The 144179-nt window shown below is 37.9% G+C and overlaps 1 protein-coding gene across 5 annotated transcripts; it reads right to left on the bottom strand.

Annotated features, from left to right (window-relative positions):
* Positions 1-26453: 26453 nt before the first annotated feature.
* Positions 26454-100703, bottom strand: ADGRL4 (adhesion G protein-coupled receptor L4). 5 transcript variants are annotated; one of them, XM_071564666.1, is made up of 17 exons: positions 100580-100703; positions 100061-100143; positions 98252-98401; positions 62028-62180; positions 55660-55815; positions 55068-55138; positions 53139-53312; positions 52866-53049; positions 50495-50611; positions 49588-49781; positions 48143-48313; positions 46424-46627; positions 45177-45397; positions 45016-45082; positions 30267-30358; positions 28537-28705; positions 26454-28144 (listed from the first exon to the last, which is right to left on the bottom strand). In XM_071564666.1, the coding sequence occupies exons 2-17, from the start codon at positions 100080-100082 to the stop codon at positions 28082-28084; spliced, it is 2208 nt and encodes a 735-aa protein (XP_071420767.1). In that variant the 5' UTR covers positions 100083-100143; positions 100580-100703; the 3' UTR covers positions 26454-28081. The 5 variants fall into 5 exon arrangements, with proteins under 5 accessions (XP_071420767.1, XP_071420766.1, XP_071420768.1 ...); XM_071564665.1 differs by lacking the exon at positions 100580-100703 and having other exon boundaries at positions 100061-100560; XM_071564667.1 differs by lacking the exons at positions 55660-55815; positions 100580-100703 and having other exon boundaries at positions 100061-100560.
* Between the last annotated feature and the right edge of the window lie 43476 nt (positions 100704-144179).

Genomic DNA, 144179 nt, shown 5'->3' with positions numbered 1-144179 from the left:
ATTGGGTCAGTTTACTCCAGCTGCATATTTAGTATTTTGCAGTTTTTAACATAGGAAGATGTTGGTTGATGATAACTTCCTCTTTTCCTAGGGACTTTCTAACAACCAGCTAAGTTCCTTTGAACTGATTATTAGTGCATAAACCCTCTTTGAGAATTTATACTACAAAACACAAAGAACCATAAGTATAGTCTAGTACATAATTCAAGCATTCCTATTCATCTTCCCAGAATTTTGGGACACTGTGACACTTAAAATGAAGACTGGAAGTAAAAGTAAATGGAAATTTGTCTTCCTCTTGATTTAAAGATTAAGATATTTCCTACAGCAAATAAATCTATTTGGATTCATACATCTGTGAGTTTTCTAAGGTGAATGTCAACTTTATCACTCCATTCTGTACTTCTGCACTTCTAAATATATGCAACACTTCTAAATATATTACACTTTAGGGTGTAAAAAATAAGTGCATTTAAACATATATGTTTATTTTAACTCCTAACTAGTTATACAAACATTCTATACCACTTGCATTCTTAGTCCATCCACCATAGGCATCTGCTCCTCAGTGCAGAGGCCAGTGGCTGCCACCTCACACAGAGTCACAGCAGAACTGCCTATTAACACAGCTAAGGCACTAAACACAAGATTTTTGTAATTTTAAGGCTCAAATATCTTTCCCAGTGTAACTATTACTTATAATCTGTCCATATTTAGGCTCTCCAGACAGTTCCTGGGCTTTCTGTAGCAGCAGCATGCTTGAGCAGATGATGGCAGTGCCACTGTTGAACTTGGAGTCAAAAGATGCTATCATTTTAAGCAGAAGTGTTGATACTAAATAATTCAGTGTCTTTCTAGAAGGTAGCAGCCCTATAACCTTTCAGTTCTCCTCACCAACCAATCTACAAAGAATTGTTGCTAGGAGAAACTATGGAGGAGTGTGGGAACAGCTTGTCTTCCAGGCATAAAAGTAACTGCTGGAATAAAGAAAGGAAAATTAAAATATGAGCCATACAGCTGTAAAGGAAAATGTATGCTCTACAGGAAAGCACATCAGCAGCTCCATCTGTAAATTTCCACTCACTCAGCATGTTGGGAAATGTACAGAAAAAAGATAAAAGGGAGTGGCAACAGTGCATGTACCAAGACTTAGGCAATGTCTGAAAAGGGGGTAACAAATGCTCTGTCTTAATGAAGCATGAAAAAAACCAATCTCACAATACAGTTTGAAAAGCCAGGCCAGTCACCTGGTAAACAAGAAAAAAGCCAACCCAAGAAAATAGGCTATCAGCCTACGTCTCACAAAGCATTCATGAAATAAAACTACCATAAACTTGCAAGTTATGGTTAATAGGCTCTAAAATTATAGAACTGTCTACACTACATGTGGAACAACAGGTATGTGAGCCAACCTTAGCAGTGAAGATGATTACCGGAGTAGCAGGTTCAAAGTATATTGAAATGAAGACCATTATAGGCACTTCTACAGACATTTCTCCAAACCTAAGGAGCAGTTTGGCAATGGTTTTGAAAGTCTGCCTTTCCATCCTGAAATTAGAGCAAATAAGAGTTTATTGCCATTTAAAGGGCAAATTTTGTCTTTTTCTCAAGAACAATTAGACCTATGGATAAGTCTTTAAAACAGACCTGGACTGAGCCCACAGACCTCCAGCTGTGAGAAACAATGCAACAAGAACCATAACCAATGGCAAAATGAGGCAGTGTCCTTCTTCAGAAACAGTGGGAAGAATAAGCTCTGAAGTAGGCTTGAGCTGCCTGCCATGAAAGATGCCATAAGGGATGAGAAGAAGACTTTTGGCAACTGTATGAAAGTGCAGACTCAGAGAAGCAGCCAGGATTTTCATGGGGGTATTCCTTGACCATGTGAGATAAGGGGTGTGTACTTTGCTAAAAGCCACGAGACACACAAGATGCTGACAACAGCTTCAGATTGATTGGGAAAGTGGGAAGAGAGGATGGACTTCCCAGGGAAGGAGCTGTTCGATTTCTCGTCAGAGCACTTTGCCCTCACTGTCACTCATTTTGCACTGGAACCTTATAAGATCTTTAAACCAAAACAGGTGGTATTGTCCCACTAATGGTGCTTAATTGAAAACCTATTGTTTTTACAGAGAGACCCCATGGTCTCCTCAATAGGCAGATCGAAATAACATGAGGGAAAAAGGGATTTAAGCTGAAAGACAGGGGTGACATTTTGTCCCTGTTATTACCTCAGCATTAAGTAGTTTATTTTGTCTCTATCTTGGGGAAAAATTATTTGGATTTGCCCTTGTAAACAAAAGAAGATAGAGACATTTTAAACAGCTTAAATAAATACACAGTAAAAATTACTCTAAAAACAAATGAAAATAATTTGAAACTATCCCCCCCCCCCAAAAAAAAAAAGAAGATAGATATACAGAAAATGCTACTTGTCCATTTAAAAGGCTGGAAAAAGGCGTCTACTTCAGTCTCTTATCTGAAGCCAGAAGCAGGTGTACAATGCAGAAAAACAAGGGACCAAAAAACCCCCTTTTTTTTCTCTCTGATCCCTTCATCGATCCTTCAGGACGATATGAGAGCTTCAGATATTTTCTTTTTTTTTGGTCTTGCACTTCTGGAAGACCTCTGCATTTCATATATTCTGTTTATACCAGCTTTTCTTTTTTATCTAGAAAATTTTTTCTAACATCTCTCACCATTTTTAGTCTGTCTCTTGCTTTGTGGCCTTATAGACACAGTGACTGTCTCAACTCAAAGTTGAATGAGAGCAACAATATCCCTCAGGCAGCTTTTTGATCTCTTAAACAGCCCATCCTGCAGTTCTCTAAATCTCTCACTAATTTACATTGCTTCACATTCATGGAGGCTTCAAGGAAGAGTGAGTAAAACTGAAGAGAGATGAGACTCCTGTTAGCTTTCCAGAATGGAAAGGGACCTCCATTTAAATCATCTTTTAGGTGCTGCTGCCTTCTCCTGTGGTGCTCTGACTATGCCACTGTGACAGAGTTAGACACTGACTGCTCCACTTCCCCTCTCTCCTTTTGGAACTTACACAAGATGGGGGAGGCACTGTCTTCCCAGACCACTCACAAAACTCATCTTATGCACACCATAGCCATTGCTAATAAACAAATAAGCACAAGCCCCCACCAATAAATCCCCTCAAAAACAAAGCCCAAAACACCTTAACCAAAGAACCCCCAAAAGACCAAAGCAGAGTTGCCTTCCTTGTATGTATGCTATGTCGATTAGCATGGATGTTAATGACTGCCACAGGGATGCTAAAAGGCAAAAACCCAAACTTCACTTCAGGATTACAGCACAAGGAATAAAGGGAAAAGGAGAAACAACAAATATAAAAGAAGACAGTCCAATGACCTGATTAATTTGCAGCAACTGACTACACTGGGGGCAATTCATGTCTGCAGTGGGACGAAGGTGCTCTGAGCAGAGAGTAGACTGCTGACTTAGGAGCTCCACTCCTGCAAATACATGTTACTCCTTGTTTGTAAAGTACAAGTGACAACAACACTTAAAGTGTATCTGCGTGAAGGAGGTTAACAGGGGTGCCATCTCCCTTCACATTTCTGTTTCTCACTCTTTTTCACTAGGTAAGAATTCTGCAGCAACAATTTATCATAACCTCATTAGCAATCTCTGACAACTGCTTTCTCTCCAGCTTTGCTTTCCCTGAATTCTCACAGTCAAGAAAGAGACAGTTCACAGTTTTCTCTTCCCTGATTTCCTTCCGTCTGTTGGTGTATTTTTTTTTATAAAAGCCTGCATTATGTAATGAATGATTGCTGCCAGGAGCACACTGCAAAGTGTCTATGTGACGATTATGTGAGTGGTTCACAGTCTTTCACATTCCATAGTACAGAAGTGAGCCTTTAGGGCACCTCAAAAAGTTTTAAAACACTTGATTTCATTCAAGGAAGAATCAAAGAGCTTCACTAGAAGAAATTGTCTTTACGCACATAAAAAAAAAAGAAAGTTTCTAAGAGATCTTTTAGTTAGATGACAGAAAACCTGCATTTTGTAATACCACAGGGGTTCTTTTAATAAGTCACTGAAAAGTTCCATTTGACAAGTCAAACCTTGAAATTTTTTTTCATACTTATTATAGTCAAGGAGGTGCTAACCTAATACAATGGGCAAAGGAGTGTCATCACTATACAATAGACCAGACAGAGTTAGTACAATACTGGGCAATAAGGGATCTCAGTATAATGAGTGAGAGAAGCAGTGTCTGCAGCATAAGAAGCATGCTTCAGGAAAGAGAAAAGAAATGTGTTTGGTTTGTTACTGGTCATTTCATAGCTGCAATTGTAACCCAATGCAATGACCTGTAGATTCTTTAAAAAGCAGAATGATCATTTCAAAGGTTCACAGGCCAAAAGAAACTATTATAGTACCTAAACTGGAAGCCTCAGTAACACAGGCTATAGATTTTTGAACAATGTTGTCTCTATCTAACCTGATTATTCAGTTACATCAGTGGTGTTAGGCTGAGGCTCTGTATTGCTCAAATTGATGCACTGTGAGAGCTATGGAAGTATTTAGAGGATGAGACAAGAGAGTTTCTCTTGACTTCCATTTAATTATATTTCGCAAAAATTTGCATAAATATTTGCATATACATTTCCATAATTTTTGTTGTATTCTTGGTCCTCAACTCACTGTATTCCCTTTATTCTCACTTCCAAGCTCACACTCAAATTTCAAGGTGCACTAGCTCCAGCATCAGGATAATCCTGCAGAAAGTATGAAGGGTGTTTGGCTAGAAGAACATTCCCATCCACCACATTGTTCTAAAGCACAACATGGGTAAAGGATGCTCACAAGAAATCCATACAACATGCTATATGTAAATCTCCATAGGTTTTCAGCAAACTACACTCTGCAAATTTATGTGACCTACTTTTTCGGATTGCTTAACACATAATAGTATCCTTACTGTCAATCAAATGGCAACTGCAAATATAATATATGCCCTTGATATGGGAAGCAGAGAACTTAAATAAAACTTCGGCAAGATGTAGAAGAAAATGACATTAGATATGAGTTCAGATTTACAGCACAGCTATATGAATGCTTGGCTGGGCAAAAAGTGCTGCTCATTCATTTCAGACCAGAGTGAAATATGTGGGGTGGAATGGTGACATTAAGCATAATTGTAGTATACAGAGATAAAATTTGGATCACTTAGATATGCATATGACAGGCATCTGAAAGTCCAAGTAGCACCTTTCCTAATTACCAAGAAGCTCTAGTACAAAGCTTCATATGAAACAGTGACATGCTTGAAAATACCTGTCAGAAATCATAATGTATGATACACTAACTTTTCTGATGTAGAATTGAAGAGGAGGCAAGGCGAGAAAAGTATGTTGGAGTTACTTGGTGCAGTACAGTTTAAGGAGGAATGCACTTCTGTACCTGATTTTTTAAACATTTTTAATAGTGTACTACTGATGAAAAATGGCATTCTTATTAAGCACAGGAAACCTGTAGTGGTATACAAGCTTTAATTCAAACATGGCAAAACACAGCAAAGTAACAAACATCAGTAGAACGAAACAACCCTGGCTTCTGTAAGGCCCAATTTGCAGCTAATAAGAAAAAGAAACTGAACTGTTTATGAGTTCCAATCACTAAATGGCCTACAGGAGTCAGAAAACTTGGTTTCGTGGTTGAGGCAGTGGGTTAAGCCTGAGAAGAACTGGTTTCAGTTTATGGATCCATGTTGGTCTTGAAGCAAATCACACTTAATACAAATGCGGATAGTATGTCATGCGTATTGGACTATAAAAGTTTTAAGGCAAGGAAAATCTCTTGCTAAGTGAAGATTCAGAATCTTCCTTAAAGAAATTTCTATCTTGACTGAAAGGCTGAGGTATTTCTATATTAGAAATACTGATCAATAACTAAAACAAATATTGTTTTCTTTCCCAGCCTCCCCTGGTTGCTGAGGCTTATCTCAGATGTGAGATTTGGTACACAGATTTTCTTCTGCCCTTAGCTTTGTTGTGATGTTGGAGGCAGACAGCTTTTGATTTTTGATCAAGATCAAGAGGGCTGGCAAAAAAGAAAATGAACTAGAGATGTGAAGGAAAAGAGAAAGAAGGAGAAGCTGACAGAAGAAAATGAGCTGGTGAAGAGATATTCTGGTCTGCAGATGGTGAAGGGCTTATCCTCACTTTGCCATCTGGCACTAGCTAGAACAGAAAGTTCTTAGGAAATTAGAAAATGTTGTTTTCACCTCAAAAATAGCCCACATATAGGGCTAATGATTAAGGGGAATAACCTATGATTATGTAATTGAGTATCCAGAGCTCAGAAAGAAGGCAGAAAGCATAAGAAACAGCAAGAACGAGAGCTCTAGGTCTCTTTTTCCTAGTCAGCACTGTGTGAAAACTAACCCTTGCTCAGAATTCCCTTTACCTTGTTCCTGTGTTTGATGCCTTATGCAGTCCTCACCACCCTACTTCTCATGTATTTTCCTCTCAAAAAATTTCTGCTTCTGCAATATTGCTGAGCCTTGCTTCTGGCATGTAACCTGGCACATGGCATGAGTGATAATGTTTTCAGTAGACATATGTGCTTTTTTGTTCTGAAGGGAGATGGCATGGGTTAGAAAATGAACTGCCCCCTCTCTATCAGTGTTATACTCTGCCTTCTCTGAGGGACATGTGGGGTATAATGTGGTGAGAAGACATGTTACAGATGGATAAAACATGGTGAGAAGTTTTTATCTGCCTCAAATTAGACATAGAGACAGAAAGGACAGCAGTTTCTGGACATTAGGAGTAAGGTTTATTTGGCAGGGTTTTTGCAACTCGGTCACATTTTTTGTTTAACAGCTTACAAGATAGTGTATTATAAGATTGAATGAGTGTTTATGATCTGTTTTGGAAAAGGACTACAGGATGAAAGTTGCTGGTGAATGGTTTCAGCTTATGTCTGAAAGGCTGGCAAGGATGAAGGAGGCACTATTTAGTTTCGTCCTTACCCTGGAGAATTGGACACTGACCACCCTACATCTGCTTCATGACTCCTCCTGGGGCAGAAGAGTGGTCGCTACTGTTTCATAGAAGGAATCCAACACACAGTAATTACTTCACTCTGACGCTTTTGAAGGAGGACAGCAACTTCCTTCACTTTATACAGGCACATGCATTTATTGCTAAGGGAATGTAGCTTCCCATTAAGTGCCTCTCAACTCAAATAGGTCTGATTGTTCTGTCTTAAAGATGTGAGGTGTGCTTTTTTATTTTTTTTGTGAGAGCATGTAGGAAGAGACCTATACCACCGAAGACAACTTTTCTTGCTTCTTATCCTTTAAAGGCTTTGCAAGATGTTCTTATTTATTAACAGTTATCTTTATGTAGTAGCTGGATCTTTTCATAAGCTAATAGTTGTAAAGCACTGTCTACTTTGCTGAATGATACTACTTTCCCAAAATAAAACAGGGCTAATTGGTGTCCAATGTGAAAGTAATATTCCTGCAATTTATCACTTAAGCCTTCTTTCACTCTTTTGGGGTGAATTGTTGTATTTTTAAAGGGAACTTGATTGCCTTGAGTGAATTCTTTTATTCTTCTACATTAACAATTCATGAATGAAGCCAATAGCTGCAACACAATCTTCAGTTGCTTGTCCCACCAATAACCTCAGCTGTATCCTGGAGAACAAACTCACACTGCATCAATCAACTGTCTTTGTGGTCTGTAGCACAACCATGTGAACTGTGGATTACTCCATGTTCTTGTTTGCTCCTTTGACTTCTGGCAGCAGGGAACTCCACAAAAATGAATTAACTGTTGCTAAGTTTCATGGTGTACTGTACTTTACATGTTTGGAAAGTTACATTACTAGAAAGAATATAGACACTTACTCTGAAGTTCAGAAGCAAATGCCAATGGTCAAATGATCCTTGTGCACCTTTCCTCTCTTCTCTCCTCCTCTCTCAGTCATTGTTAAACAATGGGCCAGTGCAGTTAAAGAGGTTCTGGAAGGTGAAAGAGATCTCAGTTAACAGACATTTTGGACTACATATTTGTTTAAAATAACCCAATGCCAAAAAACTCAACCCCAAACCAGGCCCTATAAAACTGAACTGGGAAAGGCCCACAGGCCAGCAGCTTAAGAATACATTAAGATTGCACCTGCAAACGAGTTCATTCACTTCTTTCCATGAGGAAACCCAGTGCTTCTATTCCCAAATGGGAAATAGACACACAACATCGAGCAGGCAGACATCCAAAATGCCCAGACTTAGTGTAACTATGTGTCTACAAAACTCATACAGAGAAAATGGAAGCTGTGAATGTGGATTTCAGCCTAACTTGTGAAGCCAGAGCTGTTGTGGAGGACAGTTAATCCTGGCTGGCCTTTATCACTAGCAAAACTTCCCTTTGGCTCATCACTCTCCTCACTGCTGCTGACTCCTCTCTTGAAAGCCACCTGTACTTAAGCCCATTTTCCTTCTTTACCACATGACCATTAGTGTGGCTGGTTATAGAAATTTGTACAGAAAACAACAACCAACCAACAACAACAAAAAAAATCAACAACAACAACAAAACCAACCCAAAAACCCAAAGCAAAAAATCCTGCTGGTTTAGAGGGAAAAAAGAAAGAAAAAAAAGAAAACAAAACCAGTGAATAGTTATTTAATTTTTTAAGGAAAACAATATATGGATATGCAAATAAGTAGAACCCCCTTTGTCATTGAAACTGTATTTAAGAGAAGCTGCTGGGGCTTCAGTTCTTTAGCATTTGACCTCAATGGGATAGAGGAGATACAAAAGATTATTTGTTTGCAGGTTATAACAAGCAGCACATCTGAAAATAAAAATCTGAGATAACTTCTTACAAATGATCTTAGAAGAAGAGGATCAGGTATCAGAAAAAAAGTTGAAAGAGGTAGAGAAAGGAATGACAGACATGCAGGTTGTATGATTAAAGAGCTAAGAAAAGACCTGTGGAAATAATTGATTTTGTTGATTCACCACTGACATTTTTTTAAGTCTCTGAGGAATTTCATGTCCACTTGAACCTAATATTTTTCCTGGAATTATCCATAATTGAAACAAATATTGCCTGGGATGAAATAAAAATATTTAATTTTATCTGAATTATTTTTCAATTTTGATTTCAAGTATTTTCTGAGACATCAAAAAATAAAATAAGAAGTACTAAAAATAAAAGGATTGACTAATAGGGACTTAAACATCACTGAAGAAAGGGAAGAACAAGTAATGATGGCACCCTTCACAAAACAAAGCAAATCTGAGATGTGGAAAATCCAGGCTTAGATTTCACCTCTACCAAAACTGCAGTGCAGATATTAATCTATTTCTCATTTCCTATCCTCACATAATTTAATCAGACAAACATTCAGTAAGTTTATTTACATGTTCATTATTCAACATGTTACATGTAAACCCCAGCTGAGATCAGGTTCCCATGTATACCAGAGAGCATTAATGAGATGACCCTACTCCACATGGTGGAGAGATCTGCATCCTGTCCTTAAGCTGTGGCAATGCACAGAAAGACTAAGTATTTCTTGTTTGTCCAAAGAAATCCCTGGAAACTGGGGTCAGAAATCCCAAGTCCTGGTTCAGTGGCTTTTCTGAAAACTATTCTCTAAGACAGACTATAAAGATTCTCTCTGATGTCCCTCCACCCCTTCGCTCCTTCAACTGGTAGTGCTGAAAGCTCTGACCAGATAACCTTGATTGACAAAACATTTTTACATGGACAAGGGCAAGGTAAACTTCCCTGGACTAGTCTGCAGTGTCATAAATGTTTGCAGAATTGACTGTTCCCTCCAGAGGCAGCCCCATGCTTTGCCATCCTTGCTGCATACAAATGAAGTTGCTGCACAGCACAGCCGAGTGCATATGCTGTGGTATGACCTCCTGTTTGGTGACATCCATCAGTGAAATGCTCTGTGGTAGCGGCTGTCTGAAAATCATCTGGTACATGAATTTTTACTCTGATTTCACTAAAACCCAATCAATAAGGGCACATAGCTTTAGTGTTCTCATATACCTGCTCTGTGAATAAAGTAAATTAAATATTTGTGCAGACTTTTGTGATTCTTTTTTAAGGGCCTGACCAGAAATTGGAACGTGTCAGCAGCTCTAAGGAGGGGACTACTGACAAGCATCATTGCATGCACAGGAACTGCCAAGTCCTCCTTTCTGAGCAGAGGAAAAGGAAAATCAACAGAAATATGAATGAACACTTAAAAAAAATCTTGAAAGATTAATTTGGCATAAGTTAGTATGGCACTCTCTTATGCTGGACTGGAATGACCGTGTAATTCTAATTAAACTAAAGAAGCATTATAGATAGCTGTTCAAATATAAGCATATATCCCAGCTATATCTATATTTGCATAGGAATTTGTGAAATAAAGTTCTCTGGGCATGATAATTGTAAGTATGTTACAGGGGAATTTTGTTTTTCCTGTGAAAAACAACACCATAAACCAGTCTGATTATGTTTTAATTATGGAAAGACTAGGTACCAAGTGGAAACGATGGCTCACTTTGTAATCTAATAAGAAAACTGGGGCAAATCAAAGGAAAGAGCAAGCAGCAGCTTCAAAACAAAAGGAGATTCCTCTGTACTGAATATGTCGTTAAGCATAATGTGCCCTAGCTACTGAAAAATTTCCATGACTAATTGGAAATCTTCTGACACAAATTGCCACTAAGGCTAATACAGAGCTATCTCACTTGGACCAAAAAAAGACCCAATGCCTCTGATGGCAACACTGAGTAAATATCATAAATGCTTATTATTTTCTGAAGTTCATTCTTGGGTATTGTCTTTTAGTTACAGACAGGACGTGTGGCTTTGTGAGTAAGAATGGCAGTGCCATTGTGAGACAGAGGGGCTATTATTCCTAAATGTTACATTATTGTTCTTAAAACATTCTTCTGCCAAGAAACAATGCAGCAAGATAAAAACAATGGTAGTATACTCAGGAGAAAAAACAATGGCTTTAGAAAAAAACAACTCTCGAAATGGAGAGGAGGCTTTGCAAAGGAGCTCTTGTTTGCCTTTGCAAGGGATTACACGGGACTGAAGACACAAAATGTAGAAAAGCGGAGACCACAGCATTTAAATGAACTATTCAGTTGTTTACTAAATAGATACATGTCTTCCATCAGGGAGACATGATAGTAACTTTCCCTGCTCTGAGTCTGTGATTCTGTTAAAGATGTGGGTAAAAGATAAACATGTCTGCCAGTGTTTATTATTGTTTCAGTGAGAGAAAGACATTTGATTAAGACAGTCAGACTTTCCAGCTACAGAAGTTATATGCTAGTCTTTGGTGTTCAGTAAGAGTTTTAAGTAATCTCAAGCATTAAAATTGACTGGTTCCCTGTATTAAAATCCTTCATCTTCTCTCCAGTTCTCTTAATTTTTGCTCCTGTTTTATTCCCTAATTCCTTTTCCAGCTGTCCACAATTATAAAAGTAAATTATTTCAATATGATGCAAAAGAGTAAACAAACTCTTACCCTGCAATTGTTCTATGCACTGTGAAAGAACAAATAATCATTTTGACAGGTAGACAGGAGACAGGTCAAAGTGATCTGCTGAAAGTCTGCCTTCAAGAAAGGTTAGCAATGCAAAGCTTCTTTCGCCTTTCTTTTCTTCTACCTCTGTTTTCTTTACTTCCCCCCCAACCCCTCCCAAATTTCAGGGTGACCCAACAGCATTTATAAATATTGAGCTGAAAGAGTCAGTGACTTTGCTTACAGCAAAACATTTCTAAGGTAGATACTGCAGAAATACACAATCTTTTCTGTATTTTTTAAAGTAGAAATATGAGATCCCCTTGCTTTTGCATAATGATATAAAGACCCATTGCCATTTAATTAAAATATTACAATAAAGTATACTCTGAACAGTAACTACTTAGACATATGGCAGTTACAAAATTTCTTCCAAGTGGAAGTCTGGACACCAACTCACCAACTTTTTCTTTCTACTTCTCACTATTGCAAGAAGAGATTCCAACCTGTTAGAACAAGGTACGTTTGAAATCATAATTCAGAGCCCTAAAACACTGAGCTTAAAAAATCATGCAAATACTGCAAAATATTTATAGAGACATCTAAATATATTACATATATCTCTATGAATAATATATTTTCAAATTCTTTCTAAAGACCTTCTGTCTCTTTTCTGAAAATTCATTAATATTCTCAAGCTTTGGGCCTCCTCCATGCTACGAAGACTAGACTTTTTTCCCCTCTGATGGCAGCTGGCACCAATCATCACTTTCCAGCAGCTGCCCTCTTCTAGCTGGTATGTGCACAGCCTTATCCTCATCTGGGGCAAAGGGCAGTTGGGACACCTGTTCTGGCACTCACAGTCTCATGTGATTCCTGGGGGATTGCAGTGGGAGCTGGGACAGGGAAAAGGTAGGTCCTGGCCACAGTGTCCTGGAAGCACGATAGTGGCTGGACGTCCTGTTGCCCCTCTAACCAGGGCTGCCACATGGGGAATGGAGGTGTCAGGGTGCACTGATGGACCAGTGCTGGTCACAGACTTGGACTATTTCTGCATGTGTAGGGAAATGGATTCCAGGAGGCACTATCAACCCACATTAAAGACCTTTGTATTCTGGTAGCTCTCAACTACACATTTGCCTGTGTTATTATTTCTCATGTCGGCAGGCTTAAACTACCAAGGGTAATTCTGGGACAAGCTACAATTACAATTTCTTTATGTTGTGGAGACATGACCTTTGACTATTTGATTGCAACTGGCTTTGGATCAGGGCCTGTAGCCAAAGCTTTGTCGCTAGCATAACGTGCAACACTCTCTGCAGAGTCTCCAAGTATAAGCCGTCACTTCTCTGATCTAAAATACACATAATTGCAATGAGCTGTGAGATCCTCCAGCATTTCACAGTATATAGAAAAGATTTATTAACAAAGATTTTGCGTTTGTGAATAGAAAATTATACAGATAGCCAAATTTTTAGCTTCCATGAAGCAATGAAGTTTAGTGTGTGAAGAAGGGGTAAATTCTGGGATGTGTGTGTGCACATGGGGATATACCTTTTCCATGTAACGCTTGGTAGTAGAACTACTGAGGATAGATCTTTGAACAAGCTGTAAAAACCTGATGAAATGGTTGTAGCTTTACAGTCCAGTTTAGGTTAAAACACAACTGCTAAAAGAGGTGATATAGGCATTCCACATTCAGTTGCTAGATAAATTTGGGTCCTGCCTTTTACAAAGAAATTCTTATTAGTAATCCATACAAACAATAGAATTGCAGTTCTGAGTTTATGGAAGAATTGTGGCTAAGGCTAGTTCAGCAATCAGAGTGTTTCAAAGAGTGTTGCAGCATCTCAGCTCCAGGCACAATATAGGGCTGTCTGGATCAGAGACTCTGCCTTCAGCTTTTCTATGCTGTGCAAGTGGGGGAGCAGCCTGCTCCATGTCCAACAGCACAGCGGGCCTGTGAGAGAAGCACTGCAGCTACCAGTGCACTGAACATCATCGAAGCTATCAGCATCAAAAAACAAACCCAAAAGCTCACTCAAAAACAATTTGCCCTGTCAATCTCTACATATTCCAGTTTATCTGTCACACATGCTTTGTGAAAACATCGACCTATTAAGTGCACCAGATTCAACTTCGCATATACTAAAAAGGGAACAGAACACAATAAACATATTTGGGCTAGGCACAGTACAATATTTATGGCCTTTCTTCCCACTACGGTTATGCTACAAATGTACTTCATGTGAGTAGATCTCATTAGACAAGCAGGTGCTTCCAAAACATTACAAATGCAACAGAGTATAATGAGTACACTTCCAGAGAGGATATTCTAGTACCCTCCAGGTCTTGATTGGGCAGCTTGTTTAAACATCAGGTGTTAAATCCCTTTTAAGTGAAGTGCCTTATAGAAGTTTTGCAGCAGTCCTCTTGATGACAGCAAAAAACTGTCAGGAAAGAGAATGAAGTCAGTTCTCATTGTCTTCCCTTTTTTTTAGCTAACTACTCTAACAAACCTAATTCCCATTTTTTTCTGACACGTGGATTTTGCGTGAACTTACACAGAAATGTGTGTTTCCTTCCTCATCGCCCATGAAGCATTCCCTCCATGCTACCCCACTTCCATCTCCTTGTACAGCGTCTTGTGCCTCCGGCGGCATCGGACCCAAATCTTACGCTCCCTCCGCCTCGGGTTGGGCTTTCCGCCGGGCCCCTGAATGCCCGGCTGCGCCCAGCGGTTTCCCCTGCGCCCAGCGGTTTCCAGCTGCGCCGGCCGGTCGGCTGCGGCCCCCGGCAGGTGGCACTCGGGCTCCGCGCCTCGGGGCGCCGGGGACGGGGCGTCTGCGAGCGCGCCTTGCGGGTCCGGGCTGGGGCAGAGAGGCTTAAATCGTCTTCAGCAGCATGTGCCGTGAGCGCTCCGCGGGTGAGCGCGGCCATGGGGCGGGGCACGCTCCCCCGCGCTGCTGGGACAGCCCGAGGACCAAGAGCACTTTTCCTGCAGGGAGGGGAGATTCATAGCTGAGCATATGCGGTATCACTGCAAACTCTCATGCACAGTTATTACCCTCAGGAAGAAATCTCTACACTGAGAAGGGAATATATATATATGTATATGCATACTGTAACTCCTTCTAGTGTTAATGGGAATTATGTGTGTAAATCCCCAAATTCCAGCATACAAAGATGAGAGTGTCCTGGTAAGGGTCTTGAATTATGCATCTGAATTAAACCTGACTGTTGAGAAACTCATAATGCTGTGGCACTTATAAATTTATACTTACTAGGACTAAGTTTCACCTGAAACAACAGAGCCTGAAGTGTTATTTGTTCCGGCATATTATTTTGCTAGATGTGATAATCAGTTCACAGCCGGACCATGAGAAGCTACTCAGCTTGTTGACAATTCTGGGTTCCATCCAGCTTCTTCTGAAGTGGCTCTAAAGGCCACAGAGAGGAGTCCCAAACCCAGCTCTTCAGTAAGACGTGGCCAGGGCATGTCTGACTGTCACAATCAACAGGATGACCCTTTACCAGGGCAGAGCTACGTGTACTGTCAAGTGCACTCCATCCCAAAGCAAAGAATGCAAGTGAGGCTCAGCAGAGGCGCTGAGTTCCTAACTCCCTGTATTTTGCCAGGGGGATGAGATTTTTTTTCTTATGAGCTAAGTGCCTAAAAAACAGTCTGAGATGGAGGAGCTGCAAATCAGTTCTTGACTTACTGGGCTACTCTGTAGTTTTTTTCAGGAATTATGTGACCTAAGGCTATAACTTCCATTAGCATCACCTTTGAATTAGGAAAATGTCTTTCATAGGAACTTTTGTCCCACATTTATCATCTCAACCTTAGAGCAGATTTAATCCCAGGGTATCCCTTCTCTCAAAGCTGCACATTTCCCTTGTGTCTGGGAGGAAGGAAATCCTGTCCTGGCCCTCATATGTTAGCAGCTGGATTTGGTGAGTAGCCATGGTGCTGCAGGAGAGATGCCATGTAGTTGGGGGGTCCTAATGAGGAAACATGTCCAAAGAAGCCATGTTTATGGCTTCAGCCTGCCCTACCTTACATTCATCCTTTATGATACATCTCAGCACCTAAGGAGATGAAAGCATAGAGGACAGCTGTGAAGGACCTGAGTGAGCAGTACATTCATGACAGGGAGCGGTCCCCTTTCCAGGGCATGTCCATCTTACATGCCACGGGGATGCAATGGTGCTGGGTGCCAGCATAAGCTTCAGAGCCCCTGTGTAGAGGGACTGCCACAACCATACTGGGAAACAACTGCCAAACAGCCCTTTGCACCCTCCCATTCTGTCACATTTTCTCCTCCTCCCATCTCTTTTCATATCAGTGCTCAGGCTCTTCATTCATCTGAGCTACCCCATGTGAGAGCAGCCTTGTGTGCCCTTTAATCCTGTGCAGTCCCAAGGTCAGGCTGAAGCAGACCAGCACATAATGCCACCTTAGATTTAAATACCAATCATAGAGACAGGGAGTTGCTTTATTCTTAAGGAATCCTTAATCTATTGAGTTATTTGGAACAGCACAGTTAATTACCTTTAAACCCTGCTCTCCTACCTTAAGCCTGGGTGTGACTCCAACAAATTCACTTTCAAATCTTATAATGGAATAGAAGTATTGCCAGTCCTCATTAAAAACACCACAAAAGCCACAGCAGCAGTGCTGTGTTTCTTGTAGTGATTTGTTTTACTGATAGATCAAACGGTTTGTTGACAATGGTTGACTGCATCTGACAGCCTCTTCTAATAAGATAAAGAAGTTGTAAATTTTATTGATTATAAGGCAAATTGGGTTTTTGTCCCTTTAAATTTTTTATTGGCTAAAAAAAAGAAGGATGCACATCTTTGAAATTCCAGCTTGCCATGACATTACAATGAATTATAATCCTAACCTATTCATGCCTCCTCAAAGGCCTGACCCATTTGACTGCCTTGCAAGCATGTTGTAAAATGCCCTGCATGTACATACATATTTTCAGGAGCTTTTATTCAAGAACTACAGCAGACTGCAGAAAGAGAAAGAGGCTGAATGGGCAGGAATTCTTGAGATCCTGGAGTTTTAAGAGTCTTGCAATACCTTTTCTCAAGCTGCAAGCTCAAGGTAGACATTTTCAGATAAGGTTCTTAGTTTTTCATTATGCAGGAGGGGAAATTTTTAATCCTTTCTGACTCTGAAGATCTATGTTCCTGAACATCCTGGGGATGGAGTACATATTGCTGAAAAAAATCTAACACTTTCTAGATCAATATTTAGGGTCAGACCTTACAGAAAATCAAGACAAATCAAGGATATTTTCAAAGGCCAACCATGAAAACCAGGACCCCCCCAAATCTGCTCTCAGCATCTTTCTTGCAAACCCAGATGTCTCCCTGCCTGAACCCAAGCTGTGAAGGTATCTTCAGCTCTGCCTGTGCCTTTGCCCAGAATGGAGCCAGTACATGGGGATCAGCAGCAAGGCAGTGCCTGAGTAGCACTTAAGTCCTTTGCCTGGCACTGTTTGAAGGGGAGGCCAATGAACACCTATGACTATCAGAGCAGAGTGCCTCAAAAACATCATAATGTCAACTTTACTCTTCTAAAATAAAGACAAAGGGAAAGAGAAGAATTTCGTGTCCACTCCCTGACACATCTTTGTGGGTAAGAAAGCAGGAGCACTGACTCTGTCAGTAAAGCTGCACAGTTGAGACAGCAGCAAGAAGGAGTCTTGACTTCTGGTCTCTAGTCTCAGGACTATTTTTGGGCTGTCGCTCTTCCTGCTCTTTTCCTGATCACCTGGAGCAGTGATAAATGCACGGGTTGGGTGGCAGTTGGAAGTTGCTGTCAGAGTATAGGCTTCCACCTACTGTCTCAATGTTTTTCCAAAGGGAGAGGCATTCAGACTCCTCTTGGCTCCATGATTTTTTGCTTCAGCAGCTGAGATTCGTCAGAAAAATCTACCCTACCTAAGTACCACTTCATGGGCAGGTGTCTGGCAAATGCTCTCAAGTAAGAGATGTAGATTTGAACCCTTACAGGAGCTGGAGCACATGCTACCCGGACCCACTGCTCCTGGCTACTTCAGGATAAATAGATCAGCGTCACCGTTGCTGTTGGCTGTGAATTAGGAGGGTAGAAAACAACCCTTGCTCTGTTATTAAGTAACTGGGTTACCTCTCCCAGAGGTGCTGAATCCAGCACATATGAACTTCATAGTATTCACACCTGCATTGAGATGACAGAGTATACCTGTGCTACTCTTTTTGACAAAATAAAACAAAATATCAGATACCACACTACCCTGGAAACCATCACTCTGGACCAAGCATTTTATCCATATGACCCTTTGCATGTTCTCAGACTCTTTCAATAAGAAGGAAAGCATGTGCACACACACACAGTCTCCAAAACAGATGATAAGGGAAAGTCTGTATTGTAAATTCAGTTTCCAGTTGCTTTAGGGTGGGCAGTTCATGAGCTCCTGCCCAGAAAGTGATGAGGCACCACAAACCAATGCTTTTGGCTTGCAACAACCACGGGACTTTGACCTCTGACAGACTTCTGACCCCACATGAGGACAAGCTCCCAGATCTACATGTGTGGTTTATCAGTCCAGAAACTAGATGTGAAACGCAGCTCGTCAAAGTGACAGTATTTCCATGAGTGGTGACCCACTGATTACACCCACAATTGGCACTTATATACCTTCTTTTACTTTAAAATTAGTATGTAAAGTGATTTAGTAACTCCACCATAAATTTCAGTGGGAGTGATTGAGCTTAGGAAACTAGTTTGAAAATTTTGACTTTAGTACATGGTTATTACCAGGTAACATCAATTCAGCCACAAAGAGGATCAGTTAAAAGCAGATTGCAGTGCCAGTTCATGCTATCCCTGTCCTACAGGGATTGAAGTCCTTTGGTTTCCTGTTTGTTGATTGGGTGCTTTCTCCAGTGCTCAAGTCAGTCAAAGGAAGAAAAAAATTAAGAGCTTCATAGAAATATTGCATTCTTTCCTAGAGTGGAGGCAAAACAAACAGAAGTTTAAAGTAAACAATCTCTACCAGCAGATCTTTTCCCCTTTTATTGCATGAATTACAATGCCCTTCAGCCAGCAGAAGGCAGAGAAAGTTATGCCAGGAAAAAAGTTATTCGAAAAGTTTACTTTAAACTTTTGTGTGCTTTGCTGCATACACACATACAAAAAAAAAAGCTAAAAAGAAGAGATACCCTTTCTTCTTCCACTTTAGTGCTAGGTAGAAAGCAAATGGATTTCTGTTTATTGACTGGTATGTGGTTGGCAGAAGTAACAGCCTCCATGCTCAACCATGACCTGGAAGAACATTGTGAGAGATAAAGCAGGATTGCCCTGTTCACCAAGGGACATACAGAGCAGTTCAAAAATCCAAATATGAGTGTCTCTGATAATTGCACTGATACAAATAAGCACAAAGCTATCAAAGCCAAACAGCATAATTTTATTCTAATATAACTGCTCAGTGAATCTTTTCCTTCTAAATCTTTGTCCATTTTGTAATGATGACAAAAAATTACAGTCTCTCTTCATTCTCACTCTTGTAAATCTGGGGTAACTGGAAAAGAGCTCTTTGTTGGCTAGGATAAAATTGCAACTAAAAAGTAAAATGTTCTCAAAACAAAAACTGTCACCTTTTGTGGAAAATGGTCCCATTTCTGACCAGTTCTAATGTTTTCATTCGAAAGACTCCTTGATCAGAAGGTAATAAAAGTGTGTTGTGAAATATGCAGAGCATTTTATAAAATGTATAAGAAAAATAGGGTGGTTTCCTGAAGTCTTAATAATAGAATAAGAGACAAAGGAAGACATAAAGAGATTTGTAGCAATGTATAAGCAGGGGGGATAAAGCTGAATAGCAGTTGGATTAGTGCAGCATGAGTTTGTTTTTAAAGTACATCCCTTTTCTGCACTTCCACCCTCCTCTGTTTGCCCCACAACCCTGACCTCCTTCTTCCCCATTTCAAAAGAGCCGTCCCTTCTTATTTCCCTTCTGACCTGCATTCCTCACTGCTGGCTGTAATGTGATGATAAAGGCACCAGTAAACCCAGGCAGCTTGCCTAAGATCAGAAGATATGGAGGGTGATGTTAGCAAATTAACTGATTGGTATAAAACAAAAGGGGAAAAAAAAGTTGTCAGGAAGCTGAGAACTTTTGAACCCATTTAAACAAATAAGTGGCAGAGGAGCAGGCTTGTCTGTTACAGGAATAGTGCCTGCCAGAGCCAAGCCAGAGCAATCAGATGCAGCCTCCATACGCAGCCCCTGGTAGGGGAACAAAGCTGTTTAAGAAAGGGGAGTTCCTGCCCTGCAAGATGCAGGACACAACAGGATAATCCGTACTGCCATTTCTGGCCCTCACAGGCCTGTGCTCCATACCCTCCAGGCTGCAACACCTGGAAAGGGACACTGAAGCTTCTTTGTGCGCTCCCCTTGTGACTGTGTGTTGAATGGCCCTGAACTGCTAAAGAAAGCATGCTGTACTGCAAATAATTGCTGTTAGGCTTCAAGACACACAGAGTCATTCAGTGCTATTAACTGGCTTTCCTTCTTCTCCACCAGCACTAAGAGGGTTAATGCCTTCCTCCTGGGCTGGCCTCCAGAGCTACCACCCTCTGTGGATCCAAATGGCTTTAAGAAATCTCCAAAGTTTTGCTGTCCTCATCAGTGACAGATGTGGGAGTTACAGTTTGAAATTTTGTTCCCTAAAGTAAAGCATAAAGAAATCCCAGGAACCTGCAGAAACACTCTTAACTGTGCCAGTGGTACAGATCACAGAAAACATGTTCTGGCATAGTGCTGAACGTGAGGCTTTATTACCAACCACATCACTTTCCTTATCCCCCTTCCCTTCATGTCAGAATTCCACTGCAGCCTTCCCTGGGAGCCTCCTGCTTGGTTTTTGCTGCTCCCCTAGAGCAGCAACCCACCAAGCCCCACAGCGTGGCACCTTGCTGCAGCAGGCACACTGGTAACATCCACTGTCCTGTGAGCTGCCTCCCATGTGCTTCCCGCTATCCCACTGACACAGTCCTGGCTACTGGCCTCAGCCAGAGCCACACACCAATTCCATCCTGGAATCAGCCCTGCTATTCCAGTACATTTATTTCAACCAGCACTTAAAGTAACCTGAACCAGAACACATCTCAATCACTGCTTCTGTCACAACAGTGGACAGAATTTTTCATCACCTCCATGAAGCATGTCTGAGAACTACCTCCAGAGCATGTCTTTGTTACAAATTTCATTCCTCTTTTCCTGATATAGAAAGGGGAGATCTGAAAAGGTGGCTGCAGTCCCTGGAGGGACATTTGGTTTGTTAGCCAGTGTGTGACATTCACATGCAGAACCTGAGGTAAAGCCTCCGAGGTCAACTGGCACTGTGCATGTCTTAGAGAAGAGCTTATTGCTTCACTGTCATTACATACAGCCCTTGACCAGCAGCTCTTGTGCACAGAAGAGGCATAGTACTACTGCCCCTTATACCATCTTCCATTAGTATTGCTTCAGTTTTGATCTGGGGAGGAGGCCTAAAATAGCCACACAGCATGGAATCATTTCTAAATGGGGTAAAGGTACACATTACATAATAGGAGCATTCTAACTTTTTGGTCATTCAACACTGACCACTTGAAAGGATAGCTTACTTTAAAACATGCGTTTATGTAACTATTGTACACTACGTATGATTACAGAATACATTTCTGTTTATCCTTTGCACAGACATACAACACATACATTAAATATCTCTGAAATAGATGCAGCCTAAGGTTGTTGGATCCAGAAGGACGCTACTAATTTGTGGTTCACAGCCCCTGTATTCTATGCATACAATGTCTTTCAGAAGAAAACAATAGTTTGAAAGGAGAAAAAACAACCAAAAAAGAACAAAACCCAACTACACAGGACCATTCAAGCCATGCAACAGTATAAGCAGATTTCACAGTCTCACATGGTTTCACAAAAGCTGTGCAGAATCACAGGGGTTTTCCCTTTTTCTCTCTTATTGTAAACTTTTTCCCTTTCTTCCTGCAAGATTATTCTGTTTGATTCACTAGTCTGTAGTATTTTCAGTCTAGAAATTTTGCATACAATTAATTCATTAAAAAGATAACATACAGTATATAATTGGGATTTACTTTAAGACTCAGTAGGTGATTCTTCCCACTTTTATTTAGCTTCAGGGTAGACAGTCTTGCAAACTTACTATTTGATGCTTCTGTAATTTCCCAAATAATCTGAAATCTGTTTATGTTTTCCCTAGATCTTGACCCTTAAGTGCTACCACCTCCTCTTCCCCAGCACTGCTCTCCTTTTATTTTGACAAATTCGGTTATTTAGGTAGGGAACTGTGTAGTCCTCTAGATGATAGCTCTCAGCTATCCATTTTGTCCTAGAATTTATTCTTTTAACCTTTTTTTCCTATCTTTGATAAGCTTACATTAGGATTAAGACACATTCATATCTTTGTTTTGTTACCCACCAAGTATCGCTATTTTTACCTTTGCATCTCTATTGCAACACCAATATCCCTTACTTCAAATGCAAATATTGTACTTCAGCTTTCTCACCTGTGCTTGAGGCTTAGACTGGGGCCTGGAAGACAACTGCAGGTAGGCTGGGGGTGCCGAGTCTCTGGATAGGTATGTCCTCATCAGTACCTGCCAGAGGAGGGTGGACACATGTTCCTGTCCCATCCATTTAGAGACACAGTATATGCACTGCTGCTTCTGAGAAAAGGAATCAAACCTAAAGTCTGCAGGAGTTGTCTTATAGGCATTAAGTGCCAATTGTAACAAAGACAAAGCAGAGCTGAGTATCAGAAGGAAGATTATCCTTCACTAGGACATTCACTGTAATTTCAGTGAGGATACACTTGGCTCTTATCTGCTTCAATGTGACCCACCTGCCAAAGAGGTGTACAAGCTGCCCCTCCCTTAAGCTGACATCTGTGTTAAATGGGTTACAGCTGCTGTTAATTTCATTTAGGGCCTAATCCCTTAATGACAGAAGACATGACTTGTGCACAGGATTTTGATGAGTTCTAGCTGGATATTTGCAACTGATGTTTCTACAGCTCTCTTACACAGCAAGGAACATATTTTCAGCTTGAGAAGTGTGACCTAATCTTTCATTGCTAACATAAATGAGCTGATTAAGGTGGGCATTTGTAAGTGGGATGAAAACCCCACATGTTGAGTGACAGAGACAAAACCAGCAATGGCTGAGTGATAAGAATAGCAACTTAGAGTTCATTATTTTTTTAAAAAAGAAAAGGCTTATAAACAAAAAGAAAAGGCTCATAAACATCACTGAATGACAAACAGCTAAACAAATTCCACTATTGATAATAAGCAGGAAGCCCAGTGCTTGGGATCATGAGTTTATGCAAATCTGTTATTACTGCAAATTGGCATCCTAAGACCCTGATCATACAACACTTGCACATATGCTTAACTTTATGCACATGAGCAGCCTCATTAATGCCAAAGACTTAGTCGTGCATAAAACTGAGCAAATACATGAGTGTTTGTAAGACTGGGATTTAAGCACAAGGGAGAGAAAACAAATTTACTGTATCATCAACAATTATTTCTGAAGCCCATCATAAGCCAAGGTGGTGCCAGAAGTCTGCATAGTGCAGAAACATTCAAAGAGAGAGGAGTGGAACTTTGAAGGTTGCTGCCTTTAACTCAATCCATTAAATGGTGGGCCAAACACAGAAGGAAAACATCCCTGCTCAGACTAAAATATAACTAATTTTACAAACTCAACTGTGTCTTAAAAACAGTTTTCAAACTCAGTTATTGTAAAGAAGAACTGTTTATAATCATCTTGGATTTGACTAAGTTATTCAGCAGTGTCTTGCAAAAGTCTTACAAAATTAATTTAAATGTTGTTAGGTTTATGTGGATTCAGAGCTGACCGCAGCATTTGTGTAAAGAGTTATAATAAATACAAAGGCTTACATTGGAGGGAGGTGCCAATTGCACTACACTGAAGACTGATGGTCAGTCTTGGAGCTAGTTTTAATTAGACTATTCGAAAATACTTCACAAAGCAGAATAGCTCCCTAAGGTTATGAAATCTGATGAAAATATGGTTTTTCCTTGGGAATCCAAAAGAGTAAATACAATAAAATTTGAGTACTTACCAGCAAGACAAGAAAAAACAAAGAGCTGTAAAACAACATCTGTAGAAGTAAAGCTTCCCCCATATTTAAAGGGATAGTTCTGGAAAAAGTGCAACCCTGCATTGGGAAGATATAAAGTAAGGTCTATACAAAACATAATTGTTATCATAAATACCATCAGTCAAAATTCATGTTTATGTTTTGTGATAATTTCTATGTGCTTTTTAAGCAAATTTTTGTTCCACTTTGAAAAAATTGAGTTCATTCTAGTCAGTTTTACTGCTACTTTTTGGTGTGTATGGATTTTTTTCTCGTACTTTCTGCTCTTCTCACCCAACAGGATTGCTGCTGTCAATTTTGCTGTGCAACAGTAAAGATGATATAATTATCGCAGTTTGTGTTAGTCACATCTTGCAGCTTGTTTTGAAGCAGCAGTTCTAGGGCCTGTGGGTTCTGTGTGTGGCTGTGGATCTGGCAAAGTCTGGATATGTCAAGGGCTTTTAGTTCTCATAAGGTTTGGTCAGGAGGACTGTCAGGAAATTGCAGCCTGAAGACAGCAGTGCCTTCCTTTACGTTACTGCAGTCTGTGTGGACAGGCTGCCCACAGCAATGGCCACGAGGGCTGGGCTGGCAGGGAGCCAGGCAACTTGTGAAAATGCTTTAGCACATTTGCACTTGACATTTTGGTTGTGTTTAAATGGAGTATTGGTGCAGTGATGATCAGCTGTTATCAAGTTTGCATCTGTCTTAAAGGCTTCATTTATATAAAACGGGGGGTTGACTTTGGTGAGGTAGCACCTTCACTTCTGTAAACTCACAGCACAGCATTGAATGTAAGAGAACAAAGTGAAAAGAGTAACACAGGCTGGACCAGGCTGTGGTCCAGGAGTCCTCCTCCCACTACCTCTTTTCTCAAAGAAAAGAAAGTTCTGACTTTCTTCATGGGTTAAGTTTTGACTTTTACCTCATCTATATGGATTTCAAAGAACAAGGTAGGACTTAACTGGCACATGTCGAGAGTGTGCTTATGAACTGGGCTTTAAGGAACTATCATGATAAAAATATAAAAAGTGGTATTATTGGTGATAAAAGTTATGCTGGAGGTGTAGCAGCCAGATATATCAGCCCACAAAATATTTGTTCATTCTGCTTAATGTAGCCATGTGCAACATTGCTTCATAAAATGCACAAGTCTGCAAATTCCTGGCTTCAGATTACCATCATGTACTGAGTTGAAGATCTGTGACAACTGGAGAGTGGAGGAAAGTCTGAACTAAATTTGCACAGTGTTTATCTTGTTTTAAATGCCTACCTCCTTCAGTCCAATAAGTAAAGAGCACAGAAGGTCTATCAGCACAGCTCTAGCAGCCTAAACCTCCCAAAGGCTGTGATGATAATATTGCAGTTTCTTTGAAATACAATTCTAATTCTTTGAGGCAATATTGATTTCAGAATAAACCAGTCTTTACCTTATTTATTGTATACTGAAGCACACCTTGAAATACAACACTGAACAAAATTTCTGTTTGATTTCATGGAAACAATTTCTTCATCAGGCATTTACTTTCAGAGTGAAACCTTAACATTTTACTTTTTATCTGTCTGGTTGATGACTGTTTCTTTTTTTTTTTTTTAATTTTTCCTGTTGGCCCCACTGGACATGTCATATACCTCTAACAAGCTTGTAATCTTAATGTTGAACAAAATTTTTATTTTTCAAATGGGTCAACTAGTTACCAGGTGATCAGATAAATAGATTAGATGAATTTACTTTTGGAAAAACAGTTTGCTCAGCTGATGCTTAGCACTTGAGTGTGAATTTGGGTAACAAAATCATAAATCATGCCTGATTATTATTCTTCTGATTTGATATTTCATACCATTCACAGAACAATTCAGACTAGAAGGGATCTCAGAGGGTTTTCTCATCCACCCTCCTGCTCAAAGCAGGGTCAGGTGTGAGATCAGGTTGCTGAGGACTTTTTTCAGTCTTATAAACCTGCAAAGATCTTAACACAACTACAGAAGCTCTCTGGGCAGTCCTTTCCAACACTTGACTGTCCTCATCGTGAAAAGGTTTTTCCTCATACCTTGCTATAACCTCTTTTTTTTTTTTCAGTTTAGGCCCGTTGTTTTTTCTTTTCTCTGCTGGGTTTGGGCTTGTGTAACAACTAAGGGCTGTGACAAATAAAGTCTTTAATTTCTTGCCAGTATGTCTGCGTGCATTAGGAAGGACAATTGCAATATTCTCCAGGGTCTAAAGCAGTGAATCTAAACAAAATTTTTCTGCTCTTTATGTGCTGCATTAAAAGATGAAAACTCATCCTTGCATGTAAGGAAAACTGTTTCAATGAAGATCTGACCCAGAGACAGCAGAGCAGTTTTCCTATAAAAGATGTTCTTTCATTACAAAGACTATTGTAACCTAAACATTTTATGATGCCTTCTCTTTCCAAGGAACTTTTTTCAATCTCACTGAGCATGCTGAAGTCATTATATGGTTACTGGCGGTGCTTTGTCCAGACAGACTTACTATAGGTTACAGTTCTGCAGGAGATTAAAAATGATGTATTTGTAGATATCCTTCTAAAAATACACTTTTAAGTAATATGTATCTTCTTCTTCCAAAACCTAGAAGAACATATACAACAGCAAAGGAATTATAGTAAATAAGTGAGTGCAAATGATATATAACAATGAGAACTTTTACCACTGTATTTATTTAAATGAATGGAAATGCTAAAATGTGAAAGCAAAGCAGTTCAGTTTATTCACATATTTTACATTCAAAGGACCAGCAGATTTTTTTTCCCCCAGAAAAATATACTGGTCTTGTGGTTTCAAAAAATTTGACAGAGACATGGAATATACTTAATGAAGCCTGTCACAACCTTATGTATATGGAAGAAAAAAAGATGAAAACCAAACAAAATTGACCATTACTAAAAAAAGACTTCCTTTAATATAAATAAAATTCAGACTAGTGCTTTATTTTAACAGGCAACACAACAGTGGGATTTATTAACAATTACATATTTACAGTGCCTCACTGGTAAAAATACTGGGCTTCATCTGAGATCCAGACACTTCCTGAGAAGGCAAGGGGACAGGAGATTGCTCAGCACTTCACATAAACTAGGTGTTAAAAGGGTGAAATTGAAGCATACTTTTAAAATAAGTAAGATGCCATAGATGGAACTGTTGATGCATCATGTTTATGCTCTGATCTGCCAAAGCTTGCACTTCAAGTACTCCCTTTGATTTCAGTAGATCTATGTTTACTCCTAAGGTTGAGTGCAGGATTGTTTCAAACCCTGAAGCCTCAGAGGAAGACAACTGCTTGACTCAAAGATGCTGAGTATAGAAAACTGTTGTAATTACAATTTTACATGGTACAGAGGCACTATACCTTGAATTTAAATCTGTAGTCTTTTGCATGGTTGATTTCTACCACTTTATTTTTAATTTGATCATACAAAGTCTGGATTCCAAGTATCTCTGTGAAGTGACAAACCTGTGAAAATATCTTCTTCCCACAGCCTTCAAAATCATAGTGCCAGTTTAGCAGATCTCAGACTTTTTGGCAATTAAATAAAACAAGAACCGGATCTTTTTCAAAGTATTCACAAAATAATCTTTCATTTATAAAATGGCTGTCCTACCATTCTTGTATCCAATCTGACCTCAGCTCTTTAGATCTAAACAGTTCTTTAGAAGTTATAAAAATAAAGCATTGATTAATATACAAATATATATTTCAGAGTGATAAGAGAATAATATTAAACAAATTCCTTTTTTAATCTACTTTAAATTAAAAGAAATGTTTTCAAAAGTCTAGGCTAAAGCAGATCTTTATCTATTGACTCTTTAATGGAACCCATTCCCTGCAGATGGTCACATGTAACTTAATGTAAGAAGCTCATTACTACAAAAGGCCAGTGAACATGTTTCCACTAGCAAAGCATTTCATAAAATCTGCTGTGCCAGTTGGTTTTTGGTGTCTTGCTTTCAAGAACTGCAGACATTTTTAATATTAGGAAAAACCCTCAGTCATGAAGTCTTGAGCTTCTTTAGAAATTTGCTTCTTTCCCTGGTCTTTAATACTTGTTTTGCAATAATCCAATTTGGTTTTTTTTTGTTTGTGTTTTTTGTTAGTTTGTTTTTTTGGTATACAGTTTGTATACAAAATAATGTAAATGTTCTGCACGTTGCGCATGTATGTACAAAACCAGTCAGTAACTCAGTTAAGAGATATGCCTGCTCAGTGCGTCATTTCATACTTTCACATGACCATATTTTGCTGTAATATCCATAACAACAGCACGTAGGTTGCTTCCTTCTTTCATGGAGATGCTTATGGGTGTTTTCCTTCCATTTATCTCAAGCAGTCGAAACAGCAAGGAACATTTTTGAACAACCTATAGTACTCTTCCTGAATCTGAAATAAAAATATTGAATTCAAATATGAAATAGATTTTTTACTAGGTCTATGTGTCTTTAAACCCCTTTTGTACTGCTCCTGTCACTAGGTGTTTTAAGGTGCGGCTGATTTTGACCTTAGGACAGAACACTGAAGAAAGTATCATCCAGGGTAGTGTGGGGGGACGTTGCAGTATTTCATCAGGTTAATGGCGCTATTGCCAGTTTTAAAACTAACAAACCCCCCATTTTCTCATGTCTAATACATTGGTTTTAAAACCGGGAGAAAATGTATGAGAAGGTAAAAACTAGACAGAGGTTCTGTCACGACTGAAGACAAAAGTTCAACTGCAGGACTGTGTAGGTATGTGAGGCTGCCTGAGTAACTTCCATGAGGACTAGAACCCTTACCTTCCTAGACAATACACAGAGAAATATGAAGATGAACATCCCCTGGAATGCATTGAAGATTGTAAAAAGATATGCAGTGACCACGGATCCCTGGACGACGTGGAGGACCCCAAAGATCCAGGTAGCCCCAAGGAGGAACAGGAGAGCAAGGGCACCTCGGGCACAGGATCTGAATGGGAAAGAAACATTGTGAACAATGTGGAGGCACAAACTACTTCCCTTCTTTCTCACTTTGGGTCAGAATTTCTTCACAGCTGCAAAGGACTGAGACATGCAAGTGTGTAGGCTGCTCTTCAGGGTGTGCTGTAGCACTGTGACACAAATGAACTCACATGATCACTTCAGAAGAGCAAAGGAGTAAAACTGGAGGGCCTTGAAACACTGCCTTCTTTAATCTTCAGATATGTTTTCTCTGGTGTACTGCAGCACCATATGATTTGATTTAAATCTACTGTTAGTGTAATTCCCCAAGGAAAAACATATGTCTGTTATGAAGCATTCCCCCACTTTTCCTCCTCCCGCTTATCTTCCTCAAAACAATAACCCAGAAAAATGTACAGTATGCTCTTAGGTCATTGCATGTGCATGACATCTAAAGGATTCTCAGGCTGCCTCTCAGGTTCATTGAAGAGGTGCCTGTTGTAAAACCAGACTTTTTTCTTTCATTCTTTCTCTTAAAAAAAATAAATTTTAGAACACAAATACACTCAAGTAGTTCCTGGGTCAGCATATTGATGCTTTAGAATTGTAGAAACTGATTGGCTATGTTTTTTGGGGGGCTTTTTTTTTTTTTTTTTTGGTTCCAAGATGCTGTAGAGCACTGTTCACAGACTTGAGCAAATTACAGCATGTTGTCTTGGAAATGAAGCCACTGATTTCTTTCTTATTCATTCTCAGCTCAGTCATTGCAGGACCTCCTTTGAAAAGCAGACATTTTTAGCACTGTTCCCCTGAAAATGAATAATTTTCAACTTCATTAGAACCAGGTCACCACTTGAAGCTATGAAGGGTGAGGAATAAGAGAAAGTAATCAATCAAACAATTGCTAAATCCTAACTATAAATCTAGTGCAATGCATTGAAACTGCAGGAGTGTTCCTAAGCAACACAAACAGTAAGTTGTTTTCAATGTTCCCTGTAGTACACTTCAGCTTTTCCTGCACAAACGGTTTTCAAGGTCCCTATAAATCAGTTTTAAAGAGAGTGAGTTGATGGAAAAATCATAGCAGCATGCAAAGTAAAATCCTGGAGAGAATCCACACCATCCCCCCCCAGTGCCCCAGAAGCACAACGTCCTACTGCAGACTTTTCCAAGTAGCATGATGGCTCCAATCTCTTATCACTGAATTACTTGCTACTTCAAGGCAAATATTTCAGGCATAAGTTTTGAAATCTGTTTTGACTTGCATAGAGGGTGTGGAAAGTCCTTAAGGAAAAAGGGCATTTTCTTCCTTAGATTTTGCCATCAGCCTTTACCCTCTGGTTGATATGGATCACTTGCATTCCTCATACACCTCTCACACCCCCACCAGTGTTACTGGTATTGCTCAATGGGAATAATGATTGCAAAATTTACTTCCAAATATATATAAGGGAATAACAAGAAAAAAAATCCTATTTTTTTTGCAAATCTTTCAGGAGATTAAACTGTTATTTTTGAATACTCACTGTCATCTCTGTCTGTATTTAAACTTACAGAAGATAAAATTTGTATTAAATGGCAAAACTTACCTTATATTTTCATAACAACTAACTTCTGGCTTTAACATTGCAGTGTGTCGAAATACTTTATAAATAATCACTCCAAAAGCCAACAAATTAACCTGGGGGGAGTGAAGAAAGAAACTTTTAGCTCAAACTAGGATGTTTTTGAATGTCAATAACTGTTAAACATTTAAACAAAACAAGTGAGATAAAGTTTCTGTGTTTTTGAAACCTACAGAATCCAGTGGCAGGAGGGGAAAAACTGAACCCTGTTCTGATCCACTTCCATTAAAAAAATATGAGCCCTATAATAAGCATTGATGAAACAGGGTTGTATCTCTACCTTATCTCAACAGTATCACTACCAACAGTCTGCAACTGTTTATTGATTTTATTGGTAAATCTCTGATTTCCTGTTGAGATTATTCTCTCTAAGTAGAGATGTAGGAAAGAAAAGGAAAGGAGAAAGGCAAGGAAAGACAAGGCAGGGAAAGGCAAGGCAAGGCAAGGGGAAAAGAAGAAAAAAAAAAGAAAAGGGAGTGGAGAACCCCCCCAAACCCCTCAACCCCATAAGTTTTCTATTTTACTCTATCACATTGATCTTGAAAAATGTGTGTCTTTTGTTGCTGAATAACAGTAATAACATTACATGCTCTGAGATCTTCGAGGTGTGAAAACTTTCAAGTGGCACAAAAAGACTCTGAGGTTTACACAAAAATTTTCTAATGAGTTGAAAGCCTTCTTGCTGCATACTCTCCCTTATATTTCATGTTTGTTTCATAGATGAATAATTTGGGTATTTTTTCCCATGCCGTCTGTATAATGTCATCTCTCTATTTGAGTTTGAAACAGAGAAAAGCAACTAAAAGAAGCAGTTTTGCAAATGATGCTCAATTATAGTTCTGATCCTCTGTTTGCTTGGTTAGGCTTCACTGATCTTTCATTTAAATTTATACAACATTCCTGTAAAAATGTGGATGGTTGCTTTCTTGTTTTTTAAAAAAAAATGTATTTTGCTTTGTAGCATTTAAATCAGAATCTGTTTATGTTAGTAAATGAACCAAATTTTCACTGGGTGTCATTCAGATACCATTTGTAAATCCTTGGTTTCAATTCCTTTGTTGGTTCCTGTGGACTTCTAGCTGTGGGCTGAATAGAATTAATGCCCTCCACAGCTTGTTTCTCCAGAAAGACTGTATAGTTTCCCTCCCCCCACCGCCTTCTCTTTAAAAAAAAAAAGAAAAAAAGAAGAAAACCAAACCAACAGCCCCCCCCCCCCACTTTTGAAATGAAAACAAAAACCTGCCGTATGAACACAGCATCACTTTAAAAGGAATCACTTTCATTTGTTAACACTTGTTAGGTATGTCCTTAGAACATTTTTGTTGTGTCAAGGGGGGAGGATCTGATATTAGAGCAGGCTCTGCTTTAATTAGCTGCACACTCGTACTTTAATACAGCATAATGTATTTACAATTTGATAAGACAGGAGATAGAGCTGATTTGCAGTTTAGGGAATTAATCCTTCACTGAATACCTTGTACTAGTGCTGATCGTGAGAGCTATTCTGAAGTTCCTTATATTTAAAATTGTAATCTATGATATCTCCTAAACCAGCATTTTTTCAAAGTTAATTATAAGTCAGTCAGCAGTTGTGGATAATTATATGCAGACTTACTTTTTATATTTGTTGGTGAATAATATATCAAATAACTTAGTGCACACACTGTAAACTGCATAACCCACCTAATGTACTTATTTGAAAAGGGTAGCAAGAACTGTGATCAAAGTACCATAAGCATGGAGAATACACACTGCTACTTCTTCAGGAACTGAAACCGAAATTGCGGCAGAAATACCATGGCCAACATTCCTTTCTGCCAGCCTCTCACCATGAGCACCTTCCTGTTGCCAGTAGTAGGTTCTGTGAGCTCTGTGGACCAACCCCTGTTATTCTACAGGCACATAAACAGCTGGAGAACTGGAAAGGTTTTGCTGGGCAAGGATGGGACTGGAAGTTGGGCTCCATTTCTCTTTGTCCCAGTGGGGCTCCTTTACACAAATACTATTTGCACTGTCCATTGCACAGGATAATAGGATTTGGCCCTCTGCATTAAAGTAATACCCATTAACTATGATCTTTTAATTCATCAATCCATTCTAATGGGAATAATCTGTACATATCAGGGGAACAGCAGAGGTTACCACCGGCTTCTTGGAGTCAGCTGCCAGAATACAATTATTGTACAATATGTCTCAGGTAGTCATGCAGGAGGTAGTGTTACAGGGTAATGAGTGTGAGTTAACTTCTAAAACACTTGGTCATTTCCAAGATTTATTAAAGTCTTGAGTTGGTCTTTGCCCCATTTTGAAGCACTCCATCAATAAATAGCAAAGTGAGAGCGCACAGATGCCTTTACACGATGTTCGCAGCAAAACTTGAGGGAAAACAATAACATGAACTCATGAGTAAATCGTCCAAGAAAAAAACCTAACTAATGTAATGATGTGTCAAATGTGGCCTTTAGAGAAAGCTGTCAATCCAAAAGGTATTCTAAACTTAATGTATTATCCTTCAGCCTGATACTCTGCTTGTTCTTTGCTATGGACATACCAATAGCCTCAACTATTTCTAGGAAATGTAAAGTAAAAAGTTCATATTTCATGGCTGGACTGAGTAGCAATACTGAGAAGTTGGACTTAGAAGGACTAAAGAAGAAATATAACTGATATCCCCAAGGAGTCATATGTGTTCCAAGAAATGGAATGGGAAGTCAAGTCACCTTGGCTAAAGGTACAAGCACTTAAGACATTTGAATTTGTATCTAAAACTGAGTTTCAAATTAGCAGAAATTGAGGTGGTAGGCTGTAAAAGTCACCCAAAATATAGAAAACACAAGGAATCCTGGATCCCCAAATCTTCCATCTGGGACAAGTAGCAGCCAAATAATTTTTTATACTTACTTTGGTTGTAATCGTGTGTTTTCATTTTTATAATTAACGCACAATCTTCAGATCTTGCTGAATAAACCTTCACTGACATTATAATTAAGACTGCCTTAAGGTGACAGGCAAGGTGAATGAGAATGAAATGGCAAACATAAGGCATGCTGTCTCTGGAGAGGGAGCAAGTTGGAGCAGAGCAAGATGTGCAGGCAACTGTGAAACTGAGCTCAGGATGGGCACTGCACAGGGCTGGAAAGGGCCAGCCTGGGGACAGCTGCTGCTGCACACAGGCTTTGGGGACAAGTTACCTGTATAATGAGCAGAGTTATTCTGCAGCTTTGGGCAAACACAAACCATGAAATGTTATGGCACGGCCACAGTTTTATCAGGTGAATAATGATGTTACAGTGTGACTCGACAAGTTCTTGTGTCTTTGTTTTCAGTGTTATTACATGGCTGAGTAGTCAGAGAACCTGCTGCATGTCCTGAGAGGGGCTTCTTGGCAAGTCTAATAGAATGAAGGGGAGTTGCGTTTATTCCAAACTCAGAACGGAATTATTTTTTTAATTGTATTTATTTAACAAAGCACTCCAAATTCCTATTGGGCAAACAGTGCACTCAGTCCTTACTCTTTCACAAAGGAAACCTCTGACTTTCTCCCTGCCAGCCCGATTCTGTGAAGTCCTGAGCATCCTTAGCCCTGCCTCCTCTGCAATTCAGTGGGAATTATGTTTCACTCTTCATGCTCAGGTGCACTACAGAACTAATTTTAATAATTAATCTATTCTTTTTTAAGTAGTCAAGCAAAGACAAGGGCTCATGCAGTAATAGCCTCCACTCCCAGTATCTTCAGGGAATCAAGTCTCCTTAAAGATATTTGTAAAAGTATTTTTAGCTTTCCTAAATTCTAGAAATGTTGTGGTATATTTATGAAGAAATGGAAAACTTAAAATATATTTATGTGCAGCAGACATTGAATAAGGGCAATTATTAGGATCCCATGAAGTCAGGATTCTGTAGATATGGGAAACTGCATTTATGTATTTTTATAACCTTAGATAATCTCTAAGGAGACACAAATCTGTTTGACCTAAGTTTCACTGTACAACTGTGAGTTTAAAGGGTGGATGACAAGTGTTTGGTACATTTCTCTCAAGGAGGTCACCTGTGTGAAGTGTCAGAAGGATTTAGGACTTTGGATTGACTTCTGGCCCCTTTAAGCCAATGGCAGAACTTCAGTTAAATAGTAAAACTCCCACCGGCACCAGCATTGTCAAGGCTTTAGCACTACACACCATAGAGAATGTCAGTCTCAAGGGATTCAAGGAAACAATGGACACTGTTGCAGGTTTCACTGTGCAGATTAGCAATTTCATGTATCATGGATTCACACTGTAGTATAAAGCAGGATAGAGAAATTTTCCTGCGGCTGTTTTGGGGACCTCCGTGGTGTAGTTCCCATGTTCAGAACTGTGATGTTGATGAAGAAGATCCAGCAGGTACACAAGGAAGCGTTCAGAGCTATCTGGAGTGGTACAAGTCCTAGGATCAGATCTGACCCATAGCATCAGTCTGGATAATTTCCTCATGTAGGAGAGAAAAAGCAGTGGAAGATTCTAGAGAAATTTCCTAATTGTCTTGTCAACAATAAGTAGGCTTTGCCAAAGGAATTAGCCTGGGTAGCTCTGTTCATTCAATCAATCAATCAATCAATCAATCAATCAATCAATCAATCATATGTATTTTAGGATAGGATGGGAAAAGCTGTGTGTGGAGTTAACCTATGCACAGCTAGGATGACTCTCCAAATCTCTTTGCAGATTTGCATCCCTCCCTCCCTCTCCCTACCACCATGGCTACCTGAACAGAGGGCTTCTGCACAGGCTTCTGTAAAGAAGGAAAACTGCACAACGGTGGGCATGGGGGAGAGCAAGATACTGCTGCTCTGACTTCTAATCCTAGCAGGTCTGGGACTGCCACAGCAGAAAGCCCTGAGGAACAATCTCATCTATTGTCTAAGCAAATTACAAACTTCTCTCTTAATTGCTAACTGTATTTTGGAAACTAAGTAATAATATAAAAATGAGCTTGTAGGTCCTAAAATCCTAAATGTTTCAAGCCGTTGGAGTTCTTCTAATAGCACATTGCTTAGCAACTGCTATATTTAAAATAGGTCTTTAATTTCCCTGTTAAATGTACTTATTTTACATACTGGAAGAGTAACATAATGTTCTGTTCTTGAGTAAATATGATAGTGCTCCACACTGCATGAAATTCTCTCTGTGTAGGTTATTTTTAGTTGAGCATTGAATGGTATGAACTACACAAAATTTAATAAATCATGCAAAACATCTGCCTGCAAATAAAAATATTTGCACTCATGTTGAAGAGCTTTAGTTTCGTTTATAATTAATTACAATTAAATTGTGAGATACTGAGTGAAGTGATATATCATCATTTTGCCCCATCACAGTAGCTGATATCTGTCAAATATGACAATGAAGACACCTTTTTTCCTTCTTCCCCCCCCTTCCTTTTTTCAAGCAAGACAAAAGAGCACTTGAAATCTCAGGGGGGAATGGTCCATCTTTCATGCAGGTAGCTCAGTTAGCACCTGGACACCTGGTGAAATGAAACGGATCAGGACAGGTCATTAAAAAAATTGTCTAGTAATTTTTTTTAGTTGAAAAATGTCAGTTCATTAGCACTAAAAGACATTTACTGTTTTAGACTATACTTTCACCAAGGAAGGCTTCCTGATTAGGCTCGCTTTTCTGAATAAAACCAGAAAGGACACTCCGGAACAATGAAAATCCCTGTGGACAGGGCATTTATATGGGATGTTGGAGACAGGGCCATGATTTGCTGTTGTACTTAATATTCAGACAAGGCTATGACCTTTGGTTTCTCCAGGCTCTGTACCAGTTATTCACTGCTGCTGCTGGGTCTATTCTGTGCCATATAAATAATTATATATTCACTGGAGCAGGGAGACTTGGATTTCCCTCATTCCCCACTTCCTCATCCAGGATTATCTAAAGACCTTTTTTTAAAACAAAACAAAACAAAACAAAACCAACAAAAACCCAATGGTGTAATTGTTTAATATGAGAATAAGTTTTTGGGGCTATTTCCAATACACATTATTTATAGAATGAAAAAGGAATTGATAATTTCATATATGATATCCTTGTGTAAAAGATACACCCCAGCCTTTCAAAAGTTATTAAAACATTTCAAATACCAGCCTTTAAAGGCTCTCTAGGGTTACAAAGAAGAGAAGGTATAAGAAAAAGGCAGCTAATTCTAAAGACTCAGGCATACTAGTTCTGATTCAGTCTGAACACTTTACATTCAAACTTCAAAAACGAAACCCCCAAATCATTCCCTTTTCCTTTCTTAGTCTCTGTCTCAATAATTGATGAAACCATCTATATGCTGATGTCAGATCTCACAAAAAAGAATGAGAAAATTTCTCCTGCTGCTCTCTTAGGCATATACTTGAATTTTTTACATATATCATATTGAATTTGGCTCTTTCAAAAAATGTCTGAAGTTCAGAGCAGCTGTATCTGTATCAGTCTGTACAATGACCCTCATTACAAGTGTTTGAATTAATGAGCTTGTGATGGTCTAAATTCTGCCATGGAGAGCAATACATTTCTGTCTTTCTGGCTGTATGGCTAATGGCTGGGAGAAATGACAACATTCAGTGGGTCTCGTTATTTCAGTCAGGGGGGAATGGAATTAAGCTATTAACAATACAAGAGTTTAAGCTTCAAAATGAAAATGTATGCTATATTAATTGCATAAAATTGGACACAAGCTGGCAGTCAAACAGTCTGGGTTTGTCTCCTGACTGATTTATCTCATTACCATGTCCCCAGTGAATATATCTTCTCGAATGCTTGAAGTATACAACAGCAGTCTTATCTGGGAGTAGAAAATGTAACAAAAACATTGACAAACCCCCTTTAGGCTATACTTTGGGGAAATATTTTCAATTATGCAGGGTTAGAATTTTATGGTTCTAAGATTTTAATGATTTTGCTTGTTTTAAAAGTTAAAACATAACTAAATGAGTTTATTTCAAACCTTGTCTTGGGAAATATAAGATTTGAACATAGGATTACTCTTTATATATGAATACTTCAAAGTTTTCTTTTACATACCTCAAGCTATAGATTTAGACTCAATTACTTCCTTTATATTTAGAACACTTACAACAAGCTGTATATAAATAAATATACAAAATTTCTCTGCCTTTCAGCAGTGTAAACAGCTTCTCAGACTTGTGGATTCAATGTTATTTCTTATTGGATTGCAAAGCTAAGCACATACTGACCTAAATTTTTTTATTTCCCTCAGTTCTGCAGCCAAGGGAAGAGGGATGAACAAACAGAGCTGTACCTGACCTCAGCCATAACTGTGAGCTCAGTTAGGTCCAATGGTAGGACTGGGGTCTATCTTGCTCACAGTGTAATTAATTACTAGATTTACTCTTCCACTATTCCAAGAAGCTTTTGAGAAGCTATGTTTTCATGTGAGTTGGTAGTAAAATAATTCAGTCTGTTCATTGAAATGATTCAAGATACATCAAGGGCTTTAGACTACATATTACTCCTCTCCTATGGTTTCTTTGCATACATGGAAACCATTCTTAGGTTGCATTTGGAGCCTCATGCAGGAGCCTTGCAGAAGGATTTTTACCTGGCAAAGAGGAGTGAAATCGTTTTACACAATCTTTTTACACAACTAATTTCAGTGAATAGATGACATACTGGGAGGGAGGCAGCATCAGGAACATGTGAAGTCTGAAAACAAGCTGTATTTTCCATTTTGGAGGTGTGAATAGTTTGCAGAAAGCTATCCATGCCTTCCACAGTTTGCCAGATCCTCTAGAGGATTTTGTCTTTTGCTTTTTCAGACATATCCATGATTCTGCTGTGAGCATGGTCACAAAATCCTATGCCATGCCTTATTCTAAGGCAAAAAACCTTTTTTCAATGACCCAGTGAGATTTCCAACCAGAAAATTCATATGCAATCACTACTGCCAATTTAAATTTGCTTCTCTAAATACTTGTCAGTGATGAATCAAATGGTCAGTAGAACAGTGGAAGAAAATATGATTTCTCTTAGAAAATGTCATGTGGATACAGTCATTATTTAATTACTAAGGAAGTCCAAAAGACATCATCAGTCTGTATTTACTATCTAAAGCAAACTGATGGTGTCCTTTCAATGAAAAATTTAGGGTAAGCATATATGTTTATAGTAATTGTGTTTATAGCAAGGCAATGTAAAAATGACCAAGAGGTTATTAAGCAATTAAAAAGAAACAGAACCCAAAAGCAACAAAGCCAACTGATTTCAGACAATTGTGCAGCTTTCCTGAAAAAAATCCACTACAGCTTGATATATATGGATCCATTAAAAGAGCAGGCACAGTTTATCTTCCTAGAATTCAAGGAGGATGCATGAGACATTAACCTGCATTGAGCTGTGGAATGTCTCAGGAAATCTGCACAGCCAGCTGGCAACTGCAGGTGCTCTTCCCCTTCCCCTTGGCATCCACCTGTATTCTCTCACCTGCTGTGTCTGATTACTTCACTCCTGGCAACAGAGGACATGCTTGAATTTCAAGTCTAATGTCCTTTCAATGAATGTGAGGGAGAACTTCATGTACTTTTTCTTACAACACTACTAAGCTCATTTAAAAAAACCCAAACACTTTTAATTGGAACATCCTTCAAGAATCTTTCAGGCTTATGTGATATATATATTCCTATTTAATAACATAGGATCAATTTTCATGTTGTAGACTAATGGCCACAGCCTCTTTTTTCCAAGTATTTCCAGGAACCTTAGATCAGGAGCTTTAGTGGAAGAAGGAAGAAAAACTCTTAATTCAGGGAAAGGCTCTGGTCTTGCTGAGAAACCGCATCCATTGAGTATGGCAATATGGATGCTGCCACTTGGAGATTTAAGCTGATCTTGTCCACTGAACAGCACAAGCATTTTCTGACTCAGTTATTATTTAGCACAGCAGGTATTGTTATTGCTGAACAGCACTGTGGTTTGAACTAATCTGTTTCAAACAAAGTTGCAGACTCAATCTTTAATGCCACTATATAATTCATTATCTCCACTTTATCCACAATGGCATAAGAAATGCAATGGAGACACCTTTAACTGAAACCGCAGAGGGGCTTCATGAATGAATGAATGGGGAACTGTTATTCTTTAGTAAAGAATAATAAAGCCATTCCTAGTCCCTGTAGGAAATTTATTTCCACTAAAAAGGCAGACTGAGGAACAGCAGTAGATATAAAAAAATGTTTAAAACAGCTATTTTCTGAGAAACATAAAGTAAATGGTAGAGTATATTTTTCTCATCTATCTAAGAAACATAACTAGGCATTTATCACAAGTAATCCTTTGGAAAAAACCCCACAGAATTTTCAAAGCATAAATATTCACTAAAAATGTGAGATGGTGCTATATTTTGTTGTTATGGAAGTCAAAGGTCAAGCAACTTTTTAAATAGTAATTCTTAGAATATCATGAAATAACAAACATGAGATGCTTCACTAAAGAGGAGGGATAATAAAGTGATGAACCCCAAAAATGCAGCTGATTTGATTATGCCAGTGCACCAGTGTGATCTGACAGAGCTGCTTTTTTCTTTCTGTTTTTTTTATTTTGTTTTTTAAATGGTAACAGTGGACTGTCAGACCACGTTCAATATTGAAGCTTGTGAAAATGTAAAATCTTAAGTTTTTTTAATATTTACTTTTCAATAAGAAAGACATTCAGTTTTAATAGCCTAGATTAAGTACATGAAATTTGTGAGTATATGAGAAAACAGCTAAATAATGGATTTGCCAGAAATTTTTCTGCATTGATTGCAGCAGTATTACTAATCCTGAATCAACCTAAATGTACAGAACTGAATAAGAATCAAAGCTGTCCAATAAGATTTGATAAATGGACTATTCCATTAATTTTACCTTTTTTTGTTGAATAAATTATTTGACAAATAATGGTAAAATTCATCAAATAAATTATCTGATGAATATATTTTTTAAGTAATTGACTAGCTCTAATGAATATGCAGGCAGTTCCTTAATGAAAAGCATTACTCTACTGTTAGCCTGTTTTCATCACTCATATGTCACTTTTTTGTATTTTGCAACTACAATCTGTATATTTTATTCATTTACCCATTCGTTTATACAAGAAAGGTTCAAAACAGTATGGTAATCAATCATTGCAGTTCTTAGAACATTTTTGTGTTAGAGTTGATTGTTCATTACATTTATTAAAAAAGACTTGGATTTTCTGAGGACACCGCTCCCAAGAATTATTCGTGGCTTGTATGTTCCAAGTCAAGTGTACAAGAATGTTCTGAAAATTGCAGGGTTCATTTATAAGCCATTTTTATAGTTGTAAACGCTACAATTACCAATTGTTTCAAGAAACTGGAACTTGAAGCCAAGCCAGACACCTTCAAAGTCCCTGAAAACACTCATTAGAGGAGTAAAACAAGGAACAGTGTACAGGAGCTGTCTTCTCACTGCATAGCACTGGGATGTTTGGATAACAGCCACAGAGAGAATTATTTGGATGATGTTCAATTTTGGAAATGTTCCAACCTCAAAGAGCAAGTCTGTGTTTTGTCATTACAGAGGTGATCTCAACAAATGATACTGATAGATTTATACTGTCAAATGGCAAATTGCACCTATTAATGTTACAACATGTCACGCTTCTGAGTCCCGGTTCCTCACAGAGATATGTCAATTTATTGTGGCAGTGACAGTGGGTACAACAAGCTTACAGGATTCTTTTGATACTGTAAAGGTGCAAATCATGTTTTTGTGTGTGATTTTGAACTTGCTGCACAAATCTCAGCTGAACAGATTTGATGGGAGAAAGTTGTGGGAGATAGGAAAATTAAAAGGGTTGGCTATAACTGCACTTGGAGTAGCTGTGGTTCTTCTCCAAATTTTCCTTTTAATGGCTTGTAGACTTTCCTAACTGCAGCATTAATAGTCTTTGGCCAACCCTTTGAAACAACATTATTACTACTGCCAATTGGATAACTAATGTATAACTATCCCTCAAATAGATACAAGTGGAAGGACTTAAGCTGTGTCTACAGAGTTTGAAAGATGACGTTTCCAAAAACACCTATTGTGCAGAATAAAGCCCTTACACAGGTCTGCTCCCACTCAACAAGCTATGATGCCAGAGGTGGGGAAAGTCAAGTTGAAGTCCTACACAATGGGAAGGGGTTTATTATTGACTGACATTGCATGCTCAACAAAACTGCAGCTATGTTACCTTGGTGGCAAATAGTTATTTCCATTTGACACATTTCTTATTACAGATTATTATTATAAGAATGAATTACAATAGAAAATAAAGTGTTCTAGGGCTCCATTTTATTCTCTCATTCCCCACCCCCCAGCCCTGTACCTTTTATCACTGGAGTTTATATTTGTCTTTGTCTCAATCAGACATGAGTTGTGGTGTGTGAATGTTTGTCCCTTAAAACTTGAGATAAACTCACTTTTCTATTAAAAAGTTTAAATACTTGTGATAAATAATTTCTCCATACTTGCATGCTTTGATCTAATCTACTGCTTAGTTTTAGGTAAAATGGTCGTGGCTCTAAAGATTACAAATATTAGGTGGAAGAAATAAGTTGTAGAAATTATCTTCAGCTTGCAGCTTACTTTATAAAGGTTTAAAATGCTCTTTCTTTGCTAACACCACCTAAAGAGCTTCTGACCCACTCCTTTTTATGTACAGTCACCAATCTAATAACAATAATAATAATTTTCAGATGGGATCAATAAGGGCATTGCTTTGCACTTAAGACTTCTAATGGAGACTTAATATTAATAAGCAAGCACTTCAGAAGTAGTGTTTCTGCTTAGGCAATCAGAGGAGAATTTAATTTGTGCTCTGATAAACACTTGAGCTCCCTATGCTTCATTATTACCGCAGATTTACAGTCCAAGAGTGTGTTTGAAGCAATGTGCCTTGAGACAGATAACCCATTGGTACAGGGTTGGTTCTGTTCTATATCATTTACATGCTGTCTCAAAGGCATATTACAGTATAATCCAAACCACAAATCTCCTGGGTACCTACTCACAGAAATGGAGAATACCATTTAGGTACAAGGGCATTTGTCCTGACAAGGAGTTGAATGTTTTTGTGCAAGAATCAGATTTGTGGTGAGTAGCTCTCCAGAGATTTGGTATCCACACTATCCAGACTGTCTTGGAAAATCTGTGATTTCAATTCTATTAGTAAATGAAGCTCAGAATTAAAGGTAAGCTTGAAGCTGCCAGATTTCTCAGCTTTCAATATGAGGGTTGCAGTGCCCTATTTGGTTACTGTGGAACAAAAATGATATTTTCTTTGCAGAGTCCTTAATTAGTATTTTTTCACTTATTTTTCTTTAATTAGCTGTGGGCAGAATGGAAATATTGGCAAAAGATCAGCTCCTGTAATTAAAAGGACTTCCTGAGTGGCACTACTTTGGAAACAGTTTAATCTTTGTCACCGTGGTGCCCATGCAGTGTGCTCAACAGGACTGGACAATGGAAACAGAATTACCTCTAGCACCGTGTCTTCCACAGAGAAGACATCTGACACCAACTTTATCTTCTAGCATTGGTGCCTATTTTCATAGGGTTTTCCATATTTTTCTTGAATGGTTACTTGGATAGAGTGTGAGCAAATTACCTAGCTACCTGCCCTCTGAAAACATGTCTCTTGCAGTTCGGCCTTCAGTTTTCTATCACTCCATCAAAGCAAGCTGTCCAAATCCTCCAAAAAAACCCTGGAGCAGCTGAAACAGTTTGGTGAAAGCAGGTTACCTTTCCCCTGTGCCTAGTGGTGCATGATAATGAAGAAACAATTATAAAGGTATACAGATACTGCGAAAACAAGCTTGCAAAAAATACTTCTATAACACACAAAAAGTAGCTGAACAACCACAGGACTCTTTGCTGTCCAGCTCTTCTGTGTGGCTTTATTTAGGCAAAGGAGTGAGAGAAATAAAAGAAACTATCTGGCTACTCTCCTCATCCATAAGAGGGCTGCACTGGCACACAGGCCTGTATCATCTTCTATCACCTCCCCTTTCTCTTTCAATTTGCAGGGATTGCTGGAAGATCTGGAGTGCTCAAAGAGGGGCTAAGGGCCTCTGAGCCAGCTTGCAGGATTTGCTTCTGCAGCCAGCCAGACTTACAGCAAAGTCACTGAAGACCTGCTCTGCCTCTGTGCTGTGTACCTGAGATCCCCCTTAGGCACTGCTCAGCTAGAGCTGAAAACAAGGTTACAGATGCATACATTTTGGGGATTTTGTATGTTTTGATAATGCAGTTTTCTTGTGCTAACTGTACAGTGATACATCATTGCATAAATCTTCACTTGAAGGCAGATGAGGAACAGGAATAAGAGAAATAACAAAAAAATCCCAGCCCTCCTGCCTCCATGTAAGAAAGAGATAAGGGCCAAAGAGGAAATATGAAATTGTAAACTTAAACCTAAGAATTTCAAGAATTTCCTAGTAAAGGATGGTGTCTCCCCATGATTTTGTTATACCGTAGTAAACCTGCTGTCCGTCAGGGTTATCTGAACCCAGAAGTACTGTGGCAAGGAAGGTCACAGTGCTTTGCCTCTCTCCAAATCTGCTGCGCTCACCAGGAGGGTGAGATGGGGAGGCATTGTCTTACATTTGCATTTGGCAGGTTGTTCCCAGCTGTCCCCAATATGCAGTAGGAATCCAGGGGGGAATTTCACCAGAATTATACCTGGTACTTTATTAAGCTTTGAAATGGCGAATACCTTGAAATAAAACTGTTTTACTGCAAATCTGTACATGTTAGGCACTGCCACTTCTATTCTTTACAAATCCTCACATTCTCACCTAATGACAACAAAGCAACAAAGGGTCATAACTAACTTGACCATAGAATGTCATGAGGCCTCACCATTGTACCTTCTCCTTCTGCTAGCTCCAGCTATTGCCAGATCACTGTCAACACAGTCACACACAATAATGCCCCATTACAGCTGGAATGGTTCCTTAAGCTTTATAGCACTTAGAAATGCTCCTAAGGCCCCCAAAATGTCTCGATTCAGAATTGAACATATTATACCTGCCAAATTTGCAGGTTTGAAACCACTTCCAATAAGAATTATAAAGGCCCTCTTCACAGCTGAAATAGGGCTATCAATACTTGACTTGTCTGCCCGTGTGAAATAGTGGGTTCTTTTCTCTGACGTCGCAATTTAGTTTAAAATAGCTTTGATGATGACAGGGTACATGGGAATGATAAGACCACAAAGATGACAGTCTAATCTTACAAAGATGACCGATCACTGATAAGAGATTAAGTCACACAACATTTGAAAAACCAGATTATCTGTCTGCTGGGATAGTGTCTGTGTACACCTCCTGCTGAGCCACGCTGAGATGCCAACAACATACAAAGATGCTTCTCTGTAAAAGCCATTCTGCTTCACAGAATTTCTCACATCACTGGGATAAAATAAAGTGAGTAAGAAAAAAACCCCTCTGATATTATATTGAGCTTTTTTGGTCAAAAATTCATTTTTCAAACTGTAAAGTGTTTCAATGTACAGCATATAAATAATTTAGAGGCACTATAAAAAGGACTAAATTAGTCAATTCTGCCCTATAATTAGTACTCACAGCTATCCTGGCAATGGGTGGGTGATTATTAAACACCTTTTATTATTGGTTTTATGTTCTACAATAAAAAAATTAAAATTATACTTACAAGAATTATTAGACATGCTGGTCCTATAAAACTCCATATAAAGTTATTCTTAGTGCTAAGCCAACATCTGAAAATTAAACAGCAGAAAATGCCTTGAAAAGTGCTCTTGTGATTATTGTCTCCTTATGTACGATGATTTGGACACAGAAACAATGACTTACACTTCTGTGGTGCCATAGTACTTGTATCCCAGTGCAGCAGAAATTCCAACAACCACGGCTGGACTGACATAGCCAAAGACATAGAAATTCTTGTGCAAGAAACCCTTGTTGTAGATGACTCCCACAACTATAAGGTAGAGGTGAATGCCTTCAATGCACATCCATGCAAAAGCAGCTAGAAGAAAATAATGGAGTAATCCAGCAGTAATTGAACAGAAGAGCTAGAAATTCAATCAGAGAAACAAGAGTCATAATTCTATTAATATGCCTTTTCCAATATATCATAATAGTACATGCACAGCAACCAAGCGACTCTAAATTGGTGACTCAGCAGCCCATTTGTAGTGCTGGTTGACAAGAACTTGGCCTACACCCATGAGCACACTTGTTCATCAGTGTTTTCCATAGCAACTAATAAAATAAAGAGACTACATTCAACTTTTAAAATTGTTATATGTTTTCCCAGAAAAATGGTATAAATTACTTGACAAGGTTTATCCTATAGTTACATGTGAATAGTCTATATGCTTTCCTGATCTACACAAAACTAATTTTTAAGATTTTGATATCAATGTAATTAGGTATCACAATGAATTATTTCTGAAATAACTTTTGCTATACAAAGTGTTTGTAAAATGATATTTTTCTATCAATAAATACTGGAGTGTTACCTCAGGGATAACAGCCCATATTTTTTCAAGTAATTTTAAATCCTATTCAGCCATTTATAGTAGGGGTAATTTGATAACATGCATAATTTTATTGCCTCAAACTAATTGTAGGTGCAAAAATCAACAGTTTAGCTTTCTGCAAAGCAAGAGATGCAGGTCAAGACCTCACACATAGGAAGGAAAGCACTCCTCCATCCAACAGCTCAGTAGCTTAGATGTCAGCTTGGAATTGCAGCTCTGGCATGGCTTTTAGGGAAAACCGTGACCCTGAGAGCCATCAGTGTGGCTTTGTACAGCATCCTAAGGGGTTTGAACAGTGAAAATGCTGAACACATGAGATCACAGTCTCAGTGACGGTTAGAAGTTTAAACAAAACCCATGGAGCAAAGTCGATACACACCAGCTCATATGAAGGTCCTGCTTCTTTAAAGGACCATTTTGTATTTCCTGTTACTGTACTGGGAAGTCAGGGTCACTATTGCAGGTAGGACATGTGAGGAGCAAACAGAAGATCATATCTTATACTGTATATTTACTTTGTAATACAAAATCAAGACAAAAGTGAAAACTACCCACCTTATTATTGTTCATATTAATTCCGATCAGAAAAATAAGTTCCGCCAGGAAAAGGCTGCAGCAGAGGTTTTTGTGAATTGTCGTTCTAGTGCTTTGAATTTCACTGAAGAACCAGAATGTAAAAATGCACATGGAGAGGCAAATCAACGAAATAATTATTCCTAGCTGAGTGATTCTTGTAAGAATGTTATAATTTGTAACACCCTGGGGGAAAATTATAATATAGTATTTAAAAGAACAGCTTTGTACCTTCTCAAGAAAGACCTTGTTCTATAATACAGCTCTTTTATTCTTTTCAACAAAATATTAATCAAGACTGTTTTTAGAGTTTCACTGGAAATGTACACTTTGGATAATCTAAAAAGTATTGGGTTTTTGTGAGAGGGATATAATTCTAGGGGAAATTAGTAATAAACTGTATACATTCCTGCTTTTGGAGTTTATATTTCTTAACAAAACTTTTTATTAACATCAGTATCTCCTAATAAGATTTTCAAAATCAGATCATTTGAGTGAATGACAAATACACTGGCAGTAGGACATATATTAATATGACATGAACATTTTCTAATATGACATGAACATTTTCTAATATAAAAGGAACTTATCACAGCAGTGACTTAGATAAGCAAAACTGAATAACTGTATTACTGAATTTGCAACATGATCAAAACAAGACTCTGAAATAACAATCACTTCAAGCTATTTCGGACGCATAACATGAACATTCCCCAAAGAAACACAGGATAGTTTAATACCAGATGTGAATATTTTCTATATAAGAATACAGTTTCTTTTGCTGCTTGCTAGTTGCACAAAGAATCTCTGAAATGCATGGCTGTACATCAGCAAAAGGATAGTATTCAGCTGACCATAAAATGTATCTAAGTGTTTTTTCTCTAAATAAAGGATCAGAGATTATTCACCTCCCAGCCTTTCTTTTAAAAATAACTATATAAGTACCTGCAAAGGTTTTAAATTTGAACTGAAGACAGGATGCTATTTAGCAACCAGGAAACAGCCTCTATCAGCATGAAATTCACAGTGTGAGAGAACTGTCTCAATACAGTATATTCATGCTAATATTCTGCTTGCTGTCAGTTCTGATACCTTATTCCTGAGGCAGGACCTAAGCTTCTGTGGATCCCCACTGAGACCCTGGAAATCTATGGGGCTTCTTAGAAAAGAAGGACATAAATTGAGTGGTCATTCTCCCAATTTTTTCCTGTTGTGAGTGTCCATATTTAATAGTCATAAACTTCCAATTGATTATGCTGTTGCGAACTCTCAGGAGAGAATTTAAAGCAGATTTTTACATGCCAAGGTTAGACAAATGGATGGCAAAGTTTTGTGAAAGAGAAATTCAAGGCCATATGGTTACTGACCACCAATAAATGGCAGATAAATCCCACAGCAGTCTTAAAGTGGGATTTAAAATGAAAAGCAATGCTCCAAAAATAAGCACAACAGACTGTATATTTGGAACAAGATACTTTGCTGCATCGCTGCTCTGTAATACTACAGAAAGGACATAAGGAAATTCAAACACATATGGGAGGAATTTTGTTTGCTCTGTGCATAATAAATTGCGTGTTTGCCGAACAAAACTAAGAGACAACATGAAGGGGAGCAAGTATGTAGATTGCACTAAAATAAAAACATAAGGAATGAAAACAGGAGAAAGTATCAGGTAAAACACTAAATTAAAATAGCACTTACAACAGAGCCACCTGAGGACATCAAAACAGCAAAATGAGTCAGATGATTACATTTGCATGAGATATGAGTGGCGTTGGAATGTGTCAGCTCACAGCCTTCTGTAGCCCAGTTGCCATTCATTGTGTCTGCTGAGTAGTTCCAAAATGCACATTTAATGTCTTTATCCGCAGTCTGGAACAGAAACAAGATGTTTTACTGATGGCAAAAGGCAGGCTATTTCCCATCAAGAGACCTTTCTTAAGCTAGCCAGTGCAATTCATTAAAATTTGCTTTTTACCATTGGAAGGTTGGGAAACAAAAGTACATCCTGCAAGGCCTATTCCAAACAATTAAAACATGGCTGGGGATGAAAGTATTTTATCCACACGGATAATACGCCACCAAACATGTAGTCTAATCAGATTAGTGAACTCTTCTGGCACTTGCAAACATGTTGGAATTTTTACTTACTGAAAACATTGTTAAATATACACTTGCACCTGCTGAAGATGGACTGAACTCCAAGGTTACAGCCACATTGCTTGTGCTACTCATAACCTATTCCAAATGAGCCGTTCAAAATCTGAGACTCATTCTGTTCATTTTACAAAGTAAACTGGGATAAAACAAGGGTCATATCACACCTGTTATATCACCTGCTATACAACAATGATGAGTAAGACCATTAGTATTATTTAGTACAGATAGTGCTTACTACATCATTTCAAAGATAAGGTCCCCACTGTACTATAGGCTTTATAAATATATGCAAATTTATATACGGGTGATTTCTAACTCAGAAGGCAAGTAACAAATTTAAAAGCTATGTAATCAAGGTCAGAACTTTGTCCCACTGCTCACCTCCCTGCAGAGTTGATTTCTTGTTAAGTTTCTGATAATTTTTTGTGCCTTGTAAGATGATTCTTCACATATTAGTGAAGGCAGTAAAAATGTATATTTGCTGAATAAAACCTCTCAGTTTTAAATAAATATGTTCAGAGTTCAGAAATAAAGAGTTTCAAAACCATAGGTTTTGCTATTAACCTCTAACTGCAGGTTAACTTTTTGGGTTAACTTTGACGCATTTCTTCCTTTTTTTTTTTAATATACATGCTTAACTGTCCAATAAATTTACAGGATAAAACCACATCTAAATACAAAACAGTCAAGATCCTGTATTATTCTCTGGTTCAGGCATCTAGATTTTAGCCATTCTACAACCCAGAAAAGATGACATTGTTGCTGTTTAGTCCCATAGCAATTTGCTACTGTATCATATTTAGTATATTGCACTTAGAATGTCACATTTCATATTAATCTGAGTAGAGTAACAAATGACAACCACACAGCAGCAAACAACAGAATTATGTCTCAGTTTATCATATGCTGCAGGTATGGTTACATCACATAAAATGATTAGCTAATGCTTTGTTTTATTTGAAGCTGATAATAAAAAAACCCCTTACCTTGGCATACTTTAAGGTAAATATTATTTTCTCGAGCTCATAGAGTGTAGGTGGATTTGAGGTAATTGCAACAGCTATAACTGATGAGCTTACTGTATGTCTCTGTTCCGAAGAATCTTTTGAGGAGTGGTTTTTGGGCGATGAAAGCAAAGAACCAATATTGCTATACCGCAGAAAGACAACTGCAATGGTGCCTATCAATCAAACAGACCATATTTAGTAGTTTATGGGTTTTTATAGAAGAACAAAATTGAAGACATTAAGGAAAAAAATAAACAATAGATGTTATTGCTGCTATTGCATAAAATATGCAAAGCAGATGGAATCTTTGTAGAATACTGATAATAATGTTTTAGAGACAATGAAATATAATTTTATTTAAAATAATGTAACTGGCATTAGAAATAAAAATGTGTATTTGCACTGGAAATACTAATTAGTTATATGAATATATATTTTTCTTAGGGTAATATATGACTGCTGCTGTTTTGCAACATGTGGTGTCAAATCTTATAAACTAAAATGTCTCTGAAGATGCCATGTTCCTGCCCCAGTGAGATACCTTCTTAATGGAAATGATGTACCAATTTTTGGAGGAGAAGTAACATAGAGAGTTGAAGAGGCCAGTCCAAAGTCATACAGTGGATCTACGGCCGAGAGATGGATAAAGCTCAGGTACCAGTGTGAAAACTCACTGGATACTCACTTTGCCACTGGAAATGTTAGAAAGATCAGTCTTGAGACAACAAAGGGATATGAGAAATGGTGATAAAATATCTTGTCTCCTTTGTAGTTAACAGTGCTAAAGCTCAGTCTTGGTAAACTGCACCTTTCATTATTTGCTAGTGGGTACAAGTCTATCCAAGGTGTTTATTAACCCACCTACTCTCTAACTTTTGTTTCTTACCATTAGCATGAGATTCCTTTCTCTTCTTTGGAGAGATCTTTATATAGTCTCCCTCTGTGTATACATGAGGGTGAATGTGTTTCATGTGGTGTGAATCAAAAGCAAAAACCTTGAGTGCTGTAAAAGAAGAAAAAATGCAGTACAAATCACAGTTGCATTATGGTTGATCATAATTTACAGTTACTTGGGTTAATAAATGTGCTACTGGATTGCATAATTACTGTGAATTTTAAGAATATATCATTGGGCAAAATAATTCAAGAAAAATGTTATTAGTATAACATGTTTGTTTAAACGTCTATATTTTGTTGTTTTCATGCATACATTTTGCTCTCATACTTTTTACTCTTTCCATGAAAAATATAGTCTCTTATTTACTTTGCCTTAAATTAGGTACTGAAAAAAACAATGTAGGTTACTTTGGAAAGAGCTATTGCTTTATTAAAAATGCATTTCTGAAAGCAGCCACAAATCACAATTATAAAAAGCAAAGCATAAAATTCTCTACTGAATACTAACATTTGATAAAAGCCAATTTTTGAAAAGTGTATATTTTATAGTAATCTATCCATGCTACAAAATGCACATTGCACCATGAACTAATGATGTGTCTTGTCAAAAAGCAAACAAACAAGCATCACCCCTCAGGACAAAAACTACATTAGAGGCCATTGAGCTTTTTACTTGCTTCATTACAGTGCTGAGTTTTTATCACTTGGGATGGAAATGAAAAAAAAGTCATTCAGGCCTCTTCTTTTTTTACAAAAACAAAACAAAACAACAACAAACAAACTAAAACTTGACTGATGGAGGAATATCACTAAGCTAGACCATCTGCATTGCTTACAGCACAGCACACAAAAATAATATGAGCTATTCAATAGACCAGCTGTCAGAAAATGTTTGTCAGGGAATAAGAAATAGTTTTATTTGGCTGGAGTTTTGAAAAACTCATAGTTCGAGAGCTTGCACCATAAAAAGCAGTGGAGAGGGAGTGGTAATGTTGTAGGTCTTGCCCCAAAATAACTGTGTGTGGCGCGTAAGACCTGTGGAAAATTTTTTCATGCTGAAAAACAATAACAAAAAAAATTGTTGTTTGGGTCCAATTTGGAAATGACCTCATATAGTTTACCATTTTATAACAAAACCTAACCAAAAATCATTAACCTTTCAATATAGAAATTCCTCCCTGTTCCCTGTCTGCTTTTTCTGTCCCCTTGGTGACACATATCTACACTTCCACTGGAGCCTGTGCCTGAATCCTCTCCTCTTGACCTTCATGGCATCAGCTCTGTGGCCATGAAGCCTCTGCTTTCCAGCAAGAGAGGTGGGGAAGGTGGGGGTGTGTGTAGAGGCGGGGAGAACGGGCTTTACAATCAGCACCTGGCACTGCTCTGGATCTGCTGCAGACCCAGAGGTGCTCTGCACTAACATAAGAGTCTATATAGTGGAAAAAAATCCCGCCCTATTTTTTCATCACTCTGTCTAATTTACTTTCAGAGAGGTAAGGGAAAAACTGGTGGTTTGACCTGCCTTGGGACCACAGGAGGAATCTTTCTCATCAAGTCATCTTATAAAGCAGGAAGCCAGTGAGAGACACTGAAGCACCATACTAAATCTAAAATTAGAAATCAGATCATATATAGTTTGGGGACATTCAGAAAAATAAAGATGAAACAATGTCCATTGAGAAAGGAATCAGTACTGCATTATTAGGATTTTCAAAAGCAGCTGGTGTTAGCCTTACTCTGCTCCAGTGAAGGAATGGTAAAACTATTATTACCATGGGAAAGTCAGAAGCTATTGGTGGGAAGACACAAGCACATAAGGTGAAGGTAAGAGAACAAAGTGGTGCAGTTGAGACTGACCAATTCTTCTCCTGTGGAATTCCTCTTAAATGAGAAATTTGTGTTGAAATAACGCCAGTCAAGATCAAACTCACTAGGTAAAAACTTGATTCAAAGTTCATTTACAATACCTTCACTAAACCAAAAAGAGTAAAAAAGTCTATATAAATCAAGCCCAAATTTCGTTCCACCAGTGGTTTTTACTCAAATAAGATGCATAGGATAATTTTGTGCTTATAAAATGAATCCAGATTCACTGTGATTGTGGCCATAATAAGACTGTGAAAGAGAGTCTGAAAACAGCTTCCCACAGATTCTCAATTTTTTTCTGGGCTCTGGACTCAAATGTTCAGCCTTTGAAAATTATGATACCTACACTGAAAGTCAGGTGTTAGTTATGAGAATTGTGCAAATTAACACCTGTGTCATTCACATAACACCATCTCTAATCTTCATAATTATGCTGAAAAACTCACTGCAATCTACATCTAAAGTATACCTTAGATTAATTTTTTTCATCTTACCTATGTCACTTGCATTGGCATCTAGCTGTGTTGTCCTTTTGAAGTTCTGTGACATGAGAAGTGTTGCTTGTTCTGCAGTATGCAGCAGCTTAGTTAGGCTCCGCCTTTGGTTATCTACAGGAAGAGCTTCCCAGACTGTAATTTTGTCTTTTTGTAAAAAATTGTTCACAGTGTTGACTAAGACCTGTAAATAAAAGCATATGTTTGAGAAGAGTCAGACGCTATTTGTAGAGTAAGGATAAACCTCACAAATCCATGGCTTGATCCACTCACGTTAATGGTGGTGTTGCGAAGCGCTTCATTGTCAGAGACAGAGTCGCGTATGGTATTCCGTGATGAATAAGACAGTGCTTCAATATATGAAACCACATCTACAGGTAAAAGGGGTCCCAAAGTATTTTTATTAATTTCTTGCAGCATCTCCAGAGGTGTTTTTAAATGACTAATCTGAAAAATTCCACAACGCACAAATTAATGAAACAAGTAAAGTCATATCTCTGCAGCTGACAATTAACCCAATGCAAATGACTGATTTCTGTGTATTATCATACTGGTGTTTAAGACACTTGTGCATAAACCTCCCACTATTTAAATCAACAGATTGACCTATAATGTATTGGTGTTACACATGTCTAGTGTAATCCTAACAAGCAATCAGGATTAAAAAAAAAGTCATGTGCTATCATTACACTTTTTTCCCTACTGCAGCTCATTTTTATTTATCCTGATGATCCAAAGTGAACTACTAAATGTTCTCCAAAAATAATTAAGTACCAGTGATGTGATTATTCTGTTGACTTTTCTATTATATTTTAACTGAAGAGGTGGGATGCACAGTATTTGTATTTTTTTAAATGCAAATTTTAAAGATATAGTTGAGTGAACTGTACTGTCTATTGAAATTCACTGCTTCAGCTTAAGAACTACTAAAAGCACTTACATAAAACAACTAGTTTAAAAATATAGGCAAGAGAGGGTGAGATTAAGATTAAGCTTGCAAATTTCAGTCTCATGGCTGAATAAGAAAATATTTCTTACTTCACAATACTGAAATCTAATAAAAAAACCAGCAACATCTGATTTTGTATGATCTGTATTCTCTGCTGCTGAACAGCTTTTATGAGGCTTGCTATGTCTTTAACTGAAACAGTATACAACTAGAACACAGGCTAAAACCAGGCTGTAAACTGTCAGTTATTCACATGAAATTAAAGTATTTTGAATTATTAATATGTTTTGTTTGACTATGTATTAAAAAAATCTCACTCTAAGATTCTGCTGTGGTATTTACCATGTCTTTGTCCCTAAATGTGATAAGCATGTATTATATTTCATATAAAGTATTCCATTGCAGCTAAGCATAGAAAACATGGCAGCACAATGTGTATATATAACACTAGATTAATAAACACTATCTATATAGGACTACATATATATAAATATATAAAAGCTCTCTATATAACACTAATATAACACTAGATTAATAAAAGTCTTTAAATTTATATCTTTCTGAATCCAGTAACTTCAGGAAACTGTTTAATATCAAATTCAAACCAATTCAATTGGTTTTAATTTATTTATGCTTATGCTTAATTTATCCTTTAAAAATAGACAATAATGTAGCTGTAGACTAAAGCATAGTGCATTAATTAATATATTTTAAATTTTGTTTCAGAAATCTCTGTTTCTGGTGAAAAAAGAATTGAGTCCAGACTCTTCATTTCTGTAAATTCTGTATCACTTGCATATTACGCTTTGAGGAGTAAATAAACCAGCATACCAAGATGTTATGGCTCCCTTTTCTATTCTTTCTTGTTGACATTACTTTTGTAAGCTATCCTCCTGCCTTTCCTTCTGAAGAAGCAAATAATTGCGCATCAGTAAATGCAACAGTGTGCAACTTCAGAAATTACTGAAACAGCTGAGTGATTACCACACTTCTGAATTTTTCATGCGTCATGATTCACTTTGCTGGAAACAGAACACGCAGATTCCCAGCAAGTTATTATCATGACTTGAACATACAACCCAGTTCCAATAATTTGAAGTTATTAAAAAGACTTCTGTAAACATGCTTAAGTTCAACTGTATGCTTCAAGCCCTTGTTAAAAGCTGTTTAAGAACTATTATAATTGAAATAGCAATTTCAAACAGAAACAATTAAAAGATTTGGAAATTAATCTTTAAACCAGTGCTACTTACTCTTGCTAAAGTTCTATTAATGTGTTCAGTTATACAATCTTTGAACAACTCACACTTGGCCTTTGGATTTTCTGTAGAAATAAAAGGAAACTAATTATACATTGCAGTTCAAGCAATATTCAATATATACTAATTATAAAAGCTCTTGTCTAGGTCATTCCCGAAACCACCAGCATTCTGAATTTATGCACATTAGACACAGCATTCCATTCTCAAACTTCAATTACAAAGACTTTATGTTGGCCAAAGTTACAGCACTGGATTGGACTCTGAGCTGTTTTACTAAGATAGAGAGTTTGGTCCCCTTCCATAGGACTTACACAGATGAAGATAGGAGACAGCTCAAATTTACAGAAAGAAATATAGGTTTGACAACTATGAGGAGGTAACCATTATTTCAAATGGATTTCATTACGCTGTTTAGCAAAAATATATTTACAAAATTATTCTATTCTCAGGAATTGTAGCTGCAACTGCCTTGCCTCTTTTTCATGTCTTGCTGATTAATCTAACTGAAGATAAATAGGCACTGGTGGGTTTCTCAGGAGATATATCTCTATAATAACACATAAACCTTTATAATATCATGTACCTTGGCAGGAAGTGCCATCATTTGGCTTAAACTGCAATTTTCCTGTGGATGGTTGATAACCTTCCTTACAGGAGCAGTTAAACCCTCCATCCACGTTTTCACATTTTGCATGATCTCCACAGGCAACAGTTCCTTCATTGCTGCACTCATCTACATCTGCAAATATCATGAGAAATTGAATTTTTTATTAAGTATTTACAGACTAACACCTTGCTGCTTTGTTGATAATAGCCTTGCACATTACAAGCAGTTTCATAATAAAATTTCACTTAATAAAAAAAAGCAAAAGCTAAAAATGTGATATTAATGGCAAAACCCCCTGCCAATTATAATACTTATGGATTAGAAGGATAACTCATAATTGATCATATTTTTATATCATCGCTTTTATTACTATATAATACTACATTGCTTATGTTTTAAAACCATATTAATTCTATCATAGCAAAATAGTTGGCATGGTGAATATGATCTGAAATCCATTTTTCAGAGATTAGACTAAATAGATTTTCTCAGCTTTATAATTCAGATAGGAAAAAAAAGAAAACCTGCAGACATTACTTGCAGTTTTTAAAGATGCTGCAAAAGCACTCTGTCTACCTCCTTAATCTAAGAATTAAACTCAGTGCCCTTTAAAATGCTTGTGATATTATTTTTTTAATCCATGTTTAAATAACATTTTCCTAAACAGTATTTTACATTTCTAAGTAGTTTGCCATTAGGTAGACAGGTTTATTAAATGGGTGGGGCACAATCCAAGAGTAAAACCAATGAATTCCAGTAAGGGAATCCATGAATTGATCGATTTAAGAGAACTGGGTACTAACTCCCTGGCTAGAATACAGATTATTTTGCATTATTTGGTTGGCTGAGGATAAAGATCAAATAACTCAATGGAGAAAGTAAACTGGGAACAATACCAAATAATTCTGAAGAATGAAGTAATGGACTGTGAAGTGCTGTGCTAGAAAAGAAAAAAAAGGGAAACAGCTTTGGGAAAGGTACATCTGATGAAAAGAGTTGAAAAATGAAGAAGTGATACATAAGCAGGTTTAAAGTAACAGCCTGAGAACTGAAGTGAAGAAAAGTAAAGGTGGTGTGGGGAGTGGATAAACCAGAGAGGATGACACGCACATTAAGAACTGGTATGATAATTTTGGAAAGAAATTGGTGAAAAAAAGATTAATTGATCAGTGGAGGAGAAGAGCCACCTGAATTGATAGGAAGTCTCTGCTCAGCCAGATGGGTGTTGAGAACAGACAGATAGAAAACAGATATGGGGTAACTGGAAATGCACTAATGGGATATAGGAACTAGTTTCACACTCTGCTTTTGATACAAGAATCTTTGTGGTTTTCAAAAAGGAGTAGAACAAAAAGCAGCAATAATGCTTGTGAAAAAAGGATATTATTGAAAAATGGAAAAATGAACTGAATGTTTGTGGATATATGCAGAGAATGCAAAAAAAAATCTGAAGGAAAGATAGGGACCATCTGCCTATTTGAACAGTTTTTTGGTAGCTTTGTAGAACCTTCTTTACTAATGGTGAGAGCACCACCATAAAGAATCAAATGCGTGGGTTTTTTAATCGTGTGGTTTTTTTTTCATTTGATTGGGTTTTCCTATTTGTTTGTTTCCATTTTATTTTTGCTTGTTTGATTGTTTTGTATGCAGAGCAATAGCAAAATGCATTTAAACTTTTAAGAATATCCCAGCATTTCCTCTGCTCACAATCCTAGAGCTCTTCCTGGGAGTCAAGGTGATGGTTGAGGTCCCACCTAACTTTCATATATCTGTTTTTCTCCATGAGCCCTGCTGCAGGGTCGGCCACCAAAGAAGCTATGTGTTTGAATGGATAGGTGCCAGCATGGAATTTTAAAGTATGAGGTTAAAGTAGGATCATCTGCATTAGGGCAATGGTTTGTTTCCATATTTAATGCTCTAAACTGGAAATGTTTCTCTTTAAACAACTGAGTTTTCCATTATCTGCATTTGTATGGTTTCTGTGACCTCAGTATTCATAGTCATGGAGTTAACCACATTATACATGAACCAGTGTGGCAGAAGGGAAGGCAAAAAGCGTGATATAGTGCTACATACAGGATAGCTCATAATTAAATGCTGTCATTTAAAGGCATAAGACTAAAGTTCTTACTCTTGGCATTTAAATAACCTCTCACATCAATAAATTATAAAGCTCTGTTTGAAACAAGTGGGTGCCTGTCAGTGCCTTGTTGTGTGACTCTGTGCAAGATAGAGAAACTTTGAATGAATTGAAGTGGCAAGGGTGAAAACCATGACAATGGCAGTTTGTATAACAAGAACACACATCAGCCTTGTACCAAAGGTTTCTTTGGTCTTTTCAGCTACATGGAGGACACGTACATCTTAACAAGACATTCATCATGTAATGCAGTGGTAAAACACCAGCAACTGACTACAATCTTTGCTAAAACTTACAATAACATATAAATAAATATTTGAATGCTTTTCAGAATACTGTTGCTAAGTATCAGGTTTCCATGTGATTTACTGATGCAAATGTTTCAAAATTATGATGATATTTTGCTTTTCATAAACCTTTAGTTCAGTAAATCATTTATTTGTCATTATTGGGCAGTCACAGAAATTACTGGGTTTTTTGTGACTGTGTCAGATATTTACTGGAACGGAGTTTTAATAAGAAGCCAAGATTATCCAAAACAATAACAGAAACTCAAGCAACACAGCACATCTCTGGCAACAGGATGGCTATTTAAAGTCTGAAAGGGACACCCCATTGAGTATATGCAAATAGACTTTCCACAGTTGAGTTGTCCATATGGAATGAGTCTGTATTACGCCTATCTAATTTACTGTTTACGGAAGAAATAAACAACTCCTGGAAGACAAAATTAAAAGGCAATATGCCTGATCCTGCAAGGTACTAATCAGCTTCATATCCCTTTTAAATCAATGAAATTGTCAGGGGCAGACAACAATTTGTGACAATTACAAGAATGCAGCTTTTAAGTTCCTGCTTTGAAATGCTGTGTGCAGTAGCTGTAGGCTTTTGTTTCTTTATATTTTGTAGTTATGCCTTTTTAACAAAATACGCAGTTGTTGGACCACATGCAGAAAACAGCCTGTCAATGCTTTCAGCAATCCAGTTCTAGTGGAGCTTTGGGGTGAGGATCTCAAACGGTCCTCCTTGATCTGCTGTGGGAGCAGGAGTGGGCTGCCAAGGCTTCCGTGAGCAGTCTTCACAAACAGCATTCCTGAGCAAAGGTTGAGGAAAAGCAGCTTTTTAAGCAGAAGAGCATTTGCCATAGCTCTGTTTAAAAAGCCCTGGCCTTTCAGTAAATATTCAAAACAAATCCTGAAGCTGAACTTTGCAGCTTTTATGATAATTCCAATCAGGAAAACATTATCACCAACACCACTTAGGGTAGTGTGAAAAGAGATTTATAACCTTCTATTTTAATCCTGTGTTTTGCCACTCCTCATTTACTATAGCAGGCAAGGAAATTCCAATTAAATTAAAAGTACTGAGAACAGTTATGTTCAGTCTTGCCAATTACAGAATTGTACCTACATCGCTTTGATTTTTCACCAGTCAGTCAAGACAGCTTGATGTCTGCATTATACCTTCTGCTTATTAGCAGCTTGCAAGTGATGGAAAAGTCCAGTGGCAAAGGACTAGATGTTCCCTCTCCATGACTCCATACTGTGGAAGGCAGCACCACACACAAAGTAGAAATGAAAAAGGCTATGAATGCACAGGTAAAAGAAAAGTCAGCAATTTGGCACAATGCCAGATCCCATGCACTGCACAGCTCCCTTGTCACAGCAAAGGATGAGATGGAGAATGGGTGCCTTGCCAGTGCTCCCAGAAATACTTGAAGAAAACTAATAGCAAGTTCCTGAAAAAGGCAGAGTGGCATGGATGTCACTTTCATTTTACAGATGACCATTTTCACATTTTTACTCTGTTGGTTGGGATGAAAAAGGTAGGTTTATATTTCACTTTTTTAATCTGCAGTGAAACATTCAATAAAATGTGAAATCTAAGGAAAAGCATGGCTTTTACAGAAATCAAAAAGTAGATTTTAATAGCTCACTTTCATGGCAGCAGAAAAATATCATCTTCAAAAATATCATATCTCTGCATTCTTATTTTTTGATTCTCCATTTAGTTTTTTTCTATTTTCCTCCCTTTCCCCTCCAACCCTCCAGTTCCTCCTCTGTCTTCATGTTTGTTTGTCATCTCTTCACCAATTCTACCAGATAAAGTGAATGAAATACTGTTGACCCTCAGCTCAAAACTCAATATTCTGCTTGGATTATTTCTCAAAGCCGTTGTCCCAAGATGTCTACTACTATGAAAGTTATAATCATTTTGTACTTAGAAGCTTATTGTAGCCTCCAAAAGGGGAAGAACACATGTATGTGCAGATGAACTTTGAAACGGACTTGCATTGAGATGCAATGAGATACAATGGACTTGTAATGAGATGTACCACACTTGCACTGCTGGAAAGTCCAGATAGGTTTGATGGCATAAACAAATAGGCTGCATAACAACATACTCTCGAAAATTCAACCTCTCTATTTTTAAAGTTACTGCCATGAACATATATATATATACACATATATATATATATATATATACATACACACACACACATACATATATATATACACACACACATACACACACACATACACACACACACACACACACACACACACACACACACACACACACATATATAACAAGCTTTAAGACTTTGCAGAATATGAAAATATACTGGGGCCTATAAACTTGGGTAGAATGCATACCTGGTAGCTCTGTTCTATGATTTGTGCCAGATCACTTGCACTGTATTTACAATGACAACTTTGGTGTTTGCTTCAGCTGTGTGTGGTACACCCTGAATATACAACTGTCAGCTGTTTGTGTGCAAGTCATATCTACTATCTGTAGCAGGTCCATTGGGTACAAAATATCCTATTATGGCTTCCGTGATGGATAAAGTAGAAAATTAATTGTGGATCAAAAGGTTGTTTTTAGGACTCATGTCTTGGCAAAGTAATTGGTACACTTTTTTAATTGGAAAAGGTGCCCACAGGAAATATTTTATTTCAGTGTGAGTTTGGAAGCTCCTCCATATGGATTTTCAAAAAGAAGAAAAGTTCTAAACTAAACCCTAGCAGAGGATAAAAAAAGATCAGACTGCCCAGTAAAGGAAAAAGTGGGGAAAAAATTATCAAGCTAATGATATAAACTGATACAAAAATAACTTGAAGACAAACCTCTGAAGCTGAGAAAATGTTGTAATATAAAAATCAAAACCTAGACCAGAAATGGTGAGAATATTTACAGCTCAAGTGCTAAGAGTCTCCAGCCCAGCTAATTTAAGAAGGATTCATAGCAGCTGGATAAAGCAGAGCACTTTTAGATGGATGTGAGCAATGGGCAAGAAAGGTCGATTAGATCACTTTCCGGCTTAATATGCAACCATTCTGCTGATATTAAGAGCGGTACGAAGAGAGGTTGTCAGCATTCGCTAGCTCACAGGAGACACACCTAGAATGAGACACAGTCAGCATAAAGGTGTAAAGGGCAATAGATTTATTTCTCATTTTCTCATTCCCCGAGGACTCTTGCAACATACAGAGAAAATTACCAGGAGTTTGAAAAAAGAGAAATAGTTACAGTTCTTCCATTCAAAGGTAATCCTTAAGGGTTGCATAGTTGTTCAGAAATAACATTTTTCCAGAGAGCTTTTCCTCCTGTGTAGTCTTGAACTTGTTCCATCCAACCGCTACAGAAAGAGAGGCTGATGAATGGCACGGGATGTAGGATAACTACTGATCTTGCTCATTACTTTTGATCAGACTTGAAAAATTATCAAAAATATCCCAAAGTTTCCAAACAAAAGATATTTGATATATAGTGGGTCAAACGCATACCGAATTTTATTTGTCCAGAGTGACCTGAATGCAGAATATTTTGTCACTCTGCTTTAAAAATATGACCACCTTCCTCAGAGATCAGTGAAATAGTGGCATAAATGGGTGAATTTGTGATTTTTGTGTTACCTTAAGCATATGTTCATTGTCTAAAACTGTGACACATGGATTTAAATATATTGCAAGCAGAGTCAAGATGGAAGTGTTACTGAAAATGGCAGCTGCTGTCTTGTCAGTGAGAGTGCGGGCCTGAACTGGAATATTAAGTCTGTACTGGTGCAAATTATAGGAATTTTATACCCAAACTCCAAACTTCACAAATATGAAAGCATTTTCCTAGATTTCTATAATTAACAGAAGCAGTAAGAGAAGAGTGACAATGTAAAGGTAGCTGGCAGACAGTAATAACTTACCCACGCAGGAGGTTCCATCATTAGGTACAAAAGTTTGTTGACCATTGCTAGATTTGAAACCAGGCATACACATGCAGAAATAACTTCCCACGGTGTTTGTGCAATTGGCATGCTCTCCACAGGGCTGAGTAGAATTTTCACACTCATTATCATCTGTCAAGACATAAATTACGGAGAAATATATTTGCATTGGACGACTGAAGAAAGCAGTATAGTATAAGCTTAATTTGGCTCTGGAATTTTATTTGTATAAGTTTTGAATGCTGAGCTGGCACACTTGGTGTTTGTCTATATAGTTTTCCCATTGCCTAGGATGTAATCAGGTGTTCAGCAGCACTCTTACTGCATGAATCAACAAATGAGAAAATCAGTGGGATACGGAAGTGAATGGTTTAATTGGACATACACTCGGAATAAAGGATTGAGACAAGTACGTGTTCTGCCATGGTTGTATTTGATAACATTTTTCCTATCCAAAAGTCTACAGGTAGAATCACTTTGGGAATACACCTGGGAATTTTGGGAATTTAGAATGATAGAAAACAGAGCTCAGAAGGACATAAAGAAGTCCCTCCCTTTATTCCCTAAAAAGAAAGAAGAATCACTATAGCTAAATGCACAATTTTTGTAGCCTTTTTTAAAGACTTTCTGTGGTATTTCTAAGCAGTACCAGACAACAAACTTGCAAATACATCCTGTTGACTGACCTGAATCCTCAAGGATATTGTTTTTTCTTATTTATCTCAAAGATCTTAACAAAGAGCTGAGCAAGATTCGTGACTCGATCCTTACCTTTTAGCAAATGCTGTGCAAGTCATAATTTTTGTACCTGCAAATTTACATAATCTATTTTACAGGGCTAATCTCATACTTCCACTGATACATCGAAAAGGAGTGATAGACACAAGTTTGAAGACTGCGCCGTCTCTGCAGAGCCTCAGCATGACCTCTCATTGTGAGCACAGGGATCCAGCAAGCTTGATCAAAGGCCAAACAGAATCATAAACTCCTACTTTGAACTGCATAGTTGATCTTCAATGACTCAATAAAACCATTTCCTCTCCAGAATCTTCCAAGGTCCCTGTTGTCTATTAAGTCATATTCAGACCAAACAAGAGAAAAATTTCAAAAGCTTTCTTATCCAGGCACACTACTTATCAAACTGAGAGAAACACTCACAGTACTGATAATTCCATCTTTCCAATAGCCCATTTCTTTTAAGACACTCCAAAACTTTGAAACAAACAAATCAGTGAAACTCTCCCAGAGAAGCACTCTGGGTGGAATTCTCTATTTTCTATATTGTGAGAAAGGAAAGGAGTTAAAGACTTCCTGAAGTCTACTGGGATTTTTTTTCATGTTCTCAAGCAAAAGGTACTCATAACATGATGAATGACAGGAAAGAATTCTAACAGGGAGAGAAATAACAATTTATTGCAGAAAAGAAATGATTAAGGTCCATGACAGGGAGAAGAAATATGATTTCAGGAAAGACACCCAAGGATGTATTTTAGAAAGGTGCTCCTGCTTCCTGATGGTTGGTGTTCTCATAAGGTGTTTACAGAGCGATAGGGTGCAGATAAGTAAAGTGTCATGTAAGCCAGGGCAGTGACAAGATTAAAGTACAGCAAGAGGCATAAAGTGTTGCAGGATTACATTTCTGCAATATAACAGTCACAACCCCCAGCATAACTCTGGAACAGGACATTTTTTGGGATTTGAAATCTGACATGATTTTGAATGTGACTCAGTTGACTCAGACATGCAAATATCAATACAGAACTGCAGTTTCTCTCAGGGGAATTTGGGTCAACAGTATCAAATGGATTATGCTCATTAAAACTAAAATTGAATGTAATTTATTGAGGAATCCAAGTATAAAATCACTTTGCCAACACATGTCAACAATATTCGTTCTATAGCTTTGATATTCATGAGAATATAGCAGAGAATGTGTATGATTTGGGTCTTAAAGAATGACAAAGTGAAACCAAATTAGCTTAAATGGAATAATGATAGGGAGAAAAAAGTGTGGTGTTTATCCAAGTTTAAAAGCAAAGCATAAGAATATGTAAGAACCTGGTTTGGCATATAGCATTGCAGAGAGCAGGTCCCAGAATATTTTGCAAACCTTTATAACAAGATCCATTTCTAATGTAATTTGTGTGTGTCTGTTTGACTCCTTTGCAATCCAAGTTTGCTCCCAGACCCAAGCATTTAATGATAAAAAAGTGGACTATCATATTATAGCTGCCAAGTAAACTTCATCTTCAGAAATTATTACCAATTCTAGAAAATAGTATCTGCTGACTTTGGAAAGCTCATGGCATACTAGCAATGGAAGATGGGAAGTAGAAAGACATTGATGATGGCAGGACTTGATTCAAAGTAGAGGAAGAACAGAGCCAAGGAGACTACATGTGATGTGCAAGAACTTTTCTTTTGGATTTTTTTCTAGGATTTCAACTATAGTTTTCAATATTCAGCAATATTACCTTTTTCAGGTGGTCCAAAGGATTTATAAGCAGTATTAAAATTACTCACATGGTTATTATCAATAAATTTTCTACAACTGTGCCTAAATAACGTCATTGGAGTATTGATGTTTTTCCTCGATGTTTATGATGTCTATAAGGGGTTTAATGGTGATTATATTGCCTTAATAATTGAGAGAGCCTTTCAGATAATTTGAGAAACATTTTGAACATTGAAGAAGAGCAGTAACTTACCTTCCAAACACAAGAACAAATATTTTAAAGAGTTAAGTTCATATGGAGCTTTCTTTTCACTATTCCCATGGTCTAATGTAATACTGAGCAGACCCTGCTGGGGGATAATTTACTGGACCACATCCTGCTTCCACTGAAATTAATGACATAAAATCACTGACGTCAGTAGGCTGTGGAAAACTACTGGGTTAATAAGAAAGGCAAGTGAAGAAGTTTCCAATAAAAAAAGAGTTTCATATGCATTCTATCTAAATGTGGTTTTTCTCACAAAATATTACATGAGATCAAAAATGATGCAAAAAAAATTCATTGACTTCTCTTTGTAAACAACTTGAATTTTTTATTCAGACAACATGCCAGTGTGAAGCCCAGAGGCTTAAAGAACTTTTCCAAATTTTACAAGATTTATAATATTATTGGATTTGTGTTTTAAGGGATGTCAGGAAAAAAATAATGGGATTTATAGATGAAAAGGTGTTGTGATCTGTTTTTTTTTTTCAAACAAAATTTTCTGCCTATGCAGAAAGGACATGTTAAATGACAGCATTCATATAATCCACCTGCTTTGTTGCTACCTAATTTAATTACAGCATGTGCATTCGTTGCTGCACAGATACTTATTGAATACTGCGGGCGATAGCTCAGGAATACACATTCCTTTAAAGATTTTTTTTTTCTCCAGCAAATGATGACAAATTTGGAGACTTTAGAGACAAGACTGTCCAAATGACAAAGTTAATCATCATGGCTAAATTGTAATGCTGCATTCAAGTTTGATGTATGAGGCGTTTCCTGAATAGCTGCACGGTCTTAAGAAATGCCATTGTGGGTGTGGGGAGCAGGTTATTGGGATGGTGAGTTTGGTTAGGTTTTTTTTCCTTGGGTGGTATTGGGTTTTTTGTTTGGTGGAGGATACAGAAATGTGTACCCAAATATAGGTAGGATGTTTGACCTAATTTTGGATCAAAATCTGAGAGTTAGACCTGCATCTTACAAGGCTTTCTACTGGGGTCTTGCTACAGGCAGAGCATTTGAGGCTCTTGTTCCTCTGCTTCTGTAGCTATGCCCATGGTCCTGGTGCCCCACACAGGGTAATCTGTGCTGTGGCCAGGGCACTTTGTGGGTTCTGATCTGGAAAACCAGCCAGGCCAGCCAGAGAGGCAGCAGCCTTCCCAGGGCAGTAGCAATCTGGCTGTTGCACACTAACACTCTGAACATCTGGGATTGCAGAGGAGGATTTTAATGAATTAAAAACTCCTGACCAGACTTCAATTTGTTAACCTGAATTTTCCCAACATGCATAGGTTCAATGTTGTGATCTTCATAAGTTTAATGAAGTTGAATGTTACTAAGGACTACAAGCAGCATTTATATTGCAATATATGCACATTCTATTCAGTGCATTTCCCACACAACATAAGATGATGCAATTAAAACATTGACAATTAATTTTGCCCTAGTCCAGGCCTATGGAACCAGGGTTGTAGGTGTCTGGGGCATCCCTGCCTACCAGATCAGCCATGGCAGCACAGGGCTGTGGACCAGTACTGGACACAGGAGTCTGAAAAGTGGACAGCACTGGGTAGGAAGGAAATGCAGCTGGAGTGGCTGGGGAATACATTGATTCATTGCATCCGTCTGTTCTCTTTTGACAGTAGCCTCTGCTGCCAAAGCTGCTATGGAGCCCCTGGGGGAAATGAAAACTACCCTTCCCTAGTGTAACCCTCATGGGAGAACAGTGCTTGAAGTGCCTCACTTAACCCCTCAAAAGCAAGGAAATGAAAGGCTTCCTGTAAAACAAATTCCAGTGCTACTCACCCTGCTGTGCTTAGCTTGTCTGGAGGTCTCAGAACAGTGGGTGATCTTACATACATTACTGCTGTGCTGCAGGATTGTGCCATCAAAGCCCAAGTTAAGAAGAGCAATATCATTAACAATCTTGCCTTTCCTTTTTTGTGATTTCCGTTAATGCCAATTTAACACAATTTGTTTATGACTCTCCAAAGATTCAGCATTTGAGCTTGGTCTAAATCAGCATGAAAGAGCAGATGCTTAGAATAACCACTTGAGACTGTACAACTGGGCTAAAAGTCTCATTTAAATATGAATTTCTTTCATAATGGGCCTGATTCATCTTTGTCCTACACCAGGACAGGGAACCATGCAGTTGCTGCATAGGAAATCTTGCCACTGCAAACTGTGTTGCTAAGATTTCATAATTCCCTGCCCCCTTGCAAGAACTTTTCACAATGCCTTCTCAGGATGTTTTTATAGCTTGTCAGGAATTTTTAACTAGTTTGAACTTGGTGGCTCTGCAATTAGCTGGTCTCCTAAAAGTTCTTAGCACAGCAAACAAATATTTTCTCTCTCAGTCTTCACAGGCTCTGTGTATATGCAGAGATGATTTTGGTTCAGAAGTTCTTTCATGTCTGGATGAACTAAAGGGCCTCATAAAAGAAAATTCCCCTAGTGGCAGTTTAAGGAACAAGGCAGAACAGTGTAAAAGGAGTAAAGGAAATTAAAATCACATTAAAAAAATCATATTAAAATCACACTCAGGTTGAGTTTCAGAGACTGGACAAGGTTTGGACAGGTTAATATATTATCTAAACTATTTCCCTCATCTCTTGCTGGTATTTCCAGACATCATAAATTAAACATGAAAAGCATTTATTATTGGGTAAGTGCAAGTGATGAAATTGTCATTTGTTTAGCCACATAGAACAACCTGCCTTTTTAAGACTTGTGAAATATATATAAAAACCCCACCCTGTAATTTGTGATCACTCGTATATAAAGAATGGGGTTGTGGTGGGGGATATATCATTGAAAGTACTAGTTCTTGACTGGAAACAAATTATTTACCCAGAGAAGCATCTGCAAGGTGCTCAAATTAGTGAAACAGAAGGAAAGATGAGAGTAAGTAATTGAAGAGGGGAATATTGAGTGGCCCTGTCCCAGATTTTTCCCAGCATTGCCACCCCTGTACCTCTGCATAGCAGGGGACTACGTGCAGTGTAGAGAGCAACACTCACCACCATTCCCTCAGAGGAGACCTTATTGCTGCACTGATCAACAGAGACTCAACAAAAAAGCTTCAGAGCTGTGCAGCTGCAGGTAGAGGGCATCCGTGGGTGTCCAAACCACAAATTAGTTATTTATTTTCTGGTTGACGCCCCTTCCATGACCAGGTCATGAGAGGAAGACCTGCAACTGCTATGGAGGTTCACTCCTTTTACTTCAGGCAAAACTCAGAGCTGGTCAGGCTTCCCCTGCTGATATGGAAGCAGGGTCTCAGGGTACCTGTCAGGGGTGTGGGTGAAGAGCACAGCCCACATTGTGGGTTAGGCACAAGTGTCGAGGAGCTGCCGTTCACTCTTCAGGGTAGCAGACCTTGTACCTGGAGCACTTCAGCCTCCCCTTTTACCTTTCTCCCCAGAACATGGCATTAATTCAGCAGCCAAGCATCTGGCCTGATAAGCTGTTAAAATACAAGGCTAAAGAAGGAGCAAGGCTGTAGCAGATTAACAACAGAGACAGAAAAATGGAAAAAAAGCCACAACAGGTTGAAGATGGTCTGCTAGGCTTCGAAGACTGACTTTGGAGGTGAGAAGTCATGAATTCTTTGGAAAACTAGCTAATAGATACTGAATAGAAGGGGATAGAAAAATAATCCCAGTTTGAGTTCCAGTCAAATGCAGCTCCCAGGTGGCTATGCTGTGAACTCAAACAACACGACTCTCCCGTCTGACAGGATGTGATTGAGTGAGATGTCACCACTCAAATCTAAACCTTTTGGTCCCACGCAAGAGATTAGAAAGAAGGAAAACAGCCTAGTAAACAGTTTGATTAACAGGGAAGAAGAACTTCCCTCAACACTTCCCCAAATTTCAAAACAAAACCAGAAAGATATTTATTCAGAAAACACAGACAGGAAATGCATCGCCACTTTACAGCTTATATACGAAACTCACCATGGTGCCATCATGGTATGGGTAAACAAGATATGAAGAAGGGTGCAAGAGTGAGACAACATGGCTTAACTGAGACAACACGGAACATTATCTGATGGGCTTTATCAAACTCACTACATGTATACAGCAAAGACTGTGATAAGAAATAGTGCTGTTCTATGTCAGGATATGGACTTATCATCCTTCAGGTATACAGAACTATGTCCTGGGGTCTTGAATGTCACATGTTGAATGTGCAACAGCAACACCATGTTCACCCTGCTCCAGCCAGCCAGGGCTGGAAGCACCCAGACACACTTATGCTGCTCTGGGAGCCCCTGCAAAGCGCAAAGGGCAGTGCCAAATATTTAATATCAATGACACTGTGAGGCATGTGGGCCCATTGCTCTGGTAGCACAGAGTGATGGTCACAAATGGGTAAATACATAGAGCTTTGTAATGATTCATAAGATAACTGCTCAGGCACAGAACTAGTTGTTAAAGGTACATTTAATTGGAGTTGATAGGAATCACTGACTGTCATTTCTTAGGGATGGCTCATATTACACATTTGGGAGCCAGAAATTAAGATCCAGTTGCTGAATTCCTCCCTAGAGTGGGCAGACAGGTATGTTTGAACTAAAGGACAAGCTCAGACTCATACCTAATTCTGAAGCAGCCTATCCCCCAGCTGACCTTCTTTGTTGCTCCTTGTGGCAGGCTCTGAAATACCAGGAATGTTTCTGCATTTACATTCAAGTGAACAAGATCATATTTGGTTAAAATGTTTGAAAAATCTGTTTCCATAAAAGAGCCTGACCTCAAACTCACAAGTGTCCAAGGAGTGGCTCCCATGAACCTACACCTTTGCTATTGTAGAAGCAAAGAGGCAAAACCTGCCAAGAGCACAAGTCAATAATGAAGATCACAATGCTCTTCCTTTCATTACTCCACACTGATCTAATTACAAAGACCCAACCTCAATATTCTGACAGACACTGTGTGCCAAGTTTACTTTCCTTTAGGATTAGACAGAATGTAATTGAGACACATCATTAGTTTCTTGGTTTGCCTCCTTTAGAAACAGAATTAATACAAGGTGAAGTGCAGCTAAATGGGGGTATGCTGGATTCGAGCTGCTGGCAGTGTTTTTCTGAATGCTACCAGCAGATGGGTTTTAGAAAATTTACCACTATTAAATTACATAATTCCCATATTCAACCTTAATTTTTGTTGCTAACTTGCTTGTTTTCAATGAAAGTCATCCTTTAACTGAAAGTAAAACAGCACATGCACTATTAGAAGACTTTTGCTTAAAGGAAAGTGGGTAGCGCAGCAGTTTCCTACTGAGAGGGATTTTGCCAGTGGATAATTATGCCCTCTGCAGAACAGAATGGGCAACCCAAGCAGAAATTCTGTTTTGCCACTGCAAATAGAACTGCATTGAAAAACCCAAACCCAACCAACAAACAAAACTAGAAATCCAACCAAAACTGAAACAAACTATAGCCAGACAGTATCTGCATTGTAATTTCTTGCAGACTTCCCATTGACTTTTCCATCTACCATAACGCCAGCATAGAATCAGCACCATCCATAAAAGGAAGTGTATCAGAATGTGAGGGTGAAGTCTTGATTACATTAACTATTTCTTCAGTTGATATGAATAATTCATATTTATTTACTCTGTGAACAGATATCCCTCCAATACTCCGGTAGCCATTGTATAGTAAGATTCAGGAAAATAAGACTCAAAGTTTTTCAATTCCCAGTGCTTCTGGTTCTTGTTATTTCCAATATTAATTTCTCAAAACTCCATTTGCAGAACTTTATTAAACACAAAAACTCAGTATGATACATTTTTTGCATGTTAAACTAGAACCATAAACACTCCTCTTGTAGAGGATATATTTCTCCAGTAGCTGCAAAGAAATTGTACGTTACACCCACCAAATCTTGTGATCCATCTGATCTGCATCCAGCAGATGTTAAATGCATCTAAAGAAAGTCATTTAACTATGTCAGGATTACTCTGTCTATATCTAAATCCCAACAGCTACTAGATGGATGTCTCCTACAGACACGAGGATTATCACTTACAGGTAGTGATCTCTCTGGTTTCAACAATGGCCCACCGAACAGCAAGTGAAACACAAAGCTGGAAGTCAAGATGAACATGAATTCCTGCATCTCACATTTCCAGACTACCTTCCTGGTCCTGGGGACATAAACTGTGACAGTTTACTTGTACCATTTTAGAAGCATTTTTGGAAGGCAAAAGAACTGAACTCTACTGGAAAGGTTTTGCTAAATCCTAATTTGAGAGCCTTAGCATGAAGTCTTCATTTGGGCAAGAATGACAGATCCATATGTAGAAAGGACAAATGGACTAATTAGTGTTCAACTAGAAATCCTTCTTTATGCTTTTGAATGTGCTACTTAAAAATAGGTGTTACATTGTGAAGTGCAGGTTGTCATTCTTCTACATTACTTTTCAAAGGACAAAATTTATTGAAGACAATTTCCTGTAACATATCTGAAAGAGTATTAAAACCATTTCTTGCCTTTGAGATCTGTATACTATGTTCCATTTTGTGTTTAAAAAGCAGAATACAATAAAAAATGGGGTAAAATTGCTTTGAGAGAAGTAATAGCTCAAATAACATGGAAGGCTATAAAACAGTGACTACAGAAGCAATTTTTTTTTCCATTGTGGAACAGTATTCATTGATTTCTGGAACCACAGGCTAATTATGCTCTGAGTGGACAAAGTACCTTAAGGAGTCTAGTCTGGGCATCAGAGATACAGAGTTCACTATGTACTTTTGTCAAACCCAAGTTACAGTACTAAAGACAGGAGTAGCTTGATGATATTTGATTGCCAGTACTTTTCAGGTTACTTGAGGTGACCTAATGCTGCATTATGAGACACATGGACCTGTATTGCTCTAAGCTAATATTAAGGTTATGTCATTAGAAGAAGATAACAGAATAGTAAATAATGAATTTATTTATTTTATTTTAAAAGTCAGCACTGTTTCAGTCTTGTCAAAAATTACATGTGAGCTATCTGTCTTCTACAGTGGCCCACATAGCTTTCATATGACTTGATGACTGTGCTTTTTATGTTAGCTCTATTTGTAAGCTATCCCATTTAAATGTTCTGGAATTCAATAGCTTCACTGCTGGATGGTAGACTAAATCACAAAAGGAAATAATTTCAATCTATAACTGAGGAAAGCCATTAATTGCTGGAAAACATCCAGTCTCCAAACCTGAAGATATCAAATATGGTCTGGCAAGGAGGAGACAATTAGGCTGAGGAATTCTACCCAGAGGGAAAACATGCCAACATTACTTCAGCTAGACTAATGACTACAACAATAACCACTGACGTATTTCCAGCTACTGTCAATGCTGCAAGTATTTAACTCCATGGTGAAAACATCTTAACTACTGACAGTGATATTCGCAGAGACTGACCCCAGTGGATCATTTCTGGAAAAAAAAAGACTATAAAATCATACAGAGTTTGATGCCATGTACTCCCCTCATACCTCCTTTTTTCCCATCCTGATGTGAATTAAAGCTAAATTTAATGATGCAAGTGGCACTGGAACTCAGGAGAAGTTAGGTCTATACTACTGCTTGTCTCAGGTAAAAGATTGCAGAGTTTTGGATGATTATAGCAGTTTTCCCATATAATAGCCAAATATCATCTTAACAGAATTTATTAATTTGGAAGGTGTCTGGCTCTACTCCTTTCTGTAGCAATCTCTTCAAAAAAACAGGCTACTCTTAAGGCTAGATTTCCTCTTTCATCTCTCCCTCCTGAAACCTACAGTTTTGAAGTGATGGAAACCATGGGCTCCTCATGCCAAATAGTCTTCATAGCTCTTTCTGGACCTTTATGTCTAAGACATACAATCTGGAAAACTTTACCTTTATGTCAAAGGGCAGAATGAGTTAACCTACTCAGGTCTCTTGATGAATTTTGAGTGTGAGGTAAGTACATAGCATCCTAAATCAATCTAAAATGACTTTTCCCTTGATGACTACACTAACAACTCTACTCTTCCATAATCATTACATCCTAGGTTGAAATATTCTGTTTATTCATAATCACTGTTGTCTACATAAATTTGTCATTTTATAGTGAACATTTTTATTCTTAGGTACAGGTGCTAAGAACTTCATTATCCCAAAGATACAAAACACACTCAGTAGGCAAAAATATAAAAATTCCATTAAAAACATATTTGGAGTTTGGACAGAAGTAATACTTATAACAGGGAACGACGCTGAAATGTGGCACAAGTCAGGACTGAAAACACTTTCAAGTTCGTCTACCATAATACAGCCTGCCACATAAAGTGTTATTATGTGCATTTTATGACTGGAAGTACTGACAGGTGGGAGGGTGTAGATACGTTGTAAAAATGCTGTGTGCCTTTCGGCAACTGGAGCTATGCCTGTGTGTCACAGCAGAGGACTGCACGGAGCTCAGAGGCAGCTCATACCACAGGAGTGATGCTACAGTAGTGGAGCTCTACCCAGGCTAATGAGCACTTTAAATACAGTCCCTGTTAGCCTGGCCCTCTCAGCACACTGCACAGCTACACTGCTCACTAAATTTCTTGACCTGGTTTATCCAGTACTGCACTGTGTTAGCCCAGCAGACCCTTGGAGGCAAAGTCCCAGTTACAAAATACAAAGAAAACACTGCTGCCACTGATTAAAGTCAGGGGTATAATTTGCATGCTAAGATGAGAGAAGCCATAGAAAAGGAGAATTGTCATAAGGTACTGAATAAAGGCTTATAAACCAAGAGATTTCCACAGACTGCCATGCTAAGTATTTGTCAGAGAGGGAAGCACAGCAGAAACTTTCGTTAGTATTGTTTTCTGAGTATTAGTTGGCTGCAAAAGAGTGTCAACTGAAAGTACAAAAACTTGCTTCCTAAGAAAATCACTCAAAAATATGAAAAGTGGCTTCTCTTCATTGACTGAAACAAACTTCTCAAAGTCAGTGCCTAAAACTAAATTCAAGAAAACATAAGTTAAATGTTTTGATCATGAAAGAGACTGAGCATATTAAATATCCCTAAATGTTATGCTGTTTATTAGAAATGTGGAGAAGTGCTGCAAGCTGCAGTAAAAATGGTTACTTTGTTTTTAATTCAGGAAAAGTAATACATCATGTGTCAAATGTTTTGTCTATCAAAAGAAGTCATTGCCTTTTGTCCTTTGCACCTGACTCTGAATGTACCAGCACAGGCAGTTCTATAGGATATCCTCAATATTGCCCTGGAAGTCCTAGCTCAGAAAAAGTACTGAAAAATCCCAGTTTCAGTTTGTTGGGAAAGGTTCTCTGTGCTTGGATTTGCTGGAAACTTTATGTTATATCAAGCATTAACTATTTCATTTTGAGTAGGTTTACATCTCAAGTCTAAATTTAGACTATGGGCGCTGAAAAGTTAGTGTTTAAAGAGAGATTTATTTTCAAATGGTCAAGCTGTTAAATATGAAAATAATGAATTAGAGCTCAAATTCTTACTCCAGATGCCTTGGGTCCAGATCAGGCATTATAAAGGACCTCCTCCAGATACCAATGATCTAGGATAAGGAACAGGTGGAGCCAGGGGAAAAGGCATGTTGGGAATGAAACAGTCTGTCGTGTTTTGGAAAGGCTGATATTTTACAGAGGGCTGAGTGTTGTTCAGAGGACTCCTCAAATCTACCTAGGAATCTGAGTAAATAAAGAGCATACCTTTCCTCTTTACCAGTGACATCCATGTTACCTCTATTAGAGGCAAGCAGCAGAGTCACCCTGTGAGTTAAGGCTCAAGAAAGAAGGAAGATTGTTTTCTAAGCAGGCTCTACTTTTAGGCCATTAAACTGCAAGATAATGATGGGTTTCTTGAGGAGCAATGAATTTCTTTAGAACTTCATTTGGTGCCTGTTTTAGCCAAAGGCTGCTCTGTTGTGATATTTTATGTTTAAACATACCCTACTCTGACAAGCAAGAGAAGTCTTTAAAGTCTTCTCATCTTTATTGCAGACAGTACTTTGATCTCAAGGCCAGAAAAGGTCAACATAACAACTTCAGAATTAGACTTGTTTACATCTGATGTAAAATACAAATAAATGAACGTGGCAAGGACATCCCAGGAAAATTAAATAAGGCCATGTTTTCCTATTTCCACTCGAAATGTTTTTGTTTTTGCCAACATTTTGCAAGCAATGTCATCATCAAATCCAATGAAATTCACTCATTGAAGTGCTTTCCCCCTCAAAATGTTTCGTCAATCATAGCCCAGAAGGGCTTTGTCATAGGATAATTGCAACTTGGCATACCAACAAAGAGCATACAAACGTCCTCAGCTTCCTTATCTATACAATGGGAAGGGATGACAGCCATTTTATTAGCTGAGATATTGTTACCCCATCAGATAAAGTAGCATGTTTTTTGCTTTGATGTTTTCTGTCACCAGAGCAGAGCTCTCATTTTAAACTGCATGTTTAGAGAATGACTGTGGTAGTAGCTTAAATTCCCACACAACACCTCTGCCTACAAACATCTCACAAGGGCTGTACCAATTGCACTCTACCAGAAAGATATGGGAAGAGCAAACAAAGTTTCTGCTGCAGTTATTTCTAGTGAAGACAAAATTGTGTAGTCATCTCTTAACTTTTTTCCTTGAGGAAGAAAAGATCACCAGAGTGAATTCACTCTGAAATCAGCCAGCTGAGAAGCCACCCAAAAATGATTTCAGTCATTCCTGTTCTACTGTCTCCACATACAGTATTATTAATCCACAGAATAAGTATTAAACTAAGATAACATTTGGGGTAACTGCTTATATTTAACGATTCTCCACAATAACAAATATAACACTCAGAAATAACTATTATAGCACTCAGAAATATGTATCTCACTTCCACAAGCTTGGTTAGATCATGCAGACTTTGAAGGCTAACAAAAAATCTGTCATGCAGAGCAATATGCAAACCCATTTAATTTTCTATTTAAATTCTCCCTGACAGAGTGGACTTTTCCTGAATTTTGAAATAGCAAGCCTGCTAAGGTGGAAAAGTCTGCTTGTCAATACCAGGCTTATCTTGCTGTACTACCACTTGGGCAATAATTATATGAAGTGCTGTAGTCATAATTTAATAATTCAACATTTTCCAACTGCTACTGACGACTTCCCATCTATACTAGACATGGGAAAGTGCACTGGACTCTCCAATGGACTGTGTGACAAATACTGTCCACATCTTTTATGGCCCTAGCATACTGCTTTCTGCCAAGGGATGTTGTTGGGATGATAACGGGAACAGCATGATTAGAAGTCATCAGCCAACAGGAAATCTCATCTTTGGTGGCTGCTCAGCAAGGGGTTGCCCCTGATAACAAAGAGCAAAGTAAGCAAGTGTAAACTATTCTAGAAAATACTGGTATCTCTGTTGACCTTCATAGTTCTACACATGCAATATGCCTCTAGAGAGTCAAGGCATTTTCACTGATGCTGAATCCAACTGCTTTATCGCAATGACACTGCTCCCTGCTGTGCCTCCATGTCCCCAGTCCCCAGGTCCCAAGTAACTCCCAAAAGGATACAAAAGTTTGGTGCCTTCCTTTATGCAGCAGTTTCCTTTCCTTATTTTCCACCTTCCCCCATTCTCCTGAAGCCACCTCCACAACTGGAGGTTGTGAGTTGGATACACCCTTGAATATGTGACCTTGAGAGACTTATAGATTGCATTTCCATTTATTGACTTTCCTATAGGCTGTGGGTGAAAACCTGTGGAAGCCTGCAGAATCACCTCGCCTGCCTTCTTCTCAGTTCCCCAGCTACAAAATCCTTTAGTTTCCCTTGTCTATTTTGATTTAAACAAAACAGGCTTGAACCCCAAAAGGTCACATTTGCTTTGATAGCAATATGAACTCATTTGGCACCTTGATCTTGTTTGGGTAAGCTTAAACCACATAGTTATTTTTAAGAAATGAAGCAAACTGAAACTTCCTTTCAAACACTGCTCTCCAGAATGTTTTTACTTTGAGCAAAGGATGGGCAGGATTAAGTTGCATAGTTAGAAAGGTACCTTATTTCCCCATTAAAAAGCAGAGTTAAAAAGGAAATTCTGTCATGGATTCAAGTGGTTGGGAGATTTAACCTTGAATATCCTTTTGATATCCCAGAGAAGTTACATGTTGCTTGTACTTGTCTCTAAGCCCTGTACTGTTGTTTCCCTTGTTGAGCATTGGAGATGATCTGGAGACACAGAGGGGAGGTCTTCCAGCCCAGTCAGCAGATGCCCTTCTTGCAGTAACCTTCTCAAGCAGATTAAACCTTTCCTTCAAGCAAAATTTCTTCTACTAGGGACAATTTTTTTTAGTGTAGAATTTGAGGTAAAAATTGCACACGCAAAGATGGTTTTAATAGTATGTTGTGAGCAGAATTGGTGGCTATTTTTGAGCAGCTCAACACTACCGTGCTCAGTCTTTGGAAATGCCTCCACTATATGAAATGGACACTTTTACAACATCCAGTTATTTTTTTTTACTTAAGTCTTTAACTCCTGGAATCACATTAATGACTGTAATAATTAGGACTTATACAGAACAAAAGTGGCAGAGTCCTAGCAACAGAAAATCACATATTTTCATGTTTCCACTTTCCCAATTTGCAGGGCAGATGCGTACATGCAACCTGATTCATGGATACATAACTTGGCAAAAAAGCTTCTACTTATCTAGTGGTCCTTCCACTTCTCTCATGAAATTCTTTGTTTTTCCAATTTTGCAGACACATCTAGAGCATACCATCTATCAGATTTCTTGAAAATTAATACAATATTAAGAGTAAAATAATTTAGCCACCTCATTTTTTGGATGCATTTCTGAAAACCTCCTCACAACAATTTGACAGATGATAAACTAACAATAAAGAAAACAGAGACCAGCAAGGGAAAGTCAAGGGCAGAGAAATACTCATTTCATTATCTGTCCCTATTTCTTCAAACAACACCTGCTGCCTCACTTCAGACTTACAACTCTGACTAACACCTACTGACAGACTTAGCTCATGCCTGCCCATCTGCTTCATGGAGAAAATAACTGTGTAAGGGTCCCACCTTGCTGCCTGCATTTAAAAACACAGAAGCGCTTACTCTTCCTGCTTTTTCCCCTTCTGCTGCTGCTGCTCATTGCCACAATGTCTGCCTAAGCTCTGAAAAAGACTGCCAGTGGAAATCTCAGTGCTGTTTCCGCTTCCTTCCCTTTTAATAGCTAGTTCAAGAAAGGGATAGTAGATTGGCAGCTGGAACACCAGGACCCAGAAAACTACTCAGCTGCAATTGAAATCTTGTGTGTGTCAGGTGTGATGAGTTTAAATAAAAAACTCAGAAAGTTTCACAAATGAACTGGAACTGCTGGAATCACAGTACAGTGATGAAAGGGGTTCTTCAACGAACAGAGTGCTCCTTGGGCATTTATAAAGGATTATTCAATTATCCAATAATGAAACTGGTAGGTAATGAAATATTTTTTGAAAGGTGGAGGGGGAAAAAACAGCAACAAGAACTTTGCTTGAACAGGTGTAAAAGTGACACATCTGTCTCCCTCGACGCTACCAAACTGGCTCTTTCAATATGTTTCATTTGTTCTTCTGCCAGTTGATGATCTCTTGTCAATTTACTCTCAAACTTGGAAGAAAATTAAATGGTTTGATGACAAAGTGGTTTCTGTATTTTATCTTTGAAATGCAAAATATATATTTCAATGATCTTAGAAATGTTTCACACCTTTGAAATCTTTGCAATTGTGAGATGTTGGACTTGATCTCCATCTGGAACAAAAGAGCCTAACTCCATCTAACCAAATTAAGCTAGGCAGTTTATCACAGCTGGTGATCTTGTCCATAGCTTTTCCCAGATTAACACAGAACAAATCATATACTTTAGAAATGTGCAATGTGAAAGGTGGCGACTTCCTATATGCTTTAGGCATGCTTGAAAATACCTATAATAGATCATTGCCTAAAAATGCTTCCTAATAGCCTTAAATACTCAAAATGAAATGACAGAACTGTCATCACAGCAAACCACATAGGGAAAGAAAAATGATACCAGCATTAACTGCATCAGCCACCTGCTCTGTAAAGGTTATTAAAGTGATGGAAACAGTATGTTGACTATTCCATACATGCAGGATAGGCCTCCCAGCAGGTCCAATATTCCATACTACTAGTTGTCATTTACATGCCCATAATTTATAGTATGCTATAATTCATACAAACATTTCTCAAATTGCTGGCTGGAAAAGATTGGGGTGCTCTAATTCCTTGCTCTGTGACTACTTCTTTATTCACAATTTGACTAAAAGGTTTTGGCAACTAAAGCACTTTGGCAAATTTCTGTCCTGTGCTCCTTGATATGCTCTGGACTGCCTCGACCCTGCCAGCAATAAGTGGACCAGTCTCTATTTTTTCGTGATTCTCAGTGCCACTGGAATCTCTTTGCCAAGATCCTATAAATGCTTATGGGAATCTGTGCTATGAGCATGGGAGGGAGTTGCAGTCACTTTTATTCAAACACAGGAAAAAGAACAGAAGACAAGGAGGTAGTGGCAATGTTCTCCTCATTAGGAGTGTTTTCATACGTGGGAGTTTAGAGGCAGTCCTAAACAAACCTGCTTTCCCTTGGTCCCAGACAACATCCTAATCAGCCAGCTACAGGCAGTGTCTCAGCAGAACTGCACCCATCCTTCCTACTGATCCTACTTCAGTTGGCAAGAGCAATTCAATTGCCCTGAGCCCATGAGCGCATCTCTCCAGCCGGGCAGGTAATGTCTCATGCGGTAATATTGATTTCAGGTTCCTGCCCTAGGGATGCCTAATGTATTTTATTCAAGAATTGTTTAAAGTAAAATAATCTGTCATATAAATGAATGGAAAAAAGGCTCATTTTAGGAGCCATTGCCGCTATGGCTGACCAGTATAGATGAAAGTGCTTACATTTAGGCATTCTTGACTGAAAACAGTGGCTTCCCTCTCTTTATGCTAAGCTTACCCATCTGTAAAGCAGACACATCACAGTTTACCTAACTCAGAAAAATGAAATAATACAACTTTGACAAAAAACCCCAAACAAACAACCAAACTAAAAAGGCTCCATCACATTGCTTTACTAGACATAAAAAGGTAGTATGAATATATGATTTTAAATCAACATTAAGATAAAGTAGACTCCAGGACATTTCTGATATTTCTTTGGCTGGGTAATGTAATTCATTTTCTAACAGGTTAATTGAAGTGCTTGATAATCCAGAAAGCCAGCATTACAAGATGTACATAGTTAATCTGCTAAGAAAAGAAATCATAAACTACACTTTATCCTACATTATGTTATTCATGAGAGCATTATTCCAAGTTGTGCAATCTTGAAGTATGGATTGGATCAACACACCCTAGGTTAGACTTCATTAAACATTCTTTAATTCCAGAGGACGAAAGTGTTGCAAAATATTTAAGACTGTCATATGTGGTTTAAAACATCCTTATGTTTTTCTTTTCTTTCTTCTTTTGTTTTTGCATGAGGAAAGAAATCTCATTACACTATTACCCATATGTTCCTAAGCGAGTAGGATGAGCAGGGTATTAATTGCATTAACAGTTAAGTTTCCAGGGTGGAAGTAACAGTATCTGCCTCTGATTGTCACAGCACAGGTAGTATGACTTTTGTGGAGCTCTCAAAGCAGGCACCCAGCATGGCCAAAACCAGGAATCTAGGGAACAAGTTCCTGTTACTTCTTTTTTTCCAGAAGCTGGACTGAAATTTTTGTAACATGTACAAAGTCTCCCCACATTCCTTATAAACCAGTCATCCAGTGTTTTCAGTAGCATTGTTTTCACGGGTTAATCCTTGGATATGTACCAAATGAAACCTGTTATCTCTTTGATGAATATCTTTTAAATACAAGGTAAAGCTAAGAGTGGCAAGAGTTAACAGGAAAGAAAACTAGTTTCTTTAGAAGTGGCTTCTCAGAGGTCATCTCCCAATATAATTTAAAGGTATGAATCCACACTTGTGCAGTATGTATAAGTTAGTACCAAAACTTCATTAGATACCATCCCTAGAAATTATTTAAGAGAGAGAGATCCCAAGGTCACGCAGACATTGGCCAGAAGATCTTGCTGGATTGGATGCTGAGAGCTGTCTCCCATGACAGTCCTGGATACTAAGCCACTGCTAAATGTCCATCTTGACACAGATTTATTTTGTATGTGCTTGAAACTGAACCATGACATATATTTGGCAGGAAATGTAATCCCTTCACAAAGAGAATTTGATCCTTGGTGTGATCTTGCAGTTCTCAGGCAGGAATAGCTCTTGGTAAAGCTAGTGCAAGGTCTGTCCACGTATTTCCAATTGAGCAAGGGACAAGCCCCAAACATGGGGTTATGAGAGCAAAAGCTCCTGTCCCCACTAATCCACATGGCCCAAACAGCATGAGAAGAGATGGGCTACAGCTATAAACTGCACATCAATATATTGCCTCTTTTCTGAGGAGAAATCAGTGGTAAAAATATCACCATTTCCTTTGTATGCCTTGTATACATATACTATTAACACGAAGAGAACAAAACTAGCTAAAACTGACACAGAGATAATAAACTCTATCAGGAATTTCACTCTCTATGCGCAACCCAATCCATCCAAATGAGATGTAAAAGCAAAAATAAAGTCTGCAGCTGCCTAATAGATTCCAAGTTTCAGAATCATAGAATCATCAGGGAATGATTTGGATCTGAAGGGACCTTAAAGATCTAGTTCTAACCGCTCAGTTGTGGGTAAGGCCATCTTCCATTAGGTCAGGCTGCTCATGAAAAACATGCTCTATGTGCTATGAAAACTAAGAAAGTATGCCACTATCCTAATCTATTTTGGTGGTACCATGTGCGCAGTGCTTAACTACAACATACTTTTATTTCTTTCTTTTCCATTTATAGATTAAGAGTTGGATGTGGATCTAAATTTTATGAATTAAGGTTTTGGAACTTTTATATAGATTAAATAAATTCAGATAGTTTCAATGTACATAGACATTATGGTCTATATATATATGTGTGTATTTATAAAGAATATTTTCCTACTACTTTGTAGTCCAAGGAGTAGAAAAATCTAAATAGATTGTCAGTCTAATCAGACTCTTCAGTTCAAATAAAACTTTGACTCTTAATAGAACTCTACATTTCTAAAAATTAAGCCAAGCAAAATAGATAGGAACATCTCACATAAAAATGCTTCTGAATACTAGCAGCAAACAGAACTTTCCACAAGACCTGTAACCTTCGAGACCTGGCTTCCTACCATTCCATGTTTTCAGTTTGTTTGGTTTTGGTGGCTAGGAAAATGTAAGACTAAGGTCAAATTATTTTCATGGCTCAGTTCCAAGTTCCATATGGATTCTTCAGTATTTTTGAGTTTACAGTATAACTCTGCAAATCAAATTCTTTACGCAAAATTTTCAACTTTTAAAAAACTTTTTTTTTTAATAAATTAGTGAAAGACAACAGAGTTCAAAAGGTACTGAAGAAAATCACACTTCAATGTCCCACAGTGTGCTGGGTTTGGCTGGAATAGAGTTTATTTCTTCATGGTAGCTAATATGGGACTGTTATGTATTTGTTCTGAAAATCAAGTTGGTAACACAGGGATGTTTCCGTTATTGCTGAGTAGAGTTTGCACAGAGCCAAAGTCTTTTCTGCTCCTCACACCATTCTGATGTGCACACTGGGGGTGCACAAGAAGTGAGAGGACACAGCTGGGACAGCTGACCCTAACTGACCACAAGGATATTCCAGATTGTATGGTATCATGCTCAGCATATAAAGCTGGGGGAAGAAGAAGGAAACAGTGGGGGACATTCAGAATGATGGCTTTTGTCTTCCCAAATTAGACATGATGGAGTCTTGCTGTCCTGAGGATGGCTGTACATCTACCTGCCATGGGAATGCATGCTTTGTTTTCCTTTGCTTGTGTGCATGGCTTTTGCTTGACATATAAAACTATCTTTTTCCTAACCCACAAGTTTTCTCACTTTCACTTTTCTGATTCTCTTCCTTATCCCACTGAGGAAGGTAAACTAGCAGCTGTGTGGGGCTGTGTTGCTGGCTGGAGTTAAACCATGACACAGAGAAAACCACATCAACTAGAAGATTTCATTATTCCCTACTTCTTGACTGCTAAAGACTAATAGGGAAAACTGAAGAAAAACAGCCTAAGAGAGTGTATGTAACACACATGGAGGTATCTTCAGGTTGCTTCAAGTCCTGACAAAGGACAATTTCAGTGGAGGAGTTAAAATCATGTCTGGCTCCAAGTACAATTTCTGAATGTTTGAGGATCTGATCTCAAATACACAGTAGAGTCTGTCAATGATTGCCATAAGAGGTGAAATGAATCAGCCTTTTGAAATACCTATTGCTGCTAGTGGCTAACCTTTTTTTAATATAAGTATGCCCAAAGAAACTACTTAGGGAGCAAGGTTAAAAATTTCCAGGAGCAGTTTTGTTGTGGTAGTATCCAAGTAAATACAAATTTTGGTTTTGTACAATGCTATTACTTGTATAACATAAAACAATAATGTGGAAATGTTTTATTTTGTAAGAGAATGTTACTTCTCAAAATTCTTAGGACTGGCAAGAGAAAAATATCTGGGCCTGAATCTCATTTGATGAAAGCTCGTGTAGTTACTTTGAATTTAGAGAATGCCTTTCAAATATGACAAAAAGTGTTGTGAAAGGGTTCTATTATATTATAATTTTCTCTCTTGTCTCAAGAATTGAAGACATCTTTTCTGTGGAATATTTTCTTTCACGAAAATTACTACAGAAGTTAAACCTAAATTTGCCTAGTAAAGTTATGTTGAGCTAGTTTCTGGCAGCAAGCTGGCAGCATCTTTATATCTGCACAGCATTGCGATTATCTCACAAATTTACAATACTTTAATTTTGAACTACACTATTTTCCATAGAGGCAATATCTTCAGTGCTAGTCTGAATGCTCTGAATGTTAAGTGTCTGGCTCTGGCTGGATTCCCTACATTTTCTGTCCATGGACACGTAGCACATGGCTCTTGATTACTACTTTTAAATTGATCTGTGTCTGCTATGAAAATATATTGCTTCATAAAAGTCTTTCAGAATATCAGCTTCCAAATTAATGATTTTTCTCTCAAGCTCTGACTTTGAGAGCTTACAGTACAGAATCATGGAGTCCAGCTACTTGAATCAAATTGAAATCCATCCATCTGCAATTCAGATCCAAATTCTTTCAGCGCTCTTGGCTCATCCCTAGGTAAAGAGCAGCTGTTGTCCTGTTAAAGTGACTGTAAATAATTCCAACTTCAAGCTTCAACAGCGAAATTCACCCTGCTTCACTGGGGACCACTTAATCCCCAGAACGTTTCTGGGTTTGGTCTTTGGCTGGTGGAATCTGCATACTAGTGCTGCAATCAATAAAGCTGTGCTGCTTTACACCCGGTGGAACTCTGGCCCTGTCAGAGTCAGTACCCAGCAGTGCCCTGATGTGTGCCAACTGCAGGGCCGTACGGTATGCCCTCCTGGGTACAGAGGAATGTGGGGTCATGATGCTGAGCCAGAAACCCTGACTTGTCCTAAGTGCACAGGGTGTTTGCACCCTGTCTCAGGTTTGGCCTAGCTTCTTACCAACCCTGGACTGCCCTCTCCCTCCCCCCTGAGTCCTCATAGCAAAGTAAAAAAAACTGAAAAAACTGAAAAGAGAAGAACTCAAAAGAAACTGAACTGAATTAAAAAGAAATTATATTTTCCTGACATTTGCAAACACATATATACAATGTGTACACACCACGTAGGACCCCACCCCCAGGGGAAAGGGAAAAGGGAAAAAGGGAAAAAAAACTCCAAACAACTTGTTAACCAGAAAAGAGGAAGAAACAAAACCAAACCTAAATAAATGAAACAGACAAATGCAATTAAAGGAGAACAAGCATGAAATGATCTCACCCACGTCCCAGGCCAGGAACACCACAAGAACAGAACAGACCATCCAGGCTCCTCCCACACCCAGCTCCCTGGAAGAAGGAAAACTAAACTCCTCCTCTGTTACGTGGAAAACACATGTGGCATACTTGTGATGTCTGCTTCCTTGGTTACACCTAGTTACTGAGGAAGCCATGGATCAAAACCATTACATTCTCCACCCCCATGGACATTATTTCCCAGGTTATCCACTATTGTGAAACCCCTGAGAAGGGGATAGTGACCCCAGTGTGGGGATGGAAACCCCTGAGAAGGGGATAGAGACCCCTAAGAAGGGGATGGAGACCCCAGTGTGGGGATGGTAACCCCACTGTGGGGATGGTGACCCTAATGAGGGTATAGTGACCCCTGAAAAGGGGATGGGATAATCCCAATGTGTGCCTCAATGACATTTAACCTTGAGAAAAGGTAACTTGCAATTTGAGTTCTGTGTTGCAGGACATTAAACCATCAGATGAAGAAGACCTGAGCTGAACTGGTATTGGTGTCCAATGATGAACTGTTTTTTCCTGCCTGAAGTACCTACCCCATCCTAATGGACTATTGCCTACAATATGGAGGGGTGGAAGATGGCCCTGGAGAGAACAAAGACTATTTAAGCGCGGGAATAGATAGATCTAAGATATGAGTGATGTAATATGGTATGGAATAAGGGTTGGAATATGTTAGGGGTTTAGCCAAGTAGGCCAAGAAGTTAGGCTTTAAAGTTCAAACCAGGCCTGAAATTGTCAGATGACTTGAGCTGGGCTGAGCTAGCTAACAGCTGACTTCTTCCAGCCAATAATATGGTATTCCATACCATACTACATCATCTCAAAGGGTGTAAAATCCAGTGTGTGGGAGTGGCTTGGTTAGTTCCATCATGGCTGCACTAAGAGGAGGACATCTAGCAGCTCCTCTACCATGCTAGGCCCTGCTTCTGTTGCCTCTGCTTGCATTTTGTTTGCATTCAGGGAAGTAGAAATGTTATACTTGTTATACTTGTATACTTGTTATACTTTCTCTTTCTTGCTGTGTGTCTTTTGGAGTGCTTATGAATTTGGAGTAATGGGCTTTGTATTAATTGGGGAGTAGGAATTTATTCCTAGTTATATATATGTAACTTGTGTAAGTGTGTGTTATATTGTAGTTTCCTCTTAATATTCTCTTTTCTGTATAAATACATGTAGTTAGTTTCAGCATAAACCTGTTTTAGAAGTTTTTTTCTCTCTCTCCCTCTTCTTTTTGCCTTGGCTGGTTGGGGGGAGGAACACTTTTTCTCTGTCTTGGACAGTTGGCGTTTTGCCAGCTCAACCCAGGACACACCCATACAACAGAGGTGAGGAGGTGAAAAAGGCCAGGGTTTCTTTCTCTTGCTTTTTTCTCATTTTTCATGCCAAATAAGCCTGACACTGTGCTATTTTAGGAGTTACATGTGTTCTGTAACATGAACAATACCACATCAGAGAAAGACTTTTTTTACAGTAGAGATTCAGTAAAGTGCTCAAAGGAAGAATTTTCCAGTAAAAAGAGATAGGCCCTAACTGGGAAGGAAGGTACTTGTTAAAGCAACTATATCAGAATAGCAAATGAATCATGATGTGATATAGCACTGTTTGAAAAAATGTTTTGAATGGAACTGTCAGCAAGTATTTTAATAGCTAGTCTTCAATTTCAGCTTTATGGGGTTTTTAACCACCAAGAAGAAAACATAAGTAACAAGGAGGGATTTAGGAATTGTTTAGTGTTTTGCTGTTTAAAGAAAGAAAAGAGCCCCCCACATGCACTGGAACTAATGAAAATTGCCATTATGAGTTTTTTTTACTTCATTTGTGGATGTTAAACACTGTAGTAATGCAAAGTCCTTATGATTTTCTAAATCTTCTCAATAAGGAGGATATTATCTACGTATTTAATTATGGAATCTCTGATGGCAAGGAGCTGCTACCACTAGCAGCTTCAGCTCATTCACATAGTTCCTCTCCCTAATTAAAGGGTCTCTACAGTTAAAAATAAAGAAATAAATCAATCAAAAGTCCAAACTGCCAACAGATGATAGGAAAATAAAAAGCACTTCAGGGATAGATTTTCAATTGCTCTGCATCCACAACTGGGAGTATTCTTTTGAAACAACTTAGTCCTCCTTTAGGCACCTAGGATAGAGCTAGACAGTTCAACAGTGCTCAACATATTTTTCTTTGGAAAAATCCACTCCTAACTGTGGCTTTGTGTCCTACAGCCATTGTGACTTGCCAGACTCACTCATAAGTCACCTACCTCCCTGTTGGAGGAATGTCATGAGCATCACCCCTTCTGCAGGAAACTGTAATAAAATACCTCACTGTACTCATCCATGCTCTTGTCATTGCTTACTGCTGCAAGAACAGAGGCAGCAGGTCTATTTTTACGATACTGCCAGTAAAAGCAGCAATAGCCCTGCTCTTGAATTTCTGTTGCAGCACTCAAAGCCAGGTGTCCATATAGCAGCACAGACACCTTACTAGATTGAATATCAAGCTCAAAATGGAATGTTGCTAGCTGCATGGCATTCCTTGGGGGTATTGTGCCATTGTCAGGTTAAAAGTTTTCTGAATGTTCATCAGCCTATGGTCAAAATTTGAGTAATAATTCAAGAGCACTTTACAGCTCATAAAAGCTGCAATAGCTTTCTCTGAGAACAGAAAATAAAGCCCAGAAGTTTTTTAGCACATCTTTCTGCTCCTACAAGAAGCATTTGGTGTTATTAACCTAGTACCTGTTTATTCAAGAAGAAATACAAAAAGTTCAGTTAACAGTTCTTTTCTCTGCAGCTTACAGCTGTGTAAATATTATCCCAGCCTCTCCTTTGACATCCGCCTAAACCTCAGACCTCATGTGCAAAATGATACAAGTAGAGCTTGAGACCTCTGTGACCCACTGCTGTGTCCTGACACATTCAGGACTGAACATTTGACTTTTTGAGACCCGTGATGCTGTATGATGCATCCCTAAATTGACCTCATTTTCTAAAGACAGGTTTACTATGAGTTTCCTAGGTTTTAACCACAGAACTGAGTATGATGAAAGCTTTGGGGAATCACCGTGCTGAGATTTGCATGACAACCCTAAAAAAGAAGCCAAATCATAGCTCTGCATCATTTACAGCTTCCATCCTGCATAGTTTCTATTTTGATCTGCTCAGATGAAAAGCTGTATTAAGTTTTAGAAACTTCTTCTCATCTCTGCTTTCAAGTCACTTTTGAAGGCTATTTGCCTTTCCCATTTTCTCTGTGGTAGCGAAGGAGATGGAATTCTTTCTGTATGCACCAGATATCTCTTACACAATGGGAGAGAAATATTGATATTTTTATATTGCACAGTGGGTCAGATTTATGAATTGATGCATGCTTCATCATAGTTCTAAATAATGGAATATTTTGGCTAGGAACAAAGGGTCTAAAACTATTCTTCTGAGTACCTCCAGCTTCCTGTTTCTTCTGAACTTCTTACAGGCTGATTTTGGAAAGGGTGGAGCTTCCTCAGGATCAATGCTACCCACTAAGAGATTTATTAAAGAGAAAAAGTAAGGCAAAGCCTTCACTGCAATATAATTTTCCACCTACTCCTTTCTCAACACTGTAAAGAACAAGAGCAAGGCTCAGAGCTCCTATTTAGGCCTGCAGAGCTTAGCTGAACTTCTCTTTGAGTCCATGCCAACATTCTGAATTTTCTCTGGGGTTTTTTATGGTGTCTGATATTCCAGAGATCAGTGATGAAGACTGTCATGTGATGCATAGATCTCTGCTGCAGTAATTCCCTGTCCCCCACAACACTCCTGATGCAAGCTATGAGCCAAGGCTGTGTTGCCCTCAGCCCTTTTGCACTTTGGGGTTACCCAAAACCAATTATAATATTAGAAAAGCAATGAAGGTCACTGTGCTCTGTCCCAACTGGGGACTGAACATGAAAAGATAGGGCAATTTTTGTGAGTGGACTCATGGCTCCTCTGCACAGATGGGGCAAAAGAGAAACAGTGGTCTCCTGTTGTAGGTTGAAGTCACCTTTTTTCTTAGTCATCTCTTGGTAAATTTCTGGGAATGAAAACCTCAGCCTAATTTCTCATTTTTAAAAATTGAGATTCAGACACTTTGTCACAAATAAAAGGTAAATATTTAAACATGCAAGTCACCATCTATGCTTATGTTCTCCCTCACTGTAACTTATGTAGATTGCCACCTTTGTGCATAGCTTTCATTACAAATAAAACATAAAAGCCAGTGCATATCATGAAGAGCTATTTTTCTCTATTGCAACACCATTACATGAAGCCTAGTAACATAAACAAAGATTAGACTTGGCTGTTTTGAACAAATAACCATTTATTGTCAAGGCTTTTCAGGAGCTTTCATTTTCTTTTTTGAAAAACAAGATCCTGCGCCAACCTAACAAATGTGTTACATTAAGCAATAAGCAAAATAATGGGACACCCTGCCACACTAGTTTATAGACAACTTGCTGACTGTCAGAGTTGTACAAGTTCAAGCTAAGACAGAAAGCCAGTAAATAAAGCAGACATATTAAATCAAAATCCCACCAGTGGAGTCTCTTGGAGCATAGCTGCTGTTGCTAAATGATGCAACTGCCCTTTCAAGTGGGAAAATGCACAGGAGGAACAGTCCAGGTGCAGAGCAGTCCATCTGCTACTCTCTCCTCCTTGTCACTGGAACAGCACACAGCAGAGCATAACCAGAGAGCCTTTTCCCATTTTCATCCTCTAGCACTGCATCAAAAAGCACAGGACAGAACTGCCTCAGTCTTAAAGCAGCAGCCACACTTGTGGTGGGCAGATGAAAGAAGAACCCCCTGTGCCTTGGCTGCGCTGCCTGGAGTGTTGGCGCATTCAGTCCGGCTGCTACAGCACAGCATTTGAGCCTCTGGCCTCTGGTTCTCACTAAATGTTAATCCCACCAGAAGTCTCAATTTTAAAGTAATTGTGAATCTCTTCAACTCAGCCTGCAGTAATCACACAACAACCTATCCCTTAGACAATGAGCAGAGATTATTCAGCTTCCTTGTACCCCAGTGAAACGGCAGCTTCCTTCCTGACTGTGATTGTGGCTGTGATTAACTGCGTAGTTCAAGGTGAAAGAAGAATGCAGTTCCAGGCATATATGGCTTCCTTTAACCTCAGCAAAACGCAGTGCCAGATATTTCAATTAGTGTGTACCAAGGTCACAAAATCAATTTCTTATCACCGAAAAACACACATACTGTAAATTTCATTTTCAAGCCATAATCTCTAAATTAAATCTGTGTAGGTAAAAAGTGTACAGTGCAAAATTGCAGTCCTTCAGTCCCCTCCTTCTCCAGCAGCTCAGCAGCATTTTCACAAACATCACCTGGCTTTGTGCTCTATATTTAGAGCACAATGTTTGGTTAGATTCTAATCTTCTTGGAGAATGTCATTATCTCTTTCTTTGGCAAATAGGGGCCCAAAGTGTCAATTACCTTCTTAAACTCTTTTATACACACAGGGCTGATCTGGGTTTGATATTCTGTCTGCCAACAGCTCGGTTGACAATTTTTCAGTCATACATAGAAAAATTGTGCACCAGTGTATCTTCCTAGATAAATTACACATTTCAAATGTGGTTACATACAACTTCACCACTCCTGACTACTTTATTCTGGCAGAGGAAAACAAAAATCAGAAATTTAAAAAAAGGCAAAAAAAATGTCCCAAAGAGAACACTTTTCTGCTATTGAACTCTATGAATTCAGCATAGAATTACAGAGACAAAAGTAAAATGAGTATAGCAGATTGGTGGGCTACTGCATGTAAATCAGTGTAGCTGTGCAGAAATGACGTTATCTCTTATATGTGTAATTCCTGCTGATACTTCCCTTTTTACATGGGTAGCACTGACTTCATAGGTCCAAAGGCAGCTGCAAAGTCTGACGGCTGCAGTGGCCTCTACCACATGCAATTCTAGGTACAGAGTCTTAAGGAAGTGGAATGAGTGGAAGCAATTTCTTTCCAGTAAGTCCTGATCTTTCCTTAACAAAGCTAATTTTAACTGCACAACCACAGAATGAGTAAAATTAATAATTTTGAGATTACCTTACATTTTCTAATATAAAATTCTGCTTTTTGTTCACATGCCTACATAGGTTGCTGTGCACGCTATTGTGTGCATTTAATACACCTGTATGAGGATACATGTTCTGGAAATACCTTCCATCCTTTCACTTCAGACCAGCAAGTAAAAGAATTTTTTGTTACAGTTGGACCTTTTGGGACCACTTCAGATGTTAGAGAGACAGGAAAGGAATCATATCTCTGGTAAACACAAAGTAAGCAGACTCTGAAATTGTAAGTTTAAAGTTCCTTAAATTAATTTTCCCACATTATCTAAACATGTAACTTATTGATTCTTAGTACCTTAAAGCAGGATGAAAGGAGTACTTTCTCAAGAAAGGAAATTAGCTTTATTTGGCAAGGGTTAAAACACATTTTAAATTAAACAAATAAGAAACCATCGATGTGCAGCTGATCAGCCTGAAAGTTTTGGTATGTTTTTGAGAGAGACAAATAACTCTTTTCTACCACATCATCTACACACATTTTAAAAACTGTTTTTAGATGCAAGCAAGACTAAATTAAAAGAGAGACTGGATATGATTAAAGATATAACAAGAGGAGGTTTTGTTTCTTTCTGGTACTTTCAAACAATGTGTTACTGTATTTTAATCATAAAGTATCATTTCAAGAAATGTAAACAAAACCTTTAAAAAATATAGAGATGCCTTTTTTTCTCTTTCACTATTTTTTTCTTCTCAAATGTGTGATTGTAATGAATCTATCTAAAACATTCCTAAAATTGGCTTTGTCCAAGGCTCCTTAAAGTCAGGGTCAATCTTACAAACGGTCATTGTGGGCTGTATCTTTGGCTCAGGAGAACTGTGTTTTCTGGCAGTAGGAAGAAGAGCTAACCCTCTGAATATTCCTCATTATCTCATTCAAGTGACAAGAAACTGGGAGGGAATTTTTTTCATATGAGTGAGGAAACTGGATTTGGCACTTTGAATGCATAAAATGCTTTGAGTCACAATTTTATGGACTCAGTCCTTTACAGAGGTAAGACAATTGGAATGAGACAGCCTCCACCATGTCTTATTCAGCAGGACTGTGCTGTTACTGCAAACATCCTGCACTGTTTTGTGCCTGACTTATGTTCTCATGCATCACAGGCATTGTTATAACACACTCTCTCCTTTCAAATTTCTGATCTACTCTTAAAAGTTTCAACTAAAATATACTTTCAAAAGTGGAGAGTTACAATAAGCAATTTCAGTTTTAAAAAGTAAATTCAAGCGGTTTTGACTAATACTGCTAGCCAAGTGAATGGCTATTTTCAGGAACATAAACATAGCTCCATCCTTTGTGACTGGAAGGCAATCATAACAACAGCTGGTTAGTCCCCAGCAGTCTGCATGCATCACAGCCTTCAAGCTCTTCCCCAATTCACGAAAAATTGTGACATCTTGCACATGAAAAGGCAAAAGCCATACATAAAGACATAGATCCCCAATTGGCCAGGAACCTGCTATGTTAACTTTAACACCATGCTTTCCCAGGCAAGTGGATTGTCATCCACCAGAATATCAAATCCTCCCAGCTAATTTGTCCAGACTTTTCAATTCCATGATCTGCCTACAGGTTTAATCTGGAATGTAGAATCCAGATGTCTCAACTGGGTAACATCTCACAGCTCAGCAGTCAACCTCTGCACTTCAAGAAAAGTTGAAAAACATTCAGCTACATTATGAACAAAGAAGACATGTGAGGGAAGAAAACTTTCTGTTTCCTGGAGCGGAATCCTGAAGGCATGGATTTAATTAAATATAAGACCTATATATTCAACAAACAGGATGGTGCCTCCTAGCAATTCTTGGGATCACCAAAAAGCCAGACATGTAAACCTGCAATAGGAGTTTTGAATTTGAAATTACTGCCCTTTCACACAGCTCATGCTCTTTTTTAACCATGCTCCACCTTGAAATAAAGTAAAAGCTCCAGCAGAATTTAGATGCAAAGCGGCAGAGATTGGGAGGTACAGGAGGAGAAGGGAAAAGGAAAAAGTATAAGGAACAGTGAGATGAGCCCAGAGGCTAGGAGGAGCATGACAAAAGGCCTGGGAATTCGTGGTCTGCTTTGGCCTCCTGTAAAGCACAACCCAGGTTTTTGAGGCTGTCAAACACTGATTTAAGCCCTGTTATTAGTGTTTGGCTAACACATGTCTTTCTCCTGGTATGCTATGCTAGAGCAGCTGCAATTTGCCTTTTTATAGCTTGTGGTAACTGATAGCAGTGAAATGAATTTAGGAAGTGTGTGGATTGGATCTTCTGTATCAGTGATTTCAGACTATTTGGTAAACACAGAAGTGACATCCGGTGACGTATGCCTGCTGGAAAAAAAATTAAAAAAAAATTCACCTCTGGTGAATCAGCATTTGGATTAGATAATTTTCTATTGATGAACAGTTCTGGATAGAATAAAATTATTATATGCAGTTGCTTTACAGGGTCATATTAATTTGAAAGTAAAAATTCCCTCAAAATTATACACCAATGGGGTGCTGCAGAATGGCAACAGTGACACCTGTGAATCAAAAATTCAGTGACTGCAATAAAAGCCAATGGGGGGGCACAGTGACATCACGTTAGAGCAAGGAACTGAATTCTTACATGAAAGCTCCATTTGATAGTGGCAAAAGCCAGAGCATTGGTCATTTGACCCTCAGTAAAACAAGAAAATACTTTTGTGTTCAGATATTGAGTAGGCTTTCAATTTGTTTCATCTGAGTTTACACAAATTGCCCAGTGTTCTAAAAGGGATTCTGTATTTTGATATAAAATACCAGTTTGCATTGATGTATTTTTTGCCTGTGGAAAATGATAAATCTTTCTATACTTCACTTTAGGAACAGAGTTAGTGCTTTGCTTCAGTACAAAGTTTCCCTGACAGCCTAAATCCCTGCTCAATATTTCTGGAAGAGCTGTAACTATTTTACAAGTAAGACTGATTAATCTTTCAGTGTAATTTGCAAGTGACATTTACAAGGGAATATTGTGTAGGGATATCTGGGAGGGATATTGTGTTCAGGCTTTTCCTGCTTGCCTGCCTACCCTCCTGGAACAAACAGCATTGCTTCATTTTCCTTCCGTATTTTAGAAAGTTAAAGTAAACACTGTGATCATGCTGTTTACTTTAATTTCCTGCAGTGTGCCAGCAAAGCAACAAATTGGCAGTCAGCAATCAAGAAGCAGCCAGTATTGAAACAGCAGAGCTGCTTAGGAAAGCATCATTGATGCCAACTCATTTTCCCCTTTGTTTTAAAAATAAAATATTGGCTTCTATGAAGTTTTACTTTCACCCCAATCTTCTCTAAAGGATCTGAAATTTTGCTTGTTTCCTTTATTTTTCTTTTGAAAGAAAGCCGGGATTATGAGCAACACACAGTTTATATGTCTGACTCTTTTTATATCAATGCATTTACAAAAGAGGCAAATGTAATTCTATTTGTCTGTAAAATATCCATGGTATTTTTGCATAAAAGGAAGTTAACTTGTCTATAAATCAGTCTTATCTGGGTATATTTTGATTTTTATTTTCATGCCAAGAGCTTTAGCCCATGTTGCTTCAATTAAGTGTATGATAATGTGAAGCTAAAGCCTCATGAATTACATTCAGAATACACATCTGCCCAAGAACAGAGTCCTAAAAAGAAATCAGTTGTATTATCAGAGGTCGTTCTTTCTCATCTAATACTACATAAAACATGAAACATAAATAGAAAATAATAGGTAAGAAGACTGGGATAGATTTTGTACTTCGGAGGTGTAAAGCTTGACAAGGTGACTCATTTATGGCTTTCTGGAAGATATTGTATAGAAGGAATTTATTGCTATGTAAGTTATAATTCCAATATATAAAAGAGGCCAGATACCACAAGCAGTTATTCTCCTGACTATGTGCATTCCTGCACATATTCTTACTGAGGACAATGAGATTATAAAGAGGATTAGCTTTTTGTTAGACTGGCCAAAGCATGCCTTCAGAAAGTCCAAAACATGACCTAATTTAAAGTGGTTGAAATCTTGTGGGAAAGACTGTAAGAGGATAATTATTTAAAAAGCCATGACTTTGACACCAGGAAATTAAATTCATATCTATGTGTCTTTATCTATACACAGCAAATCCAATAATCCTGAGCTCTCTGCAGTCGCTTAGCCAGCTGGCAAATGGAGAAAAGTCAAAACTAACAAACCCCATTCCTAAGGTATGCTGACATCAGTGATTCATGATTCATCAATAATGAGGCTAGGAAATAAATGTAACTGGGCATTATTGCCTTTTGCAGCACAATAAACTCGAGGGAAAATGTCTAAGTGTGTCACATTGAAAAGACAGGACTAGAAAATAAATAACATTTATAAGTATTTAAGAGGTGTTAGAAACAAGCGAAAGTAGAGAAACAAATATAAACCTTTCAAAAACAACGAGAATGCACCTATAAATAAAAAGGAAGAGTTTCTCATCTATAAAAACTTAAGAGGACTAAACTGAAAACTATCATTTTTTGTTCAACATTTTTACAAGGAGAAAGAATTTGACTTGTTTGTTAAGCCTCAAAACAATGACTGTTCCGGTTTATTTTCTACCAGGATAAGTACAATGAAGAAGTTGGTTCTATGTTTTGCAAAATTACTAATATTATTGACACTAATTACAACTCTCACAACCTATCTAAATAACTAAAAGGGCAAATATGTAAATACAATGTACTGTACATACTCTTTAGAAAATGTCTGTATTAGCACATAATTGATGATCACATTTGATGGTGACTACACTATCATTGTAAAAGCCCAAGATTATTAACAGAATAAAAATGGGTAGCTATCTCTAGAATAGCAGATACACCTGCTGCTTTTGCCACACAGAACAGCAAGATCTCATACATCATTAAACAACTGAGGCTTTGCTTTACGTTTTCACAGCTTTAAACTATTTATGATAGGGTGTAGCCTATATTTCTAGTCCTTTATAGAGCCCATCCAATTAAAATTCAGGTTACTTTTTTATGCTATTAGAAAACTATTGCACAATATTAACAATGCACTGTGTTCCAGGCTGCTCTAGAGAAACATCGTCCTTGTTTCAGGGCCAACAGCCACACAGTTCTGATATAAGCTTTGCTTCTTAACTGGAGGGTAAGTGACTTTGGTGGTTGTTGCAGTATTTTACCAGAGAAAATGTTGGTCTCCTGACATGAGGCTTGCTTCAGATCATTGCCATTTAACTGCAAAGCACCACAAATACATTTAGTATATTGTTTGCCTCTACTGATATTGGAAATTTTATTTTAAAGACTGAGTTTCCAAACAGTGAGTATAATTCTTAATAAACAATTAATTGGTTCACCAGATTTGTGAATCCATATTTCACTGCACTGAATTTTCTTTAAGTGCTCAATAAATGCTTTTATGAATTTTGAATGTAAGTTTCCCTAAGAAAACACAGGTAAAAGAGAAAGTGAGAGAAAGATACTGTATGAGACAAAAGAACATGGAAGGTAAGATAAATCTGTCCTCACACAAGTGGTTTTAATAATATTATAATGGGTACATATAAAATGGATGGATTTAAGAACATCAGGCATGTCAGTGAGAACAACAGGTATCTTTACTGAAAATTTAATTGATGATTCATTATCACAATTCTAGAAAAGTACAGACAATGTAGTGGGTATCAGATGATAAGTAAGTACTAGTTTGATTTGTTCCAGACAGTGTTGCTGAAATTCACTTGGTTTTCTTCTTTCTCTGCATGATTCACAAGAGTAGGCCCTTGACTCTGCAAACTTATAATGTGCACTTATCTTTGAAATCAACTAACTTTTTTATGGTAGTAAAATTGAACTAATGCAAATGCAATACTAGTGTTGTGAAGGCCATTTCTTCTTATTCTCTTTTGACCAGCTCAATAGACAAAGATTAACCTATACTTAGAACAAGATTAGCATTAAATTCAAGAAATACATTTAGAAACTGCATGACACGATGCAAAGATGGGACTGAGAGAACAGTGTTTTTCAGACTTAAGAAGGGAAGGTAAAGGGGAAGCAATATTACTACCTACAGCAACCTAATAGTAGGTCACGAGGGTTTATAGAGAAGGTGATGCTAAACTATCATCAGAAATGTACAGCTGTAAGTGCACATGGGAGGCAGAAGTTACAAGCTGCAACAGGAGAACATCAAACAGATAGCACAAAAAAATGTTCAAAATTATGATGGTCAGACACTGGAACAAGGGCCCAGAGAGGCATAGATTTCACCCTTGGAGATACTTAAAACTTAGCTGGAAAAGACCCCAAAGCTACCTTCTCCAAGTTGAAACTGGTCCGAGTGGGGAGCTGGACCAGATGCCCACCAGAAATCTCTTCCAAACAAAATTGTTCTATGATTTTGTGATTCCTTATTGTTTGCTATTTTAGCCAGCTATATTTCTCTCTAAGCATTCCCAGCTTATAAAAGGGTAGACAGTTTTCTTAGGCAAAAGGCCTTTGCATTCTGTGTTTTCCTAAACAAGCACACTTCCAAGTACACCACGGCAAATGAGCTATAAAAATCCAAACTTCATGTGGGCTGTTTACATGTGCTCATACCAAACCTGCTGAGCAGCAACTGCTAAATTTCCTAAGATGCTTGAAAAACAGAAACTGCCTAAAGAGATGGTTGCTATTCATACCATTCATACTATTCTCAAGATACTGAAAACTGACAAGATTCATATGAATTTCAGCCTGTCTGCATCTGGACATAGCTATACCTGACAGTGGAAATAAGTATTAGAGCTATTCACAGTGGAGGACAACTCAAAAATGAAGGCAGGAATTTTCTTTGGCTGGAAGACAGAGGCATCCAAAAGCAGACCCTTCACAGGATGTCTGGCATATTTCTCTTGAAAGCCACTGTAGTGGAAAACTCATCACTGGCATGTCTCTGTGGCACACACAGCTCAGTCTCCTAGAGGAGCCCAGGAGCTCTGTTATTTGATCATGATCAGCTACTGGGAAGAGTGGTGGAGCACTATGTGTGTGGAAAAGATAGGTGAAGGCTGTAAAGAAGCCAACATACCATTTCCAAGCTTCAGAAGTCTTGAGTCACAAGGGAAATAGCAAAGATGCACTAGTGACTCTCATGGAAAAAGAAAGCAGGTGAACAGGTCATACTCAACTGAGATGCATGGTATGCTGCATTCAAATACCAGGCTGAGAGTAATTTGCAGAATTTCTCATAAAATATTAAAATTTTTGGCTTTGTATGCTGTTGTGACATAAAGTTTAATCCTTGAGCCAATGGGCTCTTGAGCAAGTTTTTCAAGTGAGCACATAATAAAAATACACATAGGTAAAATCTGTTTACCGTAACAGAATGTTATGCCATTTCCTGTGTATCCCTGGGAGCAGTAGCAGCCTGTTGTTCCACCCTGAACTTCACATCTGGCGTCTTTGTGGCATGTCATGTTACAGCTTGCAGAAGTGCAGCCATAGTCCAGCAGACTGGAAATCAAAACTGGAACAAAGGAAAATCAGACTTGTTTCATTATCTAAAAACTTAATTCTGATCTCTAAAACAAGATCTGAGCCAAAGGTTATGGTTGTATTTCAGTAAACTTATCACAGACTCAGCTCTGTTGAAGGATGGGACAAGGGTCACCAACAGGAGGGGCTTCTTCGGTGAGACAGCAGACACCATATATTATAAATATATATGGGTTCTCAATCAGTATAAAATGTAAACCCCAATAGAAGTTACCCAGTGATCTGGGGAAAACATTTGGATGGCTTTCCAAGCTCTCTAGTACTTTCTGGTAAAGCACAGCATTTACTTGCACTCTGAATAATGTATTCAGTATAATCCACACTGCCCTACATGTCCAAGGGAAAAATACCAAAGCGAGTTCTGATCAGACTTTTTATTTTTTTATTTTTTATAAGTTACCCAGTGATCTGGGGAAAACATTTGGATGGCTTTCCAAGCTCTCTAGTACTTTCTGGTAAAGCACAGCATTTACTTGCACTCTGAATAATGTATTCAGTATAATCCACACTGCCCTACATGTCCAAGAGAAAAAATACCAAAGCGAGTTCTGATCAGACTTTTTATTTTTTATAAGCACTTCTATACTTCTGTAACTAACATATAGGCATGGTCTGAGAGATTAAGATGACATGTCACATATTTACAGCATTATGACAGCATGGTTTAAAAACATATCGAACTTATTTAAACTTAATCTCTTAAAATGCCATTTCTTTGTTATGAAACTGTTGTCTTCTTTTTTTTTTTTCCATCCCCTGGATGATTCCTAAACGGCATAATTTCCCATTGTATGAATGCATATGATTTTCAAAACAAATTGAAAAGGAATCTCTTTTTGAGAAAACTAACAGCTCACTGTATTGTTATACACACCCTGTAATAGGTTAGAAATGAGGCATTTAGTTCAGAAGTGAAAGTAAGTTTTTTACTTTGTACTTTATAAATTGTTAGCAGGACATAATGAAAGTGCAGAACACAAAGACCATTTTAGATGTTGTCTTCCTCTGCAGTTCTTCTTTTTTATACCTAAATATTATTCTGGACATTTGTTAGCCTAGTGTTAAAATGATATAATTAATTGCTTCATGAAATCTCACTTAGGTGTATTTTCCTTGGAGAAATTAAAGTTTCATGAAAAAGTCAAATACTAAAAAATACACATACAAATTTTAACAATTATAAATAATCCAAATCAATTTAGGTATCATCCAATTTCCTCTTTTCCCTGTGTTTTTGAAAGAACATCTTCCAAAGATTAAAATGGAAACCTACAGGAGTCTGTTGTCGTTTTACTGTTTAGAGCATTCGAAATCTAAAAGTCTCCCAAAGAGATGGAGAGAAGGAAAAAATCCAAACCCAAACCAACCCCACAGAAACCCACAACATTTCTGTTTTTTACAGTACAAAAACCACAGTGAAGTAAAGACAGGCATTTGTGGGATTTGGTTTTGGAATGATACTGACCATGCAATTACTGAATCCAGTAACAACACTGAACAAAGCTATGGGGACTTTCAGTCCCTTGTACCCAGCAGCTTTGTACCATCCCTGATACAGTAATTTCTCCTTGCCAGATCCCACTCCCTTCTCACCTGCCATGTGCTGCCCAGGGACAGAGATTTCACCTACCTAGGAATGGAAGCAGTTTCATTGGTGATGCTGTTGCTGTGCAGTGCCTGGTGCAGTGCCTTTGTGTCACAGAAGAAAACTCCCTGCGTTAAAATATATGATCATGTGCAAAATACACACATATGCCGATCAGGAAAATGATGTCCTGGTGCAGGCTCAGCTGTGACACTGCCCTTTGTCCCAAGCTTCACTCTTTCAAAAGCTTCTGAGTCTCAACAGGCAGGACAGGAAGGGTCAGGAGGGGCTAAGGACCTGGTCTTCTGGCAAGTAAGAAAGAATGAGAAAGTAAAAGGGAAATGTGAGCCTGTGTCTTGCAGAAGATATCAGAAAAGATTCTGGCGTGAGAAAGTTAGAGAAGCATGTTTGGGAGAATGGGTCTGGGGCAGAGGGAGGATGAAGGTGGAAGGGTTGATTGCAGCCTTCTGACAGGAGTGCAGGAGCAGCAGCAGAATGGAGCAGCAGATGAGGGAGGGTAAGGAAGAGGTGGAGGCGATTAGTAACTTGCTCAGTGTTTACAACCTCAGAGGTAATGATCTACATTCTTCCTTCCACCTTTTCCTGGTGACATATGTGAACTCCAAGACTCCTTTTTTGAATCAATCTTGGGTGATTGAAGATTGCTCTTCCTACAGCATTCTTCAGTTTTGAGATGGATCCTTACTGCAGCTAAGCAATGTTGCTTTAAGGGTAATGGACTGTAAGGGAGGTACAGGAAATCCCTGAACTCCACTTTGTGAGGAAAACAAAGACATATAGGCAGGGAGAAAAGAGACAGGAAGAGAATTGTAAGGCCAGGAATCTCAGGAGCCAAAGGAGACCAAGTTTCTATGAGTTCGTGGGACTGAAATAGGGTGTTGTGTAACAGCAAATGTTCAATACAGCCAGTTTGGTAAAGCCTTTGATGTGCCTTTATATTAAATGTGATAGCAGTTCTATCCTTATTATAGTATCCTAATTGATGAGAATTCCGCATGTACCTATATTATGCATTGATATGGCAATATTTTCTCTAATCTTGCTGTGGATGATGTGTACACTGTCATTTCCCAGCTTCCTGGAGATGATGACTCTTGTATTGAAGCACAGTAAAACTGAAGCACTGGCATTTGTCTGCCTATATAGATGAAAGCTGAGGCACATGCACAGACAGACATGCCTCTGGAACAGTGGAGAACCTCTCTAAACTGAATAAAACAGACACAAGACTGTGGAATGTCATTGTGGCAAAATATGTCTCACTAGAAAGTTTTGAGGCTGTGACTTTGGTAGGTACCTGGTGGGAAAGCCTTATTTGTCTGATCTGAGGAATTGTCTCTGGATGGGGATGTATCATCATTTTTTCTAAACTTTTTAGGAACTATCTGTTTACCATCATTTTGCAGCTTCATGATCATTGCTGGCTGGAGTTCAGTGGGTTAAACTCTACTCAGGTCAGGGATGTCTGAAGCATGTAGAAACAGCACGTAGGTGTCTAGTTGGCAAAAAGTACTTCTGGGGCACCTTGGCAAAGAGAGAGGAAGCTTCAGGAACCGGATGTTAATTTTTGGTGAACTGCAGAAAAATGTACAAAGGGTCCAGGTGTAGGAAGATTGTTTTCCTTCTGTTTGATTTTGTGAGGGGGAGAGGACTTAAAGGGTAAGAAAGGAAGGGACTAGGAATTAGTTTGTTTTGTTAACTTTTCCCCTAATCTAATGTACAGAGACAGAGGAACAGAAAATCAGATGACCTGAGGAGAGCTTTGATCTGTACATCCTGTCCCTTGTGGTGGCATGAACTGTATTGCAAATTTGGTTGGTCTAAACTCGCCTACAGATCCTGCTGCTAGACTTCAGTGTACTAATAAGGGCTACAAGACTCATAATGCAGAAATTATATCTCATTGTCTTGTGTCTTTTTACTCCCCAAGCCAAAAGATTTTAATAGTAAGCAAGAGGAGAGAAAAAAGTTACAACCTAAATTTCAAGCCTTAAGAGCTGAAAATGTATTTTAAAAAGTAAGAGATGGACTTTTCAATATGGTCTAGACATCAGCTTTCTGCAAGGGATATTTGGATAGAGTGTTTGGAGAGTAATTTTATAATCACAGTGACAGTAAATTTATAGTAAGACTTTTAATTTCTCTTCTGATTCAGAGCCTAAGAACACAGGAGAAATTGTGGATTACTCAAAAAATATTCTTACTATTAGAAGACAAATGTGGCCTTTCTTTTTCACTAGCTTGCCTTTTTAGTAGCCAATGATTCAAAATTATAGAGGGGACTATGCCAATCACATTGGAATACTTTCCATCTGGAGTAGTGACTCCACTCACAGGTATAGTTGGATGACATCAGAGGCAGTGCATGGGTCTAATTGGCAAATGGTTTACACAGTAACTGGCAATGGAGCAAGAAGCACATAAAGAAGACAGATGTGGAAGAACAGAGCAAGGACAGAAGAAGGTAGGTTAGGTCAAGCAGAACTCTGGGTGATAAAAGGAGCTTCGATCAGATTTAGAAGGCAATAGGGAGACAGAAAAGAAGAGGGATTTGAGAATATCTTAATGAGATCTCAATACTAGGAGCAGTGGATTACTTTTGCATTACACTACTTTAAAAACTGGCTAATGTGAGTGTCATTTAGAGGCTGAGGACAGCAAGGTCGCAACAGACATGGATGTGAAGAAGGATGGACTTGACAAAGATTTTATGGGGAGAATGAAGAGGAAAGGAGAGATTTCTGAGACATTTTGGAGATTAGACCAGGAGGATTTACTGATAACATCTATTGGCATACAGGGATAGGATTTAAACAAGTGGAGATGAGCAGGTGAACACATGAGAAAGCAGCCATTTTCAAATTTGTGCTGTCAAAATTTTCAAAATATGCTGAGAAAAAAATATTGAGGTGTCAGAAATAAGTATTGATGAGTGGCTGTCTTTATACACAGAGAGGAGGGACACAAACAAAGATGCATATTCCTGGAAGACTGGAGAATCTGTCTAAACTAAATAAAATGGGTACAAGAATGTGGAAAGTCAATACTGCAGAATTCATCTCTACTTGCCTCAAAGTACAGAAACATTAAAAGTAAATCATTTGTGGAAACACTTGAAAAGACAGTCTTTCCATTCTTATACATGGGATGCAAAACCCCAGTTCTATACTTAAATGTGTTATTCATTTTATAAATGGGTTCATTTATCTTTGCAAGACTAGTTTAGGAGGACATAAGTAAATAAATATACACAGACTAACATGCTTGACTTCAAACCACACATTTTTGATTACGGATCATTGTGATTACAATATCTTACATATGACTGCAGACTTTTTTGCTGGTGAACTGATAGAAAGACATCAACCTGCCTTTATAAATTATTGGATGTTTTCCAAGCTTTGCATCATGAAAAAATTGTATTTATTCATAGTGGTTTTAAAGGTAATCGGAATGCTAATTGTGCAGACAATGGTATGAAACTAACACCCGCAGCTGATCACTTCCTAGAGTTCAGTCTTAGATAGCTTTCAAAAGATAAATATGAATAAGTAAAGAGCAACAGATTTCATTCCAGAAACTGCCCATAACATCAACAAAAGAGCAAAAGCTGAGTAGAGCTAGTATTAGGTGTGTTTCTTTTGAATGAGCATAAGCATATTCTACTGTATTAAAGATTTTCATTCCTTTGGTGTGGTCAAATTTGAACTGCTAGCAGAATATATAACAAAGAATCTTACAAAATTTGCCGTTTATGGTGGGGAAAAACAATTGTGATATTTAAGGATTTATTTTTCATTATGAAACTGCAAGTCAAGTATGCCTGTAGATACTTAAGAGGAAAAAAAAAAAGGCATTTCATGGGTGTCTTACAAATATTTCTGCCATAGGTTGCAGACTCCACTTTCAGACCACTAGGGATTATCCTGAAAGGGGATGGTGAGAGTGTATATCAGATTGAGAGATTCTGAATACTCCAGACAGGGTTTGTACACCTTCAGCCTCCTTTGTGTTGAGCCATGTATATTCAGCAGCCTCCAAATTCAGTATCTAAGCCTTCACAGTGTGGTCCAATATAATTCACTCTGTATGTAGCCACATGCATGTGCATGCACACTCTCACACATTTATCTCTATCATGTATGCACAGACATGTATCATTTCCTGAATTGGGATGATGAATATTTAATGCCAGTAATAAAAACATGATAATGATATTTCCTTTCAACCTTTGCTATTTTTTGGACAAATGGCTGTTCTTTTGAATGACCCAAGTTTGCTGCCAAAAGGAGCATGTGATGTAAACCAGAGAGAGGATGCACAAATGCATTTGATACAGGTTTTTTTATGATGATTTCTGGTCTTTTTATATATCAAATTTATTTATTGGTTCCAAAACAAATCCTATCACTTCAAGAATTTAAGTGGTCTATATAATACTTCAGAAGTATTTCATTTATGCTTGTTATTAGGGCAAGAATAGCAGTTTTTTTCATAGTCTTTATAATATGGATGCAATTGAAAATGTAGATAAGTGTCAACTAAAAATAATGAATTTCCATGTTTGATTAAAACTATTTTCAAATAAAAAAAATCCAGGGAAAGTATTTTTCAAATGCAATTAGTCTATCATAGGGCAGCCTGCCTCAGAGGACTCTAGCCCAAAAATAGTGTCAGTATCTGTTTTAGAACTGTCACCTCACTTTTCTGTCTGAGTGCTTCACAAATCCTTATCATTTTATGTGCGAACATCATATTCCATCTGAGTATACAGGGCTGAATATATCTCTTGGGATGATGTAACTGTAGGCAATTCGGAAGCAATAAACACACAAACTCACACAAACATATGCAGGCACACATCCTCCTAAATCTGCGTAGCTATATGTCCATCTGAAGGAAATGGCACATTTCAGTGCTCAGAGCCAGTTTCTTTCTGCTCTTTGTTTTACCCTGGATGAAATCATGAAATGAGGGAATTTAAAGCAAATGCAATGTTTCTGAAAGCCAGATTAACTATCCTGAAATTGAGCTCTGTTTCTGTGTCTGCTATAATACAGAAGGGATATACAGACTGAGTATAAAGATTCTCACAGCTAAAAGGGATAAAGTAATTCAGTTTCCATGTCTATTTGTGTTCTTCTGGGACTGGTCATGCTGTGGTGGAATTGCAACAATAGTCACATCTCTGCAGTAGGAATAGAGTGAACTCCTTGAATAATTACACCAGTGAAATGCCAGACTACTAGTTATGTTTAGTACACTCATTTTATACCAGAGCATCAGAAGCAAAGTGCTTTTACAGTGTAGTGCTAATATGTGAACCACCAGATGACCAGACTGGCTCCTACAAGACCACAATTACATCTTCTTTGTTTTGTTTATTTTCACATGGGAGAAGAGTTATGACACTTTTTGTTTGCCTACCACACAGTGCTGGATTGTGGCAGGCAACCTCCTTACCTGTCAAGGTGTCTAACCTTACAACATTATAATCAATCTTTCAACAGGGCAATATTCCACAAAAACCATCCTGAATTTTTTTCCCTCAGGTAACGTTCTGAAAAATAGTTAAATTATGACGTGGATTTGGGTCCTTATTGAATTAACTTCCATATCTATTGAAGAATGACTAGATCCTAAGCGAGGATCTCAGGATTTGGTTCTACACTTCTCAAGAACCTTGATCTGCCATGTGGTTGTATCTTGATGTGGCTGGAGGGATGGAGAGGACTATGGCCAGATGAGGTATGCACAGTGCTGGAAAAGATTATGCTCTTTTGCATCCTCTCAGTACCTCACAGTTAACAATGTCTTGAATAACACTGGTCATAAAAGTGCCGCTGCTCTGCCCCACTGCTCACTGTCCTTCCATGGCCAGAGCCCTCTTCCCCCATCCCTCCTTCCTCTCTTACCACTTTCCCCCAACTGCATCCCTTCATCCTTTCTCCCACTGACTCCCCAGGAATTTGTGCATTTCCTATCTGGGAACTCTTGCAGAAGGAAAAATGCTTGAGGACCATGATGGGGAACAAAATCATACTTACAACAGGAAAATAATGAATGATCATTTAGGATTTAGAGTGGAAAGTTCATTGTATGTACTGCCAAGAGTGCTGTAAGTCAAATCCAAACACTTGCATTACAAACAATAACCATATAATGACTTTTTACATTATCTCTTCCTAGGCAGAAGGTTCTCTGTAAAACATGGGCCAAGAAATAAATTATTCTGTAATATTCTTTCTCTGTGATATCATTTCCTCCATTCAAGGTTTCATTTCAGGAACATGGTGGTTCACTGCAAAGTCATAAAGTTTGAAGAAAAGTTGGCAGTAGCCCACAGAGGACAAGTGAAGTTTCTCCATTCAACGACAGCATGGATAATGATTTGGCAGAAAGGAGGAACAAGAGGGACAGGTCCTCAGGCAAGCCTGTTACTATCTAGTTGCTTTTCTATCCTCCTAGTCACTTGGTAAACTGTGTTGTTCATGTGGACTGACTCCAGAAAGAATTTCCTCTGGACCTTAGTGCTACATAGCAGAGTTTGTAACAGTTACAAAATACTTCAGACTGCGTTGCTGCATGGAAGAATGCTTTAGAACTCTGTTCTCACCTGCTTCAAGCTAGGGACTCATTTTTCTGTGGTGTTGGAGCACTGATGGCTAAGCAAATTCCACTGAAGTGGCTTAAAATTAAAGCCTCTAGTATGCTGGTTTGACCTTCTGCTAGATACCACCAACAATTTATCTCAATTGCTTCAATGAAATGGTTAGCATCTTAATATAAGCCTAATAACTAATTGCTAAAACTTTCAGTGTGTTCTTTAATGCTATTTTAGCCTGTCTTGAAGAAGCTCAAAATATACCCATCACAGAGTTGCATATTTTATATGATGCTGATGCTGTCCTAATTTAGAAAGTAAAATCACAAGTTTAACTTCAGTTATTCAGACCATTTTCTCACAGATGCCTGCCCGTTCCTCTGGAGTTGTTTAACTGTGTCCTTTCAGAGTTGCCTTTTAGCTTACATTGTTGTCATTCCTCCCGCAACAAGAGAAATTAATTATAAAGAAATAAATCTAGTGATTTCTTCCCCCAGTTGCACTCCTGCACACAGGTCTAGAGATCACTATTTCTTACATTAGCCCTGCCTATGGCTGCAGTAGGACTGAAGATGTCTCTCTGATCTGGACTTATCCTTCCCCTGGCTTGGAGCACTTTTCCTTCCTCACTGGTGCTGGACAGTATGCCTGTCCTAACCCAGAGGTTAGAGCTATTTCACACCCCTCCAATATATGGTCAAGTAGTTTAAATTATTTCTTATAGTGTTCATTATCTTGTACTTGTCTACATTGAGCTTCATCTGGTATCTTGTTAGTCAGTCACACAGGTTTTATTAGCTTTTTCGGAAATTCCTTACTTTGCTTCTTCGTTTATATTAACTTAAATAATTTTGTATTGTCAGCAAATTTCAGCACCTTGTTATTCATTCCATTTCCCATATCATTAAATATGAGTGGTAGGCAAATAGCAGAGGAAATTATTCATGAATATTCATTTGAAGTTAAAAGCAAATTCCATTTTCACAGCATTCCTGGCTAGCCGTTGTTCAGTTTCTGCAAACAACTGAACGCTAAAGATTTACTAGTGTAAATGCATGCAGGATATTCACATTTTATTCCCATATACAAATAATCCCTTCAAAAATTTCAACCTGCGTGTTTCTAGACAAAATTCACATTTCAGAGCTAAAGGTGATATCTTTTGAGAGGGGACAGAATCCCAGAAGCTTGGAATATATTTTGAAAGACCTCTTCCTTTCTCATGAAGATGCAATTTGACACAAGATGAGTAAGGAGGGAATTGCATTTTTGACACATCCCCTTCGACATCTGCACTAGCACTCAACCAACACCAGCCAAAGACCTGTGGACCTGACCAGCCCTCCGTTGCCATCTGTATGGGCTTCTGACCAATCCCATATTTCCATAGTTTGGCTTATGGATTGGCTGTTCCATGCATCCTGGCATTCTGATCCAGTCCTGTCTGATAGGACATCGTGGGCTCCCTCCCAGCATTGGTACTACCTGATACTGGTCAGCTGAGCCATTCACAGCCCCTGCTGTCAGGCTGCTGGCCATGATGTCCCTGCTCTGTGCTGCAGCTGCACATCCAGATGAAGCTTCAGACAGATTCACTGCACTGTGCCAGTCCCTGATGACCTCAGCCATTTCAAGAAGCGGTGGTCTCCCTCACCCCTGCAGCAGAGATTGCCCTGCTCACACAAAGCACAGCTTCTTTCTAAACATTACCCTGTGTGTTTCTGAAACAACATAATGACATATGTCATAAATCACAATCATAAAAGAAAGTTATTTTTATAATAACAGTTAAGAACCCATGCAGTCTGTTAGGAATTCTGTTATGCATTGCACAGCAGTGCTAACCTAGATCAAGGTTATCTTTGGAATCCATGTAGATGCTAGGAAGAGAAAATAGAAGCAAAGCCTGTGAATGAGGTGGGACAAAGCATGAGAAACATTTTTGTAGCAGAGTGATTAAATTAATTTTTCTTCCAAATGCCAAGAAGAGGTTGAATGGAGGTAGCTGGTGAGCAGTTTGATTTGATTGCCCTCACCCTTTATTCCTTATTATTTTTAAATAGCATCAGTAACATGTTAAGTGTGCATATAAGAAAAAGAGTCTCTTCAGTTGCTTCAGTAAATTTCAATCTGTGCTCCACGTAAAGTTCCATATGAACACAATGTCAAAATTCTCACACACACACTTTTAGGGAACCATTTGGCCTTCTGGGTGGTTAGCCTAAATTGTTTTAAAGTCTGCAACTCTCATTAGTATATTGACAAAACCAGAACAGAATATAGTTTGCTATGCTCAAAAAGCATCAAGAAATACATGTTTGCCTCAGTCATATATAGTTCTGTATGTGAACACCCAGGTGTGGGAGGTGGGTCCTGAATACACTCCTACTTGCAAGCTAAAGTTATTAGAAACTTTGCTTATGCATGGCTATAGCACTTGTTCTTTAAAAGAACTAAAATTTATTGAGTCTATTCATGTACTGGTTGAACCGGTATATTGAAGTCTTCACGTACTAATTCAGATGTTTTCAGATTAAATATTGAAAGTATCTTCAAAACACACCCCTCATATATGTGTGTGCACAGTCAGTCCTGATTATACCATATGATACAACATTTTTCATAAAATTGCAGGAAAGGAGACGTGCAGATACTCATATGCAACTTCCTTCACAGAAATGCCTGTATTTTAAGTGGAAAAAGAAAGGAAATTAAAATGAGATTCCATTGTTTAGATGAGAAAGTGCAAAGGTTCATGACTAAATTAATGTAATTCTGACTTTGACCCTTAGACAAAGCATTTAAGAGCTTTCCAATGACATCATATTTACTTGGTGCCTATGTTTTAGTTTGCATTGCTTAATTACTTAAAGAATAATCTAACATCTGCTTTATTGAATTCAAATGATGATATGCTGGACTTCAGCTCACAAGTCCCTTCCCTCCAGTCTCACAGTCGCAATCCTAGAAACATCTGGTACATGCATGGATGCATGAGAAGTTCCAGTGTGTTTCAGGGAACTGGGGGCGTATGGGAGATGCACATATGCATTTGCTATTCTATATTTCACACTGTTAGCCAATTTTCATTCTTTAAAATTCTTCGCTGGGTATCTGGAACCATCTTTTATTTCAGGATTTTCAAAACCTCCCTATCAAGAAGAAGGTTTCCTTGGAGATTTTGAGATTTTAAGTTCACTGAAGTCAAGGGAGCTATGCTGTTTCATGCAAGCTGAGGATCTAGTTTGATAGTCTCATCTTTGTGAACACAGAGCAGAATGAATTTATCCAAACTTATGAAAGCTACATGAATACCTTTGTTTGAACAATTTTGTTGTATTTCCTTTGTATTTACAGTGTAATTTAGCAGACTGAAATTAATTTTTCTTCCCTGATTATGTTTTTTACAGACACTGGAAAGGTTGATGAGCACAATATAATTTTAAATTATGTGCCTTGTTCATGCTTTTTTCATTATGTTCCATTACTGTAGGATTTGAGTGGAACCATATGATTATAGTCTTAGGCTGTCATGCAAATGGACTAATTTTGTTCCCTTTCCCATTCCACTCACCGTCCTTGTCAACACGATGGATAAATTTTGCTCTGTGTTCGGTTCCTCATAGACTTGCAAGGCTGTCATCAGAGTGGATTAATCTACTGCTTGAGTTATCACAAAATTCTCTGTCCTAACAATGACTTATCCCTGAATTTAAGCTTGATATACTTTATACTCAATCTGTAGAAATACCTTGCAACAAAAATTGTAATGAGAGCTAAAAATGGTACAAAAATAATCCATTCTTATCACAGTCTTTGAATTGCAATTTCATGGATTTACTTGAATACAGTATTTTACTGAACAATACTAAGAGAGAACATGATATAATAATGTACTTGAAATTTCAATTTTAAATGTCACCTAAAGTAAACTTCCAAATTGTTTAATTAAGTGACCATAACTGTGTTAGAGGTTATTGCCAGCACAATTGCTGTGCAAGCAGTTCCTTCAAAAAAAGCCAGGATGTGGACAAACTATTACTCACCAGCATATAAAAGCACTATTAAAAATAATGATAATGGTGGGACTTAAACAAAGAATAATACAAATTTTAGAGTTACTTCTTCCACACATAATCCTTTAACTCCTCCCTTCATGTTTAGCTATTGAATGGTTTTTAAAGTGACACGTAATTGTTATGCATGCTTGTATTTTGTTATTTTCTGAGGGTTCTCACACTGGTCTACGATACAAGAAAAGGATGATTTAAGCATTTCTTTGAAACATATATTTATGTTTGTGTTCAAGATGCTAGATGAAATAATCAATGTTTAATACTTCTTGCCTTCTGATATAAGGTATAAAAGGACAAAAGAAACTGATTTAAGCTGCTCTGGATAAAAAAAAAAAAGAATCTTCTAAACTTTTAATTATCTTAGTATTTTATTAGCATATTAGGCTTGCCTACATGGGAATGTAGGCAAAGAAGTCTAGACTATGTTAAATGGAAGCAGGGGCTTCCACTCCACTTCCTAAAACTAATTTAAGAAATTCCCATGTTAACCATTTCATTTACAGGTTCTATTTGTTTGACTTCCTAGCTGGCAATTTTGGCAAGGAACCCAGTGCAAACTTTTGTATATCAGCTCTGTGATTTTTCTCATCCTGCTTTACGAGTTGCCTCCTGCAACTGGCAGGAGGCCTAAGACTGGCTATGTTAAACTGCCATGATGCTTCTCCCATAACTCAACTGTGTTTTGCCAGCTCCATTTCTAAACTGCCATGAGAGCAGCCTGGAAGACACACTGTTCACTTAATGCAGTTTTTAATATAAACAGGATAATGTCATGAATTGGCACTTACACAGTCAGATAGATTTGGCTATGTAGCTTTGGAGAAGCAATGTTATGGTTTCAGGAGAAGAAAATCTGGAGGATGAAGTAAAAAGCACCATGTGGTTTGTTGTGGGTTTTTGTTTCTGTTTTTGTGTTGGGGTTTTTTTTTGGGGGGGAGGGGAAGGGGGTGATGGTTTATTTTTTTCCTTTCCTGGAGGCATCTCTGCAAATGTGTTCAGAAAGTGAAGCATTGCTGCTTTCCTTGGCAAGCATAGTAGGATGAAATCCTGGGAGGAAAAGCACTGCTGAAGAATTTTATGCTGGAGAAGATGATAGTCCTACTAAGCTGTTTGGTGCTCATTTGAAGGTATTGAATATTCACATGAAAACCTTTCCCTCCCTATAATTTAAAGCAATGCTTTAAATTATTAAATTTTTATTAAATTAATTATTAAATTATTAGGTAGCAATGCTTGCTACCTAAAAGACTGAAGAGACAAAAACTTGAAAGGCAGCAGCAACAAGCAGGGAATGTGCTGGGTAGCATGGACATTCTGTACAGGCATTTAGGAAATTCAGCTAGGTCTGTAATGAACTGTCTGCCACTGAGTGAGAAATTGAAGACCTAAACAACTCACAAGCCAAATCTGTCTTGAAATAACCATGCCAAAAAAATCCTGTGTGCTCTGCCATGAGCTATCCATTATGACACCCACTTCCACACATCTCAATTTGCACCCACAGTATAAAGAATGCTATAAAAATTACTAAAATGACTTAAGAAGTGTCCCTAGTTCAAACATTAACCCATCAACGTTCACATGCATATGTTCTTATCTGATGATGCCATACAGTGTTTCAGCGCCAGCGCTCTCTCTCTGCACTATAGCACTGACATACAGCTCAGTCTTGGAAGCCAGATTCCAAGTCCTGACTTTTACAAGCTTTGAAACACAGACATAGAAGTGATTGCATGGAGAGCTCTTGCTTGTCTGCCAGGTCATATAATTTATGATCACTGTTAAAAGTCTCCTCCTGATCAGATCTCAGCATTTATGGAGAGAGGGTGTTTTACTTCTATTTTGTTATCTTGGCAATCTGCCAACTTTTCGTGTGTTCCTGTTTGGTTCCAAGAATTTTTGAGCAACTTACCCATGTGTTGGCAAGCATGCTGTAGGTGTGTACTGGTAGAACACCTTGCCAAAGTGCTCTCTGTTTTCCAAGAAAACATGCAGGCATTGGGAGCACTGACTGAGGCTTGGTCCTGTCTTGTCTTCATTCACTATCACAGAACATTTTTCCTTTGACTTGGCACGGGGAGTAGGAGCAGGAATTACCATCTCAGATTTATTTACTCCAACAACATCTTGTAGACATTTGCTTTTGTGACACCCTTCCAGATGGGACTGAGCATGCAGCTCTTTGAGTCCCAGAGCTCTACAGATGTCCAGATGGAAGACTAGAGAGCGCAGCAATCAGTGTGTAATTGGGTAAGTGATAGACCTGCTGCAAAGCTGCATTACCTCAGCCTTAAGGAGGATTAATTACCAAAGACCTATGATGCCAATTAATTCTCTTTAAAAAGTTGTGTGTGGATTCAAGGCACTTTAAGTTAAAGACACTGTAGTTAATTCAACATTATATGTCTACATCAATAAGCAAGTGCACTTTATATAGCACACAAATGAAAGTATCTGAGAGGTTTTTGGTAAATGTGTTTCTGGAAACAGTAAGAAACTGATCCTGCTGCCACCAGAGGTGGTCTTCCTAAAGCATACTGTAACCTCTAATTTTGTCTCACATGCAGCACCCACTCCTGAATACTGAACATGAAGTTTGATCCCAAAGTGCTGATAAAATACAGCTGATTTCTCAGCTTAGGCTGACAAGATTTGTTCATGCTTAAAAAAATAATGCCTCAAGTGACAAGCCCTCAAGATTTCAAAAGAAGTCTAAGAGAGTTTTGTTCAATCAGAAGGTAACAGAGATGCTCTTCCTGACACATTGCTGCAGTCTCAATGGAATAAGATAGACACCAAGGTGGGGGAAATACCACTGATCAGGTTAACATGAGAACTTTTTTGCAAGCACTAATTGGAATGCAAATCTTTGTACCATAAAAAACATGACCTATGAATAGAGCATTGGAGTTTAATTGACTAAATCTGTCAGTTTCTAAAAAAGCCAGAGATACATGTTCTGATATACTTGACTCCCAACAGTTTTATTAATAGCTCTATGGTGCTTCAGCTTCCTTAGAGATGTAGATGTGTTACCCTGTATATTTTTACACTTAGGTGGATTTCCTATGAAAAGAACACAACAGGGTCTGATTCATAAGGTGAGAGATGGAACGTGCCTGTCAATGGGGTGCTGGCACCACTGCTACCACCTGAACTGCTGAGGTTACAGAGGTGCACAACAGCACTGGGTGGGGCTGACAGTGACTGAATATCACTGACATGTAGAGGTTTGCTCATGAAAGAAATGACGATGAATTGTCTTACACACAGGCCTGTAAAACATCAGAAAATGGAAGAGAAAGAATAAAAAAATACCACCCAAACTCATACTCATTCAGGCTAATTGCTGTTTTAATTTCATTGCTATTTTTCAAAATTTCTGCTCTAAAAAGCTAACAAATTTCTGAATCATGCACTGAGTGATGAACTCACTTTTGGATGGGCATGACAGAGTGTATTGGGGTGTGTGTGTGAGGAGAATGTTGGCCCCTCTGCTCAATGCTTATTGGTAAGTTTAAGCTTCATCCCTAACATGGCAACTTCCCCGATAGCCGCTTTCTCATTATAACTCGGGTAGGTTAGTTTCAAAATCATAAAACCAGTAAGTCACTCTACAGATGTTCACTGTCACCCTATGAATCCTATCCCTTATTTCCTCAAAGTGAATTATTTTTTTCTCAAATCCTGGACCAACATTTATCAGACCACAAATTGGAAGTTTTCAAAATTACTGTAATTAATTGAAAGCCTGTAGATTCCTTATATATCCAAGGGCAAGTATAAAATCTCACAATGAAGATTCATTAAAAATTATGGAATAAATTAAAGCTGAACTAGAATTCATTTGTTAATCTTCCATCCCATGCCCAACTGAAAAAAGAAAAAAATCTTCAAGTAGAAAAATCCTTTCAATTTGAAATGCTGAAGTATCAAGATATTGAATCAGAGCAAAGCACTTTAACTTCTATTTCAGTTTTTATTTAAATTTCCATCAATCTCTTCTTGACAAAAACAATTCAGAGAAATTGAAATGGAGCCAAGGAAAAATTCACTGCCACCCAATCAGTGTTTTCTAACAAAATTTGACCTAGCTTTCTCCTGAGACTTGGCAAGGAGATTAATTTATTTATGAATTTTTCAAGTTTATTTTTTTATGTTTTCCTATTAAAAAAGCCCAACCACAACTGGGGAAGAGGTTCCAGCATAAATATATTTGACAGCTCATGGAGAGATAACTTGCTGCTATTAATCCTGCTGGCTAATAACAGCATAAATTTACCCTGCAGAGAGTCCTTCTTTTAAGATATGAACAGTCAGGTTTGGACATATTAAATAAAAAATGAGTGATTTCTTACTATGCAGGTTCATTGAGGCTTTGTGGGTGTGGGGTAAGTGTGGGCAACATCTTAGGGTCCAAAGCCCAAAGCTGTGGTAGGGCTGGGGCACCTGAGGGTGGGTTATGTGGGGTAGGCTCCAGCCAATGTTTCATGACCAAAAGCAATGAGAAATTTGGAATGGCCACACACTCAACAGCCCGTCACTGACCTCACCCAAACAAACTCTTCGGGATCAGGGAAAACGTGTCCCATGGGCAGATGGTGGGGAGCAAACCTGGCTGTCCTTGTGGGGCAATGCATGCTTGGTAGAGACAGAAACACCAGAAACAAGACATGCAGGGGAATCTGGACCCAAAACCTGTAGAGTGTGACTTTGTTCAAAATGTCATAGCATCCGGGTTCAGGGTTCAGGGCATTGCAGTAGAGGAGCAGAGTTTATAAATATTGCCATTTAATTAACATTGTACAATATGTTTCCTACACAAGCTGACATAACTGTCTATATTTCAAGTGGTAGGTTTATACAGCAATGGTTGGAAATGAGCAGATTTACTGCAAATACTACCATAAACAAACCTTCCCAAACCAACATCGGTAACACAAACAAATGATTATGTCTGTTGTCTGAAACGCAGTAAAAAAGCAAAATTGTGGCAGGTGTGACACCTGATAGCTAAATTGAAATTTATAGAATGCATATGGCAGAACTTCATTTTTCTTTTTCATTTAGTGATCAAAAACTAGATGACAGACAGTGTAAAATGAAAACAGATGAAATGAATTTCCTCATGGATCCTGCCAGGTTTCATTTTCTCCACAAGTTCTTGGAAAGCCCAGAACCTATTCCCACATGCATGGCCAGAATTTGCAGATTCTGTGCTTTACCTCTTCATCCTGCCATCTGACAGTTTGCCAAGTCCTGTGTGCTAAAGAATGATTGCAAAGAGAAGTAAGTTTATTATGGTACCAAGATCCTTCTGTCAGACCTGATAGCCTAATTTTTCTATGGGATATAAATAAAATATAATAATATATAAGTATATACATACACATGCACACATTAATTATAAAACTTTTCAGAGTCACAGTCATAATGCTTTCTCTGATGAAAGTGGAAAGACTGGATAATAAATGAAGTGTAATGGAAATTTGATATGAGTTTTTGCATGTGGGCTGAGGTAAGAGGTGAACATAAGCAACAGATCCTTTTACTCGTCTGATATGAAACAAGATTCTCTGTGGAATAAGTTTCAGACAGGCATGGAAAATTTACTTTTAATCAGCTTTAAAATTCAGTCTATAATAAGCATGCCCTTAGGCAGTTATACTGTGCATGCCAACATAACAAGAAAAAAAAAAGAAAATCTTACAATGAGGTTTAAGAAAAATGGTCAACTGGATGCAAGGTTTTTTAATCCATGGTTTTCTTTGCCCCTGCTGAGGATTCCTATATCATCTTTTCATCAGGAGAGTTCGGCAAAGCCACTCAGTGGGGGCTGTATGTTGGGAGCCACAAAAATCAATATAGGGAATATGAAGGCAATTTTTAAAAGCTAATGTGTGAAACATTAAAAATCCATGCAGCATAAACCATGTATAATCTTACTAACTCCCCAGCTCAAATGGATCAAACAGCAGAGATTGTGGTATATTGTGCAGTAAAGTGAAATAACCTTTAAGGCTGGAGATTGATTCTTTTGGGAAAGTTTTTACAATATGGGATATTAAGCACTTCAAACAGAAGTAACATGTCTTCTTATAACGGGGAAATACACTTTTGAAAGAAAACAACTAGATAGTGATCTTCTGGGCTAAATGAAGGGAATTAAGCTTATAAGGGGAAAAGAAAATTATTAGATAGTTTTCTTTTAAGAGCATAACATCATTTCAGCTTTTTATTAGGGCATCCTAGTTAGAAAATTGCCTAGTGTTTTCTTGAACACAAATATGGCAGATAGCATTAAAATTATTTTAGCTAAAGCTTTATAAACCTCTTTGACATCTGATGAGGTCCAGTGCTAGAAAAATTTGCCTTTGGCAGAGTTTTCATGCACTGAATTTACCCCACTAAAATCAGGGTAATTGTTCTGGGGAAACATCAAGCAAAACACCAAGTCATACTACAATCTACCCCAAATAGATGAGAGATGGGGAGTATTTCTGTGTTGGCTGGGTAGCTGGGAACATGAAGAACAGAAAGAGGAGGGGACATGCCAAGGTTATGTACAAAGACTTTGTCAAGGCAGGATCTAAATGTACATCTTGAGAGTCCTAGAGGGCACAATATCACCTCATTTTGAATTGAAGTACTCTCTGTAATTCAGTGCAATCTTCCAAAACAATTATAGCCTACAGCAAGCACACAATTTCCTTGAAAAAATTAACATGTGTGTTGTATAAAATTCCTAGTACAATTATCCTCCTAGTACACTGGTAGGAAATCAAGAATAAATAAAGAGGTAGGTAAAAGGAATCAGCAATAAAAAGAAAACATTGAAAATTGTGAATCTTTACCAAACCCCAAATAGAAAAATAAACTAACCATTCCTGCACTCAACCTTACCAACTTGCCCCTCAGCTGGCAGACTGGATTAACAGGGCAAAAGAATCAAAACATAAGCCTAATTGGAAATTGTCTCGGTTTCTGTACAAATACATACGCAATGTCTCTAAAGAGATGTACTTTGTAACTTTGCCATAGGAATAATATATTTCACTGTTCCTTTCTTAATTATTTCATTGAGATCTATGGAAGTCCCTTGTTAAAACTTTTACTGTGTTGTAAACTCACCCTTTTTATTATTTAACATTTTAGTATTGTGGATTTTGTGTTTGAAGAATTTCAACTAAAACATTAAAACCCTTCTCCTTCAGAACAGAAGTGTATTAAGTACTGAACAGATTTGCATATCACTTCTTAAGAGAGAGAGAGAGAGATAGCGCGATTAAAAATGCCCCTAACACTTGAAATGCATTCTAGCAGTCAAGAACTGAGGAAAATGAAATGCTTCAAAATATAATGAACTCCTGTATGCTGTAATATTAAAGAAAAGGAACAGAATTTTCAAAAATGTCCAGGGGAAAGAAAATAAAAGACTAAGTAAGATTTCTGGTAACAGAGAAGGGGAAACATCTACAAAGGATTAAAGCATGGCAAAATTACTGTGTAAACACTTCTCTTCATACTTCTAATAGGAATGAAACAGAAACAGAAATGGATTGGATGCAAAATCCAAGAAAACAAAGGAAAGTTGTAAAACTGATCTTCAGGAGAAGGGAATGTAAACATATACTGAAGTCAACCAAAGAACACTTCAGGATCTGAAGGTCTCTGCTTCTCGGGGATAAAGAACTAGCAGAGATGACAGCAGGTGGCATCTGACAGATTTTGCAGACCAGACTCAACTACCCAAATGTTAAACAAAATGTAGTGCTCGAGTTTAAACAGAGAGGAAAGGATGAGTGACCAGGACATGTAAACTTTTAACCTGGCTTTTGTTCCAGGTGAAGAACTCGAGAGGATCACAGAGGAATTAATTTATGAGAACTGATGGAGTGGAAAGCATCTCAGCAGAGTCAGCTTGTGTTTGTTGAACTCAGGCTAACATTACCAATCGACTTTTTCCACATACTGAGTTGGGGAAAAAAAGATGAGGTAAAATTAATCTGGACTTCAGCAAGATGTTTTGATCTAGCCGCAATCAGAAGAGCCACTGAGATAATAGAGATGAATTGCTGGCTCAAGATGATGATATGGTGGATGGTGATTAGTTTTCAGATAGAATATTATCAGACTGAGTCATGGTTCGGCTCAGCCAGCACAGTACTACATAATCTCTAATGATTTTAAGGCAGTGATTAATTTGGTCTTGATCAAATCTCTTGCTGGAATTGGTACCAGCAATATATAATTATTTCCTTAGAAATATAATATCAAATGTTACATAAATGAAATGCTTCTGAGGAGGACTCTGGGTATTGATGGAGCAGCAGTTATGAGCTCTTACGTCAAGAAATGGAAGAGATGGTGAGTCACAATTTATAAAACAATTTTTTAAGTGTTATTTAGAAAATGATTACAAATACAGTGACGGGGATAAAGTAGGGGAAGAGTACACATAAAATGGCCATTGAAAAGCTAGTTTTCTCCTGGGATAAAGACAGGGTATGCTTAAGGTATGCTTAAGGTATGCTTAAGGTATGCTTAATGCATAGTAATGTGTACTTTGTGTTGAGCTGAGTACAAAACCCTACGAAGCAGAAGCTCTTGCAGTTTCTCACTACTTCCAGGAGCATGACAGGCTGCTTGCTATACTGAGTGGGAGAATCCGGGTCAGCAACACTCCCAATTCAGAGAGAAGCTTCAAAGCAATTCTAAGTTGCCTCAATTAACATTTAGAATATCACAAACTATGCATTTTATGTCCCGTGGATTTTTTTTTGTAAATGATATCACAAAGGGAGAAGCGGTTCTGGAAGTGGAAATTCAACATAAAATGCAAATTTTTCAAGACATGCCAGTGAGTCTACTAGTCCTACTGTCCTTCAACTGGATTGGCTTGATGGGGGGGAAAAAATGTCTCAAAACCAGAAATGTTGATAGTAGCAAAGTTATGCTGATTTGCCTCAGTATCCTCATTCAGTAATCAGTCATCCCAGTTCCAGTCGAGATCTGATGGAACTGGAATACTAGTTTTTATTGTCCAATGTTGTCTAGTTTTTTTTGCTTTGTATATACAAAATTTTGTATTCTCATCCCTCTAACAGGATGTGTTTTTACTTTTTCCTGTCTCCTCTTCCTGGCAGGAAACTGTATCAGCCTCTCTGTATTTAATGTAAAAACAGATTAAAGAGTCAAGACTGTGACTTTGGACAATATTTTGCCATGACTTATATTCACAGTTTGCTTCTCAACAGTAGGTGCCATTTCTACAGTATTTCTCCATGCCTTTTTAGCATCATTTCTCCAGGAATCTGAAGAAGAATAATAACATTTTTTTTTAATATCAGCCATCCCAACAACAAAAGAGAAATAAACCAAGGTGGCTTTATTTTAGCAAATTAACCATATGCCTGACATCAGTGGGAGATGTGCCCCACTGAGAGAAAATAGCCCCTGATTTTATGGAGATCTATGCAAGGCAATGGGCTTGGCTTGTGATCTGCAAACAGAACTTTTATCCATGAGTACATGTTTGTTGGAACTATTCCTCTGTGCTTGTGCTGATAAATACCAAAGCAGATGAGAAAAAGAATACTGGTTTAGCCTTACCTCTATAAAAGTGACCTATAACATAGCATAGCATAATATAAAGGGAACAGCATAATATAAACATAACATGACAAGATTACAGTCCAAACATAGCAGTATTCTACATTTCTTGAGAGAGTTGAAAGACAGAAGCCTCTCCTTTTTCTACACATTGCAACAGACAATCCAAAGATTCTGACCCCAGAAACATTTGTACACGTTTAACTTCTAATAGTAATCAAACTTTTCCACTAGCCTCATCACATATTTAAAGTTGAGTATGAGGCCAAAGCACTCAGAAGGCCAGAAATATGGGTCAGGGTATACATGGAGAGAATGGAGGTCCAGAGGGATTGAGTTGCCAGGAAGTGACTATATATCAGAAGCAAAATTGAGTTCAGACCTCTGAGATCCAGTCATCCAACTAAATCACAAGAGAAAAATTCATCTATTTAATCATTAGATAAAAAGTGTGATTGAGGAATCATTTTTCCCTCCATTTTTGGGCCAGATTTCAAAAGCAGCATCTTTATTCTATAACTAGACCTATCAAATTCAGAAGTGCCAATGGAAGATTGGTATTTTCCTTGTACTTGTTGCTGTTTTTTTCCTCCCCTAACAATAATTCCTAAAATAATCTAAAAAGTCTGTTTATATCTAAACTAGACAACAGTTTAAAATATGCATACCTGTTGGAAGCATAGTATAACTAAGATTTTATTACTGGATCTTTTGTTCTCCAGGTTTCTGTTTCAAGGGTTTGATCAAAATTAATGTGGTCTCTCTACCCAATGGCATTTATTTTGGTTATAAGATTAGAAATGTAAATTTGCAATAAAACAAGAAAATAGGAAGCTGTTTTTAATGAATATTTTACACATGACTAATTAACAGAATCCCCTACAGGAATTTGGAAGTAATAAGGATTTGACTGAAATAAATTAAAAATTAATAAAGGGGTCTCCGAACAACTTTGTTTATGAGCATTACCAGTTGCATTCTTAGTTATGAATATTTCAAGCTGCTTTGCTATTCAGGATGTTTTATTCTTGGAGTGTTCATAATTTTAGAGGTGATTAGACAGAAAAAAGAAGAACAACACAAAACAAAACGTCTTGAAATGATGAAACCTACCTGGGGAAAAGTTGCTAATGCACAAATAATGGCTTAATATCCATTGTTTTTGTATAATAATACCTGCAATATGATGCTCCTCTTAATCCTCACCTTCTAAATGGAGGGAACAAGAAATGCGCACTAATTCATTGAGAAAAATGAAAACCTTTTCCAAGATATTGTCCTAAGCCCAGGACTGCAGTCACACAGCTGTGCACAGTCATTAGTGATTGCAAGCTGAGCCTGGAGAGGGGCTTTGACGTATGGGAGGACTGTTGCAGCAATAGGAGCTGGTCCAGCAGCAGATTGTGGGTGGGGGTGCAGCACCAAAGCTGGGATACCAGAAATGTATGAATGTATGGATGTATGAAAGCTGCACAAAGATACTTTGCTAGTGGTAGAAGACATGACTACCAGTCAGCTAGCTCTACTAAATCTATACCTCAAACTGCATTTCATGACAATGATACTAAAAGATATCTGTCTTTCCATGTTTACAGTATATCTTCATTTATATCAGTATAAATGTACTGGGGGGAGAGGCAGAAATATATGAATGCTAAGTATTCTTGTGTGCCTAATGTAATATTTTAGCTAACTTAAAAGTCTTTGAAATACAAGTTATTTGAATTCTCTGATATTGCTTTTGGTACAAAAACTTCCTCAGAGAACTTAAACTAAATCCTCTAGCACTTTCAGCTGAGGAAGGTTGAATACAAACCTGAAGAATGGAAAAGGAAATAAATGGTCAATTCAAAATAAATAAATAGATCCACTTCGCTGTTAGATGATCTCAGATGATTGGACCAATCTAGATATCCTAATATCAAAGACAAATTACCTCAAAATTAGAATAAAATAAAAACTACTGAGTGAGGATCTCTGTTTAGTTTCAATTGTTTGTTTGTTTGTTTTCAAAATTCAAACTAAAATGAAACCATAGCAGATTTTTCTCAGCTCATAATTTGTTTCTCTCTGAATTTTAAGGACTGAATCCTCTTCTTGGGTCCTATGCTAACACAGGGAATGGAGTTCCAAAAATGTGATACAGTGGATTTCCCCCCCCCACCTTTCAATTCAGTAGTTGATTTTACACTGTCACTGCCACCTGAGTAGTTTAAGGTAACTTAAAGCATGAATTAACATTTAGGGTGAGAATTCCTCCCTTGGAGAAAATATCCAGATAGCTTGAAAATAAAGAAAATGATGACTCCATCATTGCAAAATGCAAAATCCCTTAAAGTCAGTACAGTAAGAACTCATTATACTTCAGGAATGGCAGTTTTCATAAAATTTCTGTTCCATGCATGGAGGGACTAGAATTTCTCCACATAGAGAAAGACCATGTATTTCTCTGATCAAAACAGCACAGATTAATAAATTTTGTCTAAGCTTTCTAAGCTAGAAGTACTTCCCTCTGTCTTGCAGGATGAGCATAGGAAAGTCATGGTCATTTTGCAATAAGATTTGACCTTGGGCAGACTCAGATGAAACCTGGGAAAGGTCCTAAGTCTCAGAATGCTTATTCTGAGCATGACAATCTTCAGATATCCTGTGCTGGCAATTTAAAATAACAGTATGTACTCCTGAAAAGCCAAGGAATTCTCTCCAAGTGTAAAGTCACTGATTAGTCTCTGATCTCTTTTTCCATTGCCCTCATCTAACAAGGAACCAACTAAATAAAGCTTCAAACAGTTTTCACCAATCTATAATTGTGATGTATTTCTTAAAAGTAAGTAACTGATTATGAAGATTTAATGATCAGTAAAAGCTTTTAAATAAAACCCAAAATATATCCACATTGTAAAAAGAAATTATAATTTCTGAGGTTTATTGATAAGGCCATTTATTAAGGACTTCTGAGCTGATTTGCTCATTTGAAGATAAGCTTCGAACAACATTTGTTGGATATACATTCAATTCTCCACAGTTCATTTCCCCCCTTCCTAATGGAAATAATTTTTTCCTTTTTCTTAGTTTTTTTTAAAGGTAGATATCACCTCGTGTGTTTCTGAGTGGTTTGCAAAGACTAGACTAAAAAAAATGGTTGAAATTTAAATATCAATAGCTGTCAGTTAACACTGGTAAGCTCTCCAGCCATGTACAAGAACTTTTTATTGCAAGAAACAGCCCTTGTCATCTTCTTGGGAATTAAGGCCTGTGTGTGCAGTGGGAGCAGGGCCGTGTTGTAGGAGCGCCCCAGAGCGCGGTGTAACCAGCAGCACTAACCGGGCTGCGGTGCCGGGGGAGCCGCAGGGAGGGAGCGAACAGCTGGGGAACAGTTTGATTCACAGATGCTTCAATACTACTAGGAAGGCTTGTGGTGAAATTCAAGGATGTTTTACAAATAACAAACCCATAGCTATTCCAGCTGAGAATAGTTAAGTAACAAATAATGGTTTGAGGTTCCAGGCCAATTCTCCCCAGAACTACAACATATTACAGGGGACTGCTATGTGACTGCAATACACTTTCCCCACAGGACGGGTGGAAGGAAGGAGGTGCAGCCTCTCCTCCCCTCCCGGTAGCACCCTAGACCATGCACAGGTCCCATCACAGGGAAGGCAAGCACCAAATTCAGCTGCGTCTTTACACAACCAGCAACCAGATTGTACAAATTTTGAACATCAAACCTTCCAAACCATTCTACCAAAGAAGTAACCCATTCTTTAAGGACAATGAAAAGATCAAATACAGAAACTGACGGACATTTTGCAAGAGTCGTTTTTTAAAGAGGAATCCAACAAAAATGAAACAAAAGAGAAATTTTTATATATTTTATAAGGTTTTGACATATTAATTCCTGAGAAAACTCTGTCAAATCTTTCTCGCAGGACACATGTAACAGGAAAGGAACCAAAAACCTAAACTTCTCAGGTCATATTGTTTAGTTCAAGAAAACTGGAAACAAACAGCATAAGCAGTGAAAAGTAAATAAATGAAATTTTTGAAATCTCCCAGGAATAACTACTTCAGGTTCTCATCTTACAATGAGTCTTCATAGAGGCTATGACAGGGTCCAACTCTATAATTCATATTTATAGTACAGCAGCAAGTAGGTGATCAGTAGAGATGGTGGTAATTTGCATTAGCCATTGTAGAAATACTTTCAAATGATATCTCTAATGTACTCTTATGACTAAATAAAAGGAATAGTTGAATGCTGGAAAATAACATGCACAGCAGTCTTTTAAGAACATACTAATCATATATAAAATGTCATGCTACATGGGAAAAACTTAATCCCTTTACTTAAAAAATAAAAATTAGGACTACAAATGATTTGAAAACACAAACTTGTCCTGTATGAATATCTATAAACTATAAAAAACAGATTGAAAAATTGTGCTTAATTGACATTTCTATCATCTGATTTATTTTCTTCTTCAATTAGGAGCTATTTCCAAAGAAAAGAAGTGTTTTGGCTCTGATTCAAGTTAAATTTTTCTGGATTTAGTTAATTTTTTTCAAGTGCAATGTTATTGACTGGCATGCATGCATGTGTTTTTCTTTTTTATTGCTCACTTTGTGTAGTACATTGTACATATGGGGGAGAATTTTAGATAACTAATAATGTAATATGCATTAATATTTCCAGCAAAATATACTATAGAAATGCCATGAAATCTGACACACCTTTCTATGCTTCCCCACTTCCCCCTACAAATTAAAAATCCCAACACTAATTTCTGGCAGTTATTTGGACCCATTGTCTCTCCAACACACGGAGAGTTTTGAGTTTTGGCACAAGCAATGATCAGATAGTTTAGTCTTTTACTTCAATCTCCTAACGGAACTCTATCTACAAAAAGTGAACATAATTTCCTTCCCTATCACAAACCTAAACCCTGGTATGTTTATCTTTCTGCAGACATTACCTTCTGTCCTTTCCATAGATTTCCTACTTGCACACTGTCAAGACCAACAACTCAGGTTGCTTTTCACTTGGTGGATACTTCACCTTCCTCTGTCTGCTCTGTCCACTCACAACCACCCTTCTCAAAATTCCTGGAGGTGAAAGTGGTGCACTGCCAGTGACCACAGCAATGGCTCTGATGGGTTGTACATCCTATTGGAATTATTCCAAATGCTCTGGAGCCCTGCATATCAAATCACACACCCTAAATCAGTTCAGGGGCCCATAAGAAACAACTACCTGTGATTGACTTACTACCTGGATGTGTTGCTAATAAAGAGATCTTTAAATAAGATTTAGCTAAAATAAGCAGTGTAGCATCCTTATTAGGAAAGAAAAGATTGTAAGATGAAGATGCCCAAAAAATTTTGTCTTTAATCACAGTACACTGACAAGGACAAAGCTTTTTAAAACAAAAACAACTATTCACCATAGCCCTGAGTTCAAATAAGATGTATTTTATTGCTTATTTTCGTTGCTGTGTTACTGAGAGACTGTAATGTAATTTGCTAGTGCTATCAGCCATATTCAAATACATTAAAATAAGGATTCTTTGCTGTTTTCTGAAGAACATAGCAACTTTGTCCTCTGATCTCAAGCTTGTATTAAAAATTACGCTTGGATGTTTGATTTGTTTTTAAAATGAGTAAGCAGACAGTGTTTTACAGTGGGTTTCCATAATCAGATATTCACTTCTATCATGCAATTTTAAATAAAGTTAAGGTGTTGGTATGGAGGGAAAGTACAAACCTATTTTAAAATGAAGCACACTGATTAAAAATGAATAAATATGTTCAAATAATGAATCTCACTATAAAAAAGGCAAAATCTACATTCCAATGCAAGCAATGTATGAGCAACACGTTTACCTTCTAAAGTTTATATTTCACTCTACTTACAACTATTCTCAGTAACACTAAAATAATAAAACACCTTCCATTCTCTCTCCCTTATATATGCGTGTATGTATATATATATACACATATACATATATGTGTGTGTGCATATATATAAATATATGTATATATGTATGTATTATGACAGATAGCTACTAGTACTGGCATTTCTTCTGTAAACTTTCTTTCAGACCTCAATCCAGTGTTTTCAATGAATGGTATTTCTGTGCTCACAAGAGCTGAATCCCAGGAATTAAACTGAGAGTGAGGTTAAGTGTTTACAACTGTCTTACCTGGAACCATCCTGCTTTGATACCATATTTAGGTCCTTGTAAGAGATAATTAAGCCCCAAAAGCACTTTCATGGAAGACCTTTGAGCATTTGTGTACATCAGATCAGGGCTGGAACGCGTAGATTGCTGATCAAGACCCTTTCTCTCACAACATCAAAGTATTTTTTTTATTTCATAAACAGTTCTTGAAACTGCTTCTCTATTCACTTAAAAATACAGCAGAGCCAACTAAGCTGTCACATGAAATTGATTGGGCATTAAACTGAAAAATCTATGGTTTAAGTCTTGGCTTCATGCAAGCTGGCTTTACAGCTGGACTGACCTATAGCTAATAATCAAGACACTCACAAGTGGTGTGATGGACAATTGCATAAATGGAAACTTGCAGTCAATCAGAAGAGTTTGCACTTCATTGATCAGCTTAGATGAGAAAAAAAGATCTGTAAGTGCAATTCTGAAAGTCAAGGGGTTCTTACACATCTGGTTTACCTGGGCCAGAAACTAAAATGCCTGGATTCCTCAACACCGTTGAGTTAAATTTAATGATTCAACAAACAAAAATATTGCTCTAAAACAATCTGTAGCCTAAACCTCAGTCAAAAGAAAGAGCTGAACATCTGACTGTGATGAGCATTTTGAAATTGTTAACATATTGTAGCAGCCACACATTTCACACACACTTTTCAAAAAAAATATTACCTTTTGCATAAATATTGGGCATTCCAAAGGTACACAGTAGGTATAAATGCTACATACTTGCTATCATGAATTATAATATCAGACATATATAGCATTTAAAAATCTATCTAGAATAAACAGGAGAATTTAATGTAAAACATTTATAAACGGTAGGATTGGATTTTGGCCAGTAGCATCTTTTATCCAGCCCCTTACCAAGTAGGAAACATTCCTTCCTGGGGAATAGTACAACTGAGGGAGGGAGGATGTCATGAAAACTGAGTGCTGTAAATACAGCGAATGATTTATTTTATAATGCTGTATTGCTAATGACTCCCTAGTTAAGAGTGGGTTGAGATTTGCATTTAAATCAAGGCTGAAATACCCTTATTTCACACTTTAATGGTTGAGTAGTCTCTAAATTTGGCACAGTAAACTTCAGAGTAGAATTTTGCTTGTTATATTCTTTAGTAAATATTTACTACATATTTATTAAATATTTGCAAAGGAAAGTTGAAAAGGAAACAGCCTTTTTTATGTCTCATTTTCTTGGGTTTTTCAGTACAACAAACTTCACAAATACCTAATAGGATATATGTGTATGCACACACCTAACATCTCTTCATGTATTTTTCACTACCTGCCTTTCTACTACAACTTAGACATTAGAAATTCCAAATAAAGCACAAACTACTGTTTTGCTAAACAACCAACCAACCAACTTACTGGAACTGTTTACAGAGGAGACTCTTTACTCAGGCTCTTGTTATGATGCAGATAAGTCCCTTGGGTTCACTAGTCCTTTCTTTCCTGTGTGGAATTGGGCAGCTCATCACATATGTAATACCATTATTTTTGTGTATAATATCATTATTTTTTAATAAAGTTTGCTGTTACAATTATGGATTTTTATGATTGTATATTTTGTTCAATAAAAATGGCACAGTCATAATGATTATGGAAAAATAACACTGTTTTGTTGTAGTGATGCATAACAAGGTGGCAGAATTAGAGAAATGACCCATAGCTAATCATAAGGACTGGGAAGGTGCATTGTGAAATTGGATAGAATCTGAGTTAATTATGTAGTTCATCATTCCTGCTCTAAATCTTTTCAGCACAGACCTCCTGTTAGCCTCAACTCCTTCATCTCCTCCCTTTTTTTTATTCCAATGGCCAAACTCTGTGCTTAAGGACAGCCCACTCCTAGGGGTCTAATGGGAGCTTTTTCTTCTGTATGAGTCAGCAGAGATTCACGAGACTGAAACCAGACAAGAGGTGAGGACTTGAATTAGACTAAGTTAAGAATCTGAGGTTTAATATGGATAAGGTTAAGGATGAGGCCAATGAAAGAAATAATAAATCAAATGCCAGCAGAATATTAGGTAACTTCAGAGCTTATTTGCCTTTCACATCTTGTATTTCTGGGATATACAATTGAATAACCCCATCCATGGAAAAGAAAGCAAACAACAAACCTGTATGGACTTCATACAGTATAGCAAATATTTGGTTTAATGTATAGTATTACAATTGGATTATGAATAATGGGTGGAATTTCTCTTTGATTAAGTAGAGTTGGGTTAATAAATGAGTAGCCTCAGATCAAATAGCTTGTGGAGAGAATTAACGTAGTTCTTGAAAAGCCTAGCAACTAGAAAAAAAAGAAAAAAAACCAGGGAGGAACATTAAAAGAGCACAACCAACAGTTCCTGGCTTCAGAGGGACAGGGAAACTCCAAAGAGCAGTAAACCTAGGGTGCAAGTGAGAGGTTGCCACATCTCGCCCCATGAGAAGCACTGTAAAGCTGTGTGCCAGAGGGATTTTCTCCTCTGTCCACTGTGTTTCCTCCAGTTCCTCTACTGTTTGTCTGTGTGAAAGACCCTTTTTTCAATCACATGAAAGGACAAGAAGAGATAAAGGATGGGTCCAGGAAGTTATGCTGCCCAGATAATGACCCTTTCTTTGTTAAAATTCCTAAATGTGAAATCCCAGAGAGAAAAAATTCAGCCTCTCATCTTCTACTTCCCTTTCTGCTCTTGTCCATGTTGCTGTCAGTCTCCTTTGACACATTCTTCTTCAAACACTTCCTATCAACTCCAATATTTCCCAAGAAGGAGACTCTTTTATGTTCTTCATCATCATGAAGACACCATACATTTTTTTGGGTCAATGAACAACTTTCTCTCTGACCATTCAACCTGACAAATAAATTACACTCAGACTTCAGAAGAAAATAATACATCTGTGGCCAAGATCAAAAAATGCCATTCTAACAGTATATGATTCACTATGGCCCCTTTACTCATTTCAGTGTTACTGGAAATATAGCTTATCAGTGTTAATTAAACTAAATATTTTAAAATGAAATGCATATTTTAAGATTTTGATTATCTCTAAAGTAGAAAATCTTTGATTATTTGTCACAGCTTCTACTGATACAGCAGCATTTAAAGAAAAAAGCTGCCAGGCCAAGCAAAGACCAAAGTAATGTGTAAATTACCTATTCAGAAGCTGCAAGAGGCACGACTTGTGCACTTTATGTGCAAATGACAAAGTGCTACAGGTCATGGATGGGAGAGCAAGTGTCTGTCAGAAAAAAGTCTGGCGATGCAGTATAGACAAAGCAGGATACAACTGAAGCAGTGAATATTTAGACACAGGATTGAAAACAAATACTTCCCTGGTAACGTAATTTAAATTTTTTATATGGAAACATTTGAAAATTACTATGGCTGCAACAAAAATTCAACTATATATTTGTATTGAAGCCTTATTCAGGTTAGGGCTCACAATTTAACTCCTATTCTACATTATATACCAAAGTGACAATTAAAATGAGTAAATATTGCAAGGTTGTCTTAATAGTTGAAGGATTAGGTATATTAAGGGTATGGCATACAAGAGTAGGTAAATAATATGAATTTAAGATGCACTGAGATGTGTACAGCTTGCCCAGCTACTGCACAATATACACAGCAAAAGCGTAGGAGATAGGAAATTGCCTGTGAAAAACAGGACAGTCTGTGTCTCTTCTAAAGTATCTGAAAACTAAACAAGTATTTAGTTCTCATTTAACATAGCTTTATACAACATTACTGATAAATTGACATTCTAAATTTTACTAGAACAACTGTGTTAACCCATAAGCTGAAAAACTTACTAGTTAATAAGCAACATTAAACAAATCCTTAGCTGAACCAGAATAGCTGTCAGTTAAATACAGGCATTTCACACAGTTAAACCAGGTAAATGGAACTCACAAAATAATAGAAAGGACTTAGGATCAGATTCTATATCTTCCTTCCATAAGAGCACCAATAACAGCAGTGATTCATAGTCATGCAGGGAGATGCTCAGCTGTTGAAACATCCTGAACTCTTATCCCATAAAGATTTTGAAGATGGAAACCTTGATTAAACTCTTTAACTCCTGTGGACTTTTGAGGAATTTATACTTAGGGGGTTTTGGTGGTTTTTTTTTTCTTTGTTAGTTTTGCTTTGTTTGTTTTTCCTTTTCATAAGGTTTTTCAAATTCTGTAACTTTGTTTTTGTTTGTTTGTTTGTTTTTTTCCTGTGCACAGAAGAGCTAGCATGCTATAGAACGTGTGGGTAGAAATAGTGCACAGAATATACATACCTTTTCTGGGCAAACTTTGAAATACTGAGATATGGAAATTCAAACTGTTGGAAGCTTTTGTTGTTGGTCAGTGTATATAGGATTTCTTCTACTCATACTTTGTTAATTAAATCATTCTGTTAGCCCACCTCACCTATTGCCTTTGCCACATCAAGCTTTCTACCTTAGTGTAGAAAGTGTGATAGTGTATTTTTTTTTAAGTAAAATAATATTTTCTACATCAAAAAGCAACACACATAGACTTAAATGTGAAGTTGAATAGGAAGCGATGAATAACAAATTTTATAAAAAATCCCAACAAAACAAAAAACAATCCTTTTTTGAGTAGGAGGACAGAACTTAATAGCAAATTCAGGCTGACCAATGCAAATAGTTTCACTTAAAAAATGAAACACTTTGTTTTGACATATTTTCAAAATGAAATGTTCCATTTGGGAAATACCAAAAATCTTTTGACAGTTTCTAAGTGAATCTTTCTGAAATTTTATTTTGAAATTATTTTTTCATTTGAAACTGACTCAAAAGAAAATAGATTAAATAAACTGGAATTAGAGAAGAATATTTTGCTCTAGAAAAAATAAAAAAAATAAATTGTGTTTATCTTAAATAAAACACATAAAAGGAATCATTGTTTTTCATTTTCAGCATTTCTGGACTTGTATTTTGTCTCTAATTTTTTCTTTGCTATTAAATCTATGCTTATAGTCAGAACCTAAAATAAATACTCTGGTTCATTCACATTCATTGGTCTCTACCACTTTACTTCAGCTGGACTACAGTGTTTATTGAATGAACAAAATTTAGGAACCTTTATATTCTCTGTTTAGAAAGGAGTAGAGCACATGAAGAGAAAGGGAATGTTGTCCTCAGTGGTGTGGATGTGTATGTCCCTGACTGTCCATCCATTCCTCCATCATAGTCAATTCCCCATTTTCCATCTGTTTAGTTTGCTCAAGCAGTTAATTAATTTATAGCCAGCTTATGTCAATATGTTTAGTTAGCAAGTAGCTGTCACAGGAGTATCCCATCTTACTAAAGAAGTCAAAGCAGCCAGGGACTAGTGGGAAGATGATTTTTAGTTGTCAGATAAGACGAGAATTTAGCAATGTAAATGTTGGTATTTTGTCATAAATCCTGCTTTACATCATGGGAATAGGCAGAGGACATTGTATCTACCCTTTGCTTATAGTGAAAGGATAGACAGTCTTATCCTCCAGGGAGCTGTCCACCAGGAAGGGGAAGGGCAATTTATGCTAGCATTTACAAGACCTGATCAAAAAAGGCATATCAGGGCAGGTTTTTGTTTTTTATACATTTTTGGGAAAAGTTCTATAAAGCTGCCAGTGCCCCTGTGAACTATGAGTTGTGCTCTTTATGTTTTTATAGCAAAAGAGAAATTCCCTCATTCATTCTGATAAGATCTTTCCTCCCACTGAACTCTGGTCCCATTGCATATTCGGTCACTTCCTATTTCATGGGTACTTTTGGTTCTCTCAGTAGAGTGGGCCATTCACGCATGGAGACATTTGTTGTCAAATCAGGCTTGAAATGCCAGTGCGCTTTTGCTTTTAAAGACTGCCTTCACATCATCTTGCTTGCTGTGACTCAGCACGGAGCATTAGTGATCTGTGTGCAGCAGATCACTGCAGTTAGTGAAAGATTTGGGCTTTTCCGTCTGCACTCTGATAATTGAGGCTTTGCTTAGATGGAGAGAGAGAGAGAAAATATTAGCACCTGGAAATGAGGGGAAAACAAACAACATTGTTGAGTTTCATTATAACTAAGAGCTTTACTAAAAGGAACATCAGTGCAATTAGAGCGTAATCCAAAGCCTATTAAAGTCATTGGGAATCAGTCCACTAACTTAAATAGGCTTTGGATCAGGCCCACATTGCACATCAGAAGGCAGTGCTATCTGAGAGAAATTGCATTTCAAAGTGTGAATAACACTGCTGCACACACAGCTTTGCTGTTAGAAATTCCAGCTCTGTCACATTTTCTGTTGCTGGCATCCTCTTTTCATCAACATTTGTCTTGTAGCAGATTGTGGTTATTATTCTAAATCCAAAGTGCTTTTTGAAAAAGCATCATCATGATCTGGGCAGATCCACTGAAAGTTCTATAACACGGTGGGCATGGCCATGGCTGAGAGTGTAGTAATAAAAGACACCCTGGAAACATGTCATTTTAATGTCCTATCAACTTTATAGACATTTTAAATATTTTGTAGTTATAACCAAAACAGGCCCAGTAAGCAGAAAAAAAGGAGAACTGAGGTCAGTTGCTCAGAATGCTTGAGTATCTCATAGAAGCCCAAGGTCAAATGGCTTTGAAATAACCATATATTCCTCCCCATGATGCTGCCAAGAGAGGGGAGGTGGCAGAAAGTATTCCAGTCATTAGCAATAACTTTGTCCCTAAATTCATTGCTGGCTCAGCTAATTATGGCGAGTCAGGGCAGGACAGAATGTTGCGCTTACTGAATTTAGGATGAAAGGACAGGGAGTGAGCTAAGAGAGTGAGCTAAGAGATCTGTCAGTAAACAGTTCCTTCACAAACATATAGCACACACCAGGGTGCTGGCTTTTCTCTTTCTGCATGGATAAACTTTCTTGTAGGAATTATGCCATGTTTCTGCTGGCTACACTCATTGTTACCCATGGGCAGGGTACCTGTACAGAACCATTATGCGTGGGGGATGCTCAAGGCACCCCTGCCCTGCTGTACTTGTGAACTTTGCCTTCTGCCACATACCTCTATGGCTAATCCTACTTTCCATATGGGAGTCACTGTGAGAAAAAAAAACAAACATGTCTATACAGATGAGGAGGAAGGGATTTTCTAACTAGGCATGTTTTTCTCACTAGGCACATTTCCAGAGGCTGTGTTTGTAGGAGAGGTGAAATAAAGGTAAAAAATCAATGCTTACTAAGTGCCTAACCATAGACTAAGGGGTGAAGGTAAAAACATTTATTTGTTTATAAGAGACACAAAAAAGCAAGTAATGTAGCTAATTAGCTAGACATAGGAGGCCGAGATTATATGTCTGTTCTATGTCACTCAATCTAACAGTCCAGAGAAAAGGTGGTGGCCCTCTGGGGTTGAAGAAGGCAGTAAGTGGAAGAGCCTTTCAGTCTTTAACCCAAAGGCAATTGATGCAGCCCACAAGAAGACTAAGTTCTCTGGTGGGGGAGTTTTATGGGTTGTTGAGAGCTTTGAACATGTTAGCCTTGATATTTAAGGCCAGCAATATGAATACTGTCAACTAATTTTCATTGTTGTCTTTTTTCATTAGTGGCTTCAATTTCACATTTGACATTCTCATATTCAATAACTTATTACCTCAAAACACTTTCCCACATCTCTGTTTTAGTTACAACTGGATGCTGAAGTGATGCTCATTGAATAACTGGTGCCACTTTTTACAGTGTATTTCTCTGCCCATTTGGAAAGTCTGATAGGATTACAGTAGCAAGTCATGTAACAAAGTGTTACCATATTGTGAAGTGAAAGAAATCAAATCAAATTAACACCAATTTAATTCTGAACACAAGTGTTCACAATAAGGTCTTAAAGTGATTTAGCTCCACTATTTAAATGGCTTATCCAGATTAATTTTCTGGTAGTCATGTAGATAACCTTTTATTCCATAGTGGCTGATTGACTTCTCACTTCTGGGAAAGAGTTTCAATGATGATTTAGAAAGAAGGAAAGGTTCTCCTCACAAATGTGATGTGTGAAGAAACCTGCTTTAGCTACTAACTGGATAATTTAACTAGGAAGTGACAACAAGAGGATTATATATAGGTAACCTGAAACCAATACTAAATTAAACAATCATGGGCACTATAGGAAGAAGTGAGTGACTTATCACAAATTTCTTGAACAAATTTCTAAAAACAAAGGCAGGAACTAAATGTATCAGCATACAAAGCTTTGAAGCATGGTCAAGTCAGAGTGTTATCATTTTAAAATTTTAAATAATTTTTATTTCCATTAAGGGCAACTTTCATCTTCTATTTTATCCATTCTGAAATAAGGTTTTTTGTATCATTGTGTCAGGCTTTGCCCTTTTAGAAATGAAATTTTATCTGTCAGATATTAGTGGAATACTAGTATGTGCCCACATTCTCACACCACATACACACTGGCAACTCAAAATGATTTTGTGAAGATATTTTAAGTCATGCTTAAACAGAAGAAAATTATAGCCTGTATATATTCTGTGTATAACAGAAACTGATTTTAATGTTACTTCAAAGCACTTATGTCAATTCTGCACACTGCTTCCTTTCTATTTTCTCCAACCTCCATCTCCCCTCTAGCAAAATTAACAAATACAGAATATTGTTACCTAAAAGCACATCAAAAAAATGTTGTATCTGATGGACAGAAGTATTACATGTTGAATGGCTGAATTGCCATAACTCCATAAGATTTTTTGGGTAGATCTTTTTATTCACTGTGCTTCGCTATTAGCGTCTTTGAGTTTTCTGTCCCCCAACACTTATCTCCACAAAGACATGGTAAATGGACTGAGATGGAGGTAGAGAAAAAACCAAACTGGGCACATTTTATTTTCTGTTCACCAATATTTCTATTTAAGAGATCTTTGCTATATTTTTAAAAAGCAGTACTCCTGCAAAAATGTACAAAGAGACAACTTCATCTTCCTGCTTTCCTGAAATGTTCTTTTTGAGGCAGCTCAAGGAAACCAGGAAAGATAAAAATATAATTGTTTTAATTTCAATAAAAGTAACCAATTTCACCTCTCGGGTCAGGTGTTATGGTGTGATAATATCATTTAGAGGTAGAGTCATTTGTAAAGCAACAAACATTTTTATAGCCCAAGGAACAATGGTCCAGCTCTTTAAATGGCATAAATCAGCACAGTTGCGCTGAACAAAATGGAGCAATTCTGATTAACATAAACCAAAAACATGGTTCTGTATTTCTCAGAACCACACTTTGTAACATCCTGAGGATATGTTTTGAAATAAATAAATAATCAGGGCTGCGTTATTCACTTGGTGAACTCGACTCGCACTGCTGAGCAGACGCTTGAGCACACCCCTCATGGGTGGCAGGCACCGTTAGCTCACAGTTTCACAGCAATATCGGCAAATCTTCACTTTTACTCAAAAGTATTATGGAAAACCACTTTCCCACACCAGATCTCTATCATAGAGGAAAATCAAATTGTGACTTAACACAAAAGTTTGTTCTGGCGAAATTGGCCATTAGATTGACATCTCATGCTTGCAGAGAGCATGAGACTCAAAATCCTACTGTAATTAGTGTTTGATGAAGATGGAAAGGCAAAGCAGGGCAAAAGAAAAGGAACACAGAAGAACCATGTTAAAAATAAAAATGACTGGTTATCAAGTGCTATAATTTAACAATATGAGAATTTTTTTGTCCTAAGCATCAGGAAGTATGTGGGAGCCCTTGGTAATTCCCCTCAGGCCCATCTGTATCCCATACTTTAAATTAAGGAGAGAGAAAAATACACTGGTTTAAATTTTACAACAATTTTGGCCTGAAGCAAACCACACATTTTCCCCAACACAAATCAGCTGCATTTAATTCCCCAGACAGCTGGCATGAACACAGCCTCTCCACAGGACACCTGAATTACAAAATTAGCACATTCAGAACTCTAAATCACATTCCATTACATTAAGCCCTAAGGTCCAACGTTATGGAGAAGGAGAATAAATTGCAGAACTTCTCCTGAATTAACCCTCTTAGCACACTCTCAAAGTTAAATTACCCTTTCCTCCCATTTAAAGAGTCAGGGAAACTCAAACACTCCCTTCTGCCCTTTCTCATCTGTTTCTTTTCTTCCCTAGTGTCGCAGTTTATGGGACATAAGTTGGATGCCTTGTCAAAAACTCACATTTGTAAGTTAGCCCATCACAAGCTGTATTGATTCACTTAGGAGATTTGCAGGTTAATGATTATGCCTGGCTCTTACAGCAACACCAATTTTCCTCAGAAATCCATGATGGCTGTGGCAACAACTTCTGTACCTTCTGGAAAGTTGCAGTGCTTGGAGAATGAGAATAGGCAATGAACCAGTGTTTATGACCAAAGCCTTCCAGGATCCATCTAAGCAAAATGTATTTTACAAGCAAATAACCTATGTAGTTTAAATTCTGTTGTAAATAACAGATGTAAAACTTTTGATAACACACTGAAACAAATTGGTTGCCCTAAAAAAAACCCTGGCAGCTAAACTGGGAATTTTGATATTTTATAACATTAACAAGAGAGCTTCAATAGTTAGTAAAGTAATTTGTTTATAGATATCTGATTTGGGGAAGTAACTCTCATGTGAATGCAGCCGGTCTGGAGAGACTCCTGCTTAGGCTGAGTTATGGCTACATCTCACGGTGTGGGGGACTCCCAGGACCCTTGTCTTGCAGTAGTTCAAGAAGGTGAGACATCAAGCTCTAGAATCAAAGTTTACTGAGACAGAGACCTTTGCAGGAAGGCAGGAGATGTGCAGAGGCCCACTGTACTTCAGAAGCAGATGGAACAGGCTGTATGGACAGAGCTACTCAGCTCCCTGTGCTTAGAACACAGTCACGTAAGGGAAGAGGACACTGCAGACAGCCACAAAGGTTTATGTATCTCATATGCCTGGGGAAAACTAGAAGATCCATGGTTGTTTCTACATTGTTTGTTAGACATGCCATGTGGTGGACTCAGAAGAGGTATTACTTTGCTTGAGGCTCTTCTGTTGCCTTTTTGTTGCCTTTGGCTGAGCCTCACATCGATTTTTCCCTGCTGAGGGAACCAGGTGAACTTCTTCAGACTCACACCATGTTGTAAGAAAGAGGTGGGTACTGTATACATAAACTTTGCATCAGGAGGCTAAAAGAGAAGGCATCATCTCCAGTACTAAGAAATCATATTGTAGCAGAGGGGAAGAAAAAAAATTGTGGTGGAACAGTTGCAAGAGGAGGGAAGACACTCCTTTCCCTCAGCGATACTGGATGTTAGATTTTAGAATAGAGGAATGAAACCATGTTGTCATTTGGTCTCTGTTTTTTGCAGTGAACAGAAAAGGAATCAAATAACTTTTTAAAATAGACTTAGTTTAAATACATGCATTGCTGGGTATTCCAAGAAAGGATTCAAAGGATTCAAAGATCTTAATGAAATACAACAACTACTAAAGAGAAGAATTTGCAATAAGTGGAACAAATAGAAATTTATGAAAGCAAACTGGTTTCAGTCTAATCTACTGAAACTTAGCAGAGCACATGATAATAGAAGTAATGAAAATTACGAATTGTATGGAGGACAAGAAAATAGCAATGAAGAATATTGAGCTGAAGTGTGGGAGAAACATGTTTTTGCAAATATTGTATGTATTAGGCTTAGTGAAAAAACAAAAGTGGCAGCATATTTGAATATAAATAAAATATTTCTCATAAACAGTGTTTTCAGCTTGCTTTCTGTGGCTTTTGCTGTCCTTTAGTCTGCTTAGTGAGAAATTTATCCTTGGGCGTACTTTTTGCCTTCCCTGTCACAGTGCATCAATTATACTTCACACTGTACATTGACGCTGGCTTGCAACACTATTTTATGCTGTGTCCTCTTATTATTTATTAAAAACATTTTATAAAACACATTTTAGAAACAAAACAACTTCAACATATTTAATCATGAGTTCTCATCCATGGAGAATTTTAATGTACTATATTAGTCACTTCTAAGGACAATCTTAGGTTATAGAATTCCAATGTCTTTTCCCTCCACTCAGCACAGATTCAATCATTGTATCCTCCAAGTCCATGGCGTGTGCCAGCTCATGCTCAAGAAGCCAGCAGTGACAGAGAATTGAGATGTGCTGCCTTTTTGCTTTCTTTATCAGCTTTGCCTGGGAGAAAGAATATTCTTTATTGCAGTCCAGTAGCTGTGAAAATGCAATTGAGTATTCAGTAAGCATCTAACTAACATTATTTATGAAAAAATAATTTAAAGAATGCCTGCAAGAGGACAGTGTTCATGTGGAAGACTAAGGGTCAGAAAGCTTGGGCTCTGTAAGGGATTCTGTCATCTACTGCTCTACTCTACCTTCTCTTTCTCAGTTAGGTTCCTGACATGTGAATGAGTATGGGGGAAATTACTATGAAGATATATGTTGTGACAAATCACTATTGCCATCAATATATGACTTAGTCAGGAACACTGCAAACCAACTCGTTTGTCAGCTCATGTTTCACCCCTGCAAGCGGACTTTGCCATTCATCTCTTAATCTTCTACTGCTTGGAGGAAAAATTACATTCTTCTAAAATAGAATCGAGTACCGTATTACTAAAAATACTTTCTAATCTGTGTCTCTTTACTCTGGGGAAAACATAGATAAATTAATTCATCAGATTATAGATCACAGTTTTTCCATGGACAGCATTTACATGGAAATACTTAGCAGAGAAAGCTTACTTATGCCAATGTAGAAATGCCATACCTGGCAATCTAAAAAGCTCCAAGGATGTCCCTTTCTCTCCAGTGAAAGACATGAGCTTGCCTGGGATGTGATATTAACTGGTGTCTAATTTGGTGACACATAGATCCCTAGCATTAATATATTTCAGTAAGAAGCCATGAAGATGATGGATGGACTGGGGCATCTGCTATCTGAAGAGACATTTGGACTCTTCTGCCTGAAGAACAGATGGCTCAGGGGGATCTCATCAATGTGTAAAAATATCTGATGGGAGGGAGTAAATAAGATGTAGTCAGACTTCTTTGTAGTGCTCAATGACAGGACAACAGGTGATGGGCATGAACAGCAATACTAGAATACTAGAAATTTGATTCCAATGAAGAAGTAGTTGGGTGTTTTGGTTGGTGGTTTTTTGTTTGTTTGTTTGTTTGTTTGTTTGTTTTCGTGTGCAGATGATCAAAAGTAGTTACAGGTTGCCCAGAGAGAGTTAAGAGTCTCTATCTGTGCAGACATTCAAAATTCACCCTACCATGCCCTGAGCAGCATGCTCTCACTGACCCTGTTTTGGGCAGGTGTTTGTGCCAGGTGATCTCCACAGGAGCATCCCTGCTCATCTCAACTACTCTATGGTCCAGAGGCCAGAGCTTAACATGCATTTTTAAAAATCTCCCAGAAATTTCCTAGGTAAAAAAAAAAAAAAAAAAAAAAGGAAAAAAGATTTATTGCAGCTCCAACGCTTGATGATCTTTATTCTTATCAGCTTCTCAAATTCATAATGAGAGACAAAGACAGCACATTAATATCCTTTCCTAAAAGATAACATTGTGTCCTAAAAGAACAGATTTATCAAATACTATTTGGGGGTAGCAACTGTGTTCAGTGAAAAGACATGCAAAATCTGAATTAAGTCTGGATAAATTTTGCTGATGATACATAAATAGATTTATTATTGCCCCTTTAATATCAAACTAGGAAAAAAATCCACATTAATTCATTCTTCCTTTGTCAGAGAACTCATAAGTTGTCTTGAGGGGATCACTCAGAGATCTGCTCTTATCCGCTCAGACATATAGGATGGAAAGATTCTTCTTCATTCCCAAAAGACAAGAAAGGATGAGAGCGAAAGAGAGACAAAGACAATGTGTCAAAATCCCACCAAATTTGCTATCACAAGAACACAAGGTAACTGAACAGTCTGCAACCTGACACCCTGTGTCAGCTTGGATGGGATGTGCTACAGACTCATCTTGCAGAAGGATGTGCATTGTGTTATTTTAAAAGACTGCAACAGTAGCAGCAAAGCTAATTCATTGCATTTACGTAAGGTATCCAAAGAGAGCAGGGATTTTGGGAAAATGAATGTATTAGTCCATAGTATTTGTAAAAACTGGGTGTTTGGAGCAGTGGCCGTGCTGTGCACAAGACTGCACAGGTTCCCTGGCAAGAGCAGACATAAGAGATTCCTTTGGGAACTTGATCATTGGCAGCCCCTTGTTGCATCAGATGGAGTCCAGATTTGCAGAGAGAAGAATTTGTTTTGCTCTGTATTTGCAAAATATTCTATGGTCCTTGGATAAATCTGCTATACCTGCATAAGCTGAGCATCAGTGTGAGAATATTTTTTAATGAAGTACTGAAATTTGACACTAGCTGTCTCCTCTGTACTGCGCCATCAGTGCCAAGAGAATGAAGAGGTATTTTAATAGGACAGCTGGAGATTCCTTTGATGTAGACAGTGCTATGCCACCCACAGTCACTGGGAATATTGCAGTGTGAGCGCAAAAGAAAGGCTTTGGGTAGGTGCAAAGCGAGCTGTGCTGGTACAGCACAGCAGACTCGGAAGGATCTCTCCCATGCAGCGGACTTTAAAAGATTCCTTAACTTCACTATGTGTTTTAGGGATCACATTCATTTGAAGCAAATATCTTGGGGAAAGCCAGCAGAAAGTTCACCTTTTTTCTTCTTTGACCCTGCACTTAATATGTTAAAGTGAGGCCATTGTTATCCGTTCACATGAGGTGCCTATGCAGGTACTGTTAAAAACAATCCATGGACAATACTAATTTTATTGTTAGAAAGCCTAGAGTACCCCAGATGTTTGTTTGAAGAGGCGATTTACATAATGTGATAGCATGTTCAGATGACAATATTTTTGTCTTATTTTATAAAGGTAAAACAGAACAAAACCTTCATGATTGTTGTATAACACAAAAATGGCTAGTGGTAAATCTCTCCACCTCCAAATTTTTTGATCTCTACTAAATGTTAAGACAGGAGTCCAGATCTTTCTTGTTCAACAAATGAATCCCACAAGTCTTTTTGGGAATGCAGTTTATCCAGAGTGATGTAATATGCAGGATGTTTGCAGACATGGGTTTAATATGACTACATTGTTCCATATTTATAAACATGTCACTTTTTACTGGCACAACTTCACACATTTTTTTATGGGATCCGCTCTTTTCTTGGCAAAGCAACACAAATTCATTACACCAATATCAGGATTTCAATGAATAGAACCATCTTGGCATGACTCAGATCTCTTACTCAGAGATAGGGCAGATCAAAGAGATAAAGCAAGGAAAAACATTCCTGAAATACAGGAAACTAACTGTGAAAGACGTGAGTTTAGGAGGGAGTGGGGAATGTATATACTCTGTGCTGCATTGTCTTATGTTGGAAGGAGTCAGAATTCTCTTGTGGGTTTGTCTCTGATCCCTTCAAATTATTTTGATGTATACTTGTGTGCTTAAAATTATTTCTCGTCCCTTTTATTGTGCTGTCATGTTAATGGATTCTTGTGTCACTTTCTATTTTCATTACAATTTCTGTCAGGAACATGAAAAACTCAAGTTTCTTAGTAATTTGTAAACTACCACAATGTACTCTCTTTGGCCTGACCTTGTCATTATTCTATAACTTAATTGGCCAACTATTCCACTTCTTTTCCTTTTCATAGCCTTATTATAGTGGAAAATGAGAAGAGACTTGTCATTGACCAGTCAATCAAAAATACACAGCATTTAGAGATTGAAATACCAACCTCTCAATTAATTTCATAGAATTAACACTAATTATGATAAAAGTCTCCTGAGATGAAGATTTAGATTAAGAATAATAAGCAGACTTTTAGCCCTTCCTCTGACATAGCCTGTAATAAAATTAGGAATGGGAACAGTTTAATTCAAACACAAAATTGCAGTTCCATAGTTTTCCCCTCAGATTAGAAGATATTTAAGAGACATTCATTTTTCTCTGTACAAAGAGTCAATCTCATTCTGCCACTTCTGTTGGCTGAAGTGCAGATCTGGCTGTAATTTCAAAAAATATCTTTCCCAAGATACTTGGTGACATTTTCATGATTTTGGCCACCTCTCTGATGGGAAGCATAATCATTTCACTATTATGTTCTTATTTCTTACAATGATTTTAGTTTTTCTCACATGGTTTCTATCTTCAGATGGAGTAATCTTAAAGTTGACCAGGAAAGGAAAGTCTTTTTTTTTTTTCTTAACCTGTGCCCATAAGGTTCACAACAAGATATTATGTGTTCTATCACAACACCAACAATAATTTAAAAGAAGTAAAATAAGGAATAGACATGATAGAAACCTGTGCTCCAGGACTGGCTATGAATCAGTGAGATCTGGGGAGAAGGAAGCCACTGGGAAAGGCTGCTTTATTATTACTATGGGAAAACCAGACACTAGTCATTTAGTACCTGATTTAAGGTAACACATGCTTCAAAATGAAAAACTATTCAAGAGAGAAGCTTTTCATTTTTGTGAAAAGGAGCATTGCTATCACAGAATCAGTGGTTATCACAAGAAGTATAGTCAGTTATAGTTATGAATATTTTTTGGTCTAGTATCCTGAGCAAATATTTAAGGTGAAATATTCTGGCTCATAGAAAGATTGCATCTCTAATTTAAAACTAATAGTTAAAATTGAATAAACATTACTATCATTCAGTTAACTTTTTTCCTAGTAATTTTAATTGAGACAGCTTTCTCTCCTGCCTTGTAAAAAACTCTATCCCCCCAGAATCTTTCCAAGATATTCACCTGCACTTCCTTTTCCTTTCTCTGCTCTTCACAGAGTACTTCTGAAAAAAACCAGAAGCAAGGAAGAAAAAATGAATGCAGTTTTGAAAGAAGCCAGCTGACTGTGCTGATTGCCTGATGGACACCAGATTAGAGAACCCAGGATATGGAAACACTGATCAGGTAGAAATTACATTTCTTTCCCTTTCTTTTTTATTTCAGGTCAAACAGCACAGATTTAAAATGAGACCATGGCCTTTACAAAATCAGCACCTAAACCTTTCTGTCATATACTACGGTAGTTCAGGATTATTAGGCTGCACATTATTCTCTTTCTCACTTGAACAAATCAATTTACTGCTTGACAAATAAGCACATAATGCAAAATGCCAACTTACAGATTGGTATCATTAAAGAAAGAACATGGTTTTATTGGTGAAGGACCATATTTCGCCTACACTGCAGATCTTGGGGCAGAAAGCTTTGTTTGCAGACGGTATGTGACCCATTACATCTGGTACACCATAAAGAAACTACAGATATGGTCAAATAGGACTAAAAGTGTAAGTATTGGAATTGTCATGCCCATGCCACAAACTATCTGATTCTTCACAGGCTTGTCAGAATTAGGAATTGATTTCTTATAGTAGATGCATAACAAAATAATCCTCTGAAATATTTTAAATGGAAAGGATTTCCTGAAATGCAAAAGTCTACAGTGGTATATATCTAAAAGTTTAAATAAATAAGCCAATAATTATTGCATTGCTGAGGCCACAGACAGAAATGAAAATCCCAGTCATTACACTTATTAAGGTTACATTCAAGA

The sequence above is a fragment of the Pithys albifrons genome, chromosome 10, assembly GCF_047495875.1.
Source record: "Pithys albifrons albifrons isolate INPA30051 chromosome 10, PitAlb_v1, whole genome shotgun sequence".
Classification (NCBI taxonomy): Eukaryota; Metazoa; Chordata; class Aves; order Passeriformes; family Thamnophilidae; genus Pithys; species Pithys albifrons.
The sequence above is the reverse complement of the archived record's forward strand: the minus strand, read 5'-3'. Positions and strand labels throughout refer to the sequence as shown.

Bases quoted from the DNA above. Each gene is read 5' to 3' on its own strand.
- ADGRL4 (XM_071564666.1), bottom strand. From the start codon at position 100,082: ATGAAACTGCTTCCATTCCTAG. The intron at 98,402-100,060 runs GTAGGTGAAATC...CCTTTGTTCCAG, and splicing joins GAAACTGCTTCCATTCCTAG to TTTTGATTTCCAGTCTGCTG. The intron at 62,181-98,251 runs GTAAACAGATTT...ATGTCTTGACAG, and splicing joins TGGCATAACATTCTGTTACG to ATGATAATGAGTGTGAAAAT.